Here is a 144,179-nt window from a genome sequence, read left to right on the forward strand (position 1 = left end):
TATTTCAACTACAAAGATTGAGGAGCTAAAAGTTTTTGTATTTTGAAATGGTTAATATCATTTTTGTTATTTTCAAAATCTTTAAAAAATACTTTTACTCTTATAAAAATAATGTCAAAGTAAGGATAACTTAGCAATAAGTGACATGCTCATTTTGGCTTCAACTACTATAGTATTTATATTGTCGACCTTTAAATCAAACGTCTAATTCTCCACCTTAATATTTTGTCAACAAAAAACCATTTAGTGAAAAAACTTTAGTACAAGAATAGGAATTAAGAGCTTAGAATCATCTTAAAGAAAGTTAACAAAGATAAATATATTTATTTGACTAAACTATATAAATATTTGAACTAAAATGAAGGAGGAAAAAAGTTACTCTTCTAAAAACAAATCTTGCCCAGAAAAAATGTATCTAATAGTCCTCCAGTAAAACAAGAAGGAAAGAAAGAAGAAAGAAGAAGAAACTTAAACTCAAAGAGGTCCACAAACAACTCAACTGATAAAAGGTTAATTGGTTGGTCAACTGTAAAGAATCTGCAAAGACTTAAAACACTACCATCTCATTTATCTTTACTAAAAGAAGAATAATAAACAATGCTACTTTCTTGACTTAAGTTTAGTTCCATTGGTTATGACAAAGAGAACGATAGAATCTTTGGTAAAATTATCCAATGATTTACTTATTATATGTGCCATGTCTATGAATTTCAATTATTAGCAAACATAGAAATTCATATTATTACCAAACATAGACATAACTAAGCGGTTAAAAGTTTAAACGAGTCTACATAATTAAAAATACCTTCGTAACTTTATTTCCATGCTTCATTAGTCTTAATAGAAAAAAAGTTCCACTTACCTTGATATATGTTACTATCTATCTTCAATATTTTAAATAATATTCTATTAAGATAAATTACATCAAATATCATTTTCAGTGCATACAATTGGATATGAATTCAACGGGAAAGAAAGTAGGCAACAAAAATACATTTTGTTGAAGAAAAATTTAATCTTTCAATGAAATAGAAACAACTTTTTCCCTAACAGATCTTCTAAAAGAAAATGTTAACATATCATACATTTCAAGTATGGTTTGTAAGATTACAACAAAATGATTCCTATCTTATAAATAATATATGTTGTATATGACATCAATTAATAGATTCTTTGCTAGAAGTATCCAATGATTTACTTATTAGGTGAATCATTTTTATGAATTTCAATCATTAGCAAGCTTGTAAATAACTCAATGGTTAAAAGTTAAAAACTAGTTTACATAACCAAAACACCAAATCTTCATAGCTTCATCTCCACATATTATTAGTCTAAATAGAAAGTTTAAAATTGAATGTTCAAACTCTTACAGGCCTTACCAACTATTTTTTATATTTATAGTGACATTTAGTAAAACAAATTACATCAAATACCATTTTTAGTGCATATGGATATAAACTCGAATAAGCAAGAGAGTAGTCAACAAAAAGACATCTCAAAGGAAGAAAAATTCATACAAACAGTTCTTTCCCCATTCATCAAACATATCACATACATTTTAAATATGGTTTTGTAAGATCACAGCAAAAAGATGGATCTTGTAAATAACATAACATCGAAGTTGTTTGGATTGACAAATTTTGACTGCACACTGGCGATTTTGATCTGACCCACCTTCTCTCTTCACGCATCTGTTTTGGTTTAGATTGGTTGGTTGCTTTATTCCCCTTCTTGGGTCCAATAACAAAATTGCAAAGTTCTTTGGAATCGGAAGGAATATAAATTTTTTATTTTGATTTTGTGTCAGTTCACGTTGCTCTTTGGTTCTGTCTTTCTTGCTTTCCTTCTTTCTTTCTTTGAGAGCACTTGTTGAGGGCACGACCCACTTTCCTTCAAAAGACTTTATATTTGTTCAACTGACACAAAACCCGTTTCTGTATGCATGTTTTGAGCATTTTTAGCGAGGAAAATTCCCTTCTTTCCTCTTTTCTCTCGTACCCAAAAGCCAATTTTCTGTAATTCTTGGTTGTTTGAAGTGGGTTTTCCCATTAGATCACAGGTCCAGCTCTTCATTGGGTGTTCTTTTACACCCATGATGGAGTTCGTGGGCAGAGCTGTGAAGAAAGAGTTCAAAGGCCGTGGAATTCATTCGGGTGTTGTGAAATCATTCGATAGCTCTTCGGGGTTCTTCGAGGTGGAGTTCGAAGGTGGTGATTCTGAAGAATTGGATTTGTCTGAGGTGTCTTTGCTTTTGGAGGGTCAATCTCAACCAGTGGAGAAGAGGTCTTGCCGAGGCCGTAAGCCCAAGAAGCGTCGAAGAATTGAGAGCAAATGTGAAATTGGCGGTGCGTCAGCTAATGCTGGGAGGAGTTTGGCGCTAGATAAAGGGAATCCCGATGAAACCCTAGAAATGGGCTTTGAGGTTAGTGTTGTTCGTGTTAAGGATTTAAATGAGAGTTTTAATTTGAATGATGAAGTCAAGAAAAACCAACTGATAGTTGATGGGGTTAGTGGGAATTTGAATGGGAGTCTCGAGGGAAATAAGATTTTGGATATGAATGTTACTCTTAGCGATGGGGTTGAAGATATTTTAGAGAAGAGAGACAATTCTGAGAAGGATTTTGAAGGAAATGGGTCGGGCAATGGGAATCTTTGTAGAAATGGAGATTCCAGAGATGGCTTTGATTTGAATGCGAGGTCTAGTTCAAATGAGTGGTTGAATTTAAATGACAGCAGTGATCATCATGCCAGTCCTAGCAAAAATGCTAACTTAGAGAGAAGGGGCTCCATTGATTTGAATCTGTATGTCAATGCTGACTTTGACGAGAATCTTACTGGGGGCGATGTAAGTTGTTCGCAGGTTGAAACAAAGAAAAGGGAATGGGATTTTGACTTGAATTTAGAGGTTAATGATGTGCATGTGGATAATAACAATAATGGTGGAGAAGAAATTGCTTCTTCTGGGATGGGCGAAGCAATAATAGACAAAATTTGTGATGAAGCGGTAATAGACCAAGTTTGTGATGAAGCAGCAATGGACCAAGTTTATGATAACGTTCAAGAAATTCGAGAGAAAACTATTGAATCTGAGAATGAAGATGAAAATTTGCAAGAAGTTCACATAGATATCAAGGAAGAATTGCCAAAAGAAAGCTATAGTTCCGGTGGAGATGTGACTGTTGAAGCTTCTCTTAGGGTTTCGGATCTTAACTGTGTTAATGATGGTAATTTGGTCAATATTGACGTGAAGGATGTGAGCTCTGAGGCTGGTCCTCAAATAATTGATGGTTGCCAAGGCAATTCTGAAGGTCAATGCAAACAACGTGGCAGGAGAAAGAAAAGAAAGGTTTTGGATGGTGTTAATACACCTGATACAGTTTTGAGGAGAAGTACCCGTAGAGGGATCATTCAGAAAACTGTCCCAATTGCATCATCTGATATATCCTCCCCTGTAGCTAGTGTGGTAACTGAGGAAAAACAGGTAGCTTATGATGGTTCTGACATGCCTGTTGGCCTTCCTTTTAAGTTGCAGTTACCACCCTCTTCGAAAAACTTGAATCTTGATGATATTCCCATCCTTGACCTGTTCTCTATTTATGCCTGTTTGAGATCATTCAGTACGCTATTGTTTCTTAGCCCATTTGAGTTGGATGATTTTGTGGCAGCGCTTAAGTGCAAATCTCCAACTATATTATTTGATAATATACATCTGTCTGTTTTGCAAACTTTAAGAAAGCATTTGGAGGATCTCTCTACTGAAGGTTCAGAATCTGCTTTGAGTTGTCTAAGGTTAAAATTATTCCATCGTATCACTTTTTATTTGTTTATATGATTATAATTTATATCCATGCATTCCTTTTTCTTAGATTATATGTTTACTTGTATGCATATTTAATTATTTGCTATATTTTCTTGTTTGAAATTTGTGATCAGGAGTCTTAACTGGGATATGCTAGACTTGATTACGTGGCCTATTTTTATGGTTGAGTATCTATTGATTCATGGTTCAGGTTTGAAACCTGGTGTTGATCTATGTCGCTTGAAATTGTTAAAAAATGATTACTACAAACTACCTACAGGCATTAAGATTGAAATTCTTCGCTGTCTATGTGATGATATGATTGAAGTGGAAGCCATTAGGTCAGAAATTAACAGAAGGTCTTTGGCAGCTGAGCCAGAGATTATTCGTGATAGAAGCCTCAAGTCAGAAGTCTACAAAAAGAAGAAGATTTCAGCAAATCCTTCCATTAATTCTTGTCAGTCAGAGGACACTATGGACGACACCGCAGACTGGAATAGTGATGAATGCTGTCTGTGCAAAATGGATGGTAGCTTAATATGCTGTGATGGCTGTCCTGCTGCATATCACTTGAAGTGTGTAGGAATAGCCAATGATCTCTTGCCAGAGGGTGACTGGTTTTGTCCTGAGTGTGCCATTGACAGGCACAAGTCCTGGATGAAAACACAAAAATCACTTCGGGGAGCTGAATTTTTAGGAGTGGATCCTCATGGCCGTACATACTTTAGTAGCTGTGGCTTCCTATTGGTGTAAGTTTGATAATTTATTCCTCTGATATGATGTGATTTTTTTCTTTTTTTGCATTCTGCAGATATGATGATAATTTGACCAGTAGTGCAGAGCTGCATGTTTCTAACACCTTTTTAATTCCTACTTTTTCGAAGTCGCATACTTATGTTACTTTATTTTCTGCTTTTTTCCATTGTACCTTCAGTGATTTAGAGATAGGAAATATAGATATTGCCTCTATCGATTAGGTAGCCTATTGCCACATTGAATTCCCAATGTCCCATCCTCCCCTTTTTGCATAGATTGCTCCTTTGCATCAATTCTTTTATGCAATATTAATCATGAAACTCCCTAGGCAAGGGGAAGGGATAAAGGCCTGTTAATTTGTATGCTAATAATTTTGTTTTTAGTCAACTGGCGCATTTACTTCATACGTTTTTTAAACTTCTGAAATTTCTTTTTGAATTTTTGAATTATTTTTTCCAACCTTTTTTTAGGGAGAACCAAGGATAAAATTCTGGCAGTTTAAAGCTAATTGAATTTATAATAATACATGGGTGCTTGCAGGTCTGATTCATGTGACACTGAGTCCTCTGTCAGTTACTACCACAGGAATGATCTGGATGTTGTTATTGAAGCTCTTAGGTCATCATATTCATCGTACAGTGACATACTAATGACTATTTACAAGCACTGGGATATTACTTTCACCTTAAACGGAAAAATTAATAAATCTGACTCTCTGCATTGTACAAGTAAATATTATAGTAATTTTTGCCATGAAGGTGCAAAGTCGGCAAACCTGTTTGAAGCGGAGACTATACTGGAAGGTTCTACTGTGAATAAATCAGCTCTAGATAGTCAGCTAAACTCTAGCATTCAGGATATTCAAACGCAACAGGCTACTGTTTCAAACGGTTATGAATTTTTAAATCAGGCTAAAGTATCAGGGAAGGTCTCTTCTGGGGAAGATCCTTCTTTATTACATCCCTGCCTAGATGGGATGCAAGAGAGCAATACAAGATGTGCAGGTCTTGAACATTCCTTATCCACGAGCATTAGAAACGGGGATTCCCTTGAAGATGAAAGTGACGATGGTTACTCTAACTTCTATAGTTTTGCTCAAACAGCGTCTTCAGTGGCTGATGAGTTTATGCGTAAAGCATCTGAGAAAGATAAAATTAAAGAAAAATCTACCATGTCAGAAGAAGAAATAATTGCAGCACAGATGAAGGTAATTTTGAAGAAAACAAGCAATTTCGGTTGGCCGTTTATTCAAAATATTAATGTAGCTACACAGAAAGAAAAATGTGGATGGTGCTTTCCTTGCAAAGCTTCCAGTGATGAGTTGGACTGCTTGTTTAAGACAAACAATGCTTGGATTGAGGAGGGGTTGGCAGTAGATGTTCCTGGTCTTCAACTCAAAAGGAAAGGAAAAGGCCACCTCAGGGATGTTATATGTCAAATTCTGTCAATTGAGAATCGTTTGCAAGGGTTACTCTTGGGTCCATGGCTGAATTCTCATCATTCTAAGCTTTGGCGTGAAGGTCTTTTGGCATTTGATTTTAATTCTGTGAAACATCTATTATTAATGGTAAGCTTGCTTGTTATTATCTTCCACTTCCTTTTTCTTTTTTTAATAAATAAATGAGAAACAAACTTCTTTTAGTTATTTTCTTTTTTTAGTACAAATTGGGTATGGGGGAATTTGAACCCAGGACCTATTGGTCCTTAGTACAACAATTTCAGTTGATCTAAGCTCTTGTTGGCTTTTTACTTTTTACGTTTAGCTTGTTATTGTAATATGGCTTTTTAGACTATATCTTTTTAGGAAATTGTACTTTTATAGACGAGTACAGGTGACAAGGATGTTGATAGGTGTTTGGGGTTTTTCATGATATAATGAAATGTTTCTTTTTCCAAAAAAGACAAGAAGATGATCTTGCTTCCTCCTAAAATGACAAACTAAAATTTACTATCTTTACTATCTTTGGTCACAAATGCTCTTCAAGTTTGATTTGTTAAAATAATGCAAATTTCTGAACTCTTCATTCTACCTCACAGTTTGTCGATTGTTATCTGGATTGCCTTCATTTTTAAGTTCCTATCAATGCTGATTCTTTCTTCTTCTTCTTCTTCTTCTTCTTCTTCTTTTTCAATAAAAAATGTACAGATAGAATCAAATTTACGGCATCCTGCTATATCAGCTGAATGGTTTAAGTTTGTCGACTCTGTTAACACCTTGGGTTCAGCTTCTCTTTTCGTTACCAGTTCATTACGTGCCACTAGACATGGAATTAGTAGAAAAAGGGGTAGGTTTTCAGATATCGAGTCAAATGGCTCTTCAAATGGTTCTAGTGGATTAAGCATGTTCTGGTGGAGGGGTGGCCAGCTTTCTCGTCGCATTTTTAACTGGAAGGTCTTACCTCGCTCTTTGATTTCAAAGGCTGCACGACAAGGTTTGTAAAATTTTAATCTTTTCTTAAAGCTGAGTTGACATCATTTGCAATGAAGTCAACTGAACAGTAATTCTGAATTCTTTTGAAGTTTAAAATTCTGCAGCTGGCTGTACAAAGATACCTGGAATTGCATATCCTGAGGGTTCAGAATGTGCGAGAAGGAGCAGATGTATTGCCTGGCGAGCTGCTGTGGAAGCATCAACAAGTGTGGAGCAGCTTGCATTCCAGGTTTTAAAATTTCATCTATGTATTTGGATAGTAACTTAAATTGGGAAGTAAAAAAGTTTAATATTATTCTTCTAATTATTCAACCAAAGACAAGGTCTGCTTATATAGAGAAAGACCAACAACAGATAAGAAAAAAATATAGACATAAATAAAAATTAATATTACATGAGAAAAGGAAATTCAACAAGTTCCTTTGTCTTGCTATGACTTCTGTTTTTCTCTGCCTCCCTGTTGTTTGTATCCGCATAAAGTTCGGGAAACTTCCCCGTAGTGTAGCAACTTCTAGTGGCAAGAGGAAGGGTTTCCAATTCAAAACTTGGGTCCTTCATACTTGTCTTTCTTTTTCTTGAGGGAGGAGGAAGACTTTATGAACCTTTTTTTTTAACAGGGACAAGCTTTGTTATTAAGAGCAAACTCAAGGTACAGAGAATTATACGATGAGGGTAATAGAGAAGCCTAGAGAGAGAGAAAAGAGAGGATCAGTAGGCGCGCCTGACATCTCAGCTAAGTTGACACCCTCTTTGCACCATCATCATATCTCAAAGAGAAAAAAAATGGTCATATAACGACCAAATATAGCAGTACAAACTAGCTAAACTAGTCAAAATTTAAAATGAAAAAGAAACATAAAAGAAAAGAAACCAAACTAAACTGAATACACCGGAAATCTAAAACCTATCTCTCTTAAGCTGAATGGTGGATGAATGTAGTCCAGTTGAGACAAATATCCTGAATTGAATAACCTTCGAATTCAGCTCTCAAGGAACACCATGATTCTGCATTCCTTTTTTACATGTCCAAGATGTCAACCCAACTCCTTTCTTTATCGTGAAAAATGCTCCGATTGTGCCCAAACCAAATCTCAACAGCTGAAGCATATTGGAGCTTAGGGATCCATCAAATACCCATACAACTTCAAACAAAGAAAAAATGCTATTCCAGCATTTAGAGTAGGGGCAAAAAATGAATATAAGTGTAATAATTCCTCATTGTCCTTTACCGATGGCAGCAAGCACTTATTGGGAAGTTTCCTTTGCATAATCTTGGAGCAATTAAGAAAGCCGATTGTCATAATCCACACTAGGATATTTATTCTCCTTGGACTGCTGGTTTTCCAAAGAGCTTCATAGCAAGCTTTTTCCATTGGGGAGGATGGAGAGAGATGAGCCGGAAGGGAGTTGACTGAGAAGTGACCCAAGACATCTAAGGACCAAAACCACCCATCATCCAATTCTGTCCATCTTCTTGAGGATAGGAGTAACAAGGATTGGAACTTGGATTTCTTCATCTTTCAGCAATCTTCGAAACACTATAGACCAGGAATTTGTGTCCCAATCCCAATAGGCAGCAAGGCTATTCTGAAAAGCTTTGGGAATTGAGTTTGTAGAGGGGTTTCTCCAGCCCGTGAATCTGCTCTGAATGTCACCCTTCTTCCATTACCAATCCTGAACTGTGCCAATATTTCCACTCTCTTGAGATGCTGACCCAAGGGCTTCTTAGACTATTTCCTGATTTGCTTTGAGTATGCCAATCAAATGTTTCGCTGCCACGAATGCTTCTGATCACTTGCCTCCACAGCGCGGTATCTTCCGACATGTACCTCGATCCCCATTTAGCTAGGAGAGCCGTATTTTTATTACTGATACCTCTCAAGCCCAGCCCCCCATTCAACAGGGAAGGTGTGACCTTTTTCCAAGCCATCAAGTGGTTTATTTTGCTGCCTGGGTTCCCTTCCCAAAAGAAATTCCGCGCTTTTTGAGAGTAGAATCTAAATTTTCTGGAATGGCAAAGATAGTAGTAGGTTGGAAGGTTGGCCAAAACTGAGTTGCATAAGGTTTGTCTTCCACCTCTTGATAAATTAAACCTTTTCCATCTATCCAATTTTTTGTGTACTTATCAATCATGGGTTGCCAAAAAAAATTCTCCCTTGGATAACCTTCCAATGGATGGCCTAAGTACAGAAATGGGGCTTTTCCATTTTGCAACAAAATTTTCCAGCCATATAAAGTAGCTCATTGTCCCCCATATTGACGCCTAAGCTCTGACTTGTCCCAATTTACTTTTTGACCCGAGCACCATTCAAACAGATTGATAGCCTCCTTTAGCTTAAGCAGCATCGGTTCATCATCTTTACAAAAAAGGATAGTATCATCGGCGTACTGTAGAATGGGGATGTGTACTCTATCTTTACCAACCATGAAACCCTCAAAATGGCCATTATCATGCAGCTTGTTAATGATGGCTCTTAGAACTTCGTTGACAAGCAGAAAAGGGAAGGAGAAAGTGGATCTCCTTGTCGAATGCCTTTGGAAGCCACTATCCTTCCTCTTGGCTTTCCGTTGATGAAAAGGAAAATCTAGGATTTTCAAAGCTATCCAACATCCATGAAAATGGATTGTAATTCTGGCCAAACTAATCTTCTTTCTCTGTAACCGCACGGGCCATAAACATTGGTAATCCAATAACATTTCCGGCACACCGTAACACCTTTTATTGAGAGAGAAAACTGCCCTTTAATGGTCTCAATCACAGTGACTTTTCTCTTATTCCACAGTGTGAGAATACCCCATGAGGAGCCAACTGATTTCACAAATTATCATCCAATATCCTTGGTAGGGTCTTTTAGACCTATTGTATTCCAAGAACTGATCTTCATGAAAAAGGAATCTAAGGAACTTCAACAAAACGAATCACTCAAACTAGCACAATTCCGCAATCATTGATAATGAGCACCAGCTTTTTGGAACTTCCCCTAATTTGATAGGGGAGGACCAGGGATCTTTGCTTGGTTCACAACAATCCACTTTGAAAAGAGAAATCAGGTCCTCTGCTTCTATTTCAATATTTGGTTTGTCCTCATTAATAAGTTCAATCTCAAGACCTGATGAATTTTCTAATTCAAAATTTGGGTACTTCTAGTTCCCACTTTAGCACCCTGGCTGAAACAGATGGGCCAATGATCAGGAGTAATTTTGGGGCTGAGGGGTTGTCTAGAATTAAAAAATATTTCCATCCAAACCTTGAAACCACATGTTATCAAACCCAAAAGGGCACTGTCCCCAGTTAAGCCAACTCCAATCATTGACAGGCCAATGATTGGGAGAGCTTTACAAATATTTACCTTTCAAATGGTGTTTCCATGTTGTGGATTGTTTGTTTTTAGAAAGATACACTATTTTCAGATTATCATATGTTGTAATCTTTGGACTAATTTACAAAGTATATAATCGTACTTCTTAAGAAATTAGAAACGAAGGGCTGAATTTTGTTCTTCTACGAAGAAACGATGGAGAAGGAATTTGATTAAAACAAGGATTACAAATGGAAATTTCCTTCATTGTTTTGAGGAATTCCACTTTCAGGCTCCATTATTGATGTAAGTAAGAGTTATTTTCCTTTGTTTTTATTCTCATTCTTTGCTACATTTAATTCAACAGAATGGTTTCTAATTTGAGTCCCGCAGAAACATTAGGGAACATTAATGTTGACTGTTGATTCATTCTTCTTGAAGGCTAGGAATACGATTCTAAACAGTGCAGATTCAAAAGAAGGAATATGCACTGTTTTTTAAGGACTTTCGGCCAATCGACCTGTCTACTCCAGTTTACAAAATTATTGCCAAAGTTTTAGCTGAAAGATTGAAGAAAGTAACGCCCTCTGTTATTTATCCTTACCAAAGTGAAGGGAAACAAATGTTAGATCCTTTACTCATTGCCAATGAAGCTGAGGAGGAGTATAGAGTATAAACCTAAGAAAAAGAAAAGATGGACTTCTTTTTTCCTTCTCAAAAGGAAATGGAAGTTGTAATATGGAATAAGATCGTACATAGTCGACCATTATATACAAGAGGCTGGCTTACGATAAAAAACCTCCGCTTGGATTGTTTGAGTAAACAAACATCCAAACTGATTGGTGCTTATTTTGGAGGACTGGAAAGTATAGCCACAGACACGTTGGATCTTCTTAACGTCTCTGAAAGCTAGAGTTCAAGTTAAGGAAAAGTTATGTGGATTTATCCCATTGACAATTGCGATTACAGATGAATCGCGCGAAAATTTTTATTTGAATTTTGGTGATATCGATCGTATCAATTGATCTGCCAAGAAAGTTCTAAAGGTGCATTATTTGTAAAGTTTTTACGCAATTGTATGCTTGACTCAAGTTATGCAAGATGAAGAAGTGGTGTTCAATTCTCTAAATCCTAATTTTGGGATTTCTGTTACCATCTCAAATTCTTCCAAATTTATCAAGTCATTAGTCTGCAACCCAAAAGAAAAAAAAAAAAAGAGTTCATTATGCAAACCAATTCAAATTCTTGCCAGAAACCTTTCCAGGCTTACAACTCTGGTTTCTTTCCACATTGAAAGGAAATTCCAAATAAGGTTGATGATGTGAACATGGTTAAGGGAAAAGAAGAGACAGAATCATTACGAAGAGAGAAGATAGACAGATGTTTGTCTTTTGAGCCACCAAAAAGTAGGTGCTTTGGATTCCCTCCAATGGGGAATAAAGAGTTGTCCAAGAAACAACCCAGGATATGCCTATAGAAGATATTCAACAGTCTATTTCAGCCATTAATTATGTCGCTTCAGATGTTGCAAGGTCTCTTACAGCTGAAAGATTTAATACTATTAAATTGATTGATAAAGATTCCGATTCTTCCATTAATGCTTTGACAGCTAATGATTATAACTCCGATCTCTCCAAAAATTGTAATTGCCATTCTCGTTAGACTTTGGCTCCCTGCACTCTGATCTCCTGCTCCAAAGATTCTGAAAACACATCCTCTGCTCAAGCTTCTTTTCAGTTGGATTCCAAGAAACGTTCTTGCCTGCTGAAGCCGTTCCCTAAACATTTTATTAGAAAAAAGATGTCCTTCCTCAACTCTTGGTCAACACTAGTTAACTCAGATTTGCTCGAAGAATGCTGTGTTAAGATTCAAATCCCTGGTTTTTTCTCTGACAGTTTAGTTAAATTTCCACCCAAGTCTTGCTCCTTTCTTGACTCAGTTTTTAAGATCCCCGGCTCAAACATACATTTTGTGTAAGGTACCCTGAGGATACCAAAGTAATTCTCACTCCAGCAAGCAGGAATCTGATGAAGATTCAATTGCAAGTGGTAGTGAAGAATTAGTGAGCTCAAAATCAGCAGGAAACAAGGAGAGGAAGAGTTAATTAGATAATTATGGCAAAGACATTTCACCTTTTTTAGACAGGAAGTTCAGTTGATTGGCGAGGCAAAAGACTCATTGTTCTCCCCTATTGATGAGAAAGAAATTACTCAGAATCTGATTTCATTAGTCGAAGCTAGTGATATTACCTTTGGTTGAGAAATGGGAGCCATCAGTGAAACGTTTGTAAGGTTGCTTTGACTGGCTTATGGCTGCATCTACAGTGTTCTGTTTTGAGAAGTTTTTTCTTGGGCAGTCTCAGTCAAGGAGTTTTTCTTTGGTAGGGCTATGGATAAGGAGGTGGATATCTTCAATGCATTCTTTTGAATTTTTGGATTTTGGTTTCCTCATCATTTCATAATCTTCCTTGTTGTGGCTGGAGTTGTATGGTTGTATTAGTTTGGTTTGCTTGTTTTCTGGGGAGGCTTCTACTTTGGCAGATTGCTAGTCAGTGTTGACAGAAGTTCATTTTCAAGCCTCGTCTGCTTTCAAAGCTCCATGTCACTCAATTTTCAAGTTTGTTCTTTGCCAGAAGTCTTGTTGTGGATTGTTTGTTCATTGGGTATTTCTTTGGTCTGGTATCTTTTATTCTTTTATTTTGTTTTTGTTATTCTGTATTTCCGCTAATATTTTCATCTCTCTTTGATCTTTTCATTGTAGTTTGAGTGTTAGACTCATTTCATTATTTCAACAAAAAAGTTGTGTTTCCGTTTAGAATAAAAGTGTGTTTTCTTTTCAAAAAGAAGAAAAGGAAATGGAATTTTTAATTGATAAAATAAAAAAAGAATAATGCTCAAAGTACAAGGAACCAAACTAAACTATCAAAAATACCAAACAAAACCCGAAAAAAATAAAAGCATGTAAGAGCAGAAATAGAATCAATCCAGAATAAAAGTGAAGGAAGTGGCTTGAACCCAAGTTGAAACAAAGCGATCCAAGGAAGAGACATATTCTGTAAAAACCGCTGAACTCTCTCAAACAACACTTTAACAGAAGAACTTTAAATGCCGACTAAGTGTGAGAACATGCACACAAAGAAGAGATGCTGCAAGACTATTTAATCAACCTAAAGAAGTGGGTAGGAAGCAGGGAATGAAGAACCCAAAAGATGCAACGACCTTTGACTATCTTCTACGTCTAGATTTTAATGTAGCTATAAAATAGGTAAAGTTAAAGCCTGTTAAACAATTTAAAGCCTACTACACGATCATTTTAACTGTCATAAAAATGTCATTTAACTAGGATCCTTAAAATGCTAGTTCACAGAAAATAATCCTTTACAAATGACTAATACGTTGTTGAAAATCTTGTGATAGATGGTTTTACTAGTTTATTCATTTTTTTGTTCAAGTTTGGTGACTTGTTCTTCCGTTGCTTTCAGGTTAGAGAGTTTTATTCAAACATCCGGTGGTATGATGTTGAAAATACCCATCCTCTTCCCACCGTTGAAAAGGAATTAAGAAAATCAATCAGGCTTTTCAAGAAGGTAATCGTGCGCCGTAAGTCTGTTGAAGGGAACTTGGTAAAATATCTCCTTGATTTTGGAAAGAGAAGAGCTATTCCTGACATTGTTAAAAAACATGGGGTTAAGCTTGAGGATTCCAGTAACGAGAGAAAGAGATATTGGCTAAATGAGACTTTTGTTCCTTTGCATCTGGTGAAGAATTTTGAGGAGAAAAGAGTTGCTCGCAGAGCAAATGAGGTCAAACCCAAAATTGTGGATTTGGGTATAGTGAAGTCCTCCAGGAAGAAGGGATTTGCATATTTGTTTTCTAGAGCAGATAAACTTGATTTATATCAATGTGGCCGCTGTAACAAAGTTGTCCCTGTCAGGTATTTTATACTTATTATTGCTTGTTTACTTGGATGTGTTTCATACCGCGGTATTACAATTTAATCACTTCTCTAGTTTCCTCTTTCTGGAAACACAGGACTTTTCTGTAGTCTGTTATGGTTATGTCTAGAATATTTCTTTTAATAACTTCTTCATTGAATGAATAAAGTTGCAAAAGATCCAGCAAGAGGAAAACAGGCTCCAGACACTGCAGGCCAAAGAGCTACAAAACCAGTCCAATCAACACTATATGAAATAAATAATTTGAAAGAGAACTTGAGAAGACCAACAAAGTTTGTACAATTTCAAATGTTTTCCCACCATTTTTTAATATTCTGAATGATCTCTTACTTCTCCCCAAGCAATAAATCCATTGTTGAAGAGCCCCACTAAAATCATTCCCAATAACTTTTACCTCATATTAGCACCTAGCAATTGGGATAAAAGGCAAATTAGCATCTTTAGGGAGGCAGATGGAAATTAAACATCTCTCTTTATTTTTTTTGGTGTTAGAAAGGAAACAAGATTTTTCTTTGCTTTAATGAAAAGACACTAACACTCAAAATGCAATGATATAAAGAAAATACAATTAAACATCTGAAACAGCATTTGTTATATAGTCCCTTCTGAGTCTTTTTGGCTTTTAATGCAATTGAATGCTTCTTGGTCGTTTACTAATCTTGCTAAATTCTTTTGTTATTATAGCCTTCTAATGATTGATAACAATGAGTTTTGAAACGATTTATTTCAAAATTTTGTGGCCATTTGCCAACTGCTCAATAAAAAAACAATTATAGCCTTCTAACGATTGATAACAATGGGAAGACTTTTCTTTACTAGGTTTGTTGGGGAGGGATAATCTTCACCCCTTAGCCTTAGGTTGTCCTTTTGTCTACTTTTGAATACAAGTATTTGTTTCCTTAAAAAAAGGATAAGAACGTTTGTGCTATATAGTCTTGTGAGTCCTCAATTAATTAGGAAAATTTTTAAGGTATTCTAAATGAAAAGAGACAATCGATCTAGTTGTCAGAAAGCAATATTGAGTGTATCTTTCACTATTTGACGAGCAAAGTGGAATGGACTATGTATTTTACTTTACCCTTCGGCTTGAAATGGGCTGATTGTCTGTAGTAATACATTATTATTGGTTTCTTGTCATGAGCATCTCTTTTGTTTCATCTTATTCTATTCTTTATAAGATTATGAGCTCCATTCATTATCACATTGTGATCTTGTTCAACTGCCAGACTGATTTCAAGGTTTGTGCAAATAGTAGGCTTTTGGGAATGAATGTAGATGATGATGAATTGATTACTTATATGCTGTAAATACGGACTATACCTTTAATGTCATTCTTACTATTACTCAAAGACGTATGTTCTGACTCTTTGTTGACTTGGTTTTCGTATATCTATATTCTTTCACTTTATTGATTCTCTTTTCTTTGAACTGTATTGTAGGGAAGCTGTTAGTTGCAGATATTGTCAAGGTACATGGGGTGTTTTCTTTTCTTAACCATTTTGTTTTTCTGCATTGGGAACCACAAGTCAGTGAGATGTTAATATCAGATTATATTACCTGAAGTTTTACCTTCTATTCTTCTTACATTTTGCATTTCAAGTGAGGATTCGGTTGTCTCTCTAAGTAATCAATATAGTACTTCGGAATCTCAGATCTCCTGCGTAACTGAGGTTACCTGCTATTCCTAATTTGATAGGGAGATAATTATGGTTTTGTGTTCTACGTTTAACATCCCACATAGAAGTTCTAAGCTTCCACAAAGAAGTTTGGGGGAGGGAATGGACAGATCATTCTTACTTGAATAATTGATGGGAAGGAACCAAGAACATTGTGGTTTGAGCTATTGGGATATGAATTATGATGTACACACATACAAGTTATTTGTATATGCTGCATTGAGAAAGGTTGTTCATAAAATAATGGCTGGGAAATAATGTTTGTTGTGGGTTGGTTGGTTATTTTTGTTCTTTCTTTTGCCTGACAAGTTCTAGTTCATCTCCCCCAGAAAAAAAATCCAGATAATTAGAAGAAAATGTACTTTTTCTTTGATGACTAGGGAGTCCATTGAAGTAAAGCATGATTATTGCTATGCTTGCTCATCTACAAGTTGAATGCCTAATTACTAACCAAAACCAAGAAAACAGATCAAATTTGTTTGGAAAGTTGATCTTTTTGAATCTCTATTTTAAGTTTAATTCCTAATTATTCTTATTATGCTTTCAGGAATTTTTCACAAAAAGCATGTCAAGAAGTATGTGGAATCCATTGCAGCAAAATGTACATATACCTGCCACAGTTGTTGGGATGGTATATCTGTGAAGTCTAATGGAAAAAGAGGAAAAAGTGGTGTAAAAGGAGGGAAGTTGCACATGGTGAAAGGCAAGAGACCTAGTGATCAACGTGCACTGCGATTGAAAAACAGAAAAAAAGCGCTGAGGGCTGGAAAACAAGCACAGACACAAAACAATTCCAAAGTTCCGACAGGTATCCCTCTACGTCGTTCAGCAAGACAAGCTAAATACTCATCGCTTCAAAAGAAAAAGCAAGATAAAAAGGTTGGAGGAAGTGTCAGAAGGAAAAAGATGAAGTCCAGGAAGGGAACACCAAAGAAACGTAAAAGAGAGACTTCTTTGCAGAAGAAAAGGACTTTGGCGTGCCATAGCTTCTGGCTTAATGGTCTCTTCCTTTCTAGGAAGCCTGGTGACGAACGAGTGACACACTTCAGGGAGAAAAAGCTTCTTATAACCCCAAGGATTTCTGTGAACCATGATAAACCAAAATGCAATCTTTGTTCTGAAACAGAACATGCATCTGGTTTGAATTATATTGCTTGTCAAAATTGTGGAGGTAATTGCTTTTCTCTGAGCTTCTCTTATATTGGAACTTCTCTTTGCTAATATTTTAACACAATTTTCTTGCTTTTTACGGAAGTAGTGTGGAAGCATTGAATTAATATGTTCTTCCTCTTTGTGTATCATGCAGCGTGGTTTCATGGAGATGCTTTTGGTCTTGATCAGACTAAAATAGATTTATTGATTGGATTTAGGTGTCATATATGTCGGAAAAGGATGCCTCCCGTCTGCCCCCATCAAATGAATCAGAAGCCTCATATTTTGGATGAGGTACAATATAATACTTTGGTTTATTGTTCTGCGGAACCTGTGCCCTGCCATTTATAGCTGTGATACATCAAATATTGTAGGAGAGATTACTATGTTTCTTATGGGGAAAATAGAAAGATATACAAATAAAGAAAAATGACCCAAGAAAGAAAAGTTTCTGTATTCAGAGAGATGATTTTACTGACTTAGGAACTTGAGATTTCAAAATTAGTTGATTCCAGTGTTACAATGGCCTGAAGCTTTATAAATCCAGATAGTTTTTGATGTATACCAAATGAGAGAATTTTATTAATGTTTAAAAGTTGTGAATACAAGAACTCTTTTTAATTATATATAGAACTATTAGATTAAAGATTTGACCATAATACACTATGTCTACTACATCAGTTTTTGTCCTGTCCTGATTACTTCCTCCTCCCAAATAGCTGTAAATCTGTTTATCAAACGTTTCTTCTCCCATTTTTGGTCATTGCTGTGCTTGTTTTATCCTGTTTCCTTTGACATATTTGAATTCTTTTACAATAAAATGAGGAAACTATCCTACCCATTTGAATAACCTCGTTTAACTGAAACTTCATACAAATGCCTCTACTTGTGGATTTCCTGCGTTCAAATTATCTATAAAATAGTTCAAGTTTTTCCACCACATTTTTCCAATGGAACTATATCATTATTTTCTTTTCTTTTTACTTCTGCTTAGAACTTTTCCCTTCCTAGATATGTAAACCAGAATAGATGTTTTTCTTTGGACTCTGTAGACTTTATCTTTTCCAGTATTATGCATGCCCTCACGTGGCCATTTCTTTACTTTTCGGTGTATTATGTATTCAGCCCTTTTCTATTTCGTTTTTCAGTGCACTTTGATAACCATTTATTGTACCACAGCCTCAGATATGTGATCTCATTTTGACCATTGATTGAAATTCACAGTGAAAGCAAGATGGCATTTTTTACGTCAGTTGTTTCTATGGTTAGTTTGTTCCTTTTGGATATGCTTAACTCGAAGGAATGTCAAATCGAAAGACATGTATGATATATTGAATTTTTTGGAGATTTGAATGAATAGATGCAAAATGATAATTTTAATGGGTGTACAACAAGGATTAGAGTGTGTTTCATTGTATCACTTCAAGCCTTCACGGCTAAGAATCTAAATAAATATTTTTGCCTTTTCATTTTACAGGATTGGCGTTTCCTTTGCTAGACTCGTATCTTTTGTCTCAGTAGGATTACTACTGAGACTTTATTTTGTACTTTTATCTTTTGTTATCCTCTTTGTATTCTTTAATTTTTCTTAATTAAAGCTACCTCTTTATAAAATTCAGCAGGATTTCTTCACTTTTCTGTTAATAACTAGATTTGTAGTGAAGTTTTGTTTTTTATCAAATATAATATATGTATCTGACTTCTTGGATCCTTAGTATGGATAACCTGGTAAAGTGAAGACCTAATTTCATGTTCTTTTGAATATAGTGAGATACTTCTTGTAGCCCTGCATGATTAGTGATAGAGAGTGCGCATTTAAGTTGCAATGAGATAAGTTATCTTCCTGGATAACAAAGAGAAGAATTAAACTATTCTGTAAGAAATGAGATGAGAAGAAAGTGCAAAGCTCTACACAGTAGCCAGCAGGAAGATGCTATTCAGAAAGATGAGGCAGATGGTCATTCCTGAGCTAAATAGTTGTAATCTTAGGGGAGATGTATCAAAGCTGTGGGTTAAGTGGTATCTCTCCCGTAGGAGACCGATGTTATAAATATACATGTTTAATTAATTATGTATGGCGAGGCTAATAGCTTTACATGGTTGCTTCTGTTTCATATTTCTATTCCTAATTTACATGCCAGAAAGGTAAAAAGAGAAAATGGAGTAAGTTTTCTTATTGTGCTTTCTCTTCCTCTCTCTTCTCCTCTCCATGGAGGAGAATGCAATGATGGAACAAATTCTTTTTCTGAGGTTTTAAACTCTTACTCTTTCACCTTCATTTCATTACTTGTTTTTTATATCAGACTATCTATTTGAACATGGAAGCCCATACAGCGCCACCTGTTCTTTTATGTGTACGCTCTGAACAGAAATTTAAATTGCATTTTCTAGTAGACCGATTATCTTAATGTACATATTTTTTTTCCTTTCTTCAAATGATCTTCGCTATTCTTATATTTCATTCCTGAACTTCTAGATAAACAATAATGAGATTACCAACGTGAACCTTTTTAATGTATTCCTTCCATAAATTATCCTTTGGATGTACACAAAATGGTGTTGACTTCTTGTCTTGTTTTAAATGCAGGTTCAGAACTAGCGACACTAAATTGGACCAATCTACTTCATTAAAACGAAGACCTTCATGGCCAACTTCCAGATACCACAAGTTCTCAACGCTCGGCGTGGTATGGTTTGAACTCACAACATGAGAACAAGAACGTTTGCCAAATTGAACATGAAGTGGTGGCATTGGAGTGACCTATTCATTTTTTAGGTAGCGATGACAGTATTATTGCAGTTATAAACTAACCACATGAATATAGGCATTGTATTAGGCTGGCCAACTTATAAATAGCAATCCCGGTCAGCATTAACACTCTCTTAGGTAGTCGATTCGGCTTCTAACGCATGTATCGGAAGTTGGAAATTGGTTCCTCATTGAACACCGACTCTACTGATTTACAAATACTGATGCTGTCTTTTTGTTGAGTCAATCTCAGGATTCGGAGGGGTTCACGAATACTGAAGTTTGTAGGTAGAATAGATCTATAGAAAGATTGTAGTTACTGGCTGGGGAGCTGTTTGTAACAATGGACTTCATTGTGAATCCACTGAAATTGTGCAAACTTTCAGCCAATAAATTTCAATGTCAAATTCGTTTTTCTGCTTCTGATTGCAATAAGATGGTCACTGAATCATAGTCTTGTATAGTTGCTGTAACTCCATTTGTGTCACTGCCTATGTGCTTTTACCAATCTTCTCTATGGAAGTTTATGATGAACCCTTTAGAAGAAATCTCTCTGGGACCAAGATTATGTTATCAAATGAGTTGAAGATGTAGTTTTTCCTTATTGTATGATCAATAATATCTTTATTTTAAATGTGCCGGGGTAAAAGAAGGTTGCGTATTGAACCTGTCAATTTGAAGTCACAACTTACAAGAAATGTCAGTTTTTTTTGTAATTCAGTAGCAGAAAAGTCTAATCTTTAAATGTTGTTAGAACTACGATTATAATATTTTTGTTCTATATTGAAAGTGATGAACCAACAAAAACACCAAGTTATGTGAAGACTTGAGTATTGGAAGAGAAATCACAATTTTATTTTTCTTATTATTTCAGATAATTATAAGAGGTACAAGAGAAGGTAATAAATAGAATAATATAATGTGATGAAAAAAAAAGAAACTTAGGATAAATTTTCCTATGGACCAAGCCCATTAATCCTAACACTCCCTTTCGACTTGGGACAAGTATTAATGAGGCCCCAACTTGTTTACACAAAAGTCGAAGTTTGGTTTAAGAAGCTCATCGTTAAGAACATCAGCAATCTGTTGGCTCGAAGTAATGTACGGAATGCATATGTTCTTATTGTCAAGTCTTTCTTTGATGAAGTGTCAATCATTCTCAGTATGGCGATGCTAATGGTTGCTTTGTTTTCATAAAATAGCTTCATTGGTGCCACTTCTGATGAAGATTAGACAAGACTTTATGGAGCTAAATTTTCTCACATATCCCAAAACTTATATCCATGTATTCGGTTTCAGCACTGGTCCTGGCCACGACACTTTGCTTCTTACTTCTCCAGGTTAATAAATTGCCCTATACAAAGGTACAGTAACTGGAGGTAGATTTTCAGTCAACAACAGATCTTGCTCAGTCTAAATCAGTATAGACCTCAATCGTTCTTCAGTCTGTCTTTCTGAACATCAATCCTTTACCAGGTGTCATTTTCAAGTATCTCAGGATTCTGTTGACAACCTCCATGTGTCCTTCACAGCAAAGGAAACATCTAGATGAGTATGAGACAAGTAAATCAATTTACCCACAAGGCATTGATATTGTTCTTCATCAACTAGAACTTGAACACCTAAATTTCCTAGTTTATAGTTGAATTTAATAGGGGTGTCAACAGAATGACATCTCGACATACTTGTCTCAGTTAGCAAATCAATGGCGTATTTTCTCTGAGATACGAAGATGCCTTCTTTAGATTTGGCCACCTCAATTTCAAGGAATTATTTTAGATTTTTTAAATTCTTGATTTCAAATTCATCACCCTTTCTCTATTTCGATTGATTAATTTATGCTTGATCATCTCTAGATAAAACGATGTCATCAACATACACAATCAGAACTGCAATCTTTTCAATCTTTGAAAATCTTTGTAAATAAAGTATTATTGAATGCTCTTAACTGTACCCTTGAGACTTGAAAAAAGTAGTGAACCTGTCAAATCATGCTCTGGGTGACTATTTCAGACCATATAAGAATTTGTAAAGTTTACAATATCTGATGACCAAACTGGGCTTCAAATTCAGGTGGGGGGTTTCATGTAGACTTCCTCTACCAGGTCTCAATTCAGAAAATCATTCTTAACATCTAGCTGGTATAAGGGTAAATCTTTGTTTACAACAACAAATAGCAGTGTAGAATTTATACCGACTAGTTAAGAAGTAAGTGTTATAGCTAAGATTTTATAGAAATTCTCTGTGTTCGACCTGGCTTATCCAAGAAAACTCTCGATTTGCTTACACTTGGGCAAGCATAAGGAAAACTTTTACTAAACGTTAATCATTATGCATTGAGCAACGTATAGGTAGGACATACACCTTATATCGCATAACCCTAGCCTAGATGTCGTTGTTAGTCGCATAATTAAAATCCAACATGATATATTTATGAATGATTTTTGTATAATATATAACAAAAAAACAAGTAATCAATAATCGAGGGGCATTCTGACTCTTCGAGTAAAGTTTCTAAGTTGTATCCCATAAAATTTTTGCATTGGTCGCATAGAGTAGATGCTTAACGATCTATGTTTCAATGCTATTAATCAACATAGACTGAATGAAGGAGTCCTTCCCTTTCCAGAATTGTTCCAAGGCATCACCTAGTGGAGGACGTACAATCTCCCATGTCAAAAAGCCAAATTAGTGACGGTCCTTGAGGAACATCTTGATCAATTGAGATCACGAAAAACAACATTTAATTTCTCCCATGAAAATTCCCTCTAGATGGTGCTAGAGCCAGTTATATAATTCGAGGAAAAATTAGGGAGAAAAGTTACCAGGTTCTTTGAATACATCTGTAGATCAATTGATTTATACTGTGCCAAGAATTAACCTACTTCAAAACCAGATTGAGTATACCCTCAATCAATCCGAAACCATGAATATGCGGCTGCTTTAAGGAATGAAAAGACAGCTATACGTGAGTAAATGACAGTTCGTAAACTGAGGGCAACAACATCGTGTGGAGCTTTGAATTGTCGGAAGGGTATAACAGCTGAACTTAGGATGATAGCGAGGAGAAGACAGGCTAGTTCGTCGAGGCATTCGACGGCGGCGCGTGTGCAGACACGCCTAGCAGAGGCGGCGTGTAGGCGATTGGTTGTGGTGCGTGAGGGCCATTCCCGGCGTTGGACTATGTGGACTGCTCTGAGGGTGGCCTCAAAGTAATCGCCAACATTCTCTAAGGGTGTTTAGGGTTTCGTTGTTACCTCACTTTGGTACCATAATGAAAGCGATAAACTAACGAGAACATCAAATTACGTGAAAACGTAAGTATCGAGAGAAAAATTACAAGTTTACTTTTCTTATTATTTTTTATAATTACAAAAGGTATAAGAGGGAGAATAAATAGAATAATACAGTGAGATAAAAAAGAAAAAAATTTAGAGTAAATCTCCCTATGGACTAAGTCCACTAACTCTAACATTTTCAAACTATTATAATCTACAATTAATGATGTTATTATTTCAAGTTATTATAATGTATATTATTTGTTACATGGTTTACTATATTGTATTTATGTTTTTTTCCTCGTTATCGTGTATACCATTTCTTATAGAGACAAATAGTCTCCATTCCAAGCATAGATTATTATAGTATAGACTTTAATAACTATAGACTATAATAATTAACTCGGCTCCCAAGATTCTTAAAATGATATTTGTGAACTTTTCAAGAATTTGATGCATATTTCTCCCAAAGATTTTATTTGACTCTATCACATGCCAATTTTTGTTCACATTTTCGTAAAAATCCTTGATACTATTAATAAATACTATTAATATATATAGATGCCCATTAGTGTGCTTAGTGGCCATAGTCACATGTCAACCCATTAATCATCTAACGCTCATGCCACGTGTCAAGTGAACATAGACTCTTAATGGCCAAGTAATGCCTACTTGCTAAATTACTTATAAATAGTGGCATTTGGTGGACTTGCAAGTGACTACATTATTGGAGAGAAATTCAAAGAAATTGGAGAAAGTGGAGAAATTAAAATTTTGAGATTTTCCTAATCTTCTTAATTTCCTAATTAATTTCTTGTTTATTTATTATATTAGATTATTTTAATATTATATTTTTTCGATTTTTGTATTCCGATTGTGCCTCATTTTTACAAAGCGTTATCATCATGAGCTCCAATTATCTCCTCTGGTCGTCCTAATAGTATGTCGATTTTTCCTTGTTATAATTACTAAAATAAATATTATTTTCCATGTTTGATATATATATATATATATATATATATATATATATTAAAATTTTACTATTTGATACTAATAGTAATAATTATTTATTATGAATTCTTGATACACTGAAATGTCATTAAGAATATGATCATAAAAAAAAAAAATTATTCTATATTTTGGATATCCTCCTATGCTCCTGCAATTGCAATATTGAGAGAAATATTTTTACGAATACTATTGCCTTATCTTAATTTCTTCTTGTGGTTGAATGTGATGACGAGTTTTTGATTGAAAAATCATAAAGATCAGACGAGTAAAGAACCAACATTTCCCTGAAGTGGATGTTGTAAATTTTAATAGTGGTGGATGAAAATTAATCAATCTTGACCAATTGGAACAACCTCATTCCTTGAAGTGAATATTGTGAAGTCGATGATTGTAGTCAAGTTATAACCACAGTAAAATAAAAAGTAATTATTTTTTTTGGTTGGTCCTTATATAATCATCCATATCTAAAAAAACTACATGAAATGATGATCATAAAATGAAAGCTCTACAAGAAAAAGAGAAAAATGTGGAAGCAGATTTTGCATATTAAATTGAATAATATATTTGGGCATCTAGTACGACAAATTTGGATGTGGTAAAGTTTTGAATCTCCTGAAGAGATTAACATATTTTATTAAATAGCAAGTACTGCTTTATTTATGAATTAATTTAATAATTGATGTTTTTTTTATCTCTCATTTTTATACATAGTATAATTTTTTTTATTGTAATTATTTTGTTTAGTGAAGAAGCATGGATAATTTTCTTATGCCTTAAAAATGAACAATGAAGTTATATGTCTGGCAGACAGTGCAATTACGTACACAATATTGACAAGTAAAAAATACTTGAGAAATTGCAAAAAATAGGCCATTTTTAGAGAAATAAATGATTTTTAGGATTAAATTTGAAAAGATTGAGTTTTAGGACACAAAATGAGAGTAAAATGTCAATTTTACCCTTAATAAATGTTCCCTTCCCTTCCCTTCTATTTTAACCTAAAACAAAACAAAACTAAAAAGAAAAAAAAACCATTCGTTCTTCTCCTCGCGCAAATTGAAAAAAAATTGAACTTTCGCGCTTTGATTTCTTCTCCTCTACTCCAGTGCCGTATTCATCCTCTCCTTCAGTGAATGTCGGTGAGGCCATAGTGAACATCGCCTCACCAATTCCATTGCTTTTCTTCAATTTTTATTAGGATGTCGGAGCATGCTTTCTTGTGATAGTTGAACTGTGTAAGCCTCTCCTCCTGGTTTTTTCTTTGAAAATCAGTGTAAACCTCTCTTTTGGTGAACGTAGGTGAAGCAACGATAAACATTGGAGCACGCATGTTCATTTCCTTTCTTCAGTTTGCTTTTCTTTGCAACTCCATTGTCATTGTTCAATTTCTTCGCCAAATCTCGATAGGTGATCACTCTCAATTTCCTCTTGTATGTACTTTTATTTTTACCATTGTAAATATAAATTTATATAAATTTGTGATAGTTGTTGGGCGTTTCTTAGCCTGTTTGAAAACTCTCTACTGTTGGGTTAGAGCGACCTTTTGTAAATTGAAACTAGGTGGCATTAAGTAGGATCAATTTTTTTAGCAAAGGTGGAAGATGTGAAGTTATAGCTTGGACTATATGTGATTCAACATTTGCCTCATCACGTGTCAGTAATTTTGTACTGCTTAGAAATTTCAATACCAGTTTATCATATAAGCTTTTGCATCGTTTTAGAGCTTTTCAAGGAGATGTTAGGCAACCCTGTTAGTAGAGAAAATTTGTTACAAGTTCTTACTATTTGCTTGAGTGAGAAAAATTCTTTTTGGTTCCCTATTATTACTAGGTTTGAAGAGGATATATGATCATTCATATAGATTTCCAAAAGAAAATAGCTTTAAAATCAGCACTTTCTGACATGGTTTATAAAGGCAACCTCAAAGCATCTATTTCCTTCAAAGTATTACATACATTAAAGAAAAATGCAACGTTTATATATGCCTGAGAATCGTTCAAGGCGTTATAATATATGTTTAGGAGTGCAAGCAATTTATTTTAGCTTAGTTATTGTGAAATTTTTTATCCTTGTTGACAAGTTTAAGAAAGATAACAGAAAACATAAAAGTTAGTTTTCTTTGTTTGTTGAAATCAATTATATACCTTGTTTACTGATTTGGATTGGGTGTAGATTATTTTTGTTGTTGTCTACTTATTCTTATCTTAGAATATGGATAGTTTAGTTGTTTTGGTTTTGGTTAACGTGGAATTGTTGTAGACTAATGTGGAATAGTTGAGGTGTTTTAGGAGGCTTTACACATGTTTTATGCATGTTTAGTATGTCTCTTAGGCCCTTATGTTTTATCTCGCACACCTCTCGCACATTCAAAACTTTCACTATGTATTTTGAAATCAAATTGCTACCTCTCCTAGGTCATTTGGAGTGTTCTTATGCATGTTTAGTAAGTCTCTTATGCACTTATAATTTATCTTGCACACATCTCGCACATTCCAAAATTTCACTATGCATTTTGAAAATCAAATTATTTTCCCTCTTAAGTCCTTTGGAGTGCTTTTATGCATGTTTAGTAAGTCTATTTGGCAGTTACATTTTATCTCACACACCTCTCGTACATTCCAAAATTTCACTATGCGTTTCGAAATCAAATTTCTATCCCTCTTAAGACCTTTGGAGTGTTTTTATGAATGTACAATAAGGCTCTTATGCACTTATGTTTTATCTCGCACACATCTCGCACATTCTAAACTTTCACTATGCATTTGAAATCAAATTGCTACCCCTCCTAAGTCATTTGGAGTGTTTTTATGCATGTTTAGTAAGTCTCTTTGACCCTTATGTTTTATCTCGCATACATCTCGTTGATAACTTGTAGAAATACAAGTTATTATAGCCTTTTAGATAGAATAATGAGACCAAAACACATAAGAAATGTGTCAAAACGCGTAAGTGATGTTGTAAATTCATAAATATTTGGAAATACATTTTACATAAGCATTTATGTCTGTTTCACCATGTTTTTTGTGTCTTAATGCTAGAGTATGAATAATATAAGAAGCTAGGGAATTGCAGAGGAACTTGTGCAAACACTAGGCGAGAGAGTTTCGCTAGAAGACCGAAGTGGTAGTTGGAGTTGATGAGATTTGAAACAGAGGCAACTTTCGGTGCTGACATGTTCAAAATATTAGATTTTTTGTTAAATTTGCCTATATAAAGGACTCCATCAGCATAAAAGATGAGGTATGAATGGACCATTAATGGGGCTCGAATAGGTAAAAAACTAGAGGGTGGTGGAAAGGACTATCCTTTCCATCATTTGTAAAGCATTTCTTCATTTTCTCTGGTCAGTCAAAGAGTGAAAACTTGAGGTTTGAGTGAAGCAGATCCCGTCCTCATTTCCTCTAACTTGTAATGTCATTTCTATTCTTTCCATTCTTTGTATTTCTTTGTAATGTATTTGTTCATATTGTACAGTGTCTAAGGTCTATATTCTTTAATACATTGCATATTTATACTAGTTTCAATCCTCTATCTATTTACTGTTCATTTGTGCTTGTGTGATTGTAGTTTAAGATTTATGATAAGTTTTTAATAAGAAGGTTAGCTTATATTTCTTATCGCGTTAGCTGAGCTATTTTCATCACCTGACTAGTGTATATTGCCAACTATCCGAGAGGGCAAGTAGTAAGGATATGACTAACGTGTGCAAGGAGTAGTTTGGAGATAAACTTCACCTTGGCGAGATGACTTTCAGTATATGTATATTGAAAGGAGAACAAGTGTGGGTATATGATGCCGAGAGATTGTAAGTCATTCTTAAATGTGAAGCTTTATAAGTCTTGTAAGTGAAGTGTTCTAGATATAACTTGCTTAATGCAGCTTGGTCATTTGGATTTCGAGAGGTGAGCAAGTGAGGAGTTTAAAAACATTGAGAGGTGCTCGCCTTAATCATAAGATAGTTAACTAAGCTATATCGCATTAAGGTTCTTTGATTGCTTAATCGCTTGGTAATGCATAGACTTTCCTTCACCCCTTCTTTTATGCAAGTTAGTTGACAATTACATCGTAATTGTCCTTTACGGATTCTCTAGTGTAGATAAGTAGATATAGTCTAAACTTACATTCTTTTACACTGTATAGTTTATTGTTTTATATTGCCTAAACGACTAGTGAACCTTAGAACTAAGCTTTGATATCAATTCCCTGTGTTCGACTCTGGATCACATAGATAAACCTATTGTTTCACTTACACTTGGACAAACAATGAGAAAACTTGTACTCAACAAGGTTTTAGGAGTTACGTGATGAAGATATGCATAGAGAGTATCTAGTATGCAATGACCATGATCAATGACTCTTCATGTAGATTTAAATACCAGTATGTAAGCAACAATATTATTCCCCTAAGCTCCAAAGCTAACTCCACCAGCCACAAGTACTACACATTCCAAACTTTCACTATGCGTTTCAAAATCAAATTGCTTCCTCTCTTTAGTCCTTTGGAGTGTTTTTATGCATGTTTAGTAAGCCTCTTATGCACTTATATTTTATCTCGCACACATCTCACACGCATCTCGCACATTTCAAACTTTTACTATGGGTTTCAAAATCAAAATTTTACCCCTCTTAAGTCCTTTAGAGTTTTTTATGCATGTTTAGTAAGCCTCATTCTTATGCACTTATGTTTTATATCGCACACATCTCGTACGCATCTCGCACATTTCAAACTTTTACTATGTGTTTCAAAATCAAATTGGTACCCCTCCTAAGTCATTTGGAGTGTTTTTATGCTTGTTTAGTAAGTTTTTTAGGTCGTTATGTTTCATATCGTACATTCCAAACTTTCACTATGCAATTTGAAATCAAATTGCTACCCCTCCTAAGCCATTTGGAGTGTTTTTATGCATTTTTAGCAAGTCTCTTAGGTAGTTATGTTTTATCTTGTACATATTTCACACATTCTAAACTTTCACTATGCAATTCGAAATCAAAGTGCTACCCCTCCTCGGTCATTTAAAGTTTTTTTATGCATGTTTAGTAAGTCTTTTTGGCGCTTATGTTTTATCTCGCACACATCTCGCATGTATCTCGCACATTCCAAACTTTCACTATGCGTTTCAAAATCAAATACCCTTGGAGAAGCATGTTTTTGATCTATCAAGAAGCCTAGATTAGGCCCTCCCCTATCTTTCAATTTTTCTAAAAACCACTGTACTGAGGCATCTGTTTCTCTATTATCTACTCCAGAGGCAAGAGGATAAATTTTATTGTTACCATCTAAGCAAAGGCAACTAACAATTGACTCCAATATTTGTTCTTAAGAAATGTTCCATCCATGACTATGATCGATCTAATGCAATTTAAGGATCCTCAAACACATAGGCCAACAACCATAAAAAGATATGTGAAATATTGTATTTGGATTTGTAAGCTTGAGTGCTTCACCATATCTAAGCAATAGATTATATGACTCTTCAGGAGACCCTCACATTCGTTAATATGCATTTTCTCTGACATGCCATGCTTTTTCATAACTCATACTTATGCCATAATTTTTTTTCATGTCTTCTATGATACCACGTGGTTTGTATAGGAGACCAATTTCCTTGAATTTGGACTTTATTAATTATCCAACAACCCAAGATTTTGCTTGCCTATGGTCACAATTCAAAAACTCAAGAGAACATGGTTGAACTTTGACATACATTTTTAATCTTATAAATATTTAAATCCTTCAATCTCACTGCTCGCAATCTTCAACCGCAGTTGTTAATGTATCTAACAAAAAGAACCTCTTTTATAGATTTTTTTACTACAACTGATTTTTTTCAGTGCCAAGACACTTAATATCATTGAAAAATCTCCCTTACAAAGAAAAAAAATTATCCTACATCCAACTTCTCACTTGTAGAGCTTTCTTCGGACCAATCACTTCTTTTTGCCTTCTACTTTTGGCTAAAGGAGCTATAGTGAAGTTTAGCTTTTCCTTTGCAATCTTTTGTAGGAGCATTTCTTTGTTGTGGGATGTCAAACGATTCATTGTTCATTTCAAATGGTTCCCATGAATAAGTATCATCTTTTGAATCATATGACTCATATGATTCCCATATAGTCGATGTGGTCTCCATCATGTTATCTCACAAGCCAACCTCAACTTCACCAATATGAACTTCATTCTCATCTAATGTATCCATTGCAATTGAAGGATGATGATTTAAGTTATGAACTTGGTTGCTCTCAGATACTAAAGTGTAACACATGTTTAACACTTTCTTGCTTTGATTGTGATGTAATTCAAAGTTGAAGCCAATTTCTATATGAATTCTCTGCAAAAAAAGAAAAATGGCTAAGAGATGGGGTATTTATTGAGAGGTTTGAAAGTTTGTTACAAGGTAGTTATAAGGGAGTTGCTAAAACAGTTAGGATGGTTAGGGAGTTAACTAATCAGAATAGCTGATTAATTTTTACTATTTTAACTATCTTTATTCTACTTATTACATCATTCCACCCCTTAACAATGGACTCGTGCTTGAGTGCATTAGCTGGCTAGTGTGGAGCCGTCTGGTGTGTGGTATGGTTTTAGGTCAGCAACGTTGAATATTGGGTGTATGCATAAGTCCGACAGTAGTTCTACTTTGAAAGCATTATCTCCATACTTCTCTAAGATGTGAAATGAGCCAAGTTGTTTGTCTTTTAGCTTGCTGTAGATGTCGGTTGAAAATCTATTTTTTTGAAGATGAATCATCACTAAGTCGCCTTCAGAAAAGTTGGCTTGTCTTCTTTTCTTGTCTGCTGTTCTTTTATAGGAATCTGTAATTTGTACAAGGTGGTCGTGAACTTCTTTATGGAGTTTTTTATTGAGGTCCATGGTTGTGGGAAGTGAGGCAAGGTCAAAAGTTAATCGTGGTTGTTTGGTGTATACAATTTCAAACGGGCATTTACCAGTTGAGTAGTTCTTTATATTATTGAAGGCAAACTCGACTTATGTAAGAGTTAGATCCCACTGCTTAGATTTTGTTCCACTTCAATTTGTCCATCTCTTTGTGGGCGGGTCGTAGTACTGTATTTTAGAGTTCTGTCAAATTTCTTCCATATAGTTCTCTAAAAGTGGCATAGGAATTTGACATCATTATCAGAAACAATTGTTTTAGGTACTCCATGTAGACCGACAATCTCTCTAAAAAAGAGGTTGGCTATGTAGATTGCATTATTTGTCTTCTTGCAAGCTATGAAGTGAGCCACTGGCTGAATTTGTCTATTACCACCATTACTGAATCATAGTGCCTTTAAGTCTTAGGTAGCTCGATCACAAAGTCAACTGATAGATCCTTCCAAATAGAGGTTGGAATAGGTAGTGGTAAATATCAGCATTGGTGCTTGAGCCTTTAGGTCTTTGCCAAACAGGGCATCTCTTTACGAAGTTATTTGAATTTCTCCTTAGTTGAGGTCAATAGTATCTTTTGGAGATTATTCCAAATGTTTTAACTCGCCCAAAATGTCCAACTAATCCATTGGAGTGAGCTTATTTTAATAGGACTTCTCGTAGAGAAGTGTGAGGGATGCACAATTGTTCTCCTTTGAATAGGAAGCTGTTAACAACATGGTAGTCATCGGTCTTCAAGTAGTTAGCTCATTTGTACCAAATGTCTCCAAAGTCAGTGTCTTCTTCATATAGACCAGGAAGGTGTTTAGATGCCATAATTTCTGAAGAGAGGAGTGTAAGCAACGAGCTTTTTCTTCTCAGGGCATCAGTGTAACGCCCGACAATTTCGGTTTCTTTTTTTGTTTTGACCATTAATATTAATACTAAGTGTGTTTATTATTAGTATTAAACTAAAGTTTTTATGGATTAATTTTGAAGTTAGGGGGTGAAATAAATTAATGGCTTAGCAAATAAATGGCCTTGGAAAGGGTCAAAGGTGGTTAATGGAGGAGAGAGGAAAGAGGGTTTTAGGGTTTTCTTTTAATTATTTTTTTTATTTCTTTTAAAAAGAGGCATGGGGAAGTGTGAGACTCTTCACCTTCCCAAAGAAAAGAAAGAAAAAAAAAAATAGAAGAGGAAACCCTAGCCGCCGCCGCACGCCGCCGCACGCCGCCGCACGCCGCCGCACGCCGCCGCACGCCGCCGCCGCCAGCTGAAAGAATAACCCTCGGAGCCGGCCGTAGTAGAGCCGACCCACCGCGCGTCTGCAAGCCGAGTGGAAGCCGAGCCATCCTCCGCGCGTCTGCAGCCGAATCCGCAGCCGCCAGCCGAGCCGGAACCCGCCGCGCCGTTTCGACCTAAGGAAGACCGCCGACGCCGCGCCGCTCCGATCAGGAGGATAGCCGAGCCGCGTCGCGTCGCTTCGATCGAGCCGATCTGTGTAGCCGAGAAGCTCCGTCAGCCGCGTCGATCCGAGAAGCTCCGTCAGCCGCGTCGATCCGAGAAGCTCCGTCAGCCGCGTCGATCCGAGAAGCTCCGTCAGCCGCGTCGCTCCGATCGAGCCGAAGGGAGCCACTTCGATCCGCGCCCAGCCGTCTCCCGCAGCCGCCACTCGAAGCCGATCCGCCGCGCGTGCCTCCAGCCGACGAACGAACCCGGAGCCGCTCCACGCCCGCGCGCCCGAAGCCGAAACCGAAGAGCCGCGTCCGCGTGTGAAGCCGCGCCGCGCGCTTCTGTGTAGCCGAGCCGCGTCTCCCCTGTTGCAAGCCGAGCCGCGTCTCCCCCTGTTGCAAGCCGAGCCGCACGCGAAATCCCTGTACCGAGCCGAGCCGCGTCTGCCCAAGCCGAGCCGGTCCTGTCTTCTTCCAGCCGAGCCGCCAGGACTAAATTGGCTCCATCCACCTATATTTTGGTAAGCTAATTAATTATTGTGGTTTTTCCGGTAAGACTCCATGCTCGGACGTTAGTTAAATTAATTTGGATCTAAATTCAATTATTTTTCTCAAGGGACGTCTTGGACCAAGAAATTACTGCAGCGCGGGATTTCTTCAGTAGGGGCTCGAGCACTGCAACCTCCTTCTAGGGTAAGTTATTTCAACTTAGTCTCGAACCGTTAGTCGTTGGCGACCTATTTACAATCTTGACTCATTAAACAGTTAGGACTTCGTCGCTTGGAAAGCGTACTGCCTCGCGGTTAGGACTCGACAAGTGAATCTCCAGGTAAGAGATTCTACTACTAGTTTCATGTTTGAAGTATGAGACTGTGTATGCCCTATGTTGCATATTGAGAATTTGACAGTATGATGCCTGAAATAAATGTTAGTATGATGCAAATGACGATATAATTGAGCTATAGCCTGTTATGCGTGGCAAGATCTATTATGGTTACGACGAATGTCGGGACGGAGAGTGTAGAAATGATTTATGTGACATGTTATATGCTGATGCCATGTGTATGTTTACTGCAATTAGGGTACCTGTTAGCTTGATTTTGTTAGAGTCGTACCTGCATGGGTGTCCTTCGGGATCACCACCTATTGAGGACTGTGTGGTCCGACGGGACGCCAGTCTAGCATGATATAGACATGACTCGAGTGACTCGACGGGGTCCTCGCATCCCGACTGTCCTAGGTGTCCCCGGGCACCGAAGACCAGAGTTACGTTCCTACGGGAGCGCATGATTGCACGTGTTCGGGAACGTGCCAGAGATTGGGTACCAGTTATCAGGACTCTAACAGGAAGTTAACAGGCACCTAGTGGGACTAGTAGTGGGTCCCTTACTGAGTATTTTTATACTCATTCTCTCCATTTCATGTTTTCAGGTAGAGGACGGGGCAAGGGCAAGGGCAAGCTGGCGAGCGACCCGAAGTGAGACCGAGGAGGGCCATAGGGACTACCGCTTCCGCTTATTTCTTATTTCAGATTTTAGCATTTGAGTTTGAGTACTTTTTTATTTTTCACTATCTTTTATGTAGATAGGGCCCGAGTAGGATTTCAGAACGTTCACACATTTTTGCATGACTACCTTGTTTATGTTTTTATAAATGAATTTCTTGAACCGTATGCTTTTAATAAAATTTTTAGACTTAAACCACTTGTTCTATATTTAGTAATGACTTCGATTCAGCATAAGGAGTTGGGTCGTTACAGTTGGTATCAGAGCACAGTGTTTTAGGTTCTGTAGACTGACCTACGATGTAAGTCATTTTTGTTTGGTTTTACTTCACCCTATGGCTATACGGTCCTTCGGCACTCGCCAGGTATGTCTAAAGCCTTGCTAATGTTAAGATTACAATTTTGCCTGAATAGTCTAAGACCTAGATATAGGGTGTTAAGTTCTTGTGGTGAGAAGTTTGTTGGTGAATTTTAGGGAGAATGCCGCCACGTAGAGGTACACGCCGAGGAGGTGGTAGGGGAGGCAGAGGAGCCGGTCGTGGCCAGCCGGAGGCGCCACCTGTTGCACCGGCAGTCGACCCAAACGCACCGGTCACCCAGGCGGATCTCGCCGCAATGGAGCAGCGTTATCAGGACATGCTGCAAGCTGCTTTGGCGCCTTTCCTTGCCGCCCAGCAGAACCAGGCCGCCCCTGTTCAGGCTCAGGCCGTCGCTCCTCCAGCCCCTGAGGAAGCTCAACCAGTACCAGTTCAACTGTCGGCCGAGGCGAAACACTTACGGGATTTCAGGAAGTATAATCCCAAGACCTTTGACGGATCCATGGACAACCCCACAAAGGCCCAAATGTGGTTGACGTCCATAGAGACTATTTTCCGGTACATGAAGTGCCCAGAAGACCAGAAGGTGCAGTGTGCAGTCTTCTTCTTGGAGGACAGGGGCACCGCCTGGTGGGAGACCGCGGAGAGAATGCTAGGGGGCGATGTAAGCAAAATAACATGGGAACAGTTCAAGGAGAACTTCTATGCTAAGTTTTTCTCCGCCAATGTGAAGCACGCCAAGCTGCAAGAGTTCCTAAACTTGGAGCAAGGCGACATGACGGTGGAGCAGTACGACGCCGAGTTCGATATGCTGTCCCGCTTTGCTCCCGATATGGTAAGAGATGAGGCTGCCAGGACGGAGAAATTTGTTAGAGGACTCAGGCTAGACCTTCAGGGCATTGTCAGAGCCCTCCGCCCAGCCACGCATGCTGATGCACTACGTATAGCACTGGATTTGAGCCTGCCTGAGAGAGCCGATGCGTCTAAGGCTGCCGGCAGAGGGTCAGCCTTGGGACAGAAGAGAAAGGTTGAGACGCAGCCTGACGTAGCACCGCAGCGAACACTGAGGTCAGGAGGTGTCTTCCAGAGACACCGACGGGAGCTTGCAGCAGCCGGGAGGACTCTGAGAGAGCTACCCGCTTGTACTACCTGCGGGAGAGTCCACGGAGGTCGTTGCTTGGCTGGAAGTGGAGTCTGCTTTAGGTGCAGACAGCCGGGGCACACTGCTGATATGTGTCCTCGGAAACCCTTTGAGACGACACCGCCCCAGCCTTCTGCGGCCCAGCAGGGGAGAGTTTTCGCCACTACCCGGCAGGAGGCCGAGCGAGCTGGCACTGTGGTGACAGGTACGCTCCCAATTTTGGGGCACTATGCTTTTGTGCTATTTGACTCTGGGTCATCCCACTCGTTTATATCCTCCGTTTTCGTTCAGCATGTGGGTTTAGAGGTAGAGCCTTTGGGTAGTGTTTTGTCGGTTTCTACTCCATCTGGGGAGGTCCTGTTATCCAAAGAACAAATAAAGGCATGTCGGGTAGAGATAGCGAATCGTATGTTAGACGTGACCTTGCTAGTGTTAGACATGCAGGATTTTGATGTGATACTAGGCATGGATTGGCTATCAGCCAACCATGCAAATATAGACTGTTATGGCAAGGAAGTTGTCTTCAACCCTCCCTCCGAGGCTAGTTTCAAATTCAGGGGGGCAGGCATGGTATGTATACCCAAGGTCATCTCAGCCATGAAGGCTAGTAAACTACTCAGCCAGGGTACTTGGGGTATTTTGGCAAGCGTAGTGGATGTGAGAGAGCCAGAAGTTTCCCTATCTTCCGAACCCGTGGTAAGAGAGTACCCCGACGTTTTCCCAGACGAACTCCCAGGACTTCCGCCCCCCAGAGAGGTAGACTTCGCCATCGAGTTAGAGCCGGGCACTGCTCCTATCTCGAGGGCCCCTTACAGAATGGCTCCAGCTGAGCTAAAGGAGTTGAAGGTCCAGTTACAGGAGTTGTTGGACAAAGGCTTCATCCGGCCCAGTGTGTCGCCTTGGGGAGCCCCAGTATTGTTCGTGAAGAAAAAGGATGGGTCAATGCGCCTTTGTATTGACTACCGAGAGCTGAACAAGGTGACAGTCAAAAACCGCTACCCCTTGCCCAGGATTGATGACCTGTTCGATCAGTTGCAGGGAGCCACCGTCTTCTCCAAGATCGACCTGCGATCAGGCTATCACCAGTTGAGGACTAGGGACGGTGACATCCCCAAGACGGCCTTTCGATCGAGGTACGGACATTACGAATTCGTTGTGATGTCTTTCGGCTTGACTAACGCTCCTGCAGTATTCATGGATCTGATGAACAGGGTGTTTAAGGAGTTTCTAGACTCGTTCGTCATAGTCTTCATTGACGACATCCTCATTTACTCAAAAACTGAGGCTGAGCACGAGGAGCACTTACACCAAGTTTTGGAGACCCTTCGAGCCAACAAGTTGTATGCCAAGTTCTCCAAGTGTGAATTCTGGTTAAGGAAGGTGACGTTTCTTGGCCACGTGGTTTCCAGTGAGGGAGTTTCAGTAGATCCCGCAAAGATTGAAGCGGTGACCAACTGGACCCGACCGTCCACGGTTAGTGAAATTCGAAGTTTTCTGGGCTTGGCAGGTTACTACAGGAGGTTCGTGGAAGACTTCTCACGTATAGCCAGCCCGTTGACCCAGTTGACCAGGAAGGGAACCCCTTTTGTCTGGAGCCCAGCTTGCAAGAGGAGCTTTCAGGAGCTCAAACAGAAGCTAGTGACTGCACCGGTCCTGACAGTGCCCGATGGTTCGGGAAACTTTGTAATCTATAGTGACGCCTCCAAGAAGGGACTAGGTTGTGTCCTGATGCAGCAGGGTAAGGTAGTTGCTTATGCCTCCCGCCAGTTGAAGATCCATGAGCAGAACTACCCTACCCATGACTTGGAGTTGGCAGCTGTAGTCTTTGCACTGAAGATATGGAGGCACTATCTGTACGGTGAGAAGATTCAGATTTACACCGATCATAAGAGCCTGAAGTACTTCTTCACCCAGAAGGAGTTGAACATGAGGCAGAGGAGGTGGCTTGAGTTGGTGAAAGACTACGACTGCGAGATCCTATACCACCCAGGCAAAGCGAATGTAGTGGCTGATGCGCTAAGTAGGAAAGTTGCACATTCAGCAGCGCTAATCACCAAGCAGACCCCCTTACTCAGGGACTTTGAGAGGGCAGAGATTGCAGTCTCAGTAGGTGAGGTTACCGCACAGTTGGCTCAGTTGACAGTCCAGCCAACCTTGAGGCAAAAGATCATTGCTGCTCAGCTGAATGATCCTTATCTGGCAGAGAAGCGTCGCGTGGTAGAGACAGAGCAAGGTGAAGGCTTCTCCATATCCTCTGACGATGGCCTTATGTTTGAAGGACGCCTCTGTGTGCCGGAAGACAGCGCAGTTAAGACGGAGCTTTTGACTGAGGCTCACAGTTCCCCGTTTACCATGCACCCTGGGAGTACGAAGATGTACCAGGACTTAAGGAGTGTCTATTGGTGGAGGGGCATGAAGAGGGATGTGGCAGACCTTGTCAGTAGATGCTTGGTGTGCCAGCAGGTGAAGGCACCTAGGCAGCATCCAGCAGGGTTGTTGCAACCCTTGAGTGTGCCAGGGTGGAAGTGGGAGAGTGTGTCGATGGATTTTATTACGGGACTGCCCAAGACCCTAAGGGGCTACACGGTGATCTGGGTCGTGGTCGACAGACTCACGAAGTCGGCCCATTTCGTGCCAGGGAAATCCACTTACACTGCCAGTAAGTGGGGGCAGCTATATATGACAGAGATTGTGAGACTACATGGAGTACCCGTATCCATCATTTCAGACAGAGACGCCCGTTTCACATCGAAGTTCTGGAAAGGACTTCAAATTGCATTAGGTACAAGGTTGGACTTCAGCACGGCATTCCACCCTCAGACTGATGGTCAGACAGAGAGATTGAACCAGATTTTAGAAGACATGCTGCGAGCCTGCGTACTAGAGTTTTCAGGAAGTTGGGACTCCCATCTGCATCTGATGGAGTTTGCCTATAACAACAGCTACCAGGCTACTATCGGTATGGCACCGTTCGAGGCTCTGTATGGCAAGTGCTGTAGATCCCCTGTCTGCTGGGGCGAGGTTGGAGAGCAGAGGATGCTAGGCCCCGAATTAGTGCAGACGACCAACGCAGCCATACGGAAGATCCGAGCTCGTATGCTGACAGCCCAGAGCAGACAGAAGAGTTACGCTGATGTACGACGTAAGGACCTCGAGTTTGAAGTGGGAGATATGGTCTTTCTGAAGGTTGCACCCATGAAGGGTGTTCTGAGGTTCGCGAAGAAGGGGAAGCTGAGCCCACGCTTCGTAGGGCCGTTCGAGATATTGGAGCGGATTGGCCCCGTGGCTTACCGCTTGGCGCTACCCCCATCGTTTGCTGCAGTGCACGACGTATTCCATATCTCCATGCTGAGGAAATATGTCGCAGACCCAACACATGTGGTGGACTTCGAGCCACTGCAGGTTAGCGAGAACCTGAGCTACGAGGAGCAGCCTGTCGAGGTCCTGGCAAGGGAGGTCAAGAAGCTTCGCAGTCGAGAAATTCCACTGGTCAAAATCCTTTGGCAGAACCATGGAGTGGAAGAGGCCACGTGGGAGAAAGAAGAGGATATGAGAGCCCAGTACCCCGAGCTGTTCGAGGATTAGAACTTTCGAGGACGAAAGTTTTTTTTTTAGGAGGGAAGATTGTAACGCCCGACAATTTCGGTTTCTTTTTTTGTTTTGACCATTAATATTAATACTAAGTGTGTTTATTATTAGTATTAAACTAAAGTTTTTATGGATTAATTTTGAAGTTAGGGGGTGAAATAAATTAATGGCTTAGCAAATAAATGGCCTTGGAAAGGGTCAAAGGTGGTTAATGGAGGAGAGAGGAAAGAGGGTTTTAGGGTTTTCTTTTAATTATTTTTTTTATTTCTTTTAAAAAGAGGCATGGGGAAGTGTGAGACTCTTCACCTTCCCAAAGAAAAGAAAGAAAAAAAAAATAGAAGAGGAAACCCTAGCCGCCGCCGCACGCCGCCGCACGCCGCCGCACGCCGCCGCACGCCGCCGCACGCCGCCGCCGCCAGCTGAAAGAATAACCCTCGGAGCCGGCCGTAGTAGAGCCGACCCACCGCGCGTCTGCAAGCCGAGTGGAAGCCGAGCCATCCTCCGCGCGTCTGCAGCCGAATCCGCAGCCGCCAGCCGAGCCGGAACCCGCCGCGCCGTTTCGACCTAAGGAAGACCGCCGACGCCGCGCCGCTCCGATCAGGAGGATAGCCGAGCCGCGTCGCGTCGCTTCGATCGAGCCGATCTGTGTAGCCGAGAAGCTCCGTCAGCCGCGTCGATCCGAGAAGCTCCGTCAGCCGCGTCGATCCGAGAAGCTCCGTCAGCCGCGTCGATCCGAGAAGCTCCGTCAGCCGCGTCGCTCCGATCGAGCCGAAGGGAGCCACTTCGATCCGCGCCCAGCCGTCTCCCGCAGCCGCCACTCGAAGCCGATCCGCCGCGCGTGCCTCCAGCCGACGAACGAACCCGGAGCCGCTCCACGCCCGCGCGCCCGAAGCCGAAACTGAAGAGCCGCGTCCGCGTGTGAAGCCGCGCCGCGCGCTTCTGTGTAGCCGAGCCGCGTCTCCCCTGTTGCAAGCCGAGCCGCGTCTCCCCCTGTTGCAAGCCGAGCCGCACGCGAAATCCCTGTACCGAGCCGAGCCGCGTCTGCCCAAGCCGAGCCGGTCCTGTCTTCTTCCAGCCGAGCCGCCAGGACTAAATTGGCTCCATCCACCTATATTTTGGTAAGCTAATTAATTATTGTGGTTTTTCCGGTAAGACTCCATGCTCGGACGTTAGTTAAATTAATTTGGATCTAAATTCAATTATTTTTCTCAAGGGACGTCTTGGACCAAGAAATTACTGCAGCGCGGGATTTCTTCAGTAGGGGCTCGAGCACTGCAACCTCCTTCTAGGGTAAGTTATTTCAACTTAGTCTCGAACCGTTAGTCGTTGGCGACCTATTTACAATCTTGACTCATTAAACAGTTAGGACTTCGTCGCTTGGAAAGCGTACTGCCTCGCGGTTAGGACTCGACAAGTGAATCTCCAGGTAAGAGATTCTACTACTAGTTTCATGTTTGAAGTATGAGACTGTGTATGCCCTATGTTGCATATTGAGAATTTGACAGTATGATGCCTGAAATGAATGTTAGTATGATGCAAATGACGATATAATTGAGCTATAGCCTGTTATGCGTGGCAAGATCTATTATGGTTACGACGAATGTCGGGACGGAGAGTGTAGAAATGATTTATGTGACATGTTATATGCTGATGCCATGTGTATGTTTACTGCAATTAGGGTACCTGTTAGCTTGATTTTGTTAGAGTCGTACCTGCATGGGTGTCCTTCGGGATCACCACCTATTGAGGACTGTGTGGTCCGACGGGACGCCAGTCTAGCATGATATAGACATGACTCGAGTGACTCGACGGGGTCCTCGCATCCCGACTGTCCTAGGTGTCCCCGGGCACCGAAGACCAGAGTTACGTTCCTACGGGAGCGCATGATTGCACGTGTTCGGGAACGTGCCAGAGATTGGGTACCAGTTATCAGGACTCTAACAGGAAGTTAACAGGCACCTAGTGGGACTAGTAGTGGGTCCCTTACTGAGTATTTTTATACTCATTCTCTCCATTTCATGTTTTCAGGTAGAGGACGGGGCAAGGGCAAGGGCAAGCTGGCGAGCGACCCGAAGTGAGACCGAGGAGGGCCATAGGGACTACCGCTTCCGCTTATTTCTTATTTCAGATTTTAGCATTTGAGTTTGAGTACTTTTTTATTTTTCACTATCTTTTATGTAGATAGGGCCCGAGTAGGATTTCAGAACGTTCACACATTTTTGCATGACTACCTTGTTTATGTTTTTATAAATGAATTTCTTGAACCGTATGCTTTTAATAAAATTTTTAGACTTAAACCACTTGTTCTATATTTAGTAATGACTTCGATTCAGCATAAGGAGTTGGGTCGTTACAATCAGCTACTTTATTTTCTTTACCAACTCGATGTTTAATCACAAAGTCAAACTTTTGAGGGAAAGAAATCTAGCGTGCATGCATTCTGCTGATGTTTCTTTGAGATTGAAGATATTTTAGGGAGAAATGATCGATTATGAGTATAAACTCCTTGGAAAGTAGGTAGTGTTCCCATTGTTTCAATGCTCGAACAATGGCATATAATTCCTGCTCATAGGTACTCCAAGACTGTCTAGATAGGCTTAGATTTTCGCTGAAATATTCGATTGGGATTCCTTGTTGAGATAGGATAGCCCTAATTCCTGTGCCAGAAGCATCAACTGCTACTTCAAATGGTAAAGTAAATTCTGGTAGTTGCAACATAGGGCTGGAAGTCAACTTTCTTTTGATGTCATTGAAGCTTTCTTGTTGTATTAGGTCCAGGACTTGAAGTTTCCCCTTCTTAAATAATCAGTAAGCAGTGCAGCATGTGAGCTGAAATTTCTGATGAACTTCCTATAAAAGGAAGCTAAGCCAAGGAAGGCTTGTATCTCTTTAATGGAAATTGGAGTTTGCCAAGTACTGATTGCTTCAATCTTTTTAGGTTCCATTCTTATTCTTCCTTGCTCAATCATGAACTCGAGAAAGAGAATTTCCTTAGGGTTGATGTATAATTCTTTTTCTGTTGGGACTTGAAACCGTTTTTGTAGATGTAATATATGTTCATCACTGTTGGTGTTAGACACGTGTATATCATTAAAATAAACCACAATAAATCTATTGAGAAAGGGGTGAAGCACTTGGTTCATCAGCCTCTTAAAGGTGCTAGGAGAATTAGATAGCCCAAAGGGCATGACTAGCCATTCGAATAAGCTTTCGTTCGTCTTAAAAGTTATTTTTCAATCATCTGGGTTACTTTTAGTTCTTAAATACAAGTGATCCTCTAATGAACAATTTGTTTATGATCAAACCACTAAACAAAAACCCCTCTCGTGTCATAGAGAGGGTAGAGCCCTTTGTTCAAGTCCCGGAGACACCATTTAAGAGAACACTTATCTATTTATTTTAAAGTCGGGAAGGAGCATGAATTCCATCTTGTGTGATTATGTTTCCAGCTCCCCACTCAGTCTTGTCCCTAAAATGATAAGCATATTGAGTTGGCATTCTGACCATTTTCACCCGCACAAATCAAAGGACAATCCCTTGAGAACAGGAGTTCGTAATACACTTAGGATTAAGACTAAGTTACCTAGGTCATCCTAATGAAATAGAAACTCAACTAGTTAACGAAGTTACATCTAGTGGTTACTATTTCGTGGTTGGGTCTTATGCAAACTAATTGCATAGGATACCTTTACTAGCATGTCACCTACATGAACGTGTTGGATCATTATGTTTGTATCAAATAAAAAGTGAGTCGTATCCATAGTGTTACCAGCATAAGGTACCCAGTCTTATCCTTATACTATAGGCCCTTTAAGCTATATTTCACACACTGATTCTTATATGTCTCTACATACTGTTCAAGACTCATCAAACAACTTAGAGTGCTAGTTTATTGGATTTAGGTTATCAAAACAAAACTAATAATATAATCAATAACATTTATTGAAATTATAATAATAACAATTTATTAATAACGTGGATTATATTTACTATCTACGACTTTTAGGACATAAAACCCAACACATTATACGAAGACAACATGACATGTATAGCTTAAATAAAAGAAGTTTATATTAAAGGTAATAGAACAAAGCACATCTCATCGAAGCTTTTTTATACTCACGATCTTAAAGAAAATGACGACATTACAGTACAACAAATTTGTTCAAAGGATAACATAGGAGACTTACAAAATCATTACTTACTGCAAGTTTTGAAAAATTGGTGCACAACATTAAAATGTAACGATTCAGATATCTCAAATGATGTGTCTATAAGGGGGAGTAGATTTTATTTTTGTACGTATTTATGAAATATGTACTTTTTTCCTTCACTGAGATTTTTTCCCATTGGGTTTTTTCCTAGTTAGGTTTTAACGAGGCATATTTCATATAACTAACAAGCCTCTAAGGGGAGTATTATAAATACTATTAATATATAGATGCCCATTAGTGTGCTTCGTAGCCATAACCATATGTCAACTTATTAATCCTCCAACACTCATGTCATGTGTAAGTAAATATGGATTCTTAGTGACCAAGTAACGTCACATGCTACTTGTCAAATTGTCAATAAATAGTGGTATTTGGTGTATTTGTAAGGGGCAACATTATTGGAGAAAGTGAAGTGGAGAAATTAAAATTTTGAGATTTTTCTAATTTTTTTATTAATTAATTAATTTATATATTATAATAAATTATTTTAATATTATATTATCTCGATTTCAGTATTTTGCGACAGAAACTACTTTATTACATTCTTAGAAAGATGCATAGCATCAAATAATGCACCAAAATAGATGGAGGTTCGCTACTTAGATTTTTGCGATGGAGGTTCACTACTTAGATTTTTGTGGACCTTTCAACTTAGCATTTAGATAATTTCACATCATCACTAAGTCTTCAGACCCATTTGATATCATTCTTATTTAAAATATTTTATTTTATTTTTATCGAAAAGAAGTAACAGAGTGAAAAATGGAAGGAAAAAGAAAACATAATCATATTTTTTCAACTTTAAGTTTGAAATATTTGAACGAGGAAAATGTAAATATTAACCTTATACAACACAAATTCTATCCAAGCATTCGTTTTCTTTATTATTTTTCTCATACAGTGACCATTGATGTTGATATCCACCATTGTGGTGTTTGTTCTAATATTACCAGACAGCAATCACAATTCATTTAAAAGACTATGGGCTCAAGTGTTCCAAAGCAAAGACAAACCCAACACAGAAAGATGACCCGATCTAGAGAGAGTTTAAAGAGTACTGCACCAATCTTTGTACGTCTCACTTGTTTTTATAAAGTAAGAAGAGATTGTTATGTAGTAAACTACAAACAGAGTGTCCAGCAAAATGCACAAGGATGAATGTAGCCCTCAAATATTTTTCGAGTTTGGATAAAGTTTCAATATACAAAATAGGCCACAAGAAAAGGTTGTGTTGGAGTTGATTTCTTCTGATACAAAGAATGAGCCATGATGAGACCAAAACCAATGTGATGATATTATAGTTTCAACAAACATGAAGGCCTCGTGGATTTTTCAAGTAAGAACACAACATCGTGATCATTCTTGTTCGCTAATCTAATCGAAATGAAAAGAATTGTTTCGCCTATAATAAGAAAACAGATTCTATATTCCATTCTACTTACAACATCTCCAAGCCGAAACCGAAAACAATGGACGATCTTGCCAACAAATCATCACACAGCCATTCTCTTCCTTCATCCTATAACCACCACAACCATACCCCTGCAACAAGCTCCGAGCCTGCAGCATTCCATAATAACTCAAAGGCACTTGCCTAAACCCAGCGACATCGAACCGCTGACTCCAGTTCTCATGTTTTTCATGCCGTTCCTTCCTTTCAGCTCCCTCACAAGCTATGATGTTCTTAATCTCTTCCCCAAATAGCATCTTTTCCAACTTCAACCTCTCCAGGGATGTTCTTGACATGTTAGACTCCAAACAATCAAAGATAGCTGCATATGTGTGGAGAGCTTCCAATAATCTCTCCATAACTGTTGTACCGTTATGGTTAGAATCTTGTTCTGTTACGACCATCACCTTCGGCGTCAAACTCCACAATCCATTCAAAAAGCTGTCAATCTTCGTCGCATTAGCCTGAGATAGTGCTGAAGAGGAAACTGAATCGGGACTTGGACTGCATCCGTTAACCATATCCTTGTCGAGTAACTCGCTCAATGTGGTTTGGTTGAGATGCGGGTATCTCGAGTATTGAACTCCATTTACATTCTTGGCTGCTGATGGAGATGGCTTTTGCAAGGCTTCATTATCATATCCCAAAAGGTTGTGCAACTGAAGAACTGAATTGATAGCCAGAGCCTCCCCGGTTTTCACACGAAGCTTTTCCATATCAAGATCCTCTAGTCGACTGATAACGGAATTGAATTGAAACGGGATATCCAATTTCTCGGCTTCATTGGTCAACCTACGAGCCATTTGATCCAGAATCTCTTTCTGTGGATGAACTCCAGTGATTCTCAAATGTGGAGGTCCTTCAGGCCTCACACTCAAAACTTGCAAAAGAGCAAGCCATTGAGCAGTTTCATTAGCATTGAGATCAATAATATGAATCATCTTTTCCCCCTCCATGGCTTCAACAATAGCTTGATTAGTAAGCACAAAAACCACCTTGAGGAATGGAAACATTTCAAAGAACAGTTTCTTAACAAGAATCTCTTCTGACACCATTGGTATCTTAGTAGAGTTAAAGGCCTTGTAAAGACCAGGCCAAGTCTTGAGGATCCTATCCGCTAGAGCCTCGGCGAAGTACGCCGCAATTCGCTGCATTGTATCACCATCTGGAGAAGCAAGATGGGATATTTGATCAAGGGCAAGATTAGCTCTGTCAAGACTACCAACAGCCACATGATTTGCACAAGTAAGCAACAAATGGATTAAATACAAACCCCTCTCCTCAGATTTAAGCTCTCTAAGCCATGGATATGGGGAACCCAATTTAGGGGAAAGAGACATCATTGTGAAGAACTGAAGAGGAGAGGAAGTTATGGAGGATGTACCTTCATCTTGAAACATTGTTAGACACAACAGAATCAAAGTATTGGAACAGAGGAGCAAAAGACAAACTAGGATTTCCCAACAATCAACTTCACTGAATAAACCAGCAGTTCCTTATGAATATCGCACAAACAAGAATCAATTTAGACGAACAAAAGAGAGCAAAATCCTCAGTTATCCTCATCATTTCTCAGAGATCAAATTAAACGTGAGAATGGAAACTAAAGGGCAAAAGACAAAAAGGGTTTGTTGCTAGAGAATAAATACATTACACAAACACAAACAAGAGAGAGACAAAACACAAAATACAAAACTCAAAAAGGGAACACAGAAAATACTCAAGTGGGTTAGTCGCAACAGAAAATTTCAACAAAAACGTAACAAGAAACAAACTAATTAAGCAACAAGAATGAAATTAAAAGGGGAGGAGAGGGAGGAAGAAGAGGAAGAAGAGGAAGAAGACGAAGAAGACGAAGTGAAGGAAAGGAAAAAATGAATGGTAAATGGAAAAATGGGTTAGTGGGTATTGTAAAGAAGCGAAAAGGCAAGAGGAAAATGGAAGAAAAATCCAAAATGGAAAAAAGTGTCGGTACTTGAAAAGTGTTGGGTGGGTTTCCTCTGTTTCGATCATAAGTTTGTGAATTGAATTGAATTGAATTCTGTAAGTTGTGTTGTAGTTGTGGGTGAGATGACTACGTTCTCGACAAAGCGTGGTGGTATGATGGTTTTGTCCTCACTGATTTCTTGTCTTTTACTCTAAAGTGGGGAATATCGAATTTCTGAACAACATCGTCCTCTGTTTTCTTCTTTCTTTGCTCAGCCTTAAAAAGGGTGGAAAACAAAATAAATTAAAGATTTTTCCTCAAGATTTTTGTCTGCTTGGTTTTTTTTTTTTTTTTTTTTTTTTTTTTTTTATAGATGGTAAATAATTTGTCATTTTTATTATTATTTTTTAAAACTCTTTTTATTTGTCTTACGATTTATTAATTTATTAATCATTTATGGTGTGGATCTACGTAGTTCTTAAAAACTCTTTTATGTGACAAATAATATAAAAGAGGAATTTTGTATCCCGGAGGTGAAGAGAACCACAAGACACCATAAGAATAAGGAAACAATAAAGACAACAATTAAGAGAAAGCACAAACAACTCAAACAGAAAAAAGTCCAAAGAAGAGATGGTTTGGGTCACCTCAAGAGAAGTCCATGTAACAACAAATAAAATTCTCAAACCTAACAGTATGACTAATAATTTGGGAGAAAATGTTAGACTTTGTGATAAGCCCCAATATGCTTTAAGTTTACAAAGCTAGAGGTCCTTCTAGGATCCTTGTAAACAGACACAAATGAGTCTAACTTACGGAAGGGTTCCAACCAAGAGTTTAGTTAGAGGATGAATCACTCTTAGATCAAACTTAGAATCTATGATGGTCCCTCCTAGATCCTAAGACGACTCACTCCAGAATTAGATTGATCAAAACTAATCCAATGAATCGATTGAACATCAAACCTAAGACAAGATTTGATAGAAAAGACAACACCAAAGAGGTTGAATAAGCAAAAGCTTTTTAGTATTCATTCTATTCATTTCATAAGCATTACAAGCCTTTTTATAGGCCAAATGGTCATGGATAGACCAAGGAACTCAAAAGTCATTCAAATACACTTAATTGCAAATTGTAGAAAATAAGACCTAGGAACTTAAAACTTGATTACACATCAAACGAGCAACCATTTCTCAAAATTAAAAGATAGAATTGTTTTTAAATTGTCTTAAATATGTGTTATGTAATCCGCCCCTCATAATGGTAATGTTTGACAACCTTGACATCACAGAATTCCAAGAGATGCAAGTTGGATAGCCACCTCTTCACAAATTCTGCACACTTTTTTCGTTTCCCGTGCCATCTTCCAAATTACACAACTTTTCCCGTGCCATCTTGACTCCATGCTCTTCTTGACTTGCTGAACTAACATTATACAAGAATTTGAGTTCAAAATTCTTGGTTTCTCGTTGTGCATTTGCCAGTTTTTGAACATGCAGTGTGAAAACCTCTTGTATCTTCTTTGTCTTGCGATTTGTGATTGGTCCTTCAGGTACATACAATAAATTATTGAGTGAATCCACATCACTTTGGTTCCATAAATGTCTCCTAAATAGTTCATGCCTTACGAGAATTTCATTAAAAAAAATTGTGATCAAATCACAACAACTAAATTCTAACTTTTAAAACTACGAGGACTAGTTCTAATTTTCTCCACATATAGGTATTGAATTTAAAATTAAAAAAATAAATAAGAAAATTTTACCACTAAATAACCATTTGATTTTTTAAAGTTTTTAATTATTAAGCTTATAAACACTCTTATACCTCTTAGTTTCTTATCTTCTTTTTATTATTGCTTAAAAAACCAAATCAAGTTTGAAAAACTAATTATAAAAAAGAGTTTCAAAGGTAGTTTTTGCTTTTAGAATTTAGGTAAAAATTTCCCTTCTCTTTCTTCTTCCTTTTTGTGATTTATTCATTAATCTTCCAAATTTCTTCATCTCCTCTTCCAGTTTTTCTTTCTTATATTTTTAAATAACTTATTCTTCTTATTAAATCTCTTATTTCATCTTTACTATTTTCAGAAAGATTCTTTGAAACTACTTCATATTCCTCATATTTAAAAATATCAAGATCGTTTAAATATCATTTTGACACGATCTAAACGATTGTTTACCATTGTTAACACGATTTATTGTAAACAAATCATTTAAATTTGAGATCATTTTCCCATCGGTTAAAAAGAACTACAAGATCGTATTGATATGATTTAAACGATCGCTTACCATAGTCAACACGATCGTTTAGCATGGTCAACACGATCATTAGATTTAAAGTTTTAAAGGATCATTTACATTGGACTATGTTAAGATTATGTGGGCCCATAGTATTTGTTGCATATACTGAAGATGTTGCACGTGCAATTTGGGTAGCAGACTGTGGCTGGTAACAAATTACGTAAAAATGAGATTCAAACCTTGATTATTCAGGTTTTTTCGGAAGACTGGTTGTTCAAATTTACAATGCGTGTGTTGTGAAAAACAGAATATATAAGGATGGTCGAATCTCAACAAAAGGGGTTGTTGTAGAAATTATCCCATAATGTAGAAAGGACTGATGCTCAATGTTGCATGTAATGTAACTAAGAATGATTCGAAACATGAACTTGTATTGAAATTGATTGAAAAACATTTGCAATGTGTTCAATCCCAATTAAGATCGCGTATTACTAAGTTGAATGTACATAACCTTGATCGAATGATTGATGAGATAATAAATCAAGGAGGAGATCTTCATTGTTAACTTACTTAATCAACACGTAGTGATTAAGGGGAAGATTTTGATTGATTTAGAACAATCATAGATTTAAGAGTAATTAGTCTGTGTATGTTTTCTAATAACAATAATTCTGTATAAAGTGAGGACCATTTTGTAAACTCGGTACTGTGTGAATTATAAGTTCTACCTTATGATGTATTGTTTGTTAGTAATAAAATCTTCTCTCACGGGCCAAGTACCCCCCAGGCGTAGATGCAGAGCCATTGAACTGAGTTAACAAATCTCTGTGTTTATACTGTATCTACTATATGCACTTATTGTTGAACCTACTATAAGTGAGCATACGTGTCTCCTATCTATCGATTTAGTTGTTGACTGTTTCATTATTTTCAGACTGTACGATCGCTTACCATAATCAACATAATTGTTTTCCTTGATCAACACGACCGTTTTTCATGATAAACAAGATTGTTTAGATTTGAAGGCCTTTTCCCATTGTTTAAAAAGAACTACACGATCGTGTTGATACAATCTAAACGATCATTTACCTTAGTCAACATGATCGTTAAATTTAAAGCCTGTTTTTTTCATCGTTAAAAAAGAACTACATGATCGTGTATCATGATTGTAGTACACGATCATTCAGAAGAAAATTACTCGTGTGAGTTGTGGCCAATTAATTGCATGTTGATTAGGACATTTTTTGTATTTCTCATTGTCTATACGATATAATTAAATATTTTACCTGTTTAATTTGTTCTATCTTTGAAAAAAAATCCATTTCATTAAGTAATTTTACAAGGTTTCAAAATATAGAAAGATAAGCCAACTTACTAATATAAAAAAATATGACATCTATCCATGATAGACAATAATAGATATTGACGTATATGTTTATAATACACAATGCCATTTTATTATATTTGAAAATATTTTGACTAATAAAATCCATTTAAGACGATTAAATGTACTATCTAGTTAAAGTTACCTTTGAAAAGAAGCAACTTTGAATTTTGTCTGGATGTGAAGTGGAAAGGGAATCAAGGGGTGGGGTTTAAATATTCCAAAAAGAAGGATAAATCCAAAGAGATCATAACAAAGATTAAAAAAGAAAAGAATACCCCATTGTTGGGGTTTGTTTAGTAGTGGGGTAAGTGATGGTGGGGAAAATGCAAGAAAGTTCAACCAATGTGCTTCCAAAACCCAAATTTGTTTTGTTTTGATTTGTTTTGTTTTCAAAATGGCAAATGACCATACATTTTGGTATTATCTTCCCTTCTATTAAGACAAAAGGACATGGTAGTTAAGCTAACTTCCAAAATCAGATACTACCTTTATCCCTACTTGTTGACTCTTATAGGTCCCTTTTCAAATTCAAAAAAAAAAAAAAAAAAAAAAAAAAAAAAAAAAAAGAAACCCCACTTCTTTTTATTTTCTTTTGTTTCTTTTTGTTCTTGCAACTCTTGCTAACTATTTTAAGACTCTAAAATAATGGATGGATTAGGTTGAATACTTCTCCTCTCAACTTTCCACTATCTTCTGTTTGTCTCTAAACTTTTCATAAAATTAATTGAAACTTAACTAACATAGTCATGTTAGTGTGTTTGTTTATTTACTAAGATACCTTCCATCAAAAGTTATTTGAGATTCACATGTGGTAGGTCATATATCGGGTTTAATAACAATGATAAAAAATAACTTTGTTTGCAAAGTTAATAATGGCTAATCAATTAATATAAATTTTTTTAAAAAAAAAATTAGTATATCTCAACTGACATAATATCGTTCTATCAACTTTGAGTTAGAAGTCTAATTTCTCCAATTTACATATTGTAAAAAACATATTATTATTTTTCTACGAAAAAGTTTAGAAAAGAGTAATTAAGATTAATTCAATCATTTATATCAGCAGAAGATCATGATAGTACTAAAAAATGAATGGAGGAATGAGCTTATGAGTATAGAATTCTCTCTTTTGGCATTAAGATGAGAGGTTTTCATTTAATTAAACTACAAAATTATAATAGTTAGTTATGGAATAATATCAATAAGAAAATATATTAGTGAATATGATTACCAACTTAACTATAAGCCAATAGTTAAGACATTAATAATTATCTTTTAGAGATCAAAGGTTTAAACTTTCACTTACACATGTATGGTATCTAGCGATATAACATATGTTGAAAAAAATATAATGATTAAAAAAACATTTTATTAGACATACACATACACAAAAAATAGAATAAAAATCAAGTTTATAAATAAAATGCGACATTGAACTACTAAAATGTAGTTTGATTAGTTAAAAGTAAGTATAACTCGACTACCACGTTAGTTCTTAGTTCAAAATGCCTGCACCTCAAATGTTCTAACTTTTATTGTACTAAGAAGGAAGCAAAAGTAAGTTGAAATTGAAAGTGTAGAGTTACCCTGATGTTCTCACGAAGAGTTTAATTTGATTTGATTTGATTTCTAGTCAAATTATTGGAACTGATTGATTTGATTTTTTGAAGAAAAATTTGAACTGTAAAGTGAATTCATGATTGCAAAACAAAAACAAACCATGTTTGAACCAATTGATTTCTTCCTGTGGTTTTTTCTTTTTCAAATTTCCTAAAAACATATAAGAAAATATTTCATGTTGGAAAATCAAATCTAATCAAAACATGAAAATCGAGAAAATATAATATATAAAGGAATAATAAATAAAGAAAATAGGAAATTAGAAAAATCTTTGTAACTCTCTTCCATTTATTTGGAAATTTGTCCTATCCGTGCGTCTCTTTACAAATTCATCTAAGGCCTCCATTTATAATCGGTTATAGGAAAAATGGAAAGTAGGTGGTAAGATTACTTGGCTACTAATAGATAATATCTTCAAACATGTCAATGGTATTGGATGATTAAGTAGGTGACACATGGTCGATACTAAGCTTGATAGATAATGGGCATTTATTTATTTAATATTTATAAGATTCTCTCTTAGACGTCTGTTGAATAAGAAATTTTGGAACCAATCACAAATTGTCACATCATTTACTAAAACAATTATATTTGGGATTAACTAAAAATTGACATGTGTCCCAAATTAAATTTAAAGACAAATTGGACAATTCTAATGATGTCACGTGTCTTTATTATGACAATTGAGTCAAATTAATTATTTTGGTTCAATTAAATATTATTTAGTTAGCTAAAATTCAACTGAGCCCAAGAATAAGCTTAATTTAGCCTAAAATAAAATATGACTCAAATCCATGTGATTGAGCCCATGGGTATGGTCCATAGACCAGAACAGGCTCAAGTCCATAAAAGCCCACTAGGGAATTCTATAAATAGAGAAGTTCTCTTCATTTGTGGAGGTTGGAAATTTTTGACTCCAGAAGGTTTAGAGAATTCTCCCAAGAGATAGAAGCCTCCTCAACTCCTGAAGTTCACCACCCTCGAAGATTGAAGCTCCTTTGAAGATACAAGCTTTCTTTCAAGTCTCCAACTTCAAGAACATCTTTGAAGGTTGAAGCTCCTTTGAAGATACAAGCTTTCTTCTAAGTCTCCAACTTCAAGAACACTTTCGAAGATTGAAGCTTCTCTGAAGATACAAGCTTTCTTCCAAGTCTTCAACTTCAAGAACACCCTCGAAGATTGAAGCTCTTTTGAAGATACAAGATTTCTTCCAAGACTCCAACTTCAAGAACATCACGTGTTTCGCTTCCTCAAATCAAGCATAAGCATCCAGTCGAGAGAGAATCAGAGGATCAAATTCTAGAGATCGGACCACATCGTATCAAATCAACGTAAATACAACATCAACACAAATTCAACTCCACGAATCAAATTTCTTCGGAAATCTCATGTGAACAACGTCCATTACATTTATGAAATATGTCTCATTAAAATCTTACTAGGGAAAAACCCAATGGAAAAAAAATCCTAGTGAAGGAAAAAGAGTATATTTCACATATACTTACAACTATAAAATTTACTCCCCCTCATGGACATATCATTTGAGATTTGTGAATTGTCGTATTCCAATATTGTGCACCAATTTTTCAAAAGTTACGATTGGTAATGATTTTGTAAATAAGCTTGTTTGGTTATCCTTTGAACAAATTTGTTATACCAAGATGTCGTCATTTTTTTCAAGATCGTGAGTGTAGAAAAGTTTCAGTGAAATATGTTTTGTTCTATCGCCTTTAATGTAATCTCTTTTGATTTGAGCTATACATATTGTGTTGTCTTCATATAATGTTGTTGAAAAAAGTTTACTAGAAGACAAACCACATGTGTTGAGTCATCGATTTTAACTATATACATTCTCGACTAGTTTCATGAATTGCAAGAATTTTGATATGATTTGAGGAGGTGGTTATTATGGTCTGTTTTACGAATTGTCAGATATATCAGTTCTTCCACATTTTTTTTGAGTTAGGTAAGACTCAAACCTAATTCAGAAGGGGATTGACAAACAAGGTAACCACTAAGCTACTTACAAGTATTAAAAATTAAATAGTTTTCTTTATATATAATATATAAAGACGATAAAGTTGAGGGGAGCTGGGCCTATACTAAATCCACCGGTTCTCTTATCAATTATTCCTCGAAGATAACGAAGTATATACTTAATTCTATTCCAATGTCTTTTTGTGGGAGATGAATTGTATCTAGCTAATAAATTTACTGAAAATGCAATATCTGATATAGTATTATTAGTAAGATACATAAGTGCACGAATTGCACTAAGATATGATACTTCAAGACCAAAAAGTTCTTTATTATTATCTCGAGATCGAAATATAACTTTCTTCACATTCAATGAATGAACTTGCTGCACTTTATCCATATAAAATCTCTTCAATTTTTTCATGTATAAGTTGATTGATGAAAAAATATCTTATCTGCTAAATATATAATGATCTCTATAACTTTATTGAATATAAGTCTCAATAACTTGATTTATATGTTTTACGTATTTTTAATCCTTCTTGGACTTTTATATAAATATCATTATCAACATATATCTATATAAATATGCATGTTGTGACTACATCCATAAGATACATGTCCATATTTTCATATACAACCATGTCAATTAAAAATCTTAATATGATTGCATCCACCACCGGAGAATATGTCTCTCCTCATAATCAATACCAAGTCTTTGTGAAAAACTTTGTGCAACTGATCTTACTTTACATATTGTGATCTCATTATATTCATTTCTTTTTCTCATAAATACTCATTTATATCCCACATGTTTAACACCTTCTAATGTTTGGACTACTAGTAAAAAACTTATCATTTTGAAAGTTAATTTAATTCTACCTCAATTGTTTCTTTCCACAAACACCATTTTTTTCTCTGCCAACATTCTTCAACAAATTTTGGTTAAGGATCTTTATTTTCTAATATAAGAGCAATATTATATGCAAAAATGTTGTTAACAACTAAATTAGTTGGACTCCTTTTTCTTGTCATGACATAGTTTATCGGAATCTCATTATTATCCTTAGTTGTTTTATCTTCTTCGATATTTTTGTCAGAAGTCAAATTTTGGATTTCTTCTGGAACATCCATATCCTTAATTGAACTATTGATGCGATTTCATTTTCAAAGATTTTTATCTTTGAAACCTACTGGTCTACCACGCTTTCTGGCAATATGTTTTGTAAATATGATTCAAATATTTTGTTTGTGATATTTACAAAGTGGGTCCTAACCATAGTGTTACTAAGTACCCAACCTTATCTATATACCATAAACCTTTTAGAATATTGCTTATGATATTATTGAATCTTAGTTTATTGGATTAAGTTACACAAGTGCTAAAATTGAAATAAATAATATTTCATTAATAAAGAAGTTTTTACAAACGACACATTTAGGGCACATAAACCCCAACACCTCTTACTCGTAAAATCCCCCTCACTGAGTCTACAAATTCTCTAATGCCACAGGCCCAGAATTCAGAATCGAAAACTATCAGCCCTAACATTCCCTTGCGATCCAACTACATCATCTTCACTTGTGTTAAATGATTCAAAGAGTGAAAGTTGTCCCTAGAAACCAACATCGGGTCCTTTTAACATGCTTTGTCCTCACTCACATAAATCATAGGAAAATTCCCAGGAGGTCCCCCCAACATAAAATTGTTCTAAGCTAAGCACACCTAAATTTGAAGTTCCTATAATTGAGCTATCGAAAATGAAGGTGCACCTTATTGGTATAAGTAGTAACTTTCAATATTCTTAAGTCTTTCTTATTCTTACTTTCATGTCCTCAAGATCCATCTCATTCAGATAAGATATTGATCCTAAACTCATAGTTTTTCATGAAGCTTCAATTAACAACTTCAATCTCCTAATCTCTCATGTAGTATCCCGATCTCTCACCCAATCTCATTCACGACTTTAGATTGAATAACAACTTCAATCTCTCGATCTCTCACCCCATCTCCATCATTCACAACTCCAGATTGAAGCTTCAACTAACATCTTCAATTTTCTAATCTCTCATGTGGTCTTATGAATACTCACTCACTCACTCACTCTCCATTGTTCATGACTTTAGATTGAATAACAACTTCCATCTCTTGATCTCTCACTCATTCTCTTGGTCTCTCAATCTTTCAGTCTCTTAATCTCTTGAAAAGAAGGGGAAAAAAAGAACTAGAAATGAAAAGCCACCCAACTTAAAAAGGGTGGATTGACCCTCTATATAAAGAAGGAATAGTTGTAAATATATAAATTAGATTCAAAATAATAAAGCATATAGCAACATTTTAAAAAAATTGCAAATATAGCAAAATTTTCAAAGTCTATCACTGATAGGAGTTTATTGATAGGCTATATTGCAAATATTGGTCTGTCACTGATAAACAATAAATGTTTAATAGTGATAGAAGTCTATCACTAATAGACTTTGTCATATTTACAATTTTTTAAAAATGATGTTATATACTTAATTATTATTCCTAAAATTGCTACCTATTATAATTACTAAGAAAGGATAGAATACATACTTGACCAACCTAAATTTATTCTTAAAAAATTATTCTTTTGTAAGAAGTACAATTCGCAAGAACTTCATTTTGAACAATCCAATGAACAAGTTAAATAAACTCAATAGTACTTGAAAAAAAAACCATAAAAGATATTTGAGACGGTGAGTTAAGTTATAAAATTTGAAATTAATATATTAAAGATTAAAAATTCAAGTGTGAAATTATAAGATGATGTTTGTCGATGAATGATAAATATGCGAACTTCAACAATATTTACTATTAAAATTGAGTTGCTTATCACCAACCTATGAAGTTGGTAGGTCAAATATCCCTTCAACCCGAAACATCCCCTCAAATTTCAATTTTACTTGCAGTTAGAAAAACATAAATGAAATTTATAATATCCTCCCTATAGATGAGATTTTTTATTCAAGGTGTTAATCAACCATAGGGGTATACAAACCCATCACTATTTCTGACCATCATCTTTGAGCAATGCTAAAAAGTGAATGTCCAATTTGTAAGTGATTGTGCAAACAATAAATGACAGTACTTCTTGTCCTAATAATATACATAATTGTAGCACATCACGATAGTCTATCTATAATGGATGCTTTTCAACCACAAAAGTGGGTTGAGATATGTTTCCTCTTTTATTTGCTTATTATTTATTATTTTACTTTTTAAAAAATAAAACTTATGAAAATTATTTCACCATTACAATGAGTCCAACTTACTTTAAAAAAGCATTTAAATGATTAAGAATGTGTTTGAATTTTTTTTAAGTGCATATACATTCTCAAATGTTTAATTTAAAAACAAGTCATAAAAAAAAAGTGTTTGATAACTATTCAAAATAGTTTTTAAACACTTCTATGTCAAACTTTAAAAATACAAAAACGTTTTCCTCTTGTCATTAATGAAATATTTCCATTTTAGTTTTGAAATTTATACTTGTTTTCACACCAATTTTTTAAAAAATATTTCATTTTTCCTAACAAAGATGTAAAATTCTTAGTCAAATTGGAAAAGAAAAAATTTGAAACCATATTTTTATTTTTCAAAACTAAATTTCAAAAATCAAAAACCAAAAACTAAATCTCAAATGAATCCAATAACTTTTTTTTTTTTTTTTGCTTTTTTTAGTTTTCCAAACTTGGCTTCAATTTTGATAACATTCATAAAAAAAAAAAAAAGATAGATAACAAAATAAAAAGAATACTCAAAAGTAAAAGTAGTATTTATAAATTTAGTTTGCAACATCAAAATGGTGTTATCAAATGAGGTCTAAGTTTTAGGTGCATGCAACCATTGCAGCTATGTCTATATAATACATGCTAGTTAAATGCCAAACCCACCAAACTTGATACAATTTTAAACCTTGTAGAAACAAAGTCAAGCAATAATAAGTTCAAATAAAATGGCTTTACCTTCTCTAAGAATGAAACCTTGGAGATTTCTGAAGTGCTTAAACAAAAAAAGTTGTTTACGACATAATTAAATCTAAATCAAAACTTTCCCAATCAAGAAATAGCATTAAAACAAAAGGTTAGGCTTCCTCAACAGATTGTTTTTTCCATTGGCCATACTATTAAATTATATGGTCACTGTTATTCTTTTAATAAAACAAAATTCTATTATTGTGGTCCAACTTGAAAAGTACCTTCCTGCTATTCCACTCTGAGCTTGGCAAGGGCTGCGGCAATTTTGGCACCCACAAGAGCATTGTTTTTTACAAGTGCAATATCTTGAGGAAGTTAAAGAAACCCAAGAGATAAAGCAGCAGACCATGTCCGAAATAAATGAATCGTTTTGCTCTTCTCTGTCGTATTTGAGTAGAAAAACTAAATTGTCGACCTGATATGCCCAGAATTGCATGTAGCATATTTATTGTGATAAAAATGTTTGCAAAAAGAGTCAATTAAAGGATACTTGAAGCAAGTGAGGCTCCTCCAGTGAGTTCATTCACCCTTTTAAGTAAGAATGGAGTTTCAGCATTGCCCACAATATTCTTCTCCCTAAAATGTGTATATACAAGTGGATGAGTTTCGGTATAGCTCAACAATTAATGCATTAAGAATATTGCCTAGTGATTGAAGGTTCAAATATTCGCCACACTATACTCCTTATATGTTTAGAAAGTTGCAATAAAATTTGACTTGTGGAGTTCTTACCGGGCTTCTTGAAGTGCAGTTTGTATTGCCTTCTCAATTAAGCTTCCAAAAGCTGAATGCTCATTTGGAATTGGAACAGCAATCAGAATTCCACTTCCAAGCTCAAGATTCATGTTGGCTACTGTAGAGGAAGACAATCAAAAAGTAATAAATATATAGAAGAATGGAATGAACAGCAACTATCATTTTAGATTGTCCAACTATGTGAAGAAATATTTGAAATATTTGAGTGGCGTCATACTTAGAACTCTGTAACTCAATTCCTTTGCAGAGAAGACAACAGTTCTTGTTGTATAAGTTTCCAGTGTTCTAATCTCTCACTTATACAGCAACTGAGATTTTCTTCACGATAAAGTTCCACTTTTCTTAGGTTCTTAGATAGTATATATTTGGCACAAAATCTAGAATATTGGGAGGAAAAAATAAATCTTCTTCTAATTGCAATTTAAATCAAGAAAGGTCAAAGGTTCTTCAGTGACTTGCCGATAAGCTTTGCAGCCTCTTCTGGAGTATCAACACGACAAGGTGCCTGGATTTTGTACATCATGAACAAAAACAAAACAGAAAGATTAACTTTAGTTTCAAATAATAAAAACGTTGGCCCAACATATGGCATGAGTGAAGATAACCACAAACTTATGATGGTCTTCAGTTATACCATCATAAATGAGTGAAAGTATACCTGGAATTTGGTACCATCTAGACTAAATTGAGAAAGTGGAGTAACATTTTGCCTTTGATATATAATAGATTACCAAATCATTAGAGACTTGTGGAGATCTAGAAGGCAAAAAGCAGTTCTGCATTTCAATACCTTGCAGCCACTGGTTTCCGTGAAGAAAGCAGGAAATTCATTTGTTCTATAAGCTGCAACACATACTCCCTGAGTTTCCTGTTAATAACATTTTTGGGTCGGTGAATAAATTAAAAAGAAAGTTACACGATATGTAAAAAGGTTTAGTGCAGGGAAATAGACGACTATACCAAATATTCAAGGGTCCTGGGGATGTCCAATATCGATTTTATACCAGCTGAGATGACTGCTACAGGGGTTCTTCCTAGCTCGGTGAGATCAGAAGATATATCCATTGCTGAAAAAGGCAGTTGAAAACAAATAGAGCACAAGGGAAAAGTCATTCATGGGTTTGTTGCCAGGGATTGCTTGCCATTCATCCATACAAAAGTATCTTACTTTGTTCACCATGTCTATGAACACCTCCAATTCCCCCAGTCACAAACACTGGTATGCCAACCTACAATAAATTTCCATGAACAGAACTAGTGAGAAGGCTAAAAAACTGAAAATTGTGAAGTATGTTTACGAATCAAATACAGAATAAAAAACCACAGCTACATGCTCACCTTAGAAGCAAAGAACATTGTTGCAGAAACAGTTGTAGCACCATTTCCTCCACTGGCCACCTTATAAGACACAAGATATGCAGTAATTATTTACGAAGAAAAAATAAAACTCAAAAAACAGTTCCATGAAGTTTATAACATGTCCACGGTCATATAATTAAAACTAATGGAGAAAAGGAGAAAGAATTATTATATCAAACAGCTGCCAAGATTGATGTTTTTATGATTACCATTCAAAAATACGATTTAAGTTCATACATTAGAAAAATTCCAAATCTAAATCAAACATTGCTGGAATTATGCCTATGAATGCCTCCTATGTCCTACCTATTGATGTTTTTATGTTAACAAACAACCAGAAGGATATTGGTGATCAACAACAAAAGAAAGATATCTTAAGAACTACAAAATGTTTAGGTTGCGATTTGTATTCTATACCATAAGTTACTCTACTGTTCATACAAAGGTGGAATTATGCCCAGCAAAGAGGAGTAATTGACAAAGTTCATAACCACCAGCATGAAAAAACAAGAAACACAATTGCTAAACTTAGTACTCACAACTTGTGCTATGTCCCTCCTAGCAGTCTTTTGTACTCGGTTTCCCAGAATACTCAACCTCTCCAATTCTTCCTCATTCAGGCCTGCATACATAGAGGAATCAGAAATCTAGAAGTCAAAAAAATAACGATCGAACAAAAAGGAGAAAAAGAAAAGATTTGACGGTTATAGTTCTGAATGAATAAGTTTTAGGTTAATTAGAAGAAGCATAGAATAAAAAATGCTTAAAAAAGCCCATGCAAACACAAATACCAAGGTATAAAAGGTTTCAAAAAACAAAAAACTATTTGTATGTACTCTTGCCGTCAATTGCAAGAACCATATTTTGATGGTTCTTGTAAAGCCTCCCTCACAGATGTTGTAAGAGGACTTTGTTCCAATTTAATGCATCCAAAGGGTACGGTCTCCAAAATGATTCTGTCCCTTGCAAATTCCTTGATGGAAAGTGTTGCAATACCACATTATGAAGAGATATATTTCAATTAATAACGGCTTTTAAGCTCCTTTAACAACTGCAGCGAGTTTCATCAGTTTTGAAAAAGGAGGGGTGGGGGAGTGGTAATGGGATGATACAGGGGGCTGTATACATTGAATAGTTTGAAACTTCTAAATGAGTCATTGACTACCAGGAATGAATTAATTGGATACGGTGATCCTTTGTGTGGATGAAAAGACACTCGCATATTTGATTGGAGAATAGGAGGATTGGACAAGCCCTACTATGAGCTTACAAATCTCATACTTCACCAATTACAGATGTTGGAGGCAACAATTCAAGAAAAGTTCATAGCACTCTGACACAAGGATAGGACTGAAGTACCAATGACAGTTCAAAGTACTAGTTGCACCATATGGTGATGTACTAGAGAACATGTGCTAGAGGACCATTTTATCAACGGATTAAACCATGAGGTCAAGGCTAATTCAAGCTTTGGGATTAAAATGGACTAGATCAAATGATAGAGATGGAAAAGGGAGAAGAATAATAAACTCTAACCCAGATAGGTCAAGGCTGAGTCCACCCATGAGATGATTTAACATCCAAGACATCATACATATGTGGGTTTGTTCCTAGCTATAGCCTAACCTATTTGTGCCCCCGATAGTGAACCCAATGGAAACCAATTGTCAATAGGAGAATGAATAACACAGCACAATCAATAGAGTGATTTAAGAAGTCTGAATTGGAGTTTTTGCCTCAAAGAGAAGAGTTTCTTTAATTATGATTAAAAAAAATTACTCCATTGAAAGGATACAAGAACAAGCTGCTGCTCTATTGAGGAGACAATTTAGGAGGTCGCCACCAGCCAGAGACCTAGTGCTTTGAAGGCCAAATCGACAATAATCCAGTAGAGGATGAGAAGACAATGTAGTTGGTAGGCTCCATAGAGCCAGAGCAGTGCTTAAAAGATCAAATTGGTGGGTAGGACATAGGAGCTATAATAGATATGTGGAGCAACACAGCTTCATCTTCAAGGATGCAATTGAGAGACTATACCAATACGACTACCACATCTAGAGAATATTGCGAAAAATTAACCATGTGAATGCACAAAATGGGTTACACTATCAAAATTAAAAATCAGTTCATTCCTCGACACAAAAAACAGTCCATTTACTACATCTTATCAGGATCCCAATATTCAATTTTCTGGAACTACTGATCATAAACTGTATACAATGAAACTATTATAAGCACAAGAAGTATGGATAGGTATAGAGACTGAGTAGTTAACAAACACCTACGCATGGAGTGCCATCTAAAATTGCAACAGTTGCAGGAACTGCTCCATTCTTCCTCACTATTGCTTCTACTTCCTTTGCAGTCTCCAAATTTTGAGGATATGGCATCCCTACATACAAAGAGAGAGATCAACAGAAAACTGTGAAGTAGAATAAAAAGAAGTTTCTACAGTAACGCTAATTAAATAAAAATTTTGAAAATCGACAAATAGTCAACCTTCACTAATTTTCATGCTTTCAAACTAAGAACACTATTGGATCCTACAACATAAATCATCAGAAACAAATCTTCACTTTTGCAATACCCCATATGTGTACCAAACAGGCCAACACCTAGAGTAAAACCAATGATTTTCAAATGCAATATTCTAGCTCTGAGAATCATAGACAACATTACTGTTCAATTAAATTGATTGAACCAAGGTGATCCATTACAAATATTTTTGAGAAGCACTTCATTTCATCTTGAGGTCCACATTACTCCCTCTTTTGTCCAAATCTCTACAGGAACCAGATTATGAGAGAACCAAGGCTAGAGGATGATATCAAAAGGATAACCAAAACTAGTTTTGACAAAAGAGGGTTTCAAACAATTGAACAAAAACTAAAAGGCAGTCAAATAAAACTACAGAATCACCATGTGAGATGATGGTTGATTCGAGGGCAACAACAGGATGCCCACGAGAAATGGCAGCAGAAACTTCGGAGGATATCTTAATTAAGCCTCCACCGGGAGCGTCAATAGCACCCTTCAACAATTTAAAGAAGACAAATAAGCAAAAAGCTGGGGGGAAATGGTTTTTTCAAGAGATTAATTTGAGGATTCTAACCTGTGGGTCATCGCTTGTTTTCGAGTTTGGCGAGTGAAAGTGTCTACTGAGATTAGATATTCTTGAGAGAGCTGAAGAAGAAGAAAAAGCCATTTTTCTTTTTCTCCAACTGAAAGGACTGTTTAGGACAACGTTTCCTTAACCAATTGCTTCATTAATACTCTGTTTGGAACCTAAAGAATTTCGAAGCAATTCATAACTAATTCCAAATGAATTATGTTTATTACACAAGAAAGAGATTGATTTTAAAATTCTTAATGATTTGAAATTCTGTTTTTAATTCAAAACTCCTCATATTTTATAGAATTTAAAAATAAATTACATAATTGACATCTCATTCTCTAATTTTCAATTTACACATCAATCGATAAAAACTAATAAATTTAACTTTCTTTTACTTTTCAATTAGCATCGAAACATGAAATTTTAAATACATCAATTTCAAATCTTACTCGTTCCAAACAAAACAATTAATTTAAAATCATTTCTCGAATATCAAATCACAAGATTTTTAAAATCATTTTTTCAACTTTCTTAAATCTAGGCAGAGGGTAAAGTTATTTTAAAAGAAAATGAGGCGTTTGTACGAATGACCCATTATTTAGTGCTTCAGTTTCTTGACCCCAAAATTTTGAAACATGATTTATAACCTTTCACTTATGTCACATTCTTTTTTAGGAATCACCAATCTATTGCACACGGGAATAAAAATTAATCTTGATTCCAAGCACCACAATGCGAGTCTGATTGGTGGGAATGTCCTTCGATCTTGAATTCGAGTTAGACACATCCTTTTTCTTCACAATCACAAGTACCCATAGTGTCTTTACTACTAAAATGCATCTTGAGCCTAGTTGAGCTAATGATACCTTGATTTGGATTTTAAACGATTTATATCGGGTCTGGAATGAACCTATTGTTGCACACCCCCTCCCGAGTCACTTACTCTCAACTCGAGAGACGGTGTGAAGTCAGGAAATCTCGTCCCTAGCTACTCGACGTCACTTGTTGACCCTACCCTCCAATACCATTACTTAACAAAACATGTAGAACACACAACTCTTAAGAGATAAATAATAAACAAGTCAAGTGCAACCCATTTTCTTAACAAACGTCGAGATAAGTCTTACATAGACTCTTATACACGTTTAACATTCTCATACATTGACATATTTATGAACACATACTTGACATGTGTTTACTAACCACTAAACAACAAAACAGGCACATTAGACTATCGTAGCAAGTCAAGCTCGAGGATCATGATCTCTTCCTAGAAAGTGAAAAACATTTTGGAAAGGGTGAGCCAAAAAGCTCAGTGAATGACGGTTTTGTAAAACATGCTTTTTGAAATAGTTATGTTCAAAGTTTCACTTTTTAACATATGAAAATAATCATATAAATAACATATAAGTTTCTAAAACACTTCAACTTTGTAAATCATTCTTCTCCATAAATAATTCTTTGTTTCACAAAATCGATTCTTTGTTTATTCTATACCCTAAAACTCGATCACGTTAGCTTGATAGCTCAATACTACCGTGTCAGATAAACTCAGTCATTATATTATCATGCCTAGACTCGGTCAAGATAACAAAGTAAAATCAATACTATCCTGCCTAAACTCGATCAAGATAGTAGAGTAAAATCGACTATATCCTGCCTAAACTCGGTGGTAACTAGCCAAGTGATCAGCAAAGGCCCATACCCCTAAACTCGGTCAAGATAGTAGAATGAACATGGTTTTCTTACTAAAACCTTTTTCATCAAATTCATGTTTTACAAATATCTTTCTAAAACAGCAAACAATTTTATCTCAGAAATCTCAAAGAGTACTCATAAATCATTGCTAATAAGCCCAAACATGTTCAAAATAATCAAATTGAAAACATGTTTGTAAATAGTTTTTAAAGTCATGCTTCCCTAGAAACCATTTAAATGCATAAGTTCATTCACGGATGGTAGCTAAATCCTCGACTTGTAAACTTGCCCAATTTCTCCTTATTCTGAAATAATCATTTTTATCCTCAAAAAATTCTCTTTAATTTAGAAAACATCCAAACTTCAAGCAAAAATTGCCAAAATACTAAAAAATGTCTAAAAATGGCATGTGTGCTAGGCTGATGCGTAGGCATGGGCGGGGCCTGGGGTGTGCGTGTAGAGACCCTGGGTCATATGCTAACCTCGCGTGCATGGTCATGCTTTGGCGTGTGGAATGTCAGTGGTTGTACGCTTTGTGTGAATATGACATGCCCCTCAACACCCTAACCTCCTCTGTGTGCAACACTACCCTAGTGCTCAACCCACCATATACAATGCCTAAAAACTGAGTTTTTGACCAAAATCTTACTTCTCACTTTGGAGGTTAATACCTAAAAATTCAGAACTCATATGATAAAAATTTCTTGTACAAAGTTTTTTAGAATTGTCTTGAGCATCTTACCTTCAAATTTCGGCTTCAAACTCCAAGTGATGCATTCTGTAACCTCCAAAAACTCAGCACTGCTCAAAGTTACCCAAAAAAATGACATTTTGATACTTTAGCTTTGACTATAACACCCCAGGCTCAGGATTTGGAATTTGGATCCTTAACATTCTTCTGCATCTCCTGTAACTTAGGGTGTTTATGATGGTATCAGAGAGGAACCTCTCTCAATAAGATATGGTTCAGAGATGAACCAAGTGGAAGTTGGTGGGCATGTACGCCCTGAGTTTAAGAAAAAGAATATGAATGAACAGATATCACATCTTAATGAGAGGGATTCCAATAACATGAATGTCAGGTTAAGAAAAAACTTAAAAGAATTAAAAAGTTACTATTTATACAAACAATGTGCACCTTCCTTTTTAATGGCTCGATCACAAGAACTCCAAAGTTAAGTGTGCTTGCCTCAAAACAATTTTATGTTTGGTGACTTGAGAATTTTCCTAGGATACATGTGAGTGGGGACAAAGCATACTGAAAAGGCTAGTGTTGGTTTGTGGGGGAAGACTTTCACTCTAATAAACCTTAAGACAATTAAGGATGACGTTGCCAGGTCGCAAGGGATATAGGGGAATGTTGGAGATTTGAATTCTAAATCATGGTTCGAATCTTGTTTGTGAGATGTTGTGCCGACATTAGCCTTTTTCCTTAACTCCTTTTGGTTTGGCAGTTCTGTCCAATAAACTAGACTAATTTTTGGAGATTTTACAACTAGAATTAAGCAAATGTCACCGTAGTTTTGAAGCACTTCTTCTCCAAGGTTTCCTATTTATAGAGCTACTTTGCATTCCTTGGTGATGAAACCTTCTACTCACACTTTCCACCTCATGATTGCATGGCCAACCATTGACACCACCTTCATGCACTTTACACCTCCTGCTAACCTCTTTACACCTCATCCTTGCATGTTTAATCTCTCAACACCTCCTACTTGTTGCCTCTTAGGTTTAAAGGTTAATATTTTTTTGCCACCCAACCTCTTTTCTTTAGAGGTTATTGATAGAAATAAAACATGCGTAGCAGAAATAGAATCCAAATTATACCCTAATTGCATTTAAAAAACTAAAAACCCTAAACTGTAAAAACTTTGAAATTAAGATTTTTTAGGAAACACTTACGTTTGAAGCTCTAATTGAGGTTTGAACTACCACTGAGGTTGACCCACTATCCTCCAAATAAAGAGCCGGGTTGTGGAACCCGAAGGAAGAAGGACTTGTGAGTAAGAGAGTGATGGAAATTATAGAAAAGGAGTTGGGATAAGCTTTGGTAATTTAAATTATTTTAGGTAAAAAACAAAGTGGCAAAAAGTTTTTTGAAAAATGAAAAAACTATCATTTTATAAACAAATTACATGCAAAATTTGCTTGTAAGTGAACCATTGAAGCTCAACACCTCACAATCTGCTAACCATTAGTAGTTTTATTCATCATTCCATTTTCTCTTAGTGGCCTCTTGGTGTCATCACCATGAGCCTCCACTTAGCCCACTAAAAGTTAGTGGGATTATCCAACAAAAATGTTGGATTTTCTCACTAACTTTGGTCAAGGAGCAAAATTGTCATTTGACCTTTCTAGTCAAAGTCAAGCATTTACTTTTCAGGTCAAAAATCAACATTTTGACTTTTTACCATTTTGATTTTATTGACTAATTTCGATCTCCCGAGCATGAATCTACATTCATGTTCTCAAGATTCAAATTACATTTGAATATATTGTCGGTCAAAGTTTGACTGTTCAAAGTCAAAAGTCAACATTTTGACTTTTTAGAACTTTGACTATTTTCATCTTTTTCAAGCTTCAGTGTATGAATATGCATTCATATCTTTAATATTTAAATCTCATTTAAACATAAAGCACTATCTGTAATCTAAAATTTGATGGCTATATAATATATACTTGTTGGTTTCTCTCTCCTCTTATAATTCAAAAATTCGACTAATTCCATCATACTGTTCTAAGTTTATTCCATATGAGATAGCAAGGGAACCTAATGAACCTATAGATCATGGACTCCAACGATCCGAGATTAACTGGCTAAACTCTTTTATACCGAGCTAATCAATATTCGTTATCTAACGGGTCATTCCACTAAAGTCTCGTAGTTACACTCCCCTCACTATAGATATATTTGTGTCCATTTGATATAACCATGGTCAGCAAGTTAATTCTTCACAGGTTGTTTGTAAGCTCGACTAGGTAAGAATATCGTTTTACCCCCCAGACTACATCTTGCTTCTTAAGTCTCCATAATCCACTATTGAACAACTGGTTCAAGGTCCAACCTATAAATCTACTCCCTCTTGAGCTAATGAGAGGGTGGGACTCCTTGTTCAAGACTTGGATTCAGTCCTTAAGGGAACAACTTATATATTAACCCTAAAGCGGGTAAGAGTGAATTCGTCTTACACCTTATGTTCCCAACTATCCACTCAATCCGAAATAGGAGGCTTATTGAGCCAACGCCAATGAGTTGCCTCCACCTATATAGATTTAAGGATGATCTCATGTGAACAAGAGTTCACAGTTAGCTCAGGATTAAGATTAAGTTACCTAGATCATCAATAATCGAGATAGTTAGTTTTAAACAGTAAAACAACGTTATAACGTAAAAGTGAATATTTCATGGTTTAGTCAAACCCTTTACATAGGATGCCCTCACTATCATGTATCTACATAACGATTCAGGATTAACTTATTTGTACTAACTACAAAGCAGGTCGCATCCATAGTTTCTTTTAATAAAGCGCCTAATCTTTATTCATATACTATAGACTATTTATGTTATATACTCGAACTTAATCCATGTTTATGTCTCTACATAAAGTTCAAGTTTACTCAAAATAGCCTCGGAACCTTAGTTTATTGGATCTAAGATTATAGTATTCAATTTCTCAATAACAACTTTATTGATTAGAATATTATCACAAACTATAAGTTTTAGGACATAAATTTCAACAGTTATTTGGACAGTTTCTGCCACCTAGCCCTTCCCCTCACATGTCCTATCATGTTGCATAGCCTAGTCTCGTGTGGCTTGTCTTGGCGCATGGTGGTACTACTTTTTTGAGGTCTATATTATGAGATATGTGAAATATTACAACTTACAAAAAAGGAAATACAAAAAAGGAACACAGAAAAGGGGGCAAGCTGCAGAGTATGAGTGCTCATAATCTTTGGCTCTAATTTTTACCTTTACGTCGAGGGAAAATGGATGGGGAACTCTCTCTCTCTTTTTCAAACTCTAACCTAAAACAGAGAAATGAATGAAGGAAAAGCTTTTGCTATCTACAATAATTTTTGCCAAAATTCGCACACATCAAATAAAGAAGAAGCCTCAATTTATAGGCGAATCATGATGTGACAGGATAGTGGTAGCAGGTAGCATAGGCTCTAATTAATTTTGATAAAGCTGAGTCGGCACCACATAGTTCTTTTATCAGCTTTACAAATATTCGTGCCTACTTCATGTTTTCACGCCAACCACGCTTTTGTCTGCTAGTGCTTCATCTCACCTAGCTTTGCTATAGTGATCGCTTAGTTGGTTCATGCACATCTTTCTCACCTAATATTTTAATCGTCAGGTTGCTCTTTATCTTGCCTAAAATCATTCAATAAGACAACTAAAATGCGATAAACAAGCATAAGGTTCTTTTATGATTCACAATGCACAACTTGATCAATGTACTTACTTTCCTACATGTTTCTTCCAAATCTACGCATTAAGGCTTCATTATTCTTCTTAAAAGGCTATAGCTTGTATTTCTACAAGTTATCACGTTGCCCATCTCGCGTGGGGAGGCTTGGTCGCATGCTAACCCCTTTAGAGGTTCTTGACACTTCCAAATCGCCTACCTTGCTCACCTATGTTATGAAATCACAACCATATCAAAGCAAGAAACATATATATCACACGTATATTATAGATCTGAGCCCAATAAATTCACATTGTCTCCTTAAGATAATTTACTTACCCTAGTGCTGGAGTTACAAAAGTAATCATTGTCTCCCAAGATATAGAATAAATCATCTTTCTTTTAGAAGTAGCACAACTTCCACAAGATCAACGAATGAAATTTTATGGATGTATTGAACCTCAACTATTTTGAAAATATAGAGAAATACAAGATTTTTGGAGAAGGCAAAAGATTATAAACATAAAAAAAAAATCTCCTTCCAAATTTAAAGAAAGCACTTAATTTAAAGACTTATCGTGGCCATTCGAATAGTTGTGCCCTTTCTTTAATTTGATTATTCTCATGAAGTGAAACAACCATTCACAAGGGACACCATTCATTCCAACAATCTCCTCTATAAATGGTAAATTAGCAAATAAAGATAGAAGATGAAAGAAAACATTCAATTTTTTTCCTAATGGAGAGTCTCCATCAGGATAAGTAGCAAAAACTTTGAACTTTCTCTAGTGAGCATCAATCAAGTTTACTTAGTTAAACAGTAGACATGATGCCTTGAACTTTCAATCATTCTAGAGTAAACTAAGACAATAGATATCCCACAGTTTCTCACGATAACAAAGTTTGTTCTCATAATTGTGTCCATTTAGCCACTGGTCTCATGAATATTTTAAAGAATTCACCTTTAAAATTCTCATAGAAGTGACCCTTTCACACTCGCATAGATGATTTTGATAAAAAGCAACGTATATGCTCTTTTCATTAATAATTACCACTTATAGAAATTATTAAAAGCATAATGCTAACCCTAAAACCAAACTAGCACTGCTTTATCATCTTTAGAATGGGTAATAGTTTAAATTTTAATCTAGTGGTCATTACATTATCCTTAGATCAGTTTGCTCTTTGAACCTAGATTTTGAAATCTCTAGTCAACTAGGTTGAGTTGCCTCTTTGATTAACTTCATATTATAGGCTTTAATCCCATTCCTTTTGCTGAACTTTCAAACAACTCCTTAGTTAGGCCTTTCGGTACCGGTGGATCCACAATATTATTTTTCGACCCCTCAAAGTTGATTGTGATAATTCCACTAGAGAGTAGATGTCTGATTGTATTATGTCTTCGTCGTATATGTCAAGACTTACATTATGCATAACATTTCGTGCCCTTCCAATAGCTGTTTGGCTATCACTATGTATACATATCGCAAGTATCAATTTAGACCAATTGTTAAGGATTGCGATTTTAGTTTTGAAATATTATATTTTTCATGGTAACACTAGCATAAAATATTATAATTATATTAGAAAATTGTCTTTCTCCATCTCTTTCTCCTTCTTACAGACATAGTCGTCTTCCTCTCCATTACTTCTTGATGCTAAAAAAATCCTAAAAACAAAGTAAATTAAAGCACTTTTTAGTCTCCTTCTTTACCCTTTTTGCCATTCCCCATCTTAATTTCCTTTCCCCCTTGCTCTTTTTTTTTTCTCATTTTTGTATTGTAGCTACCACTATTTCTCTAACTTCTTCTCCTATTATGTGACAGTACTACTTTCTACACGATTATAGAAAACAACAAAACATAACCTGAGGAAATGTCGCGCGACAGCGGGTGAGGAGTTTCGAGGACAGACGTAGGCAACGATTGTCGGTGACAGACGACAACATTTGGAGATGGCCGGCGGCGTTTGGAGACTTTGAGAAAGGTATGTGTGAGGTTTGGAGATTTCGGGGAAAACTGAAGCATATCTTTTATTAAATATTATTTTAATAAATTTAAATAAATTTTATTTTAATAAATTATTTAATGTTTTTACCTTTTATAACAACAAATAACTGTCACGAAAAATTAGAATTCGAAATCAACATTTTTTCCTGCCAAAAATGCGAATTTTGACATTTTATGACATTTTTTTCTTCTCTCCTTCCAATTTGGGTTGTAATGAAGTGTCATAGAATGTCATTTTTCTTGTAGTGTTCATATGTACAAAATATGCTAAATAACATTTGTTTTATTAATTATAATAAAGTGAGAAAAAATTCAACCTACCTTTATGTACCTTTGGCAAAGGAGATGATAGAAGCTCGTCCTGATAACGTGTTGTGCAAATGAGCACAACGGGAGATGGTTATCAAGAGAATATAAATAAATGTATGTATGTATGTACGTATGTAGGTATGTACGTATGTGCGACGTATGTACGTATGTAGGTATGTAGGTATGTACGTACGTACGTATGTATAATAAAATAAATAAAATATAAAAATGCTCCAAAAATCCCGACTAACTCTTAAACTTTTGGGTTTCTCTAATTTTACCAAAAAGATGTGTAAGAACAAGATCCACAAAATGCCTCTATTTATAAGTCAAATGCAAGTAGGAGGTACATTACATGGACACTAATTGTATATATTGGTAGGACATATGATAAGTATAGGAGGTGGATTATACGAACACAGGACATGTTTAGGACTAAAGAGGTAATGTGGGGTGTATGGGCTATAATAGCTCACACACTTGTTTGGGGTTAGAATTAGTTTTGGTTGAGGATTAAGATTAAGATTTCAAATAACTCACGCTCTTACTATTTTTTAACCCTAAGGGGGTGTTTGTTTCAAGGATCAGGAACTTCATGGATCGACTTTCAGACACTGCCTTTGATGATCGTTGTTGGTCCATCTTCGACCAACACTTTTGTTGACTCCATCGACAAACTTCCGACAGCCAACTATGACGACCGCCGTCAACTAATCTCCGATCGACCTGAAACTTTTTTTAATAAAAACACTCTTGATATGTATAACAAACCAAAAAAAAATTGTATATACAAATACTTTTAAAAAAGAGTTATCAAACTCATTTGTGTTTTTGTTTTAAGAAGTTTTTTATATCATAAGTGTTTAAATAAAAATAACTTAAAAACATTTCTTCTAAATCATTTCAAATACACTCTTAGTTTAATTATAATAATATTTTTTAAAGTACTTTTTCTCATTTTTCTATTTGTTTTTCTTTTGAAGTCTTTTTATATTATCATTATTAAATTATATTTTAAAAATAATATATCTTCCCTTCTTTGTTTAAAATCGACATTTCCTTCACTTTGGGAGATAGTGTTAGTGTATACATAGTGTCAAATATATATCAAATAAACTTCACATACATGATGTTATATTAGGCCACATTTTAGGCTATATGTGTAGAAAAAATCTCTAATTTAGTCCAATAACATTTTCTTATATTTTCGTTGGTTTATTTAATTGCCTCGAAGACTTAGAACTCTCTTTTAAACTTAAAAATTACAACGTTGGAAAAAACTCGGTGGTCAAATTAAAAATTAAAATTCAAACTTTGTGATTCTTTTATTCTTCAAATATAATTTGATAAAAAAATGGGGCATTTGCAAAAATAGTAAAAACTTTTATGATAATAGGACCCATGTCATTACATTTTTTAAATTGCAGAATAGCAAATTTAAAAGCGGATAACCTTCTAAAAGCTTTTTGATAGCCTTCTGATAATCGTATGATAGCCATATGATATCATTAATTACTTGTCATATTTGTCATATTCGGAATAAGCAAAAGAGATGTGGTATGGGCTGTTTTTTCTAAATATTTTTGTTATCCGATGCAATTTCCTCTAAAAATTATGTTTCCAATAATTGATTTCAATTTTAAAATAATAGTCTTTTCAATTTGAAGTCAGCATATTATGATAAAAAAACTTAAGATCTTTTTCAAATTAGTTAAAGCGACAAATGTCTAGGAAACTTTATTTCAAAAACCTAGTAAATAAAATACCAAATTATTAAACAAGTTAACAAAATAACTAGAGAAGTGGAGGGTAAAAATTAATTATTTTTCAAAATAATAGTAACGATAAATAAAAACGATCTAGAGAAAGAAAAAAAATGAAAAACATTTGTATGATAAAGAATAATAGTAGAAAAATTATATACGGTCTAAAATAACATACATTGTTTAATTTACATACTCTATAATTCAGACTGTAACAATATGTAGGAGAACAGGTCAGATTTATCCCAATAGAAGTAAGAATAATAATAGTGTTTATAATGTTATAACATCAAGTGTAGTATGTAAAGTAATATGAAAAATCACTCCAAACACAGATTATTGTAACACAGTCTAAAATAATCAGCACTACGACAACATATATTATTATAAATCATATTGTAATTGTATGCACCGCAAACACATACTATTATAACAAACATATTATAATAACTAAGAATGTATCTTTAAAGGACACATGAGATAAGTGGGTGAAAGTTGCTTAAAGTACCCTGTGCATGGACTTCTAATATTTTTTGTTAATATTTATAATACAAACAACTTGTAATTTCATCCACTTTTAGATGTTGCATTATAGATATCAGAAATTGGTATTAAATAACGAAAAATGTATTTTTTTTTTAAAAAAAAGAAACAAATAACTTTAAGTACATTATTGAACTCTTTTAAAAATCTTAACGTTTTTGAAACTTTCGAAATAATTTTTTTTACACAGATTACAAAGTTTTTGGAAATTTATTCTAATTTAACATTTATAATAATCAAAACATAACTAATAGTATTTATTTAATAGGTCATAAAAAGGTTACATTCAATAAAAATTACAAGATTTTACTATGGTGTATTTGAGGGTAACTTTGACATGACTATAATCACTTTTGTTATTCTCAAAATTACTTTTATCTAAACTAGTCATGTTTGGCAATAAAATGAAATTGATTTTTGAAAAACAATAAATCACTTTAAATTGATTTTTAAAGTATTACTCATCAAGTGATTCTTCTCTTTGTGATTGCCTCGTTTTTTTAAATTATTAAAAATAAATCAATAAAATTAGATATTTATTAAAAAAAATTCAACAATTGCAGCCAACCAACTTTTGATTATTATTATTTTAATTGCTCTTAGCAAACTTTCAATGATTGCTTTCCCACAACCATTACCGATAAACTTCTGACGACCATATATCGTCATTGACAAACTTCCAATGATGGTTTTTCGATAACGGTTGCTAGTCAACCTTTAATCACGTCTCTGTCGATTGTTTCTTGGCGATTGCTGACGACCATTTTTTTTGCAATTGCTACCATTCGACCTCTAATGATTGCTTTTCGAAATCATTGTTGATCGGTTTTCAACAACTATTTTGTTTATGACAGTTGTCGAACAACTTCATGCAACTACTACCACCAACCTTAGATTAACGTTTTTCATCATCACCAATGATCAATTTTTGACGATCACATCTTAGCAACTGACGCCGAACAACTTATAGTATAGTTCATATTTGTTAAAAATAAATTAATAAAATTAGATATTTGTTAGAACTTCAAAAAATATTCCAACAACCGTTTTCACCCAAATGTCGACGACCATGTTTCAATGACCAACTTTAGCGACCACAACTATAAACCTCTAATCACCATTTTTCAATGATAACTATCGAGTATCGACCACGGTTTCCAACAAAAGTTTGTCAGCCACAGTTGGTGGCCAACATTTTAATAAAAAAACATTTTTAAAAAAACAAATATAAAAATATATTATTACAATTAATTGGTTAAATAATTTTATTGTATCCCTTCCAAATTTTTAAACCAAACAAAAATTTGCTGGTTAAAAAATCACCTTTTTTTCAAAATAAATAGTAGGTAAACGTAAACCTATTCAAATCATACTCAAACTATTACTCCTTAACATTCCCCCTACAATTATTTTCAAAGTGACTTTTAAATCTGTTTTAACCTTCAGTTTTCATCCACTCCATGCAAACTCGTCCACGGAAATTTTACAAAAATCATAAAACACAAATTTTCAATGCAAAACATTTGAAACAAAAAATCTGTTGGATAATCAGTTCCTTCTTCACTCTTCCTCTTGAGCGTCTCATCAATGGCTACCATTACCAACCTCTCTCTCTCATACATCCCTCGTTTTCCTCATCCACCAACAATTTTTCACACAACATTCCAAACTCTTCCTCTCTTCACCCTTCCCCCGCTGTGTTCATCTTCATCCTTCGACAATCAACTTCGCAACAGCATTTCAAGCTACAGATTACGATCCCCAGCTATTCGTGCAATCAATCAGGAAGTTGTTCAGACTCCAAGTTCAGAATCGACCCGTGACTCGAAAATTGATCCTGTTGCTTCTTCTAAACTCGTCCTTGTCGTCGGAGGCTCCGGCGGCGTCGGTAGGCTCTATCTGTATTATTCTCTGTATCTTCCCGTTGAATATATATGCACGTACATGGTAAATTGAGTAGCTTAATTGAATTAGGCAGTGTTAACTAGTTATTTTTATGTAAAATTGAGTGTCTTGGTTGTAGTTCTTAATGGGGAGTAGGTACTGGTTATTTTAATGAAGTTTTTACTTCTTAGTCTGACTAATTAGCGAGCTACATTGGAGGGCTTCTTTTGTCCACTGTGTGATTTATGTTCTTGCTTTGATGTTTCACTTTCTTATATAGGACAGTTGGTGGCAGCAGCTTTGCTTGACCGGAATGTCAAATTACGCCTCTTACTGCGAGATCCGGAGAAAGCAACTACATTATTTGGTGAACAAGATGAAAATTTGTTACAGGTAATATGGTCTGTCTTAGTTAAGGAAGTTCATGGTACAGAATGTCAGAAGCTTATGATTTCATGTTTCATTTCGCTTGGTTGAGTGTAGCACATTAGTAGAGTTTGTTGTTACATAGAGTTTTAACTTTGACAGGTATGCAAAGGCGACACAAGGAACCCAGAAGACCTAGATCCATCTATATTTGAGGTTTGTGATCTAGATTAGATTACACTACCTTACCATTTTTTTTTGTTTCTAATTCTTTAAGGATGCTTTTATGATAGGAAACTTCCTGAGTTCATTTGATTATTCTTGGGCACCCTGAGGCTTTCCCACACTGCACCAAATAAAATTACCAGTTATTAATTACTTGCAGTCCTTTTATATACAAAAATAACCTTGCACGAAATAGTACTTTTTGTTCACTTCCCCAGTCCCCAGCTTCTCTCATGGGGAAGCTCCTTCCTCCCGTTCAAGAGAAAGGAAACAGAGGGAGAGCGAGAGGAGTGGTTGTGTTAAATATCCTTTTGCAAGGACAGAGTAGAGGTGACTGGGATAAATGGGGTGACAGTTGACATTGGAGGGCAATGGTGTTGTGTTGGGTACTAGAAAGTTATTCAATGGAAGGCCCAATTAATAGGTTCTTCATCGCAAGATTTGAGATTGATTCCCTCTTGCCTTCTTTTGCTTTGGCTAGTAATTAAATGTGTGAGTGCGATGAAGATGGAAAATTTGAAAGAAAAAAAAAAAAAAAAGAAAAGAAAAGCTAGAGACTGAAAATTACAATATAAATCAGATCGAAAAATTTGTGATTCTAAATAATATACCGTACAATTTTGAGTGTTGCTCTTGCACTCTCATGAAAGGTAGAGTTGGGCTATAAATTATGATCTCACTTAGGCAAACTAGTCTGATCCCTCATCACCAAACTTCAATTTTAAACCTTTTGATAACTTAGATTGTTATCATTACTTTTCTTATCAGATTCCTCTTTGAGTTAGATTGTATTAGAATTTTTAGTCCTGGTTTTGGATCATAATTGTTTCTTAATTTTAGTTTTTCTATAGAAGAAATGAACATTGGTAGTTATAATTTTTTCTGTTGTTAAAAAAACATTATAGCTTGGTGGTGTTGTATCAGATGTTTATAATTTTAAAATATCTGTTTTGATTTATCTGATATTCATCTGTTAGGGTGTCACACATGTGATTTGCTGCACAGGAACGACAGCCTTCCCTTCAAGACGATGGGATGGGGACAACACTCCTGAAAGAGTAGGTCAGAATTACACTGTTAATATCAGATGTTACGTCTTAGTGTTTTGGCTAGAAATTTAAGTCTACAGATCACTGTCACATCTCTGTTTCATTTTTCAACAACATTGTTGATATTAATAATTAATATAACATCAGAGTGTTTTGGCCATACTCAAGATTAAAGTTATTACTCATAAGTCATAAACACACCAACACAGAATCAATTAAGCCTATGCTTCTCAGCACTTTCTGACTGTGGTCTTATAATTGTAGATTGGGAGGGTGTGAGAAACCTCATATCAGCAATTCCTCGATCAGTAAAGAGAGTAGTTCTTGTTTCATCGATAGGTGTAACCAAATTCAATGAATTACCGTGGAGGTAGGCCAGCTTATTTTGTAAAGCAAGCATTACATGGTAGAGGAATGAAGAAACCTTCTAAATATTGACAGTTTTTCACTAACAAGAATGATTCATCTTGAAAATAATAATGATTAATGTGTCTGCTAAAAAGCGATTGCTTCTAGAAAGCATAGCCTGCATTATTGGAACTACTGGTACACATCATTTTTAGTTATATATTGTATAAACACAGACTCAAAGGATGTGTTCTTCAGTTTGTCAAACTAAATGTCTGTCTCGTCTTAGGTTTGGGTTTATACAGATCTGAAAAACTTTCCTAACCTTTCTTCTTAAAAGTCAGTATTCAGTTTTAACTTGGCCAGAAAAAAAAAAGTTCGTCAAACTGATGTTTACTTCTTCAGAATGTTCAATTTTATTAACATCTGGTGTCATATAGTCTTAATGCCAAAAGGACAGTAAGACCGTTAATCATGCAGCAGAAACTTCTGCTGGTTGATTATTTATATTGCTCAGCATGAGGCTTGACATTAAGTCGTTGATTTTCCTTTTATTGTTATTGTTTCTAAAACTTGGTATAGGAAGCAGACGAATCTGTGTCTGCATTTGGTTTTGTCGAATTTAAAATTTAAAAGAAAACATGTTTAGTATACAAACTATGCTTTAATCATAATTGATTTCTTTTCTTTTTCCTAGCATTATGAATCTTTTTGGTGTTCTCAAATACAAAAAGCAAGGGGAGGATTTTCTTCGCGACTCAGGACTTCCGTTCACAATTATCAGGTCGGTGTAGTTGGCATGGACTTGTTTTACCTCTAATTGTTTTTCTTTTTCTTTCTAGAAATTTAACATAGTTTCTCCCCATTGAGCGTACACTCACTCTTCCATGACAAATGTGCGCTACAGAGCTGGTAGGTTGACTGATGGACCATACACCTCGTATGATCTTAATACTTTGCTCAAAGCTACAGCAGGGCAGAGGCGTGCTGTCCTCCTTGGTCAAGGTACAACATTATAAGAATTTATAAAAATCACAAATGATGCATTTCTAGAGAATTGTGGTATGAAGAACACGTGGGGCTATCTCTGGGTGCGGTTTCATTATACATAGTTTTAGTTACCAATTATAAATCCTATGGCCTCAATTCTATATAGCTTTTCCTTTCCTTCTATATTAAATTACAAATTTGGTTCCTATATTTTAGAGAAAGTTAAAGCTTAGTTTCTATGGTTTAAAATGTTAGAACATAGTCTTAGACTCTCTATTATTTGATAAAACCTTATAAACAGTCCTTTGGGTTGATAAAATCCTAAAAAGATAGTTCCTACTGTAGAGACATGTTAGGAAGGTTTACTAAACCATAGGAACTAAATTTGCAATTTAACCTTGATTCTAATTGCTCGTAACAAAATTATCTAAGAAGTTTTAAAGTGAGCAGCCAAGCATGAAAATGTACAAACATATACGCTCTTCTTAGTACACCTTCTCGTGGCCATCAGCTTGTTTCCATTTCCCATCATTATATTCTTATTCCTTTGTTAATTAACACAATCGAATTCATGTCAAATTTATGTCGTCGTTTTTCCTCTCATGAATCTCAGGCGATAAACTCGTTGGAGAAGCCAGCAGGATTGTGGTTGCTGAAGCTTGCATACAGGCTCTAGACATCAACTTCACTGAAGGACAGGCTTACGAAATTAACTCTATTGAGGTGAGCTTCCAAGATATGCTGCAGTTGATAATGAAAGCTTGTTTAACATCTGTTTCTAGACAAATTTTCTAGCTTCAAAGATGCTCAAGTCAAAATTGAAATAAACAAACTCTTTTGAGAAAATCATTTCTATTGCTTCCCTATATTGTACTTTCATAGAGAATTTTTAAATTAAAGTTTGTGAATAAGCTTTACGGTTCTGTATGGATTTATTAGAAAAAAAAAATGTTTTTCAAAATAATCATTTTTATTTAAATTCTTTTGATAAAAACATTTTAGAAAGACTTAGCTATTTTATTTGGTTACCTAAAATTTTATTTTTTTTACAAAAATGACTTATCGTAAAACTAAATACTTGAAAAGTTAAACCAATTCAACCCTGCAAGTCATTTGAGTTTCTGAAAACAGAAAATAGAAAGCTATTTAAAAACATTATTTTAAACTAGCCGATTCTTCGTAAAGTTCTCTCTGTCTCTTCAGAAAGTAGATAAACTTTGAAACTTTTTGTAGGGTGAAGGTCCAGGAAATGATCCCAAAAAATGGAGTGAACTATTCAGAGCAGCTGGCACACAGTGATTACTTCTCCACATATCACTAACTTTCTACCCTTTACTGTATATGTCTTTCACTCTCTCCAATCTCTTCTTCTCATGGTAACTTCTTCATTTTAGAATTGCTTCACTTCAAGTCTCTCTCTCTCTCTTTCACTCTAAATGTAATATAAAAATTTATTGACCAAAAGAATAGTTTTATGGAAAGTTCAGAAACTGTGCCTGAGAGCGGAGAGCCAAGGATAGACAAGCAAGTTATATTGTAATGGAAGTAGATTAGGTTAAATTACTAATCTAGTAGTTTTGAGTCTTTTTGGTCTCACTTACATTTTGCGTCTAAGAAGTCTTCTTATTCATAATTTTTAAACCAATTAATTTTGTAGCAAAATTGAAATTTATTTCTCATAAATCTAACATGAGGACATAGATATCAAAGTTCTAATGCTCCAAATTAATTTTTTACTTAAGTTAGGTTGATTTAGGTCCTTTTATTTCTAACTTATTTTAGTTTCTTACTTGTTAGATCCATTTATAATTGAAAGTATAACTATTAAAACAACACTAAATGAAAATATTATAAAATAAAAAGTTCAAAATGAACCAATCAAGATTATTTAAATATTGATTATATATAAACTGGTTTATTTAAACAATTCTTAAATAATGTGTTCTTTTTTAAGAAAAAAAATTGATGATATACAGTTAAATTTGCCTCCAACGACGAACTTAAACTTTTTTGGATTAATTGTTTGTTTAATATTTTTTCTTTCAAAAAAGTTCGGCAACAAATCTTGATATTCTTACATCCCTGGTGTCAGCAGTACAAGATGATTCCAGTGAAGTAAGGAGGGCTTTATCTGCAATCAAAGCAGTCGCAAAAGAAAATCCTTCGTTTACTGTGACTCATGCCTCACTAATTGGTCCAGCACTCGTGGAGTGTTTGAGAGACGGCAGTACTCCTGTAAGATTAGCTGCAGAAAGATGTGCTTTGCATTGCTTCCAACTGACAAAAGGTAGTGAAAATGTTCAGGCTGCTCAAAAGTTTATCACAGGCCTTGAAGCTAGACAATTATCGAAGTTACCAGAGCAGAGCTACGATAGCAAAGACAGTGATGCAGAATCTGCTAGCGGTTAATTATCTACGAATATTTTCCTTTTCCCATGGGACAGAATTAATAGACCAGAATTTTAATGAGCAGATACCATTTACGAAAGGTTTCTTATTTATACGAAAAGGCCAACGCCCATTTTTGTCGTCTGGGTGTAGTTTATGTTAGATGTAATTAGCTCAAATACAAACATATGTTGTAATATGTATAAAATGGGGGGAGGAATAAGAGTTTTATTATTAATTTTGGTTGTGATATAGGTTTTATCAAACAAGGAGTTTTGAAATGCAATGGAAGGAAATAATTTTGATTAAAAAATACACATTAAACCACCAATTCACCCAAAAACTTAAGATGGTGATTGAAGACAAATTTAACCGTATATCACCAACATATATATATATTCAAGTCTAAAAGTATCATAGTTCCTAAAGACAATAAACATAGAATCTGAATACTGGATGAGCTTAGAGAAGAAACAAAAAATTGTTGTGGCTCATTGAAAAATTCATCACTTCAATGGCAGTGCATCCAACTACTTGCTTGCAAACAATAACTTAACGAAATCTGAGCTCAGTCTAATGTACAAGTTACACCTACATTAATTTACTTAACCAAAAACATTAGTAAGGAAGAGAACTAACATCAGCTTTTGATAGTATCTCCAATAAATTCACCTCTTTCATCCCAAGGTCGATGTTCGTAAGACTTTCCTGCCATACTGCGTTTCGTGTTGATTGTACCATCTTCACAGCGATACTCTGGAAAGTAATCCAAAAAACTTTTGCTTCCGAGCTCATCAATGCCATTGAACAGAAAATTTTGCACCACATCCTAATGATTAGATGCAAAGTGAGAAAATGAAGATTTTTTAAACGATGCAAGAACATTTACAGGTTTCATGTATGTTACCTTTGCAAGCGTCTCTCCAATTAGTTTTCTTAGAAGATGGTGTCCTGGATCCTGTTTTGCAAATGTTGCATCGAATAAAGGCCCAAACAATTTAACAATAGAGAGTTTTCATGAAACTTTATAGTCTTAGACTAAGTTTTATTTCAGTGGTAGAATGAAAACCAATTTAGTATACTCCTAAATGATCTTTCTAGTCTAAATTTGAATACAAGGTGTTCACAAAAATAGCAAATTTTTTTATAATAATTGGCTCATGTTACTATATTTTATAAATTGCAAAAAGTAGCAAATTTAAAAATAGATAGCCCTATGATATATCTAATTACTTGTCATATTTACAATATGCAAAAAAAAAAAAAAGTGCTATGAGTTATTTTTTTCTAATTTTTTTTGTTATTTGATGCAATTTCCCTTGAATATATAACCAAAGTTAACTGTGAGCAATTATCTAGCTAAGTGTCGGTAAAATCCATCCATATACGACCACCGCATCTTTGTCGCCCGAGCTAAGCCCGAAATTTTCATAAAACAAAAACATACAAGGAAAGAAGAAGAGATCTATGATATGAGAACATTTGTTAATGACCTTTTCTGCCCTCCACGACAAGTATCTGTGTTGCGCTTCACGATTAATCATACGTTGGGACGGGATAGTTTCCTCCACAGTATTATTCATGAGCTCAAGCCATGCCTAGCAGTAAATTGAAACTTTCAGTAACATAATCAAAATAAGATCCAATCTTTATAACTAAAATACTTCAAAAACACAAAGTTAGAAATCACACAAGAAAAGGCAAAAAAAAAAAAAGAAAAAAGAAAAAAGAATCTTTATCATAGCAGAAGCATAGTTAATTTCAACTACCTTGTAGTAATCCATGAATGCAGAAGATAATATATCGTACTTGGACTCAGTCGATGAAAACTTGGACCATATCACAATGGGAGAGAAAAATTTCAATGACTCACTCGTAAGCTTTCCGCCCCAGGGTAAAAGCTGCAGGAAGTCTGTTTTCAGTAATCATCACATCAAATTTAGAACAGACTTAGGAAAAGGAAAAAGAGTTGTATGAAAAACGTGATAAAAGTAAAAATTCTGAAGTGCCAGTAGTAGTTAGTAAATAGTAATATGACTAATATCTTGAAAATAGACATTCACCTCCGCATATTTAGTTCCAAGATGTAATAAGCTTTTATAGTACTTTTCTCTATAATATCTTTGGGTGATCACATCATGCAAAGGGTTGAGATCCCTACAAAAAAATACGAGTTAGTGTTACGAACAGATTATATTTAGTGTAAGTTCCAGCAAGAACAAGAACATTAATTGGTAACCTCGTTAGAGATATTTTAGAATATAATTTGGACGCTCGGACTAAGAAGTATATGGTACACGATTAGGTGTCTGCTTTTCATCAGTGAGCCAAACTCATATCACTCTAAATCAACATTTTTCCCTCCAGGTATGTGATTGAGATTGCTAAAAAAGTACTTATGGAACCGATTCTGGTCATTTTAGTGGACATTTGTCTCTAACTTAAGTTTCTAACAAGTGCCTACCAACAAAAACTGGAGAAAGCTCACTAAATCAGAAGGCAAAATGCCTACATTCTCTTATCTAACTTATTATGCCCAATGAATGTGGAAAAAAGTGTAGAGGTGTACGTTTACAAACTATTGATTAGATGACATGCTTTAGGAACATTAAAGATTGATTGACCACCAAACATTTTTTGGGGTAAAGAAACTAAGCTTTTATTGTGAAAAATGATAGAATAAAATGACGGCGAATGAAAAACAAGCCCTAAGGAAATGGTAGTATGGCATTAGCTTCGCAAAAGACCCCATTTCAAGAGAACAAGACCAAGACCATAATTACAAAAAGGCCTAGTGATTGACGCCCACAAATAAGTATTTAACATTTCCACCTCCCAAAACTCCTCACCCGATTTCATGACCTCTCCAAAAGATATTACTGTTCTCAAAGCCAAATAACCCACAAAACAGTAAAAATTCGAAAGTTTACATTTCATTGATAAAACAAAACATCAAAGAAGTTACCATGCCACAAAATTTTGCCCCTCTGCTTAAAGGGAGGATCAAAAGCAACTTCTCCAATATAGAAATCCCATCACTATTGCGAGCCCCACAGAGATTGAATGAACTCAACCAGCAACTTCAAGGTAGTGTACAAACTAGTAAATGGTTAAGATCCACCTAGTGCCACTTAAACCCTTGCGTGTACAAAACGAAGGAAGGGTGTTTTATTAATACAATCAATGTTTAAGATCCACCTAGTGCCACTTAAACCATACAGAACTCTCTACATTCTTTGGAATTTTAACCCTCCAAGAAGACCCGCCACATCAATCCTCTCTATCAAACTTAGGATGACTCAAACCTAATAAAACCGAAGAATGGTCTTGGCAATAGGCCACTAAACGCAACGCTGCTTCGAAAGAAAGTATAAATATGGAAATAAAGACAATGGCTTATCTCCCACCCATTGGTCCAGGCCACGCATAAATAAACTTTTGAGCCTTCCCAAACACAGTAACCAACAAACAAACTGAGAGAAATTGGGAAAACCACAATAGATATGACCCCTTCCCACAAGCTTTGGGTTCTTTCTTCTAGGTTTTGATCTACAGTCAGTAATCCGCATCTACCTCCATCCTTTTATTTGAACTAAATTGACTTTTCGGATATCATTGTTAACAGGAGGCAAGGCATTCACATAACCAATGGATTTTTAGATTGATTCATTCACATTGGATTTTAGTTTTTTTTTTTTTGAAAAAGTATTGTAATACTACTCGGGGTGGGGGGATTTGAACCTGGGACCTATTGTCCGCGGGTACAAACAAGTGTCAGTTGAGCTGAGCTCATGTTCGGATTTTAGTATTTCCAATGGTTCCATGGTAGAAGATGCAAAAGTTTACAGACTTTGAAGCATTGAAGCTCATATGAATAATGTAAGGCTATTTGTTCTGTAATTTAGTATCTTCTATCAGGCTCCAAAGAACAAAGAAGCTTACAGTACAACTATACTTGAATTTGCGGCAGTGAAAATATTTGCGCAAAAAATGGGAATATCAAATTCTGGTTCAGGGAATGCAGCAAAATCTAAAACCTGCACCATAATTGAAGGGAAATAGTTAATTGAATATAAATATAGATGCTAAGTATGACTATCAAACACAGATTCTGGAGTGAATTTCAGCAGTTTAGGGCTAGTTTGATAACATAAATAGTAACAAAAAGGAAAAATAAGATTTACGGTTGGGCTAGCTACACAAACTACAGTTTAGAAATTTGTTTAGAGCTGATTCAAGTAATTCAGAAACCTCAAAATCATTGATACTAATTCTTACAGCGAGTATCTACAATGAATAGCCACATGGATCAATATTCCCATCATAGCCATAACCAAAGTAATTTTTAGTCCATGACTGAGACTAACCCTCTCATCATCAACAAAGTACAAGGACATCTTAGGATAACTATCAAATTTCTGTACTTTAGAGTTTAGAGTTCCAAGGAAAGTTTCTCAAGGGATGGTTCTTCTTTTAACATTGTCAAATTTTAAATTTGAGGGGAAGCAGAGAATTGCATCAAGGAAAAATAAAGAAGGCTACAAGCAAAAAGGGCTAGAGAACCAATCAAAACTACGAATTGCTTTCTGTTTGTTATTAAAAAAAATATGACAACTATGAATAAGAAATAAACGAAATAAAAATATCACAGGCTAGGGGTGACAAGCATCTTGTCTTGCACAATTACTTGCCTAAAAGTTACAAAACAAGAGCTTTTGAATTTAAAATAACTGTTGATAGGCTATAATTATAGAAAATTTTCTTTTATTCTTTGAACACCCAAGAGAGTTGGGTAAGCTATTTCTTGTGGTCTAATAAGTTTGCATATTAATACTCTTTTTGTGTGTGGGCATCATGATGACAATAATGGTGATGAGAGAATGACCTTTCTGAAGTTACTGAAATGCCTTTAATCTCACATTATAAAATTTGATTTTTCTCCATAGTTTCATAAACAGAAAGACACGCTAATCATGTAATTTTGTGGGCAACCATCAAAGTATACAATATTTTCCATTTTATTTTATTCATCAATGTAATATAACTTCTTTCTTTTCTGATTATAGTCTCTTGTATATGATTTCCAATCATAAAATTTTCATGTAATCCACCTATACATGTTTTGGGGTTTATTCATTTTATTTCAATCATCAATGGAATTTGTTTCCCTTCTCGAAAAAGATGGAAGTGGTCATTAGAGAATCCTCCAATTCTTCTCTGTCAAGTCACTTTACAATTTACATAATACAGTTGAAATTCTCTTAGATTTCATTTTCCAATCATATTATATGAACTATAGCATAAAAAATTCTCCCTAAGAGGGTTGAAATAGAAAATAAAACCTGAACTGTTTCACTTTCGATATTCAAACTACGAAGTAGTCTGATCTTAGGAGCATGGAAAGATAACATTTCAAGCTTGGCTTTCTGGTCCAACGAAAGCATGGAATTATGTTTTTCCTGCAGGATAAGAATAATTCTAACGTTACTGTGGCAGAAACAATGACTCGTGTTTAAATTCATACAAATTTTAAAACTTTATTCATTCTGACAATGCTGACAATAACAGCAAAAGATACATACTACACAATCATGTATGTAAATGCAAGCCTGAAACGATTACATTATATTGACTTGAGTTGACAAAAAATCATACAATCCATTAGAATATCAAATAGGGTATTCAGTAATCAGCGAGTTGACAACCTGTCCATGCTAGATAAAAAATAATCTATGAACTTAAGTAGTAGTTTAGATATGATGATGAATTGCTCGAGTTCTTCGATATCCTATCATAAAAAGATATGGAATCTACTGAAAAAAAAAACAGCCGCTATAATCCAGCAAGATAAGAACAAGAAACCAATCCAACAATCTCCTTGGCAGGAATTGGCAAGTTTGAAGAAATATAAAATGTAGAGAAAACAAACAGTTAAGATTATTTATACATCATGTAGACAAGAAAAGGACCAAGAGGTTAAATTACAAATTCAGTCCATTAAGTTTGATGGTTGTGTCGATTTACTTCCAAGAGTTCCAATTCCATTTCAGGTAGACCCTGTTATTAATATCATTATGATATGGTAAGTCTAATGGACATTATTGATTTATACAAATGATAATAGGATTGAAAACACGATATTTTGGGTGTATTCTCATGACAAGTTAAGAACTCAGAACACTTTGATAGAGAGAGTCATTTCCAGTCCATTAAAAGATACATCAATGAAAACTAATCTAAAACAAAAAGTCCATCAAATATCTTCACACAAAATCAGTGAAAAAGAGAAAAACATGTCATACTGAAAAAAGCTCATCAGTCAAACTCACAGTAGAACAGGGGAAGTGACAAGAAACACAACAAAAAGCATCCCTATTCTTAGCAGACGCTATTAAACAAAGAAAATAAAAACCAATCTAGAGAGAAGAACAGCCAAAACTTTTTTTTTTTTTTTTTTTTGGAAAGATTACAAAGCAAAATGGATTAATGAGGCTCAAATGAAGCAAAATCGGAAGATCCAAATACAATATCAAGTAGATTAACTCATTACCTGTAAAGGGGAGGGGAAGAGATGGGTGTGAAGTTTGGTTTCATCCAAAGCGAATTGAACAAATTTCTGATATGAAATTGAAGAAATGGGAAAGCGAGCTCTTTTAAACCTGTTTTTACTGTTACAATTGGTCGAAAATGGTGGAGAGTTGAAGGAAAGAGAGAAGGACAAACGAGAAGAACCCATTGGAGTTAAACTTCTAATGAAGGGTTCAGTTGAAGCATTTGCGTTACTGAAATCCCATTTTGTATCTCTCAAATCGATCCAGTGTTGGGGTTTGAGCTATGAAGAAGAAGGATTTTGGATCATGTGTTCACCCACGTTGCCAAATTGGTGAAATCAAGAAAAGTAAAAATGATGTTTAAAGTGAGATGAAAATATGAATATCCTAATGAGGAAATGTACCTGTTTTGTTCTTCTTTGCGTCAAACAAGGCATTGTGTCCGAAATATATATATTGTAATGGGAGGAACATTTGACCCATAAAGACAAAGGTCGTGTGGTTAATCTTAGTTTGACATTGGAAATAGTAAATTTGTGTTTAGAGATCCATCTTACCACGTGTGGCATGCGGATATTATTTTAACTTTAATTATATATTAATATTTGGATAAGATATTACCATATATTATTTTTTAACTTTAATTATATTTTACTATTTGGATAAAATATTACGAAGTATTGTCTGTCATATTATTATTTAATTAGAAAAACTCTATAAACCCATTCAAATATAAAAAGATTCATCTTACTCCATAATTCTTCGATAATACATTTGTAATGGAATATGTTTACATAATACACCAAAAACTAATATGAATGTTTAATTGTGAAAAAGCTAGACGAAATGAGTTCTTTTAGCGATTTTGATACAATGAAATAACACTTTTTAAAAGACAATGATGATACTTATACTTTTGTTATTAGTATTAGTTGATTAATTAATTACACCACGAGTTTTGATGATTCTTATGAAAAAATGGTTGTTAAAGAAATATATATAAAAAAAAATAAAGAATGAACATCATAATTAAAATATCGAATGATTTTTTTTTAATTGTGATTTGTATGTTTGCGAAATCACATACTTTCATTCTCAAACCCTTTTCACCTCCAACTATATTATTAATTTGGGCATTATTCATGAATTATGTATCATTCAAAAATCATGTGGATCATCGTATTTCTATATTCACATACACCATCTCATATATATAGGTGAAATTAATGAACTCGTTTGGTTTTCCATGGGTCAATACAATTTTGGAGCAAAAGAAAAAAAATAAAATTATTTATGCTACTTTTTTTTTTTTTTTTTGTGAAAAGATTGACCATGAAGAAAATTATTGAGTTATAGCAATCTCATAAAAACAAAAATAATAATAATAAGAAAAAAGAATGAAAGATAATATTATCATATGATCTTATTCTTTTGGTTGAGAGGTGGGAATAATGTATTATAAAAGACAAACTATAAGCAAGAGACAATTTTATGTCTAAAAAATAAAATTAAATGAAAAATATGTAGGAAAGAAAAAGATAAGAAATTGAGTGTAATATGTATATCTAAGTCGTAGCTTCTTCGTTAATTAAATTTTGAGTGTTTCTCACATTGTTATATTTATGTAATTCAAGTAGAACTTTATTAGACATATGTTAAAATTTCAATAGAAATGATATGAGATTGAGAGAGATTTTAATACAATGATTTTTAATATTCAAGCAATTAATTCATAGGTTACAATTGCATATTAGCGGTTAAAATGATAATTATTCTTCATTATTTACCTAATTTGAAAGTATTTTTACAAATAAATTAATAATTAATAATTAATCTATGAGATCTTTTTACAAATAGTAAAATATTTACTGTATATAATAATTCTGAAAACGAAAAAAAATCTATAGGCCTACCGTTGTAAAATATAAAAAAAAGCTCCATCAACCACTCGCGCGTAATATACTTGGTACAAAATGTGCGCGTAATATATTTGGTATACGATTGTTTAGATTTAGTTATTGTTTAGTACATGATCGTTTAGATTTGGTCATTTAATTTGACAATTATTTTTTTAATCCTATCGTTTAATTTGGTTAGACGATCGTTTAATTTGGTTATGTTTAAAATTGGTTATACAATCGTTTAGACTTGGGTAGGCAAATCGTTTTTGTTTTGGTACACAATCGTTTAGATTTGGTTAAACGATTTTTAAATTTTTTTTTGTACTCGTTTACATTTTTTTATACGATCGTTAGATTTGTCTACCGATCATTTATTTTTTAAGATTACACGATCATTTAGATTTGGATAAACTATTTTTTTTAATTATTTTGGTACGTGATCGTTTAGATTTATCTACACAATAGTTTGTTTTTTTATACGATCGTTTACATTTGGCTACTCCAATCTAAATAATTTTTTTTCAAGATTCTTTATATAAGATCGTTTACATTTGGTTACCAAAACTTAAACGACGTAAAAAAGAAGAAGAAGAAAGACGATGGAAAGAAATCACAACGGAAAAAAAAGAAGAGGAAAAGAAGAAAGACGACAAAAGAAATCGCAGCGAGAAGCAGAAGAAAGACGGAAGGGTAAACCCAAAATATTTTAAAAATGGCTAATTTTGTATGAGCTTTATTACATGGGCCGTAAATAGTTTAGTGTTTTGTTACCTTCATGAAAATTTTCCTTAATCTATATCTATATCTATTTTATATCTATACTATATATAAAAGGATTTATACGGAGAAACTTTTTCTCCTAATTTTACCCTCTTCGTTTTAGTAATTTTAACTATAACATTTGTGGTAATTTTGTCAATTTTAAAATTTGTTAAATAAAAATTTAAAAGAAAATTGTAAAGTCGTATAACTTGTTAAATAAAACAATTAATATCTAAATATTAATTACATTTAAAACAAATTTCACTAAATACATTAATTAGATGTTAAACTTAATTTTTTTAATTTAAATTTTTTTTAGCTTTCCAAAATTTCGTTAATTTTTTTATCATTACAAAACCATCAACTAACTACATTAATTAGACAATTCACACTAATAGTAAATAAATAAATTTTTGTATTTACATGTCTCTTTTCATTCTACAAATTTAATTTACTACATAAAGCTCATTATGCTAATTGAAAAATATCATTATCTCAAGCCTACGATGACAGACAACGATATAGAAATATGAGAATGTTTGAGTTCACGCTATTGGAGCATCAAGTCATGTAGAAACCAATCCATTGAGAGTCAAAGAATGCTCGTTCTTTTGCATCGAAACAAACTCAAGTCCCCCATATTTAAAGGCTTTAACGAACTATATTTAAAAGATTTCTAATTAAGTGAAATACCTGTGATCTTTTAAATCAAATATCTTTTATTCACTTTTTAAACAAACTTTAAATAATAATAAAAAGAATCTCATTAATTCTTTTTGACCAAAATGCCAACAAATTTTATCACCAAACTCATCCTTTGCATACATCACCGAGAAGCTAACGTGTGTGGTGATAGAACCAAGTGGTTGTTCGCTTTAATCAAGAATAAGTTACTACTAGCACATACAAGATGATCAGATATAAATCACAATTTAACTTTGTGTATTTTCATTCAGAAAGACGAGCAAGTATGACAAAAGCGCGAAGGGGTTAGACTCCCTAATTCTGAGTTAATATATGCTTTTGCTTTATATTGCCTTGAAGTATTAAAACACAATTATTGTGTTTAGATAATTAGACTCTTCCTTCTTCGCCATGTTTATAATGAGTTCATAAACTACTTTTCCATCTCACCATGTCCACCTTGCGCCGCCAAGCACCGTAGTGTAAATAGTTAGAATAATTAGTATACTGTTCAGAATTATATTGTATAGCTTATACCGCATGATTTGATTGCAGGATATGATAAATTAGGAGCTTAAAATTCCTGTGTTTGTCCTTAGACTTACCAAAAAAACCTCTCTTCACTTAGTTCATTAGTTTATTATTATTATTATTAATCTCTATACACTTAACTCAATACACTAAATCAAAACACTTATTGCTATATATTAATTATATATAAAAAAAAACTTAGAATTCTTGAGTTTGGATTTCAATCCATCGTTTCAATTTTGTACTCCTTACATGTGTTTTTCTTTTAAATTCCAAAGTATTAACTTATTGCAATTGCAACAAACGAAGTAATAGAAAAAACAAAACACAATGAGTGAAAGGAGCAAAAGAAAACAAACCTAAATAGAAGAAAAAATTCAAATATTTATATAAAAAGGATTGAATAGAGTTATTTATATAGTCGTAGAAGATAAAAGTTACAAAACCTTTTAGAATCTCTTCAATTATTATATATATTTATAAATTTAGAAAATTAAATTATAGAAATAAAAAGATTACTTTTCATATTCTAATATTTTAATTTCTTAATTAATAAGTTACGCAAGGAAGGTGGGAATTTGAAAAGATTATAAATGTGATAATTTTATTCTTATATTAATTAAATAATTATAAATAAATAAAAATCAATTCTAAAAATGAGCAAAATTTTTTTAAAAAAACTGGATAATGTTGGAAATTTAAGATTTAAAGAGGGGCAAAGAAGTCCAAATATGATTGTTCCTCTGGATAAGATAAGATATTTTGACACATTTCTTCAGTAATGTTGGAACTTTCTCAGATATTTTGGTCTCAGGTTGGGGTAAAATGGGTAAATAAATGTCTTAAAAGTTATTTTTACCAGTTGTATGAGTTTTTACCGAAGGTTTTAATTGCTTTGCACGTTTGTGTCTTGACTCTTGATTTCCCCGCACTGGCTTTTGGATGACATGCTTCCATGAGAAATATTACCTATTATTCTTAGTTGTTTCTTTTTTGGGTCCATAGTCATTTTCCAACGATCATTTTTTAAATATAGAAAAATATCACTATTTATCTATAATAAACAATGATATTCATTGACAAACTTCTATTCAAATAGACAAGACATTTTTTGTTAACCTAAATACAATTCTACTTTTCGTTAAATTCCTTGTTTCGAGTTTTCCTACTAAACTGCCAAAGTTTTGGATATTAGTTATTCTACGTATACAAACACAAATTATTTAAACATCCATAATCTCATGTAACAAAACTCAAGATCCAAAGGAGTCCTTCAACATAAAACCTATAAACATTTGCTGTTTTCTCCCCTTCAAATATCCATTATAAACAATGGATCAAAGTAAGTTTGCAAGGTGATCAAACATAGATTTTTCCAAAAATGCAAAAAAGAAATAGAAAAGTAAAAAGTATCAAAATATATAACAGAAGTAGAGTATTGAGAAGTGCTTTTTTTACAGAGTATTAGAGATGAAGAAAATGAAAAATAATTACATGGACATGGGAGATAAATTAAATCCTTGAAGGAATGAGAGGGATGTTATTTTGAAGATATGCACTAGCTGCAGCAACTCCACTCCCTAGTTTAACAGGGTACCCGACATCCTTCAGTATCATTTCTACACCAGCAAGACATCCCAACAGTTGCAACTGACAAATAGTAACAAAGCAATGAAAATTAGTCAATCTTCCTTTGGGCTCAAAACAGTATTTTTTTCCTTCTTCCAAGAATTAAAAACCAAGAAATATGTTTGCAGTTTAACATCAAAGAAAGTAGGAACTTCTCTAAAAAGTAGAAAAGAAGTTTGATGCAAGTGAGAACGGTAAACAACATATATTAGTAGAGTTAATGTTGGGAATGTGATTGAAGTCCTAAATAAGGGAATGATCATGGGAGAGAACAACTACCTCTAGTGGAATAAAGTCTTTTTGAGTGAAATCAAAGTAAAGTTACCGTAACTTATAACCAATGTATTATATTATTATAGAGATATCTAGAGTTCGGTTGTCACTAAATATCAGTAACCGTTAATAAGAGAAAGCTATAATAATTTACCTCATTAAGGTTTCCAAGGTGACCAATTCTGAATACTTTGCCAGCAACTTTGTTAAGGCCAAGTCCCAAGCTCAAATTGTATCTCTTCCATGCCCTTCTCACAATTTCTGCACTGTCAATGTAAGAAGGAACAAGCACAGCAGTAACAGTGTCACTAAACCATTCCTCTTTTTGTGTACAATTTTTCAACCCCCAAGCCTCCACAGCAAGCCTAAATTTCAAATTCACCATGAAAAAATAATTAGACCACAAATAACAGCAATGAAGTTTGTGTTAGTTCACTTCTGGTATCTTTGAAGTGCTACCTTGTTGCTTTGCCAAGACGACTGTGCCGAGCAATCACATTGTCCAAACCTTCCTCGAAAAGAAGATCGAGAGCTGCTCTTAATCCATACAAGAGCTGAATGGAAGGGGTGTATGGCCAGTATGTTCCTAGATTGTAGAATTTGAGATAGTCTTTCCAATCAAAGAAGACTTTGACAGATTTTGAAGTTTTGGATGCTTCTAGTGCTTTGGGACTGGCACAAATAATTCCAAGTCCTGTAGGGAGAGAAAGAGCCTTTTGGGAACCAGTTAAAGCAACGTCGACTCCCCATTCATCCATTCGAAAATCAAGTGCACATATGGATGACACTCCGTCGACCAGCAAAAGAGCAGGATGCTTGTACTTATCTGTGTTTTTCAGCAGAAGATTTTAGAGCAGCATTGAGATGAGACCAGACAGGGGAAATGACAATTCTTACCAACGGGGGAAAATCTTTTTGAGTAAAGTTATAATTTTGGCCCGTTTGATAATAAATTACTTACAAACTCTACCTCTACCTCCACCTCAACTTTCTACCGACGTTTTAAAAGACAAAATCACAGTTTGAAAACTAAATAGAGAACTTTTACAAATGTGTAGTTTTTTTGAAATGTAAAACAACAGTAAGAAAATTTTGAGGCAACAACCATAAATTTCAAAAAATTGGAAGCTAAATACGAAATTATTTCCAAACAAAACCTTAGGTTTTGCGTTTCTGAAAATGAAGCTTACTATGATCACTTCCATCTATGACTTTCTTCGATTTATTCCCCACTTCATGTGGACATTTTCAAAATTAAAGTTGAGCTTCCTAAACTAAAAACCAGTAGTTTTTAACCACTTATTTTTGTTTTAAAAATTTGACTATATGAATTTAAATGTTACCTAAAACGTGCTACCTTAAAGAAGATTGGATCCCATTGCAAAGAAGTGGTAATAAAATACGAACAATTTTCAAAACTCAAAAACAAAAAACACAGTAGTTTTAAAATGGAATCTAAACTTTTAATATACATCACCTTTCTGTTTTAAAATTTTAGGAAGACAAAGCCAGGAGAAACTTTAAAATCTCAACCATTATTTGATAACTATTTGATTTTTGAAGATTAAGTTTATAAATACCCATTCCACCTGCAAATTTATTTATTTTATTATCTACCTTTTACAAATGCTTTCAAAATCCATGTCAAGCTTTGGTTAAAAATTAAAAATGTTCACTTAAGAGAGATAAAAACCATTGTAAATAAATAAAAGAGTGAACAAGTATAATTTTAAAAAGCCACGAACCAAAAACTTTGAGAACAAGCATTTCTTACCAAGTAGGAACCGAACTTTAGACAGGTCATTAGTGACACCAGTAGCTGTCTCATTGTGGACAATGCAAATTGCCTTGATGGTGTGGCCGCCATCGGTGGCAAGCTTTGATTCCAGAACATCAAGATTGGCACCCTGACCCCAGTCGCTCTCGATGACATCGACGTTGAAGTTAAGGCGCTGCTGCTGATCAATCCAGAGCAGACTGAACTGGCCAATGAGAAAGGACACGATCCTATCTCCAGGAGACAATGTGTTTGTAAGAGCACTTTCCCAAGCACCAGTACCTAAGCAGCCATAAACATGAAAATTAACAAAATAAAATCGAGTGGTCAGAGTTTTCACTTGGGAAAAAAATTTACCTGTTGTGGGAATCAGGAATGTGGTTCCAGTAGTAGATTTGAAAATCTTTTTCACATCTTCAAGAAGAGTTTTCGTCAAAGCAGGAACGGCAGGCGAACGATAATCCTCATTGTTTCGGTTCATTGCCCGCAGAACCGGTTCGGGAATGTTGACCGGCCCTGGGACAAAGAGATGGTTCTTTCCAGGTGCATAAACGTAATCCATTTTTTCTAATGCTCAAATTCTCAGTTTTCACCTACACAGAATGATAAAGAAAGTTACTTACTGAGTAGGATTGGCAAACGGATTAGTATTTGTGTAATGAAAAGCAACCACACATGGAAATAAAAGTGTAACTAATAGGTTAGACTATATTGAATCTTTTGTATATATAGTCCAACATCTTACAGTACCATTCTAAATTATGATGATATCTGAAAATTTAAGACATTTAACTACCGCTTGCTTGTTCATATCGTGTCGTCTCCATGTCTCATTTCCATATCCATAATTCTGATTTATTTAATCTCTCACCAATGACATCGCGAAAAGCTTTGTTGGTTTTGTTCATTTAGTGTTTGAATGTTAATTTTTTTTTAATTGCATCTCAAACTTTTGATGTTAAACCTAACCTAATCAAGAAGTTCCAAAACTTCCAGTTCCACTTTTCTTGTTCTAAATTTAATTAAATGGAACCTGGAAGACTAGGAAGAAATTTGAAACTTAAAGTCCTAGAAACTGAAAGCCTCAAAACAAATGACTAAATTTGTGATTTAACCATAAATATTTTCGACATAACCTTAAAAAGTTAGTGTTGGGTTCATACATATAACACTTCCATCTTTCGTATCGACATATTAATGAAAATAATACTCATAGAAAATGAATTGATGCTAATTTTAAACAACTAATCTCTCACCTCTTCTAAGTTTTCCTCCTCATACTTTTGAAAACATCAAGAGAGTTTGGGACATAGAGTAAATTAAACTTAATAATTTCCATTTCTTACACCAAATTTTGTGGGGACCCAAAATAAAAACTAAAATTGTAAATTAAAACATTAAATTTCACAAAAACTCATAAAATTTCAAATTAAAAAATTCTGGCTAGAACATACTAAAACAATAATTTGTCAAATAAAAAATTATATTTGACTATTAATATACACAAAACTATTATCATATAACTTAGTTTTTTTTTTTATTTTCTTTTTTAAACTTTCAAAAGTCTAAGTTACATTTTTAAAAGTTTAGTGGATGTTAAATAGTTAAATACACATTTTTTTTTATTTGACTAATAACTGTTTTGGTATGTTTTGAGATGAATTTTTTATTTTAGAATTTTGCAAGAGATTTGGTAGAATTTTATGTTTTAACTTAAAATTGGTTTTTAATTTTGTTTGGTGAGAAAATTAGTAGAAAATTTGAATCAATAAGAGTACTTTTTTAAAATTCATGGATATTTAAGAAACTTTTTGATGATTTGAAGGTATTTTTTCTTTTAAAAAAATGGTTTCATCCAAAACAGGAGCAAGAGTACTTTTTAACCATTTTTGAAAGATAAAGAATATTTTCAAAACTTTTTGAAAGTAACTAAAAAGTTGAGGAAACTTTTTTATAAATTTAACATAAATATTTTGTTCCAAGGTTGCCACTGTTGTAATTAAAAATATAAAGGTACTTATTAAACAAATGGAAGGGTTGAAGGGGATTTTTATTTTATAATTTAATCCAACCAGAAAATAGAAATATATGAAGACTTGAATACTCAAACACTCCTCACCGGTTGCTTGAAAATTCATAACATCCAACGAGGATAATTCATGATAGGATGCGACAGAGGCCATGTTAAATTACCAAAAGACCAAAAACAAAGTGATGAGTCATGGTAAATTTAATGATATAGATAGTCGAACAAGTTCTTTGAAGAAATACCCAAAACCCCAAACATGAAGAATCTGAACAGAAATCAACAAAGAAAAAGAAGTAGAAACCCCAGAAATATAATCCGCAAATCAAAGGCAAGAGAGAGAGAGAGAGAGAGAGAGGAGAATGAAGAAAAACAGAGAAAACAGCACGAGGAGAAAGAAAAAGAGAAGAACCTTGAGAGAGAAATGGAATGGTGTGTGGCTGCGGGGGAAATGACAAAGCAGAGCAGAGCAGAGCAGAGCTGAGCAGAGATTTTGGTATTCATTTTTATAAGACAGAAATGGTAGAGGGGACAGAATCCAATCAGGTGTCGCCATGTGGCAGATAAGACCCACACCAAATTAGTTCCTTTCATTTTTTGCATGGCTGCCTTTGCTTCTCCTTTTATTGTATTTTATTTTATTTTTCAACTCCAATTATCTCTTACTTGTCCTATCCTAACCTTTTTTTCTCAACCTAACATCCTAATATTTATTCAATTACTTAACATATTATTATTATTATTATTATGGTGAATCTAAGCTCATATTAGTAAATAAAATAAGATGAAGCAATTGAAAATTGGATCCCATCTTCATGCTTGGAGTTGGAGAACTAAAAAGGGCCATTTTAAATCTACTTTTGCCTTTTCATTTTTTTAGGATGAACTTTTTCCTTTTGAATTAATCCAAAATATTTGATTTTTTTAATAAAAAATTATTGTAAATAATAAAACAGTTGAAAATATTAATAAAATAGATACTAATATTTTCAACACTGATAGACTAATAGACACTAGTAGACTTCATTAGTGATAGATCTAAAAGTGATACATCTAATACACCCAATATACATTTGATATACACCTAATACATATATTTGTATACATAAATATTGAAAGCGCCAAAATATTAAAGGTTTTTAAGTTAATGTGTCTAATTAGTCTTTAGGTAAATAAAGCAATGTGATATTTTCCTAAGTAAACTAATTTTTATCAACTTTAGGGCAAAAAAAACTCGAAACATTTTTTAAGGGGTATTTGGAGGCAAGAAATGAGTTATTGTTCTATGTTATTATAATTGGGTTATTAGTTTGTGTTTGGGTATAGATTATTACAATTAGGATATATATATAAAAAAAAAAATCAAAATCTTTTATCATAAATCCAAATATTTAGTATATTAAGTGTGTATCAATTATGTATCATGTGTGTATATTTAACAAGTGTATAAAGTGCCTATTAATTAGAAGGATATCAGGTATATCAAAATGTATATGGCATGTGTATCAAATTAATGCATATCAAAGTAGATATCAATAGTGTATCAAGTGTATATTAGTAGTGTATCGAGTGTGTCAAGCGTATCAAGTGTATTAAGTATTATGAGCAGTGTATCAAGCGTATATAAAAGATATTAGATGCCTCATGTATATTACGTAGGTTAGACTTTTTTTGTCATTTTCGCAAAAGTAAATAAGTATGTGTTATAGGCCTAATTTTTTAAACATATTTTGTCAAAAATACAACAAGCCTAAAAGCTAATACGATCAAAATTTGTGGTTAAATTAAATTCAATTCTTTTATTGAAAACAGAAGTTCCAAAATTGACTCAAAAACTAGCACGCTCCTTGACCTGATATGTTATCTACTTATCCTATAGCAGAGATTTGAAAACTCTAGGAAACATTCCTAGGTCAACTTTCTTTGTAAATACACAACTATAACTTTATATGAGGTAATTTGGGTGCTACGATCTTAAACTCACTCTTTAGCTGACACACTCTTTCATTCTTTGATTTAGGGACCAGAGTATGTGTAGGGTTTCTCTTTTGCAAGTCACGTTCTTCTCATCTTTAAACAAATTCATGAAAGATAGATGCACACACCTCTGTCCAAAGTTTGATATCAGCGAAGCGAAAATTCGAGCTTAAAGAAGTACGAGGTTAGAAAATTAAAGTTTGTCGTATACCCATGTTTTAGTTGTTAGAAGAAATAAGTCATAAAAACTTGAGTTTGTGTATTAACATAATAATCTGTAATTATTTTCTTCTTTTTAATGAACAATCATGTGGTATATATAGAGACTCAAGTCATGTGGTATAAAGTCATCTATTTAAGACTATTGATTTTATCGGTTATGATCAATTTGATGAAATTGATGAAGTTTAATTTAAGCGTAAAAATAAAATTTACTTTCCTCTCTACTTTCTAAAGTATTTGAAAATAACTAAAATTTACAAGTGAAAAGAAAAAAGTACTACACTTCTGTTTTTACATTTTTAAAATAATAGGCCTTGAAATTTCAAAACCTTTCTTAAATGAAAAGGAACAAAGAAGTTAATGAGTAAACAAACTTAATTAATTTGCAAATTTATTCAAAAAAAAAAAAAAAAAAACTTCATTTGTAAAACAAGTTATTAAAAATGCTAAATTACAAAAAAAAAAAAAAAAGAAAAAGAAAAAACTCTAAATTTGTGATTCGTGGCGAAAATGTCTATAAACTTTCAAAAGATTTTAAAAATGCCTATAAACTTTCAAAAAAAAGGTTAAAAAAATATCCTTATCATTAATTTTGGACGAAAACTTTAAATTTTTGTTTCAAAATAACTCTAAACTACTAAAAAGTTTTATAAATACCCTTAAATTTAAAAAAAATTAAAAAATATTTTCATTAATTCTATTTTTACACTAAATTTCTTAGCATCCAAAATAAAAGGTAAAATTTGAAGTTAAAACCATATTTTTAAATTTGTATAGATATGTCGATATTTCTATCAATATTTTCACATTTTCATGGATTTGATGTCGGTAAAAGTGGTGAATCGATAATTTCAATACATCTTAAAAAAGTTCATGAATCACAAAAACTAAACATCAAAATGACGCTAATATAAATATAATATAAATAATAGACATGTCTACTTATTTGAAAATAATAAAATATTTATTTAATACTTAAAATTTTTTTTGAACTTGTTTTAATTTTTCCAGAAATATCTATCAAAATCAAAATTTATATAAAACTAAGATCCATCAACATTGATATTTTAAACCTCGGTTAAAACATAAAATTCCACAAAATTTCACAAAGATCCAAAATAAAAATTCTCTTTACAACATAATAAAACAATAATTAGCAAAAAAAAAAAAAAAATCTCACACTAATAAATCTATTAGATTGTATACATTTTTTATTTGACAATTAACATTAAGCTATATGTTAATTAGAATAATAATTATAGAAGTTGATTGAATTCGTGATCTACCATTTTGTGTTAATAGTCAAGTAATTTTAAGACTATGACTTAAACTTAAAATTTAGGTTTTTATTTTGACTCTTGAAAGAATTGGTGTAAAATTTGGATCAACGAGAGTATTATTGAACATTTTTAAGTTCAGCTATTTACAAAATTTTTTCAATTGTTCATGATAAGGATAATTTTGAATCCTTCTTAAAAGTTTATGAGTATTTTAAAAACTTTTGAAAATTGAAAGGTATTTTTGACATAAAAGTAGGATATGGTTTTTTTTTTCTTTTTATAATTTAACTTTGAAAAAGTAAGTTCAAATAGAAAATTAAAAGAAGGAATACACCCACATTATTTTAGAAACTTTATAAAAAAACTTATTTTAAATAGAAAAATTGTTTAAAATACTTACAAAATATAACGACAATTCATAATAGACTTCTATTAGTGTCTATTAATGTTATTGATAAAAGTCTATTAATGTCTATAGAATTTGTAATTCTATTATATTTTATGAATATTTTGATTCATTTTGTTATATTTGAAAATGACTCACTATTAATATAACTTTTTAAGCATAAAGAAATTTATGTACAAAATTAAAGAGACAATTCAAAATTAGAAAATTATTTTAAATGACAAAACTACTAAAATATTTTTACGAATATAATAAAATGTTATTATGTCAACAATAAGCCACAATAGACTAGTGATACAAATAGTAATGTACGACAAATAGACAGTAAAGTTTAGTTATATTCTTAAATATTTCGGTTCATTTTGCTATATTTGGAAATTAGAATTTTTATTTTTTAAAGTATATATTTTTAAAAATAACTTCCGGTTTAAGATAGGGAAGGATACAAATTCACGAGAGGAAATCTTATTTGTTTTGATTATTCTGTTTAAATCTATACAAATTTCATAAGAGATAATTGCTGTAATCTGCCAACATGGATATAATTTAATTGTTATAATAAATGTATTTTTAAATTAAGAAATCAGACTTTTAGATAAAAGAAATTACTTTTTTTTTTTTTTTCATTTTTCTTTATTTATTATATTCCTTAGGCTAAGGAGAAGCTTGAGGTTGAGACAACAATGACAAAGATAATGTGATAACGTTTCATTTGAGTACCAACCACTTCTTCTTTTCTAAAATTTAGGCCACACACTCACATTTTTAAATGTATATTTTATTTTCAACTTTATTTTCCATTTGGGTTTTTTTTCTTCTCCTTTATCCTTAAATAATTATTTTTTTAAGGTCGAGGAAATTTTGGGCAATGAGCAAACAATTGTGATGGCCTATCTCCACACGTTATTTTTTTCATGTTGTTTTAATAAGACAAAACACACTACATTAAGATAATTATAAAACATATCTTCATTGTATTATTTGATTATTTCGACAAGCAATCACTTCAAATAATGTCTACATATTTTGTACTTAAATAAGGTCTCGATTACTTGTTCTATATGTAATGTTATTGTTGTTGTAACACTTTCGTATAACGTTCTCTAGCTAGTTACGAAAAACACATATAACTGTAGCAAGAAATACCAACAACAAGTAAATAAAGAAAGAGCTAGAGAAGTTGGTAATCCAGTTTGGCAATATATAACACCTACGTCTGGAAGTAGTGTGTCCAGAAAAGATAGTCCACTAATATTAAAGAGTTTAGCAGTTTACAACGTAGTACTTGTCTACAATACTCAACTACTACAGTGATTTATATATAGACTTATTGATTAGCTATGCTCCCTCTAGATGTGAGACTCTCTTTCAATTGTACTTAGGCTCCCCTTAAGTGTGAAGTCCCTTCACCTTCTACATGCTTAAGCTCCCCTAAAAATGGAGATATTAGTGGTGAACGCTTTGACTTTCGACAGTGTGTGAGACTCCTCTCAACGATGATATATTTCCTTCACGTTAGTGAACTCCCTCTAAGATAGAGAACTCTTTCTCTGAAGCTAAGCCTTAGGCTCCCCCTACAACTTGATTATCTTCAACGTCTTGCACTTAATGGATGAAGAGCTTGCACAAGAAATATAAAACAAATCAACCGTAATTAAGACTTTATTTGAGGCAACCGTAAAAACCACTACCTTAAAAAATTATAAAGTCAACTATTCAAATCTCCCAACAACTTGTATTACCGACTTCGATGACATAGAGTAAAAAATGAGTTATAAGACATTATGTCTTAATTAAAGTGTACAAGATTCAAACTTGTTCCTAAATTTTAAATTTTCATTCACATCATATTTTTTTCTTGCATGAAAATTATTATTAATATTTTACCAAATTTAATTAAAAAATATCTCAATCTAAAAGTGTGAGACCCATATTGTGAATTACCTTACGCGATAAGACTACATGCGATGAAGATAGTTGTAACGACCCAATTCTTTATACTAAGCTGAGGTCATTATCTTAAAAATAAATAAAAGTTTTGACAATTTCTTGAAAAGAAGAGAACTGACATTTTTATGAATGTCACATCAAATTAATGTTCAAAAGATGTAAAATTTGCAAATTCAATAAAATACTGTGAAAACATGACCTGTGGGTTCTAACAATTCTTTAAATAAAATAAACTCAAATAAATAGGTTAAAAATTTAATTTAAAATGTCCGACAACAAAATACGCTAAAATTTGATACATGGGCGTGGAAGCATAACTGAGTCCCCATATGTCATGTCACAGGCCTTTTCTGCCGCTCGCTAACTTTCCTCTACCTTTACCTTTGTCTGAAATATTAAACATAAGAGTATAAACATATACTAAGTAAGGGACCTACTACTGATCCCGCTAAATGTATGTTAACTTTCCATTAGGATCCTGTAAGGAAGTGTCCTAAAATTATTGTGCTCCCGAACACACGTAATCTAGTGATCTCATAGGAACACATCTTATCTGTCGGTGAACCTGAAGGAACACTTTAGAGAATCAGGCTATAAGTGACTACGTCGAATCACTCATAAAACATATCATGACAGATTGATGGTCCCATCGAACTCACACAGTCATAAAAAGGTGGTGATCCCGAGGGAACCCATATGGGTACAATCCTAATAGACAAGTTAACATAACACCTATTCATAGCATGTAACATATCATAAACATCATAAACATGACATGAATATCAATCATAACGTCCTTAATCATGTGATTAATATATCATGCATCATCATTAACATAATATCAGTCATCGTCATCAATATAATATCAGTTGTCGTCATCAGCATAATATCAATTGTCGTCTATAGCATCACATTATGTATCTTAGCTACCATCAATGTATGGTAAATACATGCTGTCTCTTAAGTTTAGTTTGAAGGTCCAGTAGTATAATCTTTTACTTGAGAGATTGGCCAAACAAAATACTCCCTAGCTGGCAGTAAAATACTCCAATTAATTTGATAATAATCATAAAATGAAATTTCAGTATCTTAATTAATAAAATTAGCAATTGGCTATTATTAAAAAATTCTCCAAAATTAATTAACTTCCTAAGAAATTGGGGTTGAAACCAATTCAACATTGATTGGAAAAATTCCAAGATTAAACCTCCAAAAAATTAGCCAATTGAGAGCCTTCAAAGAAACCCTAATTACATCCAAAATTAAATTGACAATTTTTGCCAACAAATTACTATTTTAATTAACTTAATTTACTAAACTTATCCAAATGAAGGTTGCAAAATTCTCTTAACCTTGATGTAAAAATTTATCACTTAAATTTAAGGTTTGCCAAAGAGACCAATCATAACTAAAACTGGTGAGGTGGCGGCGGCAAGGGTTATCTTCGAAGAAGATGATGAACTTTTTTTTTTTTTTTTTTACTTTCAATTTAAGCATTCCAATGCTATTTATAAACCCAAATAATAACAATAATATTTATCATTATTATTTTCTTTTCAATTTAGTATATATATAATACCAACATATACATATATTTTTATTCACATTATCTTTCCTCAATAAATTCCTTAAATCTACAAAATTTATGCATTTATAACCATTAATAATAATAATAATAATAAGGGGTCTTTTAAAAAATATAAAAAAGCGGCAAAATATTTACACTTTATAGAACAATTCTGAAAAATGGAAAAGCCCAAAGGCCCACCGTATAAAATACCAAAAATGCCCCATCAACTACGCCGTCAACAACGAGCGCATAATATATTTGCGATCGTTTAGACTTGGCTATTGTTTGGTACACCATCTTTTAAATTTGGTTATTGTTTGGTACACGATCGTTTATATATGGCTACAATTTATTTTTTCAATTCTATCATTTAATTTATTACATGATCGTTTAATTTGGTTATGTTAAATTTGGTTACACGATCGTTTAGATTTGATCGTTTAGATTTGGGGACTTAAATCTAAAAAATTCCTTTTTTCAAAATTTGGTACACGATCGTTTAGATTTGGCTAAACGATTTTTTAAAATTCTTTTGTTACACGATCGTTTAGATTTGGCTAAACAATTTTTTTTTAATTTTTTTGGTACACAATCGTTTAAATTTGCCTACTAATGATTTTTTTTACACGATCATTTACATTTGGCTACTCCAATCAAAACTTGGTACACGATCATTTAGATTTGGCTAAATGATTTTTTTAAAATTCTTTTGCTACACGTTCATTTAGATTTGTTAACACGATCGTTTAGATTTGGCTAAACGATTTTTTTAATTCTTTTGGTACACGATTGTTTAGATTTGTCTACCGATGATTTATTTTTTTTACACGGTCATTTACATTTGGCTACTCCAATCAAAACTTGGTACACGATCGTTTAGATTTGGCTAAATGATTTTTTAAAATTCTTTTGCTACACGATTTGATTTCTTCATAAAATCAAATCAACCATTTCTCTTTTTATGGATTATCTTTTTTTTTTCTAAACAATTATAATTATAGTCCATCATATAATTAACTTTATTTTTCCGTATTAATTATTAATATCATATTCTGCAAACCAAATTCTTTATTATATATATACACACACACACAATTTCAATTCCATCAAAATTGACTTTTTCTTTCAAGATCCCAAATCAACTCAAATTCTCAATTCTTTTAATTAACCTAATATTCTTCAATAAATCAGTTATTTTAAAACATCATAAATTTCAACATGAATTATCTTAACCCAACAATAAAATTTTAGTTCCAATCGTTAATATAACACTCAAATTGTTGGAATTTTGTCAAAAAGATTTTATGAGATCATCTTTTATTAATTAGTTATTTAATTAATTTCAAAAAGATAAAAGATCCTCCTTTATTTTAGGAATCTTTTATTATTATCTTTTTCAGATTATCCTTGAGGAAATATACATATACACTACGGAACTTGTGGGTTCTAGTACGACTGACGAACGAAGAAAGCTTTTGGAGCTGTTAGTCGAATATGTATTGCAATATATAACTATGAGCGGAAGAAGGTAGTGCGATTGGCTATCTATGGTCTCGACGTGTTGACTTGTGATGATTCTTATGATGGGTAGTGAGAAAGACGAAGCTGTGATCAAAGTGGTTACCTTAAACTCAGGGGGAGTATGAAGACATCGTCAAGTAGATTCAGTACTCATACATTTAGGGGGAGCTTAGAGTCTGATGCTAATAAGCATGTTAAAATAGTCATATAGTTGAACATAGATTATATACTGTATCGATGTATATTGACTAAGTGTGAATCCTAATAATTTTACTCATCAGGGTTGTACGCAGCTCCCTAGACGTAGGCAACATTGGTATTGTACTCAAGAAGTCAGAGAAAAGTATCTTTCTTATTATTTAGAGTCAAAGTAAAGTTACTTATATATAGAGAACAAAGAAACCCTAGACCCTATGTATAATTACGATAATGGACATATAATATATATATATATATATATATATACATATATATATATATATATATATATATATATATATATATATATATATATATATATATATATATATATATATATATATATATATATATATATATATATATATATATATATATATATCATAACACTCCCCCTCAAGTTGGAGCAAATATGTTGATCATGTCCAGCTTGTTGCACAGATAACTTATCCTTGCTCCATTTATAGCTTTGGTCAGAATATCTCCCAATTGTTCTCTAGTTTACACATATCTTGTGAAGTGCAACTTGATTATCACACTATAATTTAGCTGGCACTATAATACTGAAGCCTATCTCAGATAATAGTTGGTGAATCCATACTATTTCGCACACAGATTGTGCCATAGCTCTATATTCTGACTCAGCACTCGAACAAGAAACAACATTTTGTTTCTTACTCTTTCATGATACCAAGTTTCCACCTACAAAGACACAATATCTAGAGGTCGATCTTCTATCCTCTCGAGATCCCATCCAATCAACATAAAGAAAACATTCAACTCTCGTATGTCCATGATCTTTGTATAAGATCCCACGTCCATGAGGAGTTTTCAAATAACACAGAATATACTTTACTGCATTCCAATGATCCATTGTAAGGGAAGACATGGACTTACCACACTTATAGAATAAGCAATGTTTGGTCGAGTCACTGTTAAGTAGTTCAACTTCCCAACTAATCTCTTATATATCAAGTGATCTTTACATAATTTTCCTTCTTTAGCAAGTTACTGATTCGACATCATCGGAGTACCACTTGGTTTGGCTCCTAATTTTCCTGTCTCGTTGAGATAAATAAATACCTTTCTTACTTTCTCATCACTTCAATGACCAAAAAATATTTCAGTTGACCCAAATCTTTCACATGAAACTGACCCTGAAGGAAAGTTTTGAGAGATGAAATACCCGATGCATCATTTCCAGTAATAACAATATCATTAGCATATACAGTTAGTAAAACTATACCATTATCAGATCAGCAATAGAAAACAGAATGATTAGATGTACTCTTCTGCATACCAAAGCGTACAAGAGCTTGACTAAACTTACCAAACCACACACATGGAGTCTGATTCAAACCATACAAAGATTTTTAAAGGCGACATACTTTATCACTCTCCCCCTGAGCGACAAACCCATGTGGTTTCTCGATATAAACTTCCTCTTGAAGATCACCATGCAGAAAAGCATTATTAATGTCAAGTTGATGCAAAGGCCAGTTATGGGTAGCAACCATGGAAAGAAATAGGTGGATGGAAGTTAATTTGGTAACTGAAGAAAATGTATCTGAATAATCAATACCGTAGGTTTGAGCATAACATTTGCCAACAAGATGATCTTTCAATCGAGCCATTGTTCCATTAGGATTCACCTTAACAGAAAACACCCATTTACAACCAATAGCCTTCTTTCCTGCAGGACGAGATACCAAATGCCAAGCACCATTATCATCTAAAGCAGTCATCTCCTCAATCATTACATTTTGCCAGCTAGAATGAGATAAAGCTTCATGAACAGTTTTAGGAATAGAAATGGAGTCAAGAGATGTAATAAAAGCATATGTAGGGGGAGACAATTGGTGATAGAAAATAAAAGAAGAAACAGGGTAAGTACATTTATGTTTACCTTTGCGAAGAGCAATGAGAGGATCATCACTTGGTCCCGGATCACATGATAAAGGAGGCATTGATGTAGGACATGAGTCTGAAGGTTGTGATAGAGGTCGTCGGGAGTAGACTCAAGAAGGCAATGAACGGGAAGGAGGCGTATCAGTGGAAGAAGATGTTGTGGGAGAGGTCATCTCATATATAAAAAGATTGTCATCCTCCCCCTGACACGAACTTGATGGTGATGAAGTAAAAGGTGTATCCTAAAAAAAAGAAACATTTGGCGAAACAAGATACCTTTTAAGCGTAGGACAATAACAACGATACCCCTTTTGAACATGCGAATAACCTAAGAAGATAAATTTCAAGGATTTGGGATCTAGCTTAGTATGATTAGGACGAATGTCATGAACAAAACAGACACAACCAAATATCTTAGGAGCAATAGGAAATAAAACTTGGTAGAAAAAAGAATACGATAAGGAATCTCACCATGGAACATATGAAGGCATTCTATTAATTAAAAAGCAAGCCTTAGACATAACATCAGCCTAAAAAGTTTTTGGAACATGCATTTGAAACGATAAAACACAGGCAGTTTCAAGTAAATGCCTATTTTTATGTTCTACGACACCATTTTGACATGGAGTGTCAGCACACGAAGACTAATGAATAATGCCATGTTAACACAAGTAAGCGTCAAGAGTATGAGAAAAATATTCACCCGCATTATCAGTGCGCAAAGTTTTGATAGAGACATTAAACTGATTTTTTATTTCAACGTGAAAGGTACAAAAGTCTGCTAATAACTCAGAATAATTTTTCATCAAATATAACCAAGTTAGACGAGAATGATCATCAACAAATGTAACAAAATAACAAAAGCCTGTTTGAGATACAACTGGACATGGACCCCAAATATCATAATGACTGAAAAATATAATTTGAAGCAAGCCCAGAAGACGAAAGTCAAAACAGACGACCCATGCTCTCCCACGCACTGGCACGTGGTGACTGTACAAGAATCTTCCGATGGCGCGTGAAGCTCACGCGCGGTGTTTCTTGGCGATCGGTGATGACAGAATGCAGCGGACGACGATGACCCTTCTTCTGGACTGGACGGTGTCGACAAAAGGCCACTTAAAGATGACCTGAACTTAAGCTTTAATGAAGAAGGAAGCCACCGGCTATGAAATTCAAAACTCTAATTTGAAAATTCAAAACCCTATAGTCTCTAATACCATGTACTGAAGAAGTCAGGGAAAAGTATCTTTCTTATTATTTAGAGTCAAAGTAAAGTTACATATATATAAAGAACAAAGAAACCCTAGATTGTATGTACGATTACAATAATGGACATATAATATATATATATATATATTATATTTATTTATTTATTTATTTATTTATATGTATCATAACAGGCATAACTGGGTCACTAAAGTTCCTTGTTTTATTCTCTTTTGTTGTCCCTTTAGCTATTACAACAGTTATTTACTTTAGAATTAACTAAAGATTTATTTGATTATCTTACCACGTTTTTCAATTGGTATCAGAGTGGGTTGATACTGGTTCATTGAGTCTTCAATGGTGTTGATCAGAGAATGTAGATCAACAATGGAGATAATCAAGGAAGGTTCTTCCAGTACAACTTATCTTTCAGTTTTAGATGACACAAATTATGGCTCCAATAGCAAATACCAAAGCAACTTTAGAAGAAAGCATTTTGACTAACCTAATGTCAAAATAGACAGATCTTTAAGGTGCAGAGAATGTGAAGGGTAGGGTCATTATCAAGTTGAATGCCCTAATTTTATGAGAAGACAAAAAAAAAGTTTTAGTGCTACATTATCTGATGATGATATAGACGAAAATGATGAAGAAGGTGAATGTACTAAAGCATTTTGTTAGTATTTTATGTAGAGATGAAATTGAAGGTTCTGAAGAAGAAAACGAAGACAACCTATCCTTTGAACAATTGAAGATTAAATGGAAAGAAGATTCAGAAGCTAGAGTAGTGCAGAAAGAAAAAAAAAATACAGAATCTTATGGAAGAAAATGAACGGTTATTATCAATTATATCTTCCTTAAAACAAAAATTGAGGGAGATCCAGATAGAGTATGATCAGACTATGAAGTCAGTCAAAATGTTAAATTTAGGAATTGAAAATCTAGACCAAATACTGAATTTAGGACAGTCTAGTTCCAACAAATATGGTTTTGCTTGTGATTCATCAGTAAAGAGCACTAGTCAAGCAAATGGGATAAAATTTGTTTCTACGACTGTGAGGATCAAGTCTGATCAATCAGTTGAAACAAAAGCTGTTAGCTCTTCACAAAAACAAATAACTGGGTGTGCCATCACTGTGGTAAAAAAGGTCATTTTCGTCCTTTTTGTTATTCTTTACAAAGATATAAATTCCAATATTAGAAAGCTACTTATCACTCACAGAAGCACAAACAAAACTCATTTACTCCAAGAGACAAGAAAAGTTATAAGGAATGAAGAGTCAAGAATTCGGGTAAATGTAATATTGCCTTTACAACAGTTCAATCTTTAGCTGATGCTTGGTATCTTGATATTGGTTGTTCCAGACACATGACTGGAAATAAATCATTATTTTCTGAACTAAAAGAGTGTACATCTGGACACGTTACGCTTGAAGATGGTGCAAACGAAAGAATCCTTGCAAAAGGAAATATTGAGAAATATAATCTACCATGTCTAAATGATATATGATATGTTGAAGGACTCAAGGAAAACCTAATTAGTGTAAGTCAACTATATGATCAAGGCTATATTGTTAATTTTAGCAAGGAAGAATGCATTGTGATTGATATTAATAAAAATTTTCTTATGAGTGGCACTAGATAGATTGATAACTACTATCACTGGGTGTCTAATAATAATCATTCATGTCATTTGTCTTAAGAAGATCAGGCGCATTGCTGATGAAGTGATTGTATCAGATGAACATCACTCATGTTTAAGTATCATGGATTTCTGGGAATCACTGTAGTGGCAAGCTCTTAGTCTTTGCACCTATCTATTGATGAATTGGCTCCTGTCTTATCTTGAGGAATATTGTTAGTTTGGCTGGTGAATGAGATTTCTGTTGTATCCCTTAGTGTTAAATATGTCATACTCCATAAAATTGACATTACAAACTGGTTTCCTTTGTCACGTGCTTCCAGTGCAGCTGATCAGTCTTAAGAATAGACATTAAACTGGTTTCCTTCGTCACATGCTTCCACTGCAGCTGATCAGTCTTAAGAATAGACATTCTTTTATGGGAGAGAAGAGTTTTGTGCAAAAAGTTGTTTTTGATGGGCCACCTAAAGAACAAGCTAAAGTTTGTTGTTTTTGTTTTTGTTTTTTTTTTGTGTGGAGCTTATATGATTATTATTAATGTTGATTGAAGAGTTTTATGCAGATTTTGTTTTTGATGGATTAAGGAGTTTGTGGTAGATGTGCCCTATGTTTTTATGCCTTTAGTGATGCTGTTTTTGGTGATGTATGTTTTGACTTATGCAATGGCTTCAGTTTTGACTACTGTTAGTTTGATTGTAATTGTTGAGTTCTTTTGGAAGTATCTGCGTCTCAAGATGATTTTATATCTATTCTTGGGTTTTCGATTGATGATTTTACTATGGGACATCTGGTTGAACATAAAAAGAATTCTTCTCTTTTTGACAAAAAATGGGAAGTTTATTGAGATTTTTGTAAAAAACAATTAATGAGATTCTTTTTATTATTTAAAGGTTATTTGAAAAATAGGTTAAAAGGATATTTTTTTTAAAAGATAAAAGATCTTCCTCATAAATAGGAATCTTTTATCTATATTTTTTAAAAAAGATCTCAAAGATTTGATAGAGTGGTTATGTATTGAAGTGTTATGCTTGGTATGGTGTGGGTATTACCAAACATTCAATTTGAAAGCATTATCCTTCTACATCGTTTCTTCTTAAGTCTTCTGGTTCATTTGAATGTTGATATCCTAACTCTAAATGATGCTCCTGGTCTTGGCCCAAAGACATTGTTATTAAGCTATAGGCTATTTCAAAGAAGTCATGTTCCTAATATAGAACATGATAGTTGTAGCAGGCCAATATCCTAAAGTTGTTTATGTTGCTATTTCTATTGAAGCTGTGCAGTTTAGATGTTGTTTTGAAGTCTGTTGCAAGCCAATATCCTGAAGTTGTTTATATTGCTGTTTCTTTTGATGCTGTGCAGTTCAGATGTTGTTTTGAATATTGGCTACAAGGTAGAGAAATGAAATGATGACTATGTTGATCTACTGTGTTGTTGTGTGGTTGAATATGAACATTTGTTGACTGTTGCTTTATGAGAAGTCTTTTAGATGCATTGACTGGAACTTGAAAAGAAATCTTCTCTTTATTAACAAAAGGGGGAGTTTGTTGGGATTTTGTCAAAAAGATTTTATGAGACTATCTTTTATTAATGAGTTATTTAATTAATTCCAAAAAGATAAAAGATCCTCTTTTATTTTAGGAATCTTATATTATTATCTTTTTGAGATTATCCTTGAGAAAATATATATATACACTATGGAACTTGTGGGTACTGGTACGACTGACGAACGAAGAAAGCTTTTAGAGCTGTTAGTCGAATATGTATTGCAATAACTATAAGCGGAAAAAGGTAGTGCGATTATCCATCTATGGTCTCGACGTGTTAATCTGTGATGATTCTTATGATGGGTAATGAGAAAGATGAAGCTGTGATCAAAGTGGTCACCTTAAACTCAGGGGGAGTATAAAAACATTGTCAAGTAGATTCGCTTATACATTTAGGGGGAGCTTGGAGTCTGATGCTAATAAGTATGTTAAAATAGTCATATAGTTGGATAGAAATCACGTGCTGTATCGATGTATATTGACTAAGTGTGAATCATAATAATATTACTTATTAGGGTTGTGTGCAGGTCCCGAGACGTAGACAATATTGACATAACTGGGTTACCAAAGTTTCTTGTGTTATTCTCTTCTACTGTCCCTTTAGCTATTACAATAGCTATTTACTTTAGAATTAACTAAAGATTTATTTGATTATCTCACTCTGTTTTTCACAAATAATTTAACATAATTAATAAAAAAAATCCTTAAAGATTTGAGATATTACATTTCTTTTATCAATAATTATATTCCAATATATAATTATCAATTTTTCCTTTTAATTAAATTTTATTTTTTTCTCTTTCCTTATTTACCCAATCATATCAACTTCTTTCCACAATCAATATTTATCTTTCTCCAAATAATTAATTATCTTCCACAATAATTAATCTTTTTTTGTTTCCTAAAGTAATTATCCTTTTACAAATAATTATATTTGTTCACAATATAATTTTTTCCTTTTCTCTCTTATAAATATCTTTTCTCCAAAATACAATTATCTTCTCCTTAAATAATTATATTTCAAAAAAATATAATTATCTTTTCCTTTCTCATAATAATTATAATATACATATATCTACATACATATAATTATCAAATCTCCAACAAAATTTTCACTTTACAATTTAATTAAATAACATCCATAATTATTTACTTTAATTCAATTTCAACAACATAAAAAATCCACAACTTTATTTAAACCTCTTAACATACTATTTAATCAAATTCTCAACAAACACCACAAGCCAAAACCTCTAATTAATTAAATATTCATCCAACAAATATTTAATTAATTCCAATTCCCACAAAATAAAAAAATCTCATTAAATGAATTCAAAATAACGTCCAATAAATTAAATCTAATTTAACAAAACTAAGATAATTAACTTCAAAATTATCATAATTTTAGGGGTGTTACAGTGGTCCAAGTGAGAAGAAGCACTATGTGGCAAAGGCTAAGCGAAGAACCCTCACTGCGAGATTGACTCACTGCCCTAGAACATAATGACCTCATTGCCCACGTAAGAACGTCGACAGATGAATTGACATTGCCGTCCAATCTGAATCCAAGATAAGATTATGGTAGAGACACGTGCTATTTAGTATTGGACCTCTTTCTGCCGCCGATAGTGGTAATCGAGGCATGGGCATGCTCTACTTGAAAATGGCTATAAATAGTGGAATTTCAATCATTTTAAAGTTGTTTTACCAATCACAAGCTTACGAAGGAGAAAATTGAAGAATCCTAAAGCCTTAAAGAACCACATTCAACCAGAATCTGACAAAGGCTTGAAAGCAAGTGCAAAAAGGAAAATATGAGTTGAAGGCCAGACGCATAAGCTAGTTGCTTGTGATAGTGAGTGGTTATTCTTTGTAAAAAAAATTTCAAAAGTTTGGCTTGAATAAATCTGTAAATGTGCTACTTTAAGAGACTAGGATTATATGCCTTCTCCCTTATGTTTTCTAGTTTCAAAATGCATCATCTTATACATGAACTGGATTTAGTTGTGTATAAATGAAATGATCATATCATGCATGAGAAGTTATAACTAATAATTTAAAAAGATGCATATGGTGGCAACCCTTACAAATAAAAGAATGTCTTGCAAACGATCTTTTTTTAAGAAAATATATTTGAAGATATCTCTTTGAATAGGTGGAAATGTCTAAAGTATTGCGTGAGCATATACCCTGGTAGTTTGATGGTTGCTTGAATGGGAGAAAGGATTGTGTCCTAAGAAATAAATAAATCTAGTAAAACTTAAATGTAATGACTTTTGTACCCTACACATTATGATACTCCATTCTTGTTGTGAGATCTTGAATGGAATGCCTCATCCATGCTGTGTGATCTTAAATGGGATGCCTCATCCATGTTGTGTGATCTTGGATGAGATGCCTCATACTTGCTGTGTGATCTAGTGAGATGCCCTTTACTTGCTGTGTGATCTGGCAATGGAAGACCCCTAATGTGTTGAGAAATTGATAAGACGTGCTAAAGGCGTTGAGTTTACTTTGGCTAGTACAACTTAGCAAAAGAGTGTGGTAAACACTTGAGCGAAGGCACGAGTAAAAATACCTAATTCAACTTATGAAATGATTTTATGGGTTGACTATGTGGCAGGTGAAAAGACCAATGATGCGAGATGAAATAAAAAAATGATTATTTTTTAATTACATGCTATTATACTGTCTCCATTGATTAGTTTGAATTTACTTGATAAATAACCCCACTTACTAAACAATTCTGTTTAACATTTTTACATGATTGTCTTAATGTTCCTCCCCTAGGTAGCGAAGGACATCAGGCGTTGAATTTGCTATCATGATCACCTATTGTGCCTTCTGAATCGCATCATTTTGGTAGTGCCCTACTATTCGTATAGCATGTAGAAGCTAGACGAGAAGAATCAAGTCATCATTTCAAGTCTAATATGTTTCCTTCAAAAGACCTATGTATTAACAATCATATGAACCATTGTGATTTGTTTATCAATGAAGTTTTCTTGTTTCATTCAAGTTTAAATACTATTTTTAAATTTATGGTATAAAGAAGTTGTTCCGCTTACTAGGTGTTCAGTGTACTATCTCGCAAAAAGATATGCATTGAATGACTAGGCAGCACTCCACTTGCTCCTATGAAGTGACATTTGGGGTAGGGTGTGACAAGTGGGGATCAGAGCATAAGTTCTTGGGATAGGTCCCAAGTAGAGTCATGCATATGGCGTTATGTATTAGTATAAGAGTCTAACATATGTATGTGATATAGGAATCATGGTACCACACGAGGAAGGCAAAGACAAGTTAGACAAGTAGCAGTGGATGTTCTAGCTACTGGAAGCGTCAATAGAGCACAAGCATCAGATGAAGTGTCTAGTAACCCACATTTTTTAGTAGGGAGGAGGACTGAGGAAAACATGTCCGACCACCCTCCTAAAAGTATCGATAGGCTAAAAGAATTGAGAGCAACGACCTTTGTAGGAACCACTAATCCCGCTGATGCAGAGAAGTGGTTGAGTTTAATATAAAAGTATTTTGGGGTAATGAACTGCCTTAAGGAAAAGAATGTGAAATTGACAACTTTTCTGTTGCAAGATGGCACAGAAGACTGGTGGACTCTCCATGTGACTAGAATCGGCGGAGAAGGCCTCATTATGTGGGAAGATTTCAGAAAGGCCTTTAAGGATAAGTTCTATCCTCGTTCCTTCTGTGACACAAAGAGAAATGAGTTTATGAATCTGATCCAAGGCGATATGACTGTTGCAAATTATGAAAAATGATTCCATGAGTTGGCTAAGTATGCTTTAGCCTTTGTAGTTGATGAGGCGGATAAATGCAAACGATTTGAAGAAGGTTTACGAATTGAAATCAGAGCACCATTTACGACTAGTATGGATTGATCTGATTTTTCTAAATTGGTTGAAGCAGCGATGAGTGTTGAAAGGTGCATGGAGGATGACAAGAAAAACAAAATTTCAAAGAAGGACCCCTGCGGTTAAAACTTTGGTAATACAAAAAAGCAATGAACGACGCGGTGAAAGTAGGCATCCTGCACCTGGCTTTCAACAATGAGAAAACTTTAGAACTCGCTTTCATAACCCCTCCAGTTCTAAGACTCATTATGGATGAAAATTTCAGAGGCAAAACCGAGACCCAAGAAAAGGAAGCAACTCAGTTTGGACTGAGAATGAACCCTAGCAAGGGTTGATCGATAGGCAAAATCCAAATTTTGAGAATAGGAGTAACTTTTCAAGGAATTGCTTCCATTGCGGACAATTAAGACACTTTGCCAAATACTTGTCAAAATGTGGGAACCCAAAATAACCCGTGAACCATATCACAATCGATCAACCAGCCCTACCGACAAGAAAAAACTAAAGTGGGACCTAGTGGAGTCAGAGGACCTGGGAGGCCGAAGTTGCAAGGAAAGGGTTGCACTATAACCCAAAGTAAGGCCAGAGACAATCCTTGCATAATCATAGGTTCGTTGATGATTTGTAATTTCTCTACTTCTATGTTGTTTGATACTGGAGCTACGAATTCTTTTATTTCCTTATCGCATGCTGAGACCATAAATCACCAAGTGGAACCTCTTCAAAATGGGATACATATTAACACCCCTTCAAGTAAGGTGATTTTAGTAGAACTAGTATGTAGAGATTGCGAAATAAAATTTAGAGATATCGTGTTAGGTCAACTTGATTTTTTTCGAACTTGATGAACTCAATGTGATCTAGAGGATGAATTTTCTTACCAAGTACCATACGGTATTGGATTTCTTCAATAAGGAGGTAGTGCTAAAAGACCTTCAAAAGTCTGAAGTCAAATTGCTAGGCAATAAGAAGGTCAAGTTAGTAGGAAATATATCTGTACTTAAGGCAGAAAAGTTAATTAAGAAGGGGCATACCGCATACCCAAACCTTGTAATGGATACTCAGGCTCTGTAAACCGATCCAAGAAAGGTACCTATAGTTTACGAATATATAGACGTATTCTCAGAAGAATTGAGTGGATTATCGACTAGGAGAGAGATTGAGTTCATCATCGAGGTTGCATCCAAAACCACACCAATTTCTCAAACCCCTTATCGCAGGCACCAATCGAAAGGAGTTGAAGAATTAGTTGGAAGAGTTAGTAGAAAAAGGTGACATTCAGCCTAGCACCTCACCATGGGGAGCCCCCGTTCTGTTTGTAAAGAAGAACGACAGATCTATGAGACTGTGCATTGATTATCGTTAATTAAACAAAGTGACGATAAAGAATAAGTACCCTTTGTTGCGAATAGATAACCTCTTGGACCAATCGAAAGGAGCTTTAGTATTCTCCAAGATAGATTTATGTTCGGGATACCACCAATTAAGGATTAAGGAGTCAGATGTGCCTAAAACAACCTTGAGAACTTGTTATGGACATTATGAGTTCCTGGTAATACCCTTTGGAATAACCGATGCCCTAGCATCTTTTAGGGATCTAATGAACAAGGTGTTCCATAACTACTTAGATTAGTTTGTCATTGCTTTCATTGATGACATTTTGGTGTACTCCCCAATCGCAGAAAGAAATGTAGAACATTTGAGGATTGTATTACAAACCTTGCGAGAAGAAAAGCTATTCGCAAAGTTTAGTAAATGTGAGTTCTGGCTAAATCAGGTAGTGTTTCTTAGGCACATTATATCATTTGAAAGATTAAAGGTGGATTCGCAAAAGTGAACGCAATTGAAACTTGGGAACATCTCAAAACAGTTTCTGAAGTTAGAAGTTTTCTTAACTTAGCGGGTTACTATAGGAGTTTTGTAGAGGGATAATGTAAATTAGCCCTCCTTTTGACCGCACTCATGAAGAAGACAACAAAATTTGAATGGTTAGATGACTGCAAAAAGAAGTTTCCAAGAGTTGAAACACATGCTTACTTTGGCACCCATTCTCGTCTTACCTACTTTTGAAAAAGAATATAAAGTCTTCTGCGACGTATCTCATCAAGGATTAGGGTGTGTTATAATGCAGGTAGGAAGAGTGATCGCTTATGCATCCCTACAACTAAAGATACATGAGCACAATTATCTAACGCATGACCTAGAGTTGGCAGATATTGTAATATGTTAAACATTTGGAGGTATTACCTCATTGGGGAAGATGTAACATATTCATTGACCACAAAAGCCTAAAATACATCTTTGACCAGAAAGAATTGAACTTGAGACAAGGATGTTGGATGTATTTGATTAAAGATTTTGATTGTACTATCGTCTACATCTCGAAAAGGTTAACGTAGTAGCCGATGCGTTAAGCAGGAAGAATATTTCCAAGGAGAATTAAGGAAAAATAGCCTTACTACAAGAATTAAAAACCTAAAGGATTGACTTGGCTTTGGGACTATGGGAAACTTAAGTGTGCGGTTCCAAGTCAGGCCCACCCTAGAAGACGAGATTGTCAAGACTCAACCAGAAGATCCTATATAAGAAGCTTGGAGAAAGAAGTAAGAAACACTAAACTGATTGATTACACATTTAGGGGTGTTGAAACATTAGTAAAAGTGAAGAGACTACGTGCTCCAAACAATAGAACATTAAAAGAAAGCATTTTGAATGAAGCGTATAACTTTACTTATGAAATGCACCCTGGAAGAAAGAAAGAGAGAGGTGAGATATGGTGGGATAAAGAAAGGAACAATATCTACAACTAAATATGGCGGGATAAAGAAAGGAACAATATCTAAGAAGAAAGAAAGAGAGGTTAATGCAATTGGTTTTCCTAATTCAGGAAATCGATTTTTGGCTAGAGAAAACATAAGCAAAACTTTTCGTCACATATAAGCAATGTTTCTCATATGCCTTATAATAGCTATGTACCAACCTATACCTTCTTTGAAACTCCAAAACCTGTTAACTCAAATTCTCCTCGACCATTTGTACAGGGTCAAGGTAGCAAGACCAATTCAGATACATGGCGATTTGATCTAATTCTCATGACTTATACATAACTTTTACCTCAGCTAATTCAAAATCAACAGTTATACAACCTTCTTATACAAAATGGTATGATTTAGCTTTTAAAAGAAAGGTGCAATCTCTAATTAATGTTGTATGGTTAAGTTTTAAAAAAGCTTATGAGAAGCCGAATGTCAATGAAAATCCACTACCTAATCATGAAAATCCAAAAGTGAATGCTTTGGATGGCCTTGTTGAAAAGTGCAAAAATGAAATTCATTAGATAATGATGCCTATGGAAACACTTTTTGAAGGTCTTTTTGAAGATGAATATCTTAGTCATGAATATTTAGACCCTAACATAAAATATGAAGGGTATGATGAAAGCAGGCATTGTATATTCTATCAAGGAGTTGTAGGTTATGTTGTCTAATAGTGCCACAAATTTAGATCCAAAAACAACAACTTATGGATTTAAAGATACTCACGGTATACAGAGGACAAGAAAAAGACGAGATGAAAGATAGTAAAATATGTGCATTAATGGATAAAGTTTCAGAAAAGGAAGATTCCTTTTTACTAAGACCTTTGATAGTCTTTTATCAAGAAAGTCGAAATGAGTCAACTTTCTGTAATCCTAAAAAACTCACGATTCAAGTGCCGAGTCCTTTCAAATTTAAGGATCTAAAAGTAGTGCCTTGGTGGTATGATTGTCAAGTGATAACGTGTCCTTCATTTGATAACATTACTGAAATCAGTGGGATAACCCGAAGTGGAAGATGTTACAAACTAGATAATTTAACAACTCCTTCAGATGGTTTGATATTGGAGCAAAGGAGGAAAAATGAGAAAAGAAATGTAAAGGAGAATTTCAAAGAGCATGATGTAGAAATGCCTATTATTGCAAAAGATGTAGAGTACAAAAATCTTGTTATGGATGAGGAAGCCAATGAAATCTTAAAAATAGTAAAACAAAGTGAGTATAAGATCATATAGCAAATGCATCATACTTCAGCTCAAATTTCTTTGTTATCTTTATCTTTGAATTCAGAGCCTCATCGCAAAGTGCTATTAGATATTTTGAATAAGGCACATGTCGGATATGACTTTTTAGTGGAAACGTTCAAAGAAATTATTAGAAACATTACATCTTCAAATTCCATAGTCTTCAAAAATGATGAAATTTCTCCTGAAGGTTTAAGCTATACAAAAGCACTGCATATTTAAGTGAAGTGTAAAGACTATGTTATAGTAAGAGTTTTAGTGGATAATGGATCAGCCTTTAATATAATGCATAAATCTACATTATTGAAGCTCCTAGTGGACATGTCACACATAAAATCAAGTATTATGGTTGTGAGAGCTTTTGATGGGTCACGTAGAGAAGTGCTAGGTGACATTGAATTACCAATCAAAATTGGTCCATGTATTTTCAATATATAGTCTTTTAAGTCATGGAGATAACAACCACATACAATTTTTTATTAGGAAGTTCCAGGATTCACTCAGCAGGAGTGGTGTTATGCACGTTGCATCAAAAATTAAAATTTATTGTTGAAAGTAAGTTGATTTGTTTGATGGGAGAGGAAGATTTCTTAATAACAAAATCGATCTCAACTCCAATGTTGAGGCAACAGAGGAAGCATTAGAGTGTTCTTTTCGCTCTTTTGAAATTGCTCATGTAACTATGATGGAAGCATCTATAGATAAAGTATTAAAGCCACACATGTCTAAAGTTGAAGTTATGACCACTAGGGTAGCGGGAGGTGGAGGATATTTTATGAATCAAAACTCAGAGAGACTTTTTAAAACACTGAGCAATGATGAGAGGTTTGATTTGGGTTATAAGCCATCAATATATGATAAGATTAGGCTTCAAGAAGAAAAGAAGAAAAGGCATTCGGCAAAGCTAGAGAGGAAGTTTGATCCAAGTCTAAAATTTATACCAGCATTATATGATATTTTCAAGAGTGCTGGTATAAGTTATTCATCACATGACTTTGATTTGAAGGATGGTCTATTAACGAAGATGGAGAGTTAATCGATTGCAGTAGTGGCACAAGAAGCATCATTTGAAGGCAACACAATTTATGCATGTCCACCTGATTTTGAGCTTAACAATTGGGATATTGTAGATCTACCTACATTTTCAAAAGAATTTCAAGAGTAATGAGCTTTTATTTGTTTAAGTTTTTATTTTTCGAACAACCCTATCCAAGGTCATAGTATTTTGTTTGTTTTACAGCATGGATGTACTGTTTTCTTGACATTTAATAAAATTTTCGCATTTTTATTTCATTTGTTCTAATTTCTTCTTCTCTCTGCTTTCTTTCTTGCATTTGCAAATTAAACATAAAAGTCCAAACCCTTTCATAGACAATATTCATAAGAATGAAGATGTTAGTAATTCCAGTTCTACCCTTGATACCTTTTTATACACTATGAAATCTGACAAGGAAAGTGATGATGAAGATGCTATGAGAATATCCTCAGAATTGTTAAGAATGTAGTAAAAGAAGAAGATAAGGTTCTAGGTCCTCACAAAGAACTAGTTGAAGTAAATAATTTGGGTTCTCAAGAGGAATCAAAAGAGGTAAAAATTGGCACATCATTGACCAGTGAATCTAAAAAAAAAACTGATCAATTTGTTACCTGAGTACTCATATATTTTTGCTTGGAGTTATCCGGATATGCCTGGATTAAATGCTAATATAGTAGTACACCGTGTTCCTTTAAAACCAAAACGCAATCCAGCGAGACAAAAGCTACATAAAATGAAGCCTAATGTATTCATTAAAATAAAGGAGCAAGCATAGAAGCAAATTGAAGCAAGGTTCCTCACAGTCTCTAAATATCCTAAATGGCTGGCAAACATTATTCCAATGGCTAAAAAAGACGGAAAAGTGAGATTGTGCTTGGATTATAGAGATCTAGATCGTGCTAATTCAAAAGATAACCTCTTTTTACCTCACATCGATATGTTGGTAGATAACACTTCAGGATACTCAAGTTTTGTCTTCATGGATGATTTTTCAAGATATAATCAAATCAAAATGGCTGAAGAAGATAAAGAAAAAATGACATTCACTATCCTTTAGGGAATATTCTGCTACAAAGTAATGCCTTTTGGTTTAAAAATGCTAAGGCAACATATAAACGAGCAATGGTTACACTTTTTCATGATCTGATGCATAAGGAAATAAAGATGTATGTTGATGATATGATTGCAAAATCCAAGGCAGATGGAGATTATAAAACCACTCTCCAAAAATTATTTGATCGATTGAGAAAGTATCAATCGAAATTAAATCCATCCAAATGTACATTTGAGGCAACCTTGGGAAAGCTGTTGGGATTCATTGTCAGTGAAGAAGGAATCAAAGTACACCCAGATAAATGAGGGTTATCATGGAAATGCCATCCCTTAAAATAGAAAAAGAAATTCAAAGTTTTCTTGGAAGATTGAACTACATATCTAGATTTATCTCGCATTTAACACCAACATGCGAACCAATCTTCAAGCTCTTATGTAAAAACAACCTAAGAAGATGGAATGAGGATTGTTAAGAAGCTTTCAACAAAATTAAGCAATATTTGCAAAGCCCACCTATATTGATACCTCCAGCTCAAGGACAATCGTTAGTCCTATATTTAACAGTATTAGAAAGTTCTATTGTTGGTGTTCTAAGACAACATGACTTATCAGGAAAGAAAGAGCGCGCCATTTATTATTTGAGCAAAAAGTTCATCGATTATGAGTCTAGATACTCAATGTTAGAGGCAATATATGTTATACCATACGACATGACTTATTTAAAAAATGGATCCAATGAAATACATTTTTGAGAAACCATTATTATTTGGGAGGATTACAAAATAACAAGTTTTGTTGTTTGAGTATGATATTGTTTATGTTTCTAAAAAAGCAATAAAGGGAAGTGCATTTGCTTATCATTTAGCTGCCCAACCAGTAGCAAATTACCAGCCTATGAGGATTGATTTTCCGTATGAAAACATATTTCTAGTTGAAAAGGATGCTACAGATCATGAGATATGAATTATGCTTTTCGATGGTGCCTCAAATGAGTTGGGACATGGTGTTGAAGTTGTACTAATTTCTCTAAAAGGAAAGGTTTTCCCCCTAACAACCAAGTTATGTTTTTATTACACTCACAATATCGCTAAATATGAAGCTTGCATTATGGGACTTCAAGTAGCATGCGACATGAGTATTAAAAAGTTGAAAGTTTTGGGTGACTCAATATTAGTAATACATCAAGTCAAGGAAGAGTGGGAAACAAGAGATGCTAATTGGTGCCTTACAGCCAATATGTTATAAAATTATCTCAAAATTTTGAGAAAATTTCATTTGACCATGTTCATAAGGAAGACAATCAAATGGCAGATGATTAGCATCTAGGCAGTGATATATTATTTTAATCTTGAATTTGAACTTCATCCCATCCAAAATTACAAAGCAGATGTGCCGGCATATTGCATAAATGTTGAAAACGATAACAAGCTAAGGTATTTTGACATGAAGAAGTACATAAAGTGTAAAGAATATCCATATGGAGCTTTAGAGAATGACAAACTCACAATAAAAAGGTTGACCATGAACTTTTTCTTAAGTGGCGAAGTTCTTTATAAAAGAAACCACGATATGGTGCTCCTTCGGTGTGTTGATGAGGAGGAAGCAAAACAAATTATGATAGAGATTCATGAAGGAATATATGGAACACATGCTAATGGACATATGATAGCTAGACAAATACTTAGATTTGATTATTATTGGACAACGATGGAATCAGACTACATAAAATATGCAAGGAAATGTAAAAAGTGTAAAATTTATATGGATAAGATCAACGCAACAACATCTCCGTTGCATGTCTTGTCAGCACCCTGGCCATTTTCTTTGTAGGGAATGGATGTTATTGGATCCATTGATCCTAAAGCCTCAAATGGCCATCGTTTTATTCTTGTGGCTATTGATTACTTTATTAAATGGATAGAGGCGACATCTTATTGCAACGTTACAAGAGGAGTAGTGCTTAAGTTTATTAAGAAAGAGCTGATCTGTTGTTATGATCTTCCAGATAGTATTATTACGGATAATACCAAGAACTTTAATAACAAAATGATGGACGAGCTTTGTAAGCAGTTCAAGATCAATCACCTGTTGGAAAAAATAAAGCATTAGAGACATGCAGCAGCGGAATTTAGAGGATAATGCTTTACTCTATATGCATCTAAATGATTTAGAAGATAACATGCATCTACTAAGCGATGGACTTAAACGAAAACCCAAAAGGTAAACGATGTTCTTACCTTTGTAGTTCTGAACTTCTTCTTTAATCCAATGCTTCTTTGCCCGAATATCACGAACAAGGATAACCACCAAGTTGACCTACTATACTCAGGACCAAGAACGAAGTTGTGGAACTCGGTTATTCAAAGAGAATTTTATAGAGAGATGGGGAGTGAATCGTTTAGGTGTTTTTCAGAGAAAACCTCATCCGTTTCTCATTTGGTAATGAGAAGTTTTATATGAAATTTACATGCAAATTTGCATGTAAATTATTTCATATCTTATCAACACCTAATCAATTCATTAACTCTTTAATGAAATTAGTGGCTTCAAATTCATAATAATTTGCCACATTTTCCATTAATCGTTAGTTAATAAAGTAATTAGCGAAAGGGACGTTTTGGTCATTTGACCAAGAAAAGTGAAAGTAAAACTTTGACTTTTCTTAGTCAAAAGTCAACTTTTTGACTTTTTACTAATTTTCCCATCTTGACTAATTCGAACCTCCCAAGTATGAATCCGTATTCATTTTTCTAAAATTTAAATCATATTTGAATATAAACCGGTCAAAGTTCAAAATCAACATGTTGACTTTTTGACCGTTCTCTAAACTTTTCAAGCTTTATGAATCTATATTCATATTTATTTAAATCTTATTTAAACACAAAACTTAAAGTTTATTTCTACCGACTTATATCTTATATATTTGTCGATTTCTCTCTCTTATCTTTATTCGAGCAATTCGAATTATTTCAACATACTTGTTCTTAGTTGAATCCATATGTGCTAGTAAGGGAACCTAATGGACCTATAGATCATGGGCTCCAACGATCCGTGATTAACTGGCTAAACTCTTTTAGACCATAGTTAATCAACATTCGTTAACTAAAGAGCATTCCACTAAAGACTCTTAGTAGCACTCCCCTCACTATAGATATATTTCTGTCCACTGATATAACCATGATGTGTAAGTTGATCCTTCACAGGTTGTTCGTAATCTTGGCTACGTCAAAATACCATTTTACCCTCGAGATTACATCTTGCTCCTTAAGACCCACGATCCACTATTGAACAATTGGTTTAAGGTTGTAACGACCCGAACTTTTTAAACTAAGTTAAGGTCATTACTAAAAAGGTAAACATCAAAAGACACTTTTTTAAAAGAGGATAACTAAAATCTTTATAAAATTAATATCAAAACGTTCACGAAAAACATAAGATTATCAAAATTAACGAAAATAATTTGAAAACATGACCCGCGGGTTCTAACAATTTTAAGGAACTAAAAACAAATAAATAGAATAAAATCTTTAAGTAAAATGGTTAAAATTTAAAAATACTGAAAGACATATAAATGAGTGCGGAAGCTGAACTGTGTTCCCATATGGCATGCCACGGATCCCTCGCTATCGCTCGCCAGCTTCTTAAGTTCTTTACCTTAACCTGAAATATTAAACATAGGAAAGAGTGAGTATATAAATATACTCAGTAAGGGACCCACTACTAGTCCCGTTAGGTGATCTGTTAACTTTCCGTTAGAAACATAATCATAACGTTGTCTGTCCAATGGAGCACACCTGAGTGAGTGAGACCTTACGAACACCCCTAAATCGTGCGAGTGATCCCGAAGGAACACCCCTAGTCGTGCGAATGATCGCAGGTACACACTCCATAAACATATATGTAATACGTAGGTACACCCCTAATCGTGCGAGTGGTCCCGTCGGAACACCCCTAGTCGTGCGAGTGACCTCGTACACACTCCATAAACATATATGTAATACGTAGGTACACCCCTAATCGTGCGAGTGATCCCGTCGGAACACCCCTAGTCGTGCGAGTGACCTCGTATACACAATATAACTGTCCCCTAACCGTGCATGTGATCCGTAGGTACACCCCTAAATCGTGCGAGTGATCCCGTGGGAACACCCCTAGTTGTGCGAGTGACCCATAGATAGGACCACAATACAGGTGGGGTAAAAAGCTTAACAGACAAAGTTAACAGACACACCATAACCCAAAGCATGTAACATCATTATAAACATCATAACATGACATGAATATTAATCATAACGTCCTTATTCATGTGATTAATATATCATGTATCATAAACATCATAAACATACCAGTCATCATCGTCAATCATAGTATTAGTCATCATCATCAATTTCAATATCAATCATCATAAACACAATATCAATCATCATCTATAGCATCACATTATGCATCTTAGCTACCATCAATGCATAATCATAATTACATGCGGTCTCTTAAATTCAGTTCGAAGGTCTAGTAGGAGAATCTCTTACCTGGAGATTTTAGCCAAACAAGGTACTCCCTATCTGACAGTAAAAATTCTCCAATCAACTTGATTCTAATCATAAAAGGAAAACTCAGTATCTCAATTAATGAAATTAGCAACTGGCTAACATCCAAAATTTTCCCAAATTAATTAACTTAAAAAAAAAAGGGGTTGAAACCAATTCAACCTTTATTGGGAAAAATCCAAGATTTAAATCTTAAAAATTAGCCAATTGAACCTTTAAAGAAACCCCCAAATAGATCTAAAATTAAATTAATAAAATATTAATTTAATTTCATTGGCTTACCAAGGTTACTCAAATGGAGGTTGAAAAATCCTCTTATCCTTGATGAAAAAATACATCACTTTAAATCCTCAAGCTTCCAAAGAGACCAATCTTAACTCCAACTGATGAGGCAGCGACAGCAGAGGGTTATCTTAGAGAAGAAGATGAAGAACCTTTTTCTTTTTCCTTTACTTTCCAACTTAAGCATTCCAATCTATTTATAGACCCAAATAATAACAATAATAATAATAATAATTATTTCCTTTTCCTTTTCCTTTTAGGATATATATATATATATATATATATATATATATATATATATATATTATAATAACAATAATATTTATTATTATTATTTTCTTTTCCTTTTCCTTTTAGGATATATATATAATACCAAGAAATATACATATATCTTTATTCCTATTATCTTTCCTAAATAAATGCCTTAAATGCACAAAATCTTAGGCATTTATAATCATTAATAATAATAATAATACTTCTTTATTATTATTATTTTTCTCGCACCAAAATATACAATAAGCATATATATTTATTTAAACCATCATTCTCTCTTGTAAATAAATATATATCTTTTTCGTCCAATCAAATCAACCATCTCTTTCCTCATGGATTATCTTCTTTTCCAAACAAATATAATTATATTCCATAATATAATTAACTTCACTTTTCCAAATTATTAATTAAATATATATATCCATATATATATACTCAATTAAATCCAAGTCCACCAAAACTAACTTTTCCCTCCAAAATCTCAAATTAACTTAAATTCTCAATTAATTTAATCAATCAAATCTTTTCCAATAAATCACTTATAACTTCCAACATGAATTATCTTAACCCAACCATAGCAACTCCACTCCATAATCAAGATTTAACTTTCAATAATTAATTATCTTCTACAATAATCAATTATTATTTATCTTTCTCCAAAATACAATTATCTTTTCCTTAAATAATTATATTTCAACAAATATAATTATCTTTTTCTTTAACATAATAATTATATATATATTTCCACATATACATATAATTATTAAATCTCCAACAAACTTTCCACCCCACAATTTAATTAAATAACATCCATAATTATTTAATTAAATTCAACTTCAACAACACTAAAAATCCACAACTTTACTTAATTCTCTTAACTTACTATTTAATCAAAAACTCAACAAACACCCCATGCCAAAACCTCTAATTAATTAAATATTCATCCAACAAATATTTAATTAATTTCAATTCCCACATAAATTAAATAATTCTCATTAAATGAATTCAAAACAACGCCCAATAAATTATCTTATTTTTTGGGGCGTTACAAAGGTCCAATCTATAAACCAAAATCTTTCTCGGGCCAATGAGAAGGTGGGGCCCCTTGTTCAAGACTTGGATTCAGTCCTTAAGAGAACAACCTATCTACTATCCCAGAAGTGGGTAGGAGTGAATTTCATCTTGCACCCTATGTCCCTAGCTATCCACTCGGTCTTACCCCTGAAATGGGAGGCTTATTGGGCCAGTGATATTGAGCTGCCCTCACTTATGCAGATCTAAGGATACTACCGAATAAATAGAAGTTGATAGTTAGCTGATGATTAAGATTAAGTTACCTAGGTCATTATAATTGAAATAGTCAGTTTATAGTTTATGATGTTATAACTAAAAGTGACTGCTTCGTGGTTCCAGTCTTATGCAAACCATTTGCATAAGACGCCCCCACTCCCATGTCTCTACATGAACGATTCAGGATTACATCATTTGTACTAACTTCGTAACGGACCGCATCCATAGTGTTTATCCAGAATAAGGCGCCCAACCTTATTCATACACTATAGACTATTTGGGCTATTAACTTGAACTTAATCCATTTTTATGTCTATACATAAAGTTCAAGTGTATTTGAAAAAACTCAATAAAATAGCCTCGGGACCTAAATTTATTGGTTTTTAGATTATAGTATTCAATAATAAATTTTATTGAATCAAACAACAAAGTACGAGTTTTAGGACACAAATTTCGACATCACCAAAATTCAACTTCATATCGACCAAAGATGAATGGGGCAGTTGAGGAAACCAACAAAAATATTAAAAGAATGATTGAGAAAATGACAACAACATACAAAGATTGGCATGAAATTCTATCGTTTGCGCTGCATGGATATCGCATGTCAGTTCGTACTTCAATAGGGACAACACCATTTTCTTTGGTTTATGGTATGAAAGCTATCCTACCTTTAGAAGTTGAAAACCTTCATTGAGAGTTCTCATGGAAGCTAAGTTAGATGAAGCTGAATGGATACGAGGCCGTTATGAGCATTTGAATTTCGTTTAAGAAAAATGGTTGGAGCATTAAGTCATGCACAACTTTAACAAAGAAAACTAATGCGAGCATACAATAAGAAAGTGAACCCTTGAAACTTTCGAAAGGGAGATTTGGTGTGAAAAAGGATACTTCCATTTCAAAAGGATCATTGAGGAAAATAGACTCCTAATTATGAAGGTCCGTTCATATTGAAAAAAACTTTTTTAGGAGGAGCTTCGCTTTTAACCAATATTGATGGCGTTGAGTTAAAAAATCTTGTGAATTCAGATTATGTTAAAAGATATTATGCATGAGACCTTTTCTTAGACGGTTTCATAGTGTTGAAAGAAGTGAGGGTTATTTCTAGGAAACTTACATTTAATTCTTAGAATGTTATTTCTAGATGTGTAAATTTTCTATCACCCCCTCACTTTGTACTCCTATTCCAAACATCGTTGTCATTTTTTTTCGTCATTTCTTATTATATTTATCAAACATATGTTTTTTTTAGTTCTTTCTTTTATCATTTCTAAAGATTATCAAATTATAGTAAACATCCATGATCCATCAGTCCATTATTCTACATTTTGTTAATTAGCAAGGATCCAATATAACTTATTGTATTTGTAAACCAAGTAAAAGCTATGATGTTCTTTTGATAAGAGTTAAGGAAATATAGGTGTCTACAAATCTTGACAATTTTTTTTAGGATTGTGAGTTGTCGTAATTGGAAGTCTACATCGTAAAGGGATTCACATTTTGTGAAGTCCAATACTAAAACAACATTGAGTCTTTACAACATAGTGTAGTCTTTTGCAGTTTCGATTTCGTTTTGTTTGATACGAAAAGTGGCGAATTTGGTAGCTTAAAAAGCTTTCATGATACACGTGTCTTATTCTATCATGTGACCATGCCTATCAGTTGTTAATAGGATTGGTAAAATGGAGTAGTGAGCTATTTATTTCTTTGAAAGTCACAATAGTTTATTTTCAAATTAAATTTTTACCTAGTCGAAAAGTAGCATGAGTCCACTTTTTATCAAATCTAGTCCTAGAGCTAAGGTTGGTGTCTTTTCAAATTTGGTTAAATCGAGACCAGATTTGAAGCTGAGGTCGAAGCCTGCCTATCAAGTCCTTTATTTATCAAACCTAACCATGGAGCCAAGTGATGTCTTTTCGAATTTGGTTAAATCGAGCTCAGATATGAAGCTGAGGTCGAAACCTGTCTATCAGGTCCTTTGTTATCAAACCTAACCCTGGAGCTAAGGTTGATGTCTTTTCAAATTTAGTTAAATCGAGCCCAGATTTAAAGTTGAGGCCAAAGTCTGTCTATCAGGTCCTTTGTTTATCAAACTTAACCATGGAATTAAGGTTGATGTCCTTTCAAATTTGGTTAAATCGAGCTTAGATCTGAAGCTGAGGCCGAAGCCTATCTATCAGGTCCTTTGTTTATCAAACCTAGCCATGGAGCTAAGGTTTGATGTCTTTTCAATTTGGTTAAATCCAGCATAAATCTGAAGTTGAGGTCGAAGCCTGTTTATCAGGTCTTTTATTTATCAAACCTAGCCCTAAACCTAAGGTTGATAGTTTTTTTTCCTTTCTCTCTCTAAAAACTAAAAATTCGGCCAAAATACTTTATTGATTTCTTTTGTTCGCCTTGAAATATTTTCAGGATGGTTAAAAGGGGGCAAGCTGTAAATACCATATTTTGTCATTAATTTTTAATTTTATATTTATTTTATTTTAATTACTTTATTTTATTTTGAAAATTGGATTTGAATTTGAATTTAACCTTTTCTTTTTAAAAATAAAAAGAAAAACAAAAAAGCCAGACAAAAAATCTCATGTCTCCTCCCTATTTTCCTCAACTCACCCAATTTTCTCTCCCACGATTTTTCCCTCACTGTCCTATAAAGCACAAAGGAGGATTTATTTTTGGAGGGACGTTAGATTGAGATCAATTGGAAGGGTAGAAAAAAAAAGCTAAGGAAACTATTATGCCAAATTGGTCTTCAAAGGTAACTTTTTTTTTTTTTTAAATTTCCTTTCTTTCCTTTCCCTTTTGAGACTGTGATCAATTAAATGGTGCATTTTTTCAATTTTTTTATGTTTAAATTTCGTTATATTGATGTTATGGTGACTTTAATTTTGTTAGATTTAGGCTAATTGTTTTTACGGTGACTTTAAATTTATTAAGGTTAGGCCAATTGGGTTTATTGTGCTTTTATTGTTTTTTCAAATTTAGCAGATTTAGGCCAGTTGGTTTTAATGTACTTCAAATTTGTTAATTTAGGCCGTTTGAGTTCATGCTTTAATTTGGTTAGGTTTAGGCCAATTGAATTTATTGTTGCATCAAATTTAGCAGAGTTAGGCCAATTGATTTCAACGTGTGCTTCAAATTTGTTAGATTTAGGTCATTTGACTTTACTCTACCTCTGCTTTATTGTGCTTTAAATTTGTTAGGTTTGACCCAATTGATTTAATTTGTTAGATTTAGGGTTTCATCATCATCATCATCATCATCATCATCATCATCATCATCATCAGCACCACCACCACCACCACCACCACCATCATTATTAATTAATAATTATTATTATTATCTTTATTATCATGATTATGATATGATTATAAAAATCTGAGACGGGAAAGAAGTCATGTTCATTCATAGATTTTATGATTTAAATCCCATAAATACATGAAATTTCTCATTTTGAAACAAATTAATTAGTAAATTGTTTTTAAACAAAATATATAACAATTTTATATTTTAAAATGAGACTGAGTAGTGTTTTCTTTGGAATTTATTAATTCTTTAGATACATGAAAATTTTCATTGAATGCCTATGATGGAGATCAAAATATCAAAGTTTGATACTTTCGTTTTCTTGAGGTAAATAAAAAAATAATCTTTTGCAACAAAAAATAAATTCCATTTTTCTAATGGCTCTCATGCCACTCGTAATTATCAATTCATGCTTAGTTTTTTTGGCTTGATTTACTCCAACTAACAAGCAAGTTTTTGGCGTCGTTGCTATGGAATTTATTTTCAAGATTAGAGATAAAGTTTTACTTCGATTTTGGGCAAAACACTCCATTCTGGTGAATCATGTGTTCACCCAAAGATCATGTGAAAAGGTCTATGGTACTAGAGCAATTTGTGTTGCATGGATTCACCTTAGAGATTGAGTGTATCTTTCATCAATGACAAAAGGAACCTTAGTTTATGTGATCAAAAGAAAATGAAACTAAGTACCTCAAACGCACGGAGCCAAAATTGTCTAATCCCCTATTATGGAGGATTCAAAGAAAGTGTCCACGCATTAAGCTCAGTAAGGCACCTTGTCTTAATTGACTACGTGATAAAAGGACCAAAAGATCATTTGCAACATTCCGATGAACGATTGTAATCAGAGACTCATTGCGATGAGCAATTAAAGCTTAGAGTCATGTAGCAAAGAGATAAAGTTGTTTAGAAGGGGAACCACGTTTAAAGTGATTGTGCAGGATGCTACTTGCAAGAAGACACCAATCACTTACATTAAGGAATCTAAACGCATGGATGCTTTTGTAACGTATGACTCTCTCTATCTTCATTACATAATGCATCAATAATTTTATGTATATTACTTTATGTATAGCTTTCTTTTATTTGTCGTTTATAGCTTCATTTATTTACTTTTTAGAGTAGTTACTTTCAACAAGTTAGGAAAAGGCGAGTTCTATTGCATAAAACTTAGGCAATGAGTAGGTTTATATGCGATAAGACTACTTCATTAGATGGTCGTAGCGAAGCATGTCATGCGTTATAGTTATCTCATGAAGCCTATAGGATGGAAAGGAAAGACCATCAAATGTTTAGGGTTTCGGGAATGAAGAGCATCAAATTCAAATTTAAAATTAATAGCAAATATTATGTTTCCGCCTTAAGAACCCAAATGTCTGTGTCAGAATGTCCTATCATCATTAAAATGCATAACGAACCACTGCGATAACCCAACCCTAGCCATGGTAAACTCCTATTTAAAACCCTTAGAAAACCCTAATCACAACTTTTTCACCATATACATCATCTGAAGCTCCAAAGCTCTCAAGCACTTTCTTTTCTCAAAACTTCTACATTTGTCCATTTCACCCCTTTTCCTTATCAAAATATCTGGAAAGAGAACCCTAGTCGAAGCTCTCATAAAGTACATGTCACAAAAGGCTAGCAATTCTCAAGAAAATACCAAAAAGTCCGTTGCGACGATCCTTTGTCGAAATGGGATATAATGCCAATCGGGAAGTACCAGCTCTTCCCACACAACTTGAACACTGCGGCCAACATTTGGTCGGTGTTTATTGAAAAGAAGATCATGCCAACACACTACGACAACACCATCTCCATGAAAAAAATTATGCTACTCTACTTTATGATGGAGGAGATTTCGGTGAACGTAGGCGAGATTATTTGCGCGCACATTGTAGCATGGATTAAGCAGCCGTGTGGAGTAAAGCCTTTCCCGCACTTAATAGAATAGTTTTGCATAAAGGCATGTCCAAAATTGAAAAAACTCCCTCAAATTGCGATGAAGGGCAGAATATGTAACATATCCATCATTTGTCGCATAATTGCTATCCATAGAAATAAGGTGAAAAGCAAACGCCTAAATACCAAAGAGAAAAGGCAAACCAAGACAGCTGATGAAGTGGAAGCAAAAGAATAAGAAGAGAGGGAAAGAGATCATACCCTACTAAAATACAAACAACAAGGCGAGGAGGAGGCCTCTAGTTCAAAGAAACTCAAAACCACCAAGGCCAAGGATTCTAGTGACCCTTCGTCTCTTGCATTGACAATTATCCCCTAAGACCAAAAGCCCACAAGAAGCATCTCGCCCTTAAAGTTTAAATCCAAAACAAAGGCCAAACTAATAAGTTCACCATCTGAAACGCCACCACCACCTCCCTCCAAGTCTAAAACGCCACAATCTTCCCCAAAAATCCAAACGCCAACTTCTTTAAAGTCCAATACTAAATCGCCTAGCCTTTCTGTGAAATCCAAACTTTGACTTCCCCAAAGCGATAAGAGGACACTTCTATAACTCTTGTTGCACCCTTGCTTGTTCCAAACTTAACTAAAAACCCTAGCTTTGCCAATCTCCAAATTGACCAAGGGGATGAATCGAACAAGGACTTTTTTAAAGATTCCATTTGTGACCGCTTAGCGTTCTTGGATGATGCACTTAAGGAGTCAGAGGACGTGACACTAAGCCCTGTAGTTTCACCCAGAAAAGAAGCCCTAAAGAAGGTAGTTGATGGCCCACTTCAAAAGAGGAAGGAGACAACTTCTGAGGTAGCTAGCGAGATGCATCTTCCTTCACGGTCTAATCAAACATCAAAAGTCACAATGCAAGACAATAAGCAAAAAAAGGCGGTAAGGGAAGATGATGATGATGAGGAAGATGATGACCACTTCTTCAAATTCATTAATGAAAACGTCAGTAAACCAATGCAAGAGGGATTTGAAGATGTGATCTAGTGTCAATCCAACCTACAAGAAATTAATTTGCAGAGTCAAAAATAGTTGCAAGACTTAAAGCTTAAGTTGACGCAAGCAATCATCATCAACCTCAAATTGACGATTTTAAGGGGGGGAGTACAAGAGCTTAAAATGCAAAATCAAGAGCTCAAACCATAGAATGAATTAATACTTAAAATGATCGAGCAAGTCGCCTGGCAGAATGATATTTAGTATAGGTCATCATTGTGTTACCTCTATATAGCCATTTGTAGCATTGTGCCTATACCTAAAGTCAAGTCTGAAATAGCAAAACCCCTATCTGGAATGATCCTGAAGTACGTGACGCAGGAGAACCTTCCCAACAGCATCAACCATAAACTTGGGGGTGTATATATTTTGTCATATTCTTTTGTAATTTCCATTTATGTACTTTTGAATTTTAATCTTTTATATTTGTCTTATTTTCAATACAAGTACAAATTTTGATGCCATTATTACACGTTTAGTTTTCCTTATTGCAAGCTTGATTCCTCACGTTTAAGTACTTTAATTTTTCTTCACGCTTCAATGATAACTTCAATGATATAAACTATGGGAAACAAAGTTTCATTTGTTGTTTAGGCGTTCACTAGGAAACTTACTTAGGAAATATTTCAAGATAGTTCACTAGGTGAGCAAGCTTTACATCTTAAATCTCTTTTGTAATATTTTTCTATGATAAATCTCATCATTTATTTTTCACCCATGAGGATGTTGATGTGTTCTAAATTTGGGGGTGGGTGAGGCTCGAGCTAAAGCTTTTGAAACTTTTTGAAAATCCTATAAGGCATTTAAAAGAAGGCATTTTAACATAAATTAAAACAAAGTAAAAAATGTGAAAATTTAAAATATTCTTTCATTCTTTTATTCTTTTATTCAATTGAAGTAACAACTCAAATGTTGCCTCCTCTCATAAAAAATAAGAAAAAAAGCTGCAAAACAAAAATATGAGAGTTAAGTAATAAGTGGCAATAAGAGTTATAGTTGAGGAGAGAAATAGACTTATAAAGTGCCATGATTTCCCAATCAACGCAAAGTCTCAACCAAATAAGTAAATAAAAAGTTTTCTTTTCCAAAAAGGATTCAAAACTCTTTGAAAATTTTAACTATTTCTAAAAATTAAAAATAAGATTTTCTAGGGAATGAACAAGGGTATTTTGAGTATTAAGCTTGTCGCGTGCAGAACCTAAAAATATTTTTATAGTAGAGAGTACACAATGAGAGTAAACCTTAAATGGTGAATAAGACTAGCTCGCACTATGAGAAGTTTAGGAATGTAAAGATGAAGGTAAAACTTGGAGGTGGAATTGTTCTTGGGGACAAGCAGTGATACGAAGTGGTGCTTGAGGACAAGTATTGTTCTAAATTTGGGAGTGTGATAACTTGTAGAAATACAAGTTATTATGGTTTTTTAGGTAGAACAATGGAACAAATACGCATGATAGTGTGTCGAAACACGTAATTTCTACTACAAGCCTTCATGCTTGTTTTACCCTATTTTCTAATGTTTTATCGTAGGATTGTAAAGAAACTAAAAACGTTAGTGAATCATAGAGGAGCACATGCTACGTGATAAGAAGCTTGTCTAGCAACCAAACATCCTAGGTGAGGAACCACATCAGCACACGATGAAGATTCACAAGAAGACAAGAATGATGGTTGAATTTGATGGGACTTGACAAATGCTGCAATTGACACTGACATGATTAAAAGAATAGAAGTTTCTCGTCGAAACTAGTCTATATAAAGTCTCCTTCTACCCCAAGTAAAGAGGAGGCCAGATGTCTGAATGGACCAGTCGTTTGACCTGATGGGTCAAACCCTAGAGAGCTCTATTGGAGCTGGCGGAAAGAACTAGCCTTTCCGTCTGTAAAAGTCATCTTCTTCTCCGGTCAATCTTGTAAGTGAGAGCTTTGAGAGAAAGCTAGAGAAGGATACACCATTTCCTTCCCCCTAATTTATAATATCTTTCATTTCTTTACTTTCCAGTTTTGTCTTTCATTCTAATGTATGTTGTTCATATTGTACAATGACCTAAGGCCTACATTCTTTAATACATTGCACATTTATCCCTTTTCAATCCATCATTCCATTACTGTTCATCTGTCAAAGTGTTATAAGCTGTAGTTTAGGCTTGTGATAAGTTCTTGATAAGAAGCATAGCTTATAAGGTTTATCGCGTTAGTTGAGCTTTAATTTACTCCATCGCTTAGTCAGCATTTATCGCCAACTACTCGAAAGAGCATGTAGCAAGGATATAGCTAATGCGCGCAAGGTGGAGTTTGAGGAGACTAAACCTTCATCACTTGTGTACCGAAAGGAGAACAAGTGTAGTGACTTGGTGCTAAAAGGTTGCCACACTTAAAAAGAGAGGTAATATAAGTCTTATGAGTAACAACTTCTAGATAGCTATCACTTAACTAAGCCTTATCATTTCATCCAGAGAGACTAGCAACTGTGGCATTTAAGGTACTGTGAGGTGCTCGACTTAATTAGAAGCTAGTTAGTTTATCTCTATCGCGTTAAGACTGCTGCATGGCTTAATCGCCTAACTACACGGAGACATTCCTCATCTTCTTACCATTCTTACTACCTTTTACAGTAGCTCTTGGGTAAATATTAGGATTAGTACTTAGACACAAATTTACTTTATACTATATAGATATTGTATACATTTTAGATGAAGAAGTGAGCTTTATAACTAAGGTTTGATATCACCTTGTGTTTGACCCTGACTTACCTAGAAAACCTATCGTTTTGCTTACACTTGGGCATGCGATGAAAAAACTTGTACTCAACGAGGATTTAGTAACTACGCGAGGACAAGAGCTTGTACCTTTTATTGCATAGCTATGACCTAGAGACATAGTTAGTATCTCACATGTAGTGACCATGACTCGCTTTGTAAAGAGGTTTGCAATAGGAACTTAACTTACACATCTCAATCGCGCAAACCCATACAATAAAACTATAAGTGAAACACAACATCAAATCCCTGAATCAAACTCTAGATTCCTTCCAACCAATAAGCATATATATGGGAAGAAAAGATGAATAAATCGCAAAGAAGAAGAAGAAAGAAAAGTGATGAATTGCTCGCAATATTCGAGAAAAAATCTAAAAAATTACAAAAATATTTTACCGGCTTCATGGGCTTTTGCTTTTTGTTACACATGCCATAAACATTTTTGTGTTTTATTACATTTAGGAAAGTTAACCCAAAACAAATGGATTTTTTCAAAAATATAACAAAGCGACTTAATATTTACATTATACAGAACAATTTAGGAAACGAAAAAAGCCCACAAACCCATAATACAAAATACCAAAATTATCCGAATCAACATGCGATAAATCGGCTACAAGCAACACGATACACGATCTACACGATTGTGTAGATTTTGATACACAATTTTGAGCATACCATGACCACAAATGCCTTGGGATGAAAAAATTCTACCTTTATTTTATTTCATCTCGAGCATATAATAAACCGACATGACTCGGGATGAAAGACAAAAGTGTAGATCTACACGATCTTGTACTTCATTTTAAACGATGACTTTCAATTTTAAACGATAGGGTAGCTCATGCTACAAGATCTTGGGCCTTATTTGCATAGAGATACACTAGGATGAAAGAATTCTTCCTTTAGTTATTGTATCTTGGGTCTTAGTGGCACCGAGATGGCCCGAGAAGAAAATATTCTACCTTTATTTTATTCGATCTCAGACTTACATTACCCCGAGATGCCCCATGATGAAAGATTTATACCTTTAGTTATTTGATCTCGGCCTTTAATTGCATTAAGATGGTCCGAGATTAATAAATCGCAAAGAAGATAGAAATCACAAGGGAATATATGGATTTTTACAAGAATAATACAAATAATACAACTAGTGGAAGTTTCCATAAAATGGTGGACATCTTTTAAATAAATTTAAAATAGTGGAAATTGGGTACAAATATGTTTAAGATCATATATGTTCTATGAAATCAATTAAATCTTATTATGATATTTTATTATCAAATACAATGCAATAATATATAACAAAATAAAACAAATATGGTTGATAACATGAAATCTATGAAATCAAATAAATTTTGTTGAGGTAGGTCTTCTTATCTAAATTCATTATTGCAATTAAATTAAATAAAATTTTAAGGAAAAAATTGAGTCAAATCAATTGATTTTGTAAGATATGAAATAAAGGGAAAAAAAGAAATGGTCTAATGTACCTCATTTGGCAGATGAAAGATCACTTATATGTCAATGGAATTGATGAAAATTATAACATTTGGTATTGGCATGGTGAACAACTACCTAACTCTTGTTATATGAAAAATCTTCTAAGTTCGACATGTACATGTATGAAGACAACGATGTTGAAAGTATAAACAAAATGATTGGAGCTGCTCATAAGGGATATTTAAAAGACCTAAATGAATTTGAAAAATTGCTTGATCATGACGAAAAACCGTTATATGAAGGACGCAAAAAATTCATCAAGTTGTCCACATTAGTCAAAATTAGGTACTAATGAATTTGAAATTTTGCCTACTACCAATGAGATCCCAACATCAATGTATGATACAAAGAAAATTTTACGTGCGCTAGGAATGAATTATGGAAAGATTCATGCATGCCCAAATGATTGTTGTTTGTATAGAAAAGAACTTAGTTATGCAACTGAATGTCCTTAATGTGGTGAACCAAGGTGAAAGTATGCTAATAATGTAAGCGAAAGAAAAGAAACAGATTCATGCTAAAGTTGTATGTTATTTTCCACCAATATTCAAAGAAACACATGCTAATAAGAGTGGCCAGTTCATTTCACAAGCGATCGAGGATGCACATGTAAGGTTATCAGATATTGCGGTTTATTTTTTAGTTTAATTGTGAGTGCATAACTTAACTATTTGTGTGCAAAACCAAATGATGGAATTACTGTCCACACCCAACCCATGAGGTTCTCAACCACTCTCTAGGGATGAAATATGCTAGACTATTTTGGGTAGACAACCGGGCTACTTAAAAGGTCATGGTTGGGGCCCCAAAGCCATGTCAAGGTAGAGTGGTAACAGTTTGTCGAGTCTGTATTCTCAAGAAACACATGCTAAGGAGGTTATGGAACTAAGAAATAGCCTTGAGATCTTACAATCTCGGATTGAAGAACAAACAAACCTAATTTAAGAACAAACAAACAAGATTGAAGAACAAAGAAATATGCTTAAGAAATGATTGAAGAATAAAGAAGAACGTCAGAGATGCATGCTTGACAAATGGAAGATATGAAAAAAATTATTGAGAAGATGGCATGAGCACACAGAGAACCTTGAACTTACGGTAATTATTTTTGGAATTTCTGATTATTTTTTATTGATTTATTTCAAATGATTTATTGAAATATCTAATTGTATTCTAATTAAAAATTTATTTCAAATGTTAGTTCTGGCTATTCTGCAGTTATGGTATCTTTTAGTTTAACTTAGCTTCTAAATTCTAATTAGTGGTTCTGGCTATCCTACAGTTGTAGCCTTTAGTTAAATTTAGCTTTTGAATTTTGATGATTTGTTCTAGCTATGTCGCAGTTATGGTGGCCTTTAGTTTAACTTAACATTTGAATTTTGATGAATTTTTTTTGCTATCTTGCAGTCATGGTAGCCTTAGTTTAAACTTAGCTTTAGTGAAAGTTGAGAGATTGGGTAGTTATGAGATGTAGTTTGATCATTAGTGAGCTTAAAGGGGGTGAGGGTGAAAGGGAGAGGGAACTTGAAGGTTTCAATGTAGTTGTTACGTTGGTGGCATGACGAAGTGAGTTTATGTGTAAGGAGTTTCTATATTGCGTCTTCTAATCATTGTTACATTGAGGTTGGGTTGTAGTTTGATCATGGAGTAAGTTTGGGGGGGATAAAGGAAGGGGGCTAAACATGTCACATCTCACCCTGAACACCTCTTTTCTTGACCCATGATGTGGTGTGAAGTCAACCGACATGTTGTCCTCCTGAACAATACTAGTTGACCTTGACTATTGATCCCTTTTGCAATGCCAAATAACTCAATTAAATTAAAACTTACATAGCGAAATAAGATGATAAACTTACATTGACAAACTTTATTAGGAAACTCCAAAGAAAGTCAAGGCTAGATGCCGTTAATTACAAACTTTTCTTTTAGACTAAATAGGAACTTAAACAACTGAAACTAATCTTAATTATGTACAACACCAAGGCAAACCTAGGTACTAACCAACAACAGTAAAACTACCTACAACTTTGCACAACATACTTGGAGACAACGGTAAAGCTCTCTGATCATGATCTCTACCTGAAAAGTGGGAAAACATTTGGAAAGGTTGAGCTAAATAGCCCAATGAGTAACAATTTTGAAAAACATACTTTAAAACATATACACTGACATCTTTTACATCATTCATTCTTGAAACTTAACATAAGTATAAAATCTTATAAACATCTTTATGCTAAACTCTTTCAGTCTTTCAAATACTCTTTTATCTCTGTATATTGTATATTCAAGAAACTCGGCCAAAATAACATAGCACATTTGGTCTTACTAATCTTTAATAATATAAATCAAGATAGCAGAGCACCTTTGGTCTTACTATCCTGCCAAATCTCGGTAGTAGATAGCTAAGTGGTCAGTAAAGTCCTATAGACTGTGCACATTGACCATCGAGAACTTGGTACATAGAATACCATGACTTTCTTCCTTAAAACCATTTTCATCAAACATATGCTTTTCAAACATCTTTCTAAAATAGTAAACAATCTTATCTCAGAAGCTCAAGTTTGCTCATATTCATTACTTGCAAATCTAATCAATAAATACATGCTTTGTTAAAACGTTTCAAATTATGCATACTCAAGTACTTTAATTAACATTCTTGCAAATCAATATATCATAATTAGTATAGCTCAGTAATCATTCAAAGCGTATTTAAATGGTAGCTTGTAGATCATATTTAAAATCGTCATCAGAAATCATGTATCACTCATTGATGATAGCTTAGACCCTCGATTGTAAATCTGCCCAAACTCTTCTTGACTTGAAATAACGAGAACTAATTCCATTTAATTCCCTTTAATGAGAAAAATATCGAAATTTTGCTTAAAATTTTCGAAAATATCAAAATCGGCCCAAAAACATCCATTTGGCATAGCTGGCACGCAGTGGGTGGGCGGCAAGGCTGGCACACGTGAGCATGGTGTCATGAACATGCTTATGCAAGGCGTTGTTTGCCTGTGGTCGTATGTTCAAATACCTCCAAATCACATTGTCTTTATGTTTTCTACATCGTTTAATCTATTTCTTTCATTTTTTATGTTGCCAACCTACGGTGTGACGTTTTAGCTTTTTCATATACAAGCCTGCCAAGGCTAGAAATGTTCAAAATAAGGGAGACATAGTAGTTGAATCCTCGACCAAGTCTTGTCGCACTCTCTTCAAGCTAAGCTTTCTTTTCAATTAACAGTCTTCAAGGCTTTCATTTATGATGTTTTCAATGATTTCCTTTTTCTCTCATGTTTTATAAAATAATTTTCTCAAGAACGTGAAGGGAGGCTACATAATACAACGAGTTTTTCTACGATTTTTGGATTATGGCTAACTTTTTGACTGAGCAGAAAAAATGTTGCACAATCATGTTTGAAAGGCTACAATTGTGATAAGTGGTATCAGAGCCGAATTGGCTAATTAATAGTTAAGACATAAACATGTCAACAATGAATCAGTCGGAGAAGGCCCAAAAAGACCGAATAGTAGAGTTTGGAAAGCAGATGCTCTACCTAGTGCAAGTTTTCAACTCCATCCGCTTCTTGGATTCTCGTCTTGAAGAAATTTTTGAGAAAGATGATACTATCTATGCGGTGGTTGGCAGTCTCAATGAATTATCGATACAAGAGTTATTGACAAGAGTCAACACTCTAGAAGGAAAAGTTGGAACAATTGGTACCACGAGTATGGGGACAGTTTGATGGGCTCTGTGGTCCATATAGAGGAACGTGTCATTGAGCTATATAGCTCTCAGGAGACGCTTTTAGAGATGATAAATGACATGTTAGAGCATTTTCGAGCTACCCTCGATGTTGTTAGAAATGAAATAACAGATGTGAACACAAGGTTGAATCTCACAATGTGAGCAATGGCAAACCAGGCTCTAGCCAGAGGAGCAATTCGTGTTACACTACAAGAAATCAAGAGGTTTCTAATGCATAAAATGACATCAATAGAAGGAACATCGAGACATATGCCTATTCCCAATGTTGTTTTGTATGTGTCGGGATACGACGAAAGCATTATATTAATATTACCTTGTTTCGACTTTGCAAGAAAAATGTCAGAAAACTAGAAGCCATTCCCGACGTGGTGTTCTAGGGCGTTGGGAATTGTTCATAATTAAAATAAATATATAATGTATCCCGACGTCTCATGCATCACGTCGGGAATGGTCACACCTGTTCTCGATGGTTCTCGACTGACGTAGAAAATGAGTAACCTATTTTCTGATGGCTTACATGAGGGGTCGGGACAAACTCAAACATTAATTATGTTAGAGCAGGATTTTCGATGGTCTATGCAAGGCGTCAGAAATGGTTATACATGTTCTCGATGCCATTAGTGATTCGTCAAAAATGTTTTAGACTATTCTCAACTTTTCATTAATGGCATCGGGTACTGGAAAGAACTTCTGATATCTTTGTGGTGCTTCATGAGTTCTCCTATATATTTCGTTTCAATTCTTTGAAAGACAACTGAAAGAAGAGAAAGAAACAAGAGAGGCGAAGGAGAAGAAGAAGAAGAAACGTCGTCGTCTCCCTCACGTTGTCTCCCTCGCCGCCCACTGCTTTCTTCCATTTTCAGTAAGCTTCAAACCATTCTTTTGTTAGTTTTGAAGTTAGTT

At 34.3% G+C, this 144,179-nt stretch overlaps 6 protein-coding genes and 1 long non-coding RNA gene across 17 annotated transcripts; 3 read left to right on the forward strand and 4 right to left on the reverse strand.

The window, feature by feature from the left end:
* Positions 1–1,661: 1,661 nt before the first annotated feature.
* On the forward strand, positions 1,662–20,252 carry LOC103492005 (DDT domain-containing protein PTM). Of its 4 annotated transcripts, none has more exons than XM_051081688.1 (10): positions 1,662–3,789; positions 3,934–4,548; positions 5,096–6,122; positions 6,702–6,987; positions 7,091–7,215; positions 13,767–14,218; positions 15,680–15,708; positions 16,464–17,087; positions 17,223–17,362; positions 18,217–20,252. In XM_051081688.1, exons 1-10 carry the CDS (start codon positions 2,093–2,095, stop codon positions 18,259–18,261), a joined length of 5,040 nt encoding a protein of 1,679 aa, XP_050937645.1. In that variant the 5' UTR covers positions 1,662–2,092; the 3' UTR covers positions 18,262–20,252. The 4 variants fall into 4 exon arrangements, 3 of the variants coding, with proteins under 3 accessions (XP_050937645.1, XP_050937646.1, XP_050937647.1); XR_007819127.1 differs by having other exon boundaries at positions 1,664–3,789; positions 17,223–18,332; positions 18,546–20,252; XM_051081689.1 differs by having other exon boundaries at positions 1,664–3,789; positions 18,546–20,252.
* A 4,893-nt stretch (positions 20,253–25,145) lies between these two features.
* LOC127148255 (uncharacterized) lies at positions 25,146–27,623 on the forward strand. Its single transcript, XR_007819128.1, has 2 exons — positions 25,146–25,513; positions 27,145–27,623. It is a non-coding gene; the product is annotated as an uncharacterized LOC127148255 (long non-coding RNA).
* Positions 27,624–44,344: 16,721 nt separating this feature from the next.
* Positions 44,345–46,796, reverse strand: LOC103492004 (scarecrow-like protein 3). 2 transcript variants are annotated; one of them, XM_017045416.2, is made up of 2 exons: positions 45,907–46,785; positions 44,345–45,798 (listed from the first exon to the last, which is right to left on the reverse strand). In XM_017045416.2, the coding sequence occupies exons 1-2, from the start codon at positions 46,031–46,033 to the stop codon at positions 44,618–44,620; spliced, it is 1,308 nt and encodes a 435-aa protein (XP_016900905.1). In that variant the 5' UTR covers positions 46,034–46,785; the 3' UTR covers positions 44,345–44,617. The 2 variants fall into 2 exon arrangements, with proteins under 2 accessions (XP_016900905.1, XP_008450378.1); XM_008452156.3 differs by having other exon boundaries at positions 44,345–46,796.
* Positions 46,797–57,848: 11,052 nt separating this feature from the next.
* Positions 57,849–63,270, reverse strand: LOC103492003 (pseudouridine-5'-phosphate glycosidase). Of its 4 annotated transcripts, none has more exons than XM_008452152.3 (12): positions 63,014–63,270; positions 62,821–62,932; positions 62,183–62,293; positions 60,441–60,523; positions 59,881–59,940; positions 59,711–59,771; positions 59,503–59,609; positions 59,333–59,410; positions 59,002–59,047; positions 58,519–58,639; positions 58,277–58,362; positions 57,849–58,091 (listed from the first exon to the last, which is right to left on the reverse strand). In XM_008452152.3, the coding sequence occupies exons 1-12, from the start codon at positions 63,104–63,106 to the stop codon at positions 58,015–58,017; spliced, it is 1,035 nt and encodes a 344-aa protein (XP_008450374.2). In that variant the 5' UTR covers positions 63,107–63,270; the 3' UTR covers positions 57,849–58,014. The 4 variants fall into 4 exon arrangements, with proteins under 4 accessions (XP_008450374.2, XP_008450375.2, XP_008450376.2 ...); XM_008452153.3 differs by having other exon boundaries at positions 58,519–58,636; positions 63,014–63,214; XM_008452154.3 differs by having other exon boundaries at positions 57,849–58,166; positions 63,014–63,208.
* An 11,942-nt stretch (positions 63,271–75,212) lies between these two features.
* On the forward strand, positions 75,213–81,253 carry LOC103492002 (uncharacterized protein At2g37660, chloroplastic). Of its 3 annotated transcripts, none has more exons than XR_007819129.1 (10): positions 75,264–75,641; positions 75,918–76,030; positions 76,166–76,219; positions 77,206–77,290; positions 77,542–77,647; positions 78,323–78,409; positions 78,533–78,630; positions 79,229–79,338; positions 79,849–79,991; positions 80,708–81,253. XR_007819129.1 is itself a non-coding variant. In XM_008452150.3 (9 exons), the coding sequence occupies exons 1-9, from the start codon at positions 75,341–75,343 to the stop codon at positions 79,912–79,914; spliced, it is 1,020 nt and encodes a 339-aa protein (XP_008450372.2). In that variant the 5' UTR covers positions 75,213–75,340; the 3' UTR covers positions 79,915–80,215. The 3 variants fall into 3 exon arrangements, 1 of the variants encoding a protein (XP_008450372.2); XR_538201.2 differs by having other exon boundaries at positions 80,711–81,253; XM_008452150.3 differs by lacking the exon at positions 80,708–81,253 and having other exon boundaries at positions 75,213–75,641; positions 79,849–80,215.
* Positions 81,254–81,444: 191 nt separating this feature from the next.
* LOC103492001 (phytochromobilin:ferredoxin oxidoreductase, chloroplastic) lies at positions 81,445–87,976 on the reverse strand. Of its 2 annotated transcripts, XM_051081693.1 has the most exons (9): positions 87,554–87,701; positions 86,989–87,060; positions 86,346–86,462; positions 84,946–85,040; positions 83,067–83,160; positions 82,773–82,904; positions 82,497–82,601; positions 81,911–81,961; positions 81,445–81,832 (listed from the first exon to the last, which is right to left on the reverse strand). In XM_051081693.1, the coding sequence occupies exons 3-9, from the start codon at positions 86,445–86,447 to the stop codon at positions 81,644–81,646; spliced, it is 768 nt and encodes a 255-aa protein (XP_050937650.1). In that variant the 5' UTR covers positions 86,448–86,462; positions 86,989–87,060; positions 87,554–87,701; the 3' UTR covers positions 81,445–81,643. The 2 variants fall into 2 exon arrangements, with proteins under 2 accessions (XP_050937650.1, XP_008450371.2); XM_008452149.3 differs by lacking the exon at positions 86,989–87,060 and having other exon boundaries at positions 87,554–87,976.
* A 4,851-nt stretch (positions 87,977–92,827) lies between these two features.
* LOC103492000 (serine--glyoxylate aminotransferase) lies at positions 92,828–97,628 on the reverse strand (the record flags this gene model as incomplete). The annotated part of the gene is given in 6 exon segments (NM_001297521.1): positions 92,828–93,082; positions 93,489–93,699; positions 93,794–94,160; positions 95,109–95,393; positions 95,469–95,704; positions 97,550–97,628. Coding segments are annotated over 5 exon segments (1,206 nt in total). The 3' UTR covers positions 92,828–92,944.
* Positions 97,629–144,179: the final 46,551 nt, after the last annotated feature.

The sequence above is a fragment of the Cucumis melo genome, chromosome 2 (genome assembly GCF_025177605.1).
Source record: "Cucumis melo cultivar AY chromosome 2, USDA_Cmelo_AY_1.0, whole genome shotgun sequence".
Classification (NCBI taxonomy): Eukaryota; Viridiplantae; Streptophyta; class Magnoliopsida; order Cucurbitales; family Cucurbitaceae; genus Cucumis; species Cucumis melo.

Excerpts from the sequence above, each read along its gene's own strand:
- LOC103492005 (XM_051081688.1), top strand. The coding sequence starts at position 2,093 with ATGATGGAGTTCGTGGGCAGAGCTGTGAAGAAAGAGTTCAAAGGCCGT. Across the intron at positions 6,988-7,090 it reads TTCAAAGGCTGCACGACAAG|CTGGCTGTACAAAGATACCT; the intron begins GTTTGTAAAATT and ends AAAATTCTGCAG. Across the intron at positions 17,088-17,222 it reads TGCTTGTCAAAATTGTGGAG|CGTGGTTTCATGGAGATGCT; the intron begins GTAATTGCTTTT and ends TGTATCATGCAG.
- LOC103492004 (XM_008452156.3), bottom strand. The coding sequence starts at position 46,033 with ATGTTTCAAGATGAAGGTACATCCTCCATAACTTCCTCTCCTCTTCAG.
- LOC103492003 (XM_008452152.3), bottom strand. The coding sequence starts at position 63,106 with ATGGCTTTTTCTTCTTCTTCAGCTCTCTCAAGAATATCTAATCTCAGT. Across the intron at positions 62,294-62,820 it reads ATCAACCATCATCTCACATG|GGATGCCATATCCTCAAAAT; the intron begins GTGATTCTGTAG and ends CTTTGTATGTAG. Across the intron at positions 58,363-58,518 it reads ACTGCACTTCAAGAAGCCCG|GGAGAAGAATATTGTGGGCA; the intron begins GTAAGAACTCCA and ends TACACATTTTAG.
- LOC103492002 (XM_008452150.3), top strand. The coding sequence starts at position 75,341 with ATGGCTACCATTACCAACCTCTCTCTCTCATACATCCCTCGTTTTCCT. Across the intron at positions 77,648-78,322 it reads TTCAATGAATTACCGTGGAG|CATTATGAATCTTTTTGGTG; the intron begins GTAGGCCAGCTT and ends TCTTTTTCCTAG. Across the intron at positions 78,631-79,228 it reads TGCTGTCCTCCTTGGTCAAG|GCGATAAACTCGTTGGAGAA; the intron begins GTACAACATTAT and ends CATGAATCTCAG.
- LOC103492001 (XM_008452149.3), bottom strand. The coding sequence starts at position 87,739 with ATGGGTTCTTCTCGTTTGTCCTTCTCTCTTTCCTTCAACTCTCCACCA. Across the intron at positions 86,463-87,553 it reads TCTTCCCCTCCCCTTTACAG|GAAAAACATAATTCCATGCT; the intron begins GTAATGAGTTAA and ends CTTATCCTGCAG. Across the intron at positions 81,833-81,910 it reads TTGGAGAGACGCTTGCAAAG|GATGTGGTGCAAAATTTTCT; the intron begins GTAACATACATG and ends TCTAATCATTAG.